The 109,513-nt window shown below is 54.5% G+C and overlaps 3 protein-coding genes across 12 annotated transcripts; 1 reads left to right on the plus strand and 2 right to left on the minus strand.

Annotated features, from left to right (window-relative positions):
- Nucleotides 1-786: 786 nt before the first annotated feature.
- MPRIP (myosin phosphatase Rho interacting protein) lies at nt 787-82,798 on the plus strand. 7 transcript variants are annotated; one of them, XM_056338359.1, is made up of 25 exons: nt 787-1,325; nt 12,520-12,597; nt 14,758-14,823; nt 37,141-37,292; nt 40,302-40,386; nt 44,928-45,138; nt 46,152-46,668; nt 52,442-52,583; nt 53,145-53,261; nt 55,750-55,806; nt 57,114-57,182; nt 57,407-57,496; nt 57,908-58,017; nt 62,458-63,043; nt 63,965-64,081; nt 67,070-70,951; nt 73,859-74,006; nt 74,592-74,709; nt 75,430-75,589; nt 75,711-75,830; nt 76,303-76,389; nt 77,060-77,222; nt 77,640-77,725; nt 78,881-78,946; nt 81,645-82,798. In XM_056338359.1, the coding sequence occupies exons 1-24, from the start codon at nt 1,206-1,208 to the stop codon at nt 78,911-78,913; spliced, it is 7,314 nt and encodes a 2,437-aa protein (XP_056194334.1). In that variant the 5' UTR covers nt 787-1,205; the 3' UTR covers nt 78,914-78,946; nt 81,645-82,798. The 7 variants fall into 7 exon arrangements, with proteins under 7 accessions (XP_056194334.1, XP_056194336.1, XP_056194337.1 ...); XM_056338361.1 differs by having other exon boundaries at nt 78,881-78,942; XM_056338362.1 differs by lacking the exon at nt 78,881-78,946 and having other exon boundaries at nt 46,152-46,311; nt 46,399-46,668.
- Nucleotides 82,799-89,342: 6,544 nt separating this feature from the next.
- On the minus strand, nt 89,343-91,967 carry PLD6 (phospholipase D family member 6). Its single transcript, XM_056338371.1, has 2 exons — nt 91,529-91,967; nt 89,343-91,460 (listed from the first exon to the last, which is right to left on the minus strand). Exons 1-2 carry the CDS (start codon nt 91,950-91,952, stop codon nt 91,219-91,221), a joined length of 666 nt encoding a protein of 221 aa, XP_056194346.1. The 5' UTR covers nt 91,953-91,967; the 3' UTR covers nt 89,343-91,218.
- A 1,486-nt stretch (nt 91,968-93,453) lies between these two features.
- Nucleotides 93,454-105,721, minus strand: FLCN (folliculin). Of its 4 annotated transcripts, none has more exons than XM_056338367.1 (12): nt 105,563-105,721; nt 104,441-104,719; nt 103,483-103,629; nt 102,601-102,822; nt 101,947-102,107; nt 100,250-100,341; nt 99,317-99,507; nt 98,046-98,159; nt 97,584-97,707; nt 97,105-97,236; nt 95,689-95,794; nt 93,454-94,881 (listed from the first exon to the last, which is right to left on the minus strand). In XM_056338367.1, exons 2-12 carry the CDS (start codon nt 104,687-104,689, stop codon nt 94,680-94,682), a joined length of 1,740 nt encoding a protein of 579 aa, XP_056194342.1. In that variant the 5' UTR covers nt 104,690-104,719; nt 105,563-105,721; the 3' UTR covers nt 93,454-94,679. The 4 variants fall into 4 exon arrangements, with proteins under 4 accessions (XP_056194342.1, XP_056194343.1, XP_056194341.1 ...); XM_056338368.1 differs by lacking the exon at nt 105,563-105,721 and adding an exon at nt 105,438-105,536; XM_056338366.1 differs by lacking the exon at nt 105,563-105,721 and adding an exon at nt 105,240-105,378.
- Nucleotides 105,722-109,513: the final 3,792 nt, after the last annotated feature.

Genomic DNA, 109,513 nt, shown 5'->3' on the forward strand with positions numbered 1-109,513 from the left:
CGTGCCCACCCATGCCAGGACTGGTGCTGTGCCCACCCTGGGGACGCGGGCAGTGCCACCGTGGGGCTTTGGCACCCTGGCTCTGTACCACCCATGGGGCCACAGCACCGGGGTGGCAGCAGCAGTGTGGGCTGGCCCCCGGGCGGGCTGCACCCCTGCGTACCCCCCTGCTCAGGGGGTGGCTGTGGGGGTGCACATCCCACCCGTTGCACCGTGCCCCCCCCCCTGCTGGGTGGCCAGGAGGGGCCTGGGCAGTGTGAGGGTCGTGCAGGGTGCGGGGGTGTCTCAGTGCGCCTGGGGGGGGGGGGCTGTGCACAGCGGGGGCCGTGCGTGCTGCAAGGGGCTGGGCACTGGGGGGCGGGGGGCTGGTGCATGGGGGGCTGTGCGAGGCATGGGGGCTGGTGCACAGCGGGGAGGGGGGGCATGGGGGGGGCGGGTTGGGGGGGAGGGCATGCACGGTGCGGGGGGGCAGCACACGGGGCGGGGGGGGGGGGGGCGCTGAGCCGAGCCGTCCCGAGCTGTGCCGAGTCGTGGCGAACCGAGCCGCGCCGAGCCCGCTCGTGCCCGAGCCGAGCCGAGCCGAGCCGAGCCGAGCCGAGCCGAGCCGAGCCCGCCTCCAGCTGTCAGCGCACCGCCCCTCCCCCACGGCAGAGGGGGCCGAGGCGGCCCCGCCGCGCCCTCCCCTCTCCTTGCATCCCATTGGCCAGGGAGGCCCTTTGTTAGCGGCGGATGCTGCTCTCCATTGGCCCGCGGGAGCGCCCGTCCGCGCTGCGGTGCCGCCCCCCTTTCCGCCTGGCTCCGCGACGCTGGAAACTTTGCGGGCAGCGCAGTCGGCAGCGGCGGCCGCAGCGCCGAGCACCGCCGGGGCCCGCACCGCACCGCACCGCCCACCGCGGCCCCCGCGGCCCCCCGCTGCCCCCCGGCCATGCGCGCCCGCTGAGCCGCAGCGGAGGCGGCCGCCGGGCAGTTTGCTGCCGTCCCCGGTTTTAATTTGATCTCTTATTTATCAGGGTTTGGGCTTTTTGTGTGATTGTTTTGCGGTGGGTTTTTTGTTTTTGTGGTGTTTGTATTTTTTTTTTTTTTTTTGTGACGCCCCCCTACCCCCACCCCCCCGCGCTCGGCGGCGGCCGCGGGGCGGCGATGGGCGCGGCGGGCGGGCGCTCCGCGGGGCGCTGAGCGGGCGCTGAGCGGGCGCGGGGCGCGCCATGGCCGCCAAGGACAACCCCTGCAGGAAGTTCCAGGCCAACATTTTCAACAAGAGCAAGTGCCAGAACTGCTTCAAGCCCCGCGAGTCCCACCTGCTCAACGACGAGGACCTTAACCAGGTGCGACCTGCCCCCCCCCCCCCCCAACCCCGCTGGTTTCCCCCCCCCAAAAGCCGCCCCGCCCCCTGCCCGCCCCCACGCGGGGCCTGGGTCCCCGGGGGTGTCAGCTGGCCTCGTGGGTAGCCCGGGGTCTCGTGGGTACCTGGTGGCCCCACGGGTACCTCAGATTCCCCTGGGTAGCTTAGGGTCCCGTGGGTGGCCCCTTGGATGGCCCAGGACCCTATAGACAGCGCAGGGTCCCAGGGATGGCTGGGGGTCCCTGGGGCAGCGCAGGGTCCCATGGGTGCCTGCTGGCCCCGGAGCTACCGTGGGTGCCTGTGGGGTCTCCAGGGGTCCTGTGGGGTGCCTGCTGGCCACCTAGATACTGTGGGGCCCCGTGAGTGCCTTGTGCTCCTGTGAGCAGCGTGGGCTGTTGGAGCGGTGTGGGGTCCCGTGGGGTGCCCGCTCACCCCATGGATAGTGCAGGGACCCACAGGTATCCATGAACCCCACAGGGTGTTTGGGAGCCCTGTGGGTGCTGTCTGGTCCCGTAGGGTGTCTAGGGGTCCCATGAGGTGCCTGCTGACCCCAGGGGTGGTGTGGGATCCCATGGAGTGCCTACTGACCCCGCGGAGAGCACAGGGACCCACAGGTATCCATGAACCCCACAGGGCATTCAGGAGGCCCGTGGGTGCTGTCTGGTCATGTGGGGTGTTAAGGGGTCCTGTGGGGTTTATGGTGACTGTGTGGTGTCCCCTGGGGTTCCTGCTGACCCCAGGGGTGGCGTGGGGTCCCATGGGGTGCCTGCTGACCCCACAGATAGCCATGGCCCCCCACTGCCCACTCCCCTGGACCCTCGCCCCGTTCCTGAGGCCGGCAGCGCCTGCACTGGGGGTGATCCCAGCTCGTCTCGGGGTGCCCAGCAGCAGGTGGGGGTATCCTGTGGGCTCCATCCAAAGATCCCGAAAGTCCTGGGAAAAACTCGGCTGCCAACAAAACATCCCCTCCTGGAGGCGCTGGACGTGGCCTCTCCCACCCTACAGCCCCCGGCTTTCCCAGGGGGTCGGGAGAAGACCCCTGCCCCTTCCCGGCGAGGCTCAGTGCGGCCAGGCCGGGGGGCGGCCAGGGCTGGGCCTTCCTCCTCTTCCTCCCAGGCCTGACGCAGGCCCCAGGCTGGCGCGGCCGTAGCGGGGGGTGTTTGGGGTGCGGGGGCCCGTGCGTGGTGTGGGGTAGGGGGCTGTGCTCCCTCCTCCCGCACCTTCCCGGGCCGGGGCTGACATCCCTGCTCCCGATCCTATTATGGCAATGAGATCAGACATATTGCTGTGCTCGCTGGGGGGGCCTGGGGGGGGTGGGTGTATAATGAAATCTGAGGGCTAATATGGAAAAAATGTAACTGGAAAAAATGCCGTGGTGTGTGCGGGAAGGGGCGGGCGGTGGGGAGCGTCGTGGCTGTGCCCAGACAAAGGAGCTATCCCGGAGGGGGTTCGGGAAGAGCCCCCCGCTCCTGGCTGGCCGCTTCCTGCTGCCCCACCTGGGTTCTGCTGCCTGCTGGGTGCAGTGCGTTTGTGTTTTTACTGGGGGGGCTCAAAGCGTTGCACGCTGCCCCCATAGTGCCTGCCTGGCCCTGCTGTGGGGGGCCTGCTGCCCTCCCTGGGGACCCAGAGCCGTGTTTTGGGCAGCCCCTCGTTTGCTTTGTTCCCGTATGGGGTGGCGGGTGGCCCTGGTGGCTGCCACCACCACCGGGCTCCTGTAGGGATGGGGTCAGCCCCGTGCCTGGATCCAGGCCCTGAGTGGGGGCTCCGGTTGGGAAAACAGCGCAATCCTGCTCGGCTTCTCCCTTGCAGCTGGGGTGAAGTAATCCCGCTTCCCAGATAAGATGGTGGCTCTGGTAGCGTGATGCACGCACGCACCCTCCCGCCCTGCTGTGCAGCCCCCAGTGCTGAGGAGCCCCCGGCAGTGGCCAGCCCGGTGCTTGCCCCCTACCCTGCCCACCTCCCCTCCGAATTCATGCCCCTTGTCGGAGGAGGAGGCTCTGTGCTCCGGCGGTGAGCCTGGCTGGATGTGTGGGGGTGTGCTCGCTCCAAAGCACACCCAGGAATAACGGTTCATTTAACAGCTCTAAATGGTTTTGCTGCTTTAACTTTTGGGGTTTTTTATAAGCTTGGTTGGGTAGGGGGGATCCCATGTTGCAGTGTGGGGGCTCCATGCTCAGCGCGTCCCACTCTTCCCCCTGGACAGGGATCGTGTTGGTGATTGCCTAGAGTCAGGCTAGAAAAGCTCTTTTGAGTCATCTGACCTTTCTACTTGGCTTGCAGGAAAGGTGAAGGTACTTCACACTTACGCACTCGTGTCTTTTTTGGACTTTTATATCAGAATACCTGCGTGGGTGTTAGGAGCTGCCCCTCCTGCTTCCCGGGGTGCTCCAGGGTGCTGGAGCCACTCGGGGCAGAGACTGGTGCGTGTTTGCGAAGAGTCACAAATATTTAGCGGTGGTAGTGGATTCCCGTCGTACTTGGGAACGGAGTTAGGAGTGGGGCTGGGAGGGGGAAATCCAGCCCCAAACATCAGGATTAATGAGCTGGAGCTCTCTAATAATAATCAGACTTAGCGTTTCCAACTTCAAAGGGCTGCGCAGATGCTAAGTCTCTAATCCCGGGAGCGCTGTGTTCACGAGTTGTTTTTGTGCGTGGCTGTGCTGCTGGACGGGGGTCAGTGTGACTTGGGGTGGCTATGTGTGGTCCCACCACCTGTTGGAGCCCTGGCTGTCCCCCCCCCCCCCCCCGGGGCTGCTGAAGGGAGGTGACATGCCCTTGACATTCCGCCCTCCACCCCCCCACCCCAACCTACGTTTGACCTTCTGGGGTGCCCACATGGCATGGGGAAAACTGGGTCAGTCGCCATGTCTGCTTCCCCCCCCTGGGAAGGTCTGTTGCTGTGGGTCTGTCCTGATGACCCTGGGCGCTGGTGTGGGTGCTCGGAGCCCTGCGATCCTGTGCTGTGGCAGGATCTAGCCCGTGGTCCCTGGCAGACACGATGCTGTTGATGGCTCTGTCCTGGCTGCTCCACCCACCTGTCGCCAGCTCTCCTTGTGCTGCCCCTTTCCTGGCAAGGGAGAAATTCCCTTTTCATGGGAATTCCCTCTTTTCCTGGCGAGGCGTGCCTGCGCTGGCACCGCACGGTCCCCTTTAACCTCCTGCAGACCTTGTGTGGAGGTCAGCTTTCCAGACCCTGCCCTGGGAAGATGGATGGGACCCTCTTCCATCTCCAGGAAGAAAGCTGGCCTGGCCAGTGGGACCCTCTTCCCAAGGAAGCCACCCAGGGCCCTGCTGGACCATAGGGGTGTCCCCATGGGGTCCCTGCTCTCCATGCTGGCTGGCCCAGGCGGAGCTGTGCTGGTGCACACATGCCTTTGGTTCCTAGGGAAGATGAAGCCCCCCACAACAGGAACAGGCTGGGAATTAACCTCAAAATTACGCTTGGCCTGAATTGGAAAAGCAGAGTGTAAAGCAGTTGCTTTTAATGTTCTCCATGCGTGTGCTCTCTCGGGGCATGGGGACTGGCACAGATAGAGGAATTTCAAGACGTCTTTCCAGCTACCAGTGTGGGGTTTTTTTCGGTTTTTTTCTTTTTTTTTTCTTTTTTTTTTTGAGATCTGGGCATGGATGCCCAGAGGACCACCCAGTTAGAAAGTGGAGCTCACAGACTTTTCCCACTGCCTCCTCTTGCCCCGGCCTGTGACACCCCTGCCCAGCAGTGGAGGGGTGTGTGTGTGTGGTTATTTCCACCTCTCCCCTGTTGGACTTTATCACTTTCCTACTGTTCTGGCCTCTAAACAGCTGGCCACCAGCAGCCCTGGGACTGGAGAGTGTCGACTGGGCTCGCAGACTTGGCTTTGCTCTGGGGCATTGCATTGATGGGGCTGTGATGCCCTGGGCCAGGGTCTTATCCTGGCTCTGTGCATTGTCCAAAGGGCAAAAAGGTGAGGTATTGTGTCCTGGGCCTGCTTTTGCCTCCACCCTGTACTCCGTGGGGGAGGAGAAGCCCCTCTTTCCTGGAAAGCAGCCCCCACACTTGCATTCCCTGCTCCCAGCTGCTTGTATCATGCTGCAAAAATCCGCCTGTACTTGACTAATGATTAGGACCGAACAGGGGAAGATTCTCTGCAAATGTCAAACCCGCCTCCATCGGTGGCTGCAGCGGGCAGGGCCGTGGGGGGCACAGCCAGAGGAGCTGGGGTGGGCAGGGTCATGGTGGCTGTCCCCCACGGGCAGCATCCCACCCTTGGAGAGTGGCATGCAGGCGGTGAAGGCAGTGGGTTCTCGGGGGGGAGTGTCAAGTTGGGTGCTGTGGTCAGCTTTGGGTGCACTAAACCCTCTGTGTGGCCCAGGGGAAGGGACATGGTGGTGCCTTTGGGTGCTGGAGAGCCGTCTGCTTTGCACACTTATTTGCTGCTGTTTTTTTTACATGGCGCTGCACCTTATCTGCTCTGGCACACTCCAGCACTCTGGAGAGATGTTGTGGCTTCTCCCAGGTGCTGAGGAAGCCCCATCGTGAGAGGTGTTTAGATACGCCTGCGGGCTTTGGGGCTGCTCGAGGAGGGCGTGCTGGGATTACAAAGCCCGTCCCTTCCCACTTCCATTTTGCTGCTGCTGGACAAATGGTGCTGACCGCAGCCGACCCCTTCCAGCTCTTGCTCCAGCCGCCCAAGCCGATGGCAGCGCTTGGACCCAAGTGCAGCCCTGGTGCCAGGGCCAGGGTATTTGCAGAGAGACGGGCCGTTTGCACGGAGGGTGAATTCAACCTTTCCCCTTCCTGTTCCTCTGGTCGGTCGGTCACTCCCGCTGCCCACGCAGCAAACTGCCCTGGTAACTTTGTTCCTTGGGGTTTGCCGACAGCTGGGTCACGGTTGCCGGTGTGCCGTGCACGGTGACTGCCGGCCACCCCACGGCAGTGGCACCTTGTGCTTCTCGTGCCCCAGGTCCAGTCTGGTCTGGTTTGGCCTCTTCCTGCACAGTGAGATGTGTTGGTGGAGAAAACCTGGCCTGGGTGATTTGGAGCTTCGGCAGCAGCCAGGTCATGCCCACACCTGTGCTGCACAAGTATATTTTTGCAGGAGGTGGATGGAGAGGTGGCTGTCACCACGTGTCCAGGGTGGTCCCCGGGAGATGCCCAGGTCTTGGCCTAGAAAAAGCACAATTTGGGCTGAGCCCAGGGACAGCGAGCAGCTGGATGTGGAGCTGGGGGATAGAGAGTGCTTTTGCTCCAGGAGCGGCTGTGGACACCCACTGGCAGCACAGCAGCCTCCTGCGCTGGGGTTTGGCCCTGCTCCGTCGTGCATTGCCAAGTGACATACAGTGGAGGGGAAATACTGTACAGGCAGGGAAACAGAGATGTAAGCGGCTTAACCACCGAGGCTGGGCAATGTCCCTGGCCCTTGGGATTGCCGCCGGAGCATGGGTTTGCACAGCGGTGTTTGCAGAGCCTCCCGCCGGCCGGGGTCGCAGGTCTCCAGCGGTCCATGCAGCAGCCCGCTGCGAGCGTGCAAAATGTTAAGTGATGCCTGTCTCTCAGTTCCTAAAAGCTGTGCTGTGGGCAGGAAAGCCTGCTTGGGTATTGCATCCCATTCCCCTCCCAAACACCATGTCACCTTCCTCATTCCTGCCAGGTGATGGCTGCTCTGACTCGCCCATCAGCGATGTTCTCTCTGGCTCCAAGGTGTGCATAACTGAGCAGAGCTGAAACCACCCAGATTTCCTCTTTCAAGGTTGCAACAACAGCATTTGTGGTGACTTTCCCCTTGAGCTGTGCTAGAAATGGGTCCCTGCCTCTGGGGAACCCCGAGTGGTTCAGGAGGCGGTGGACAGGGGACCTTACTGTCTCCACTCTGGGGGCCATGCTCTCCTGCGGGTCTGGCTGAGAGCTGTGACCCTGTTGCCCTGCCCTGAGTGCAGGGAACAGCAGGCGCTGCTGCTGCTTTCAAAGAAGCTCCTTTTGGTGAATATTTGGACTGAACACATAGAGGTGGTGAGACAGGAGTTACCATGGGTTTACCCACAGCCTTGGCCAGGCTGGGGACATCGGACATCGCTTTCTCGTGGGGTTGCTGGAAGCCCTGGCACTGCTTCCCTCGTGCACAGGGCTCTCTGTATTCAGTGGTGGAGGCAGAGGCTAAAGCTCCGCTGCAATGGTCCATTTTTTTTCCCCTTCCCGCTCTGTTGCCAAGCCTGAACAAAACAAGCCCTGCCTCCACCCGAGACAGGCTGATTACGTCTGCCGGCAGCCTAAACAGATTATCCCTCCCGCCACGCGCTCGGAGCCAGGGCTCTCCTGGCGATGGATTCAGACTTCCCTCGGAGCACGTTGGGGTGGGTGGGGACTGGCTGTGGGGGCATCCCCAGCCCACCTGGCTGTCCCAGCACCCCGATGGGGATGTGGGTGCTCTGCCAGGGAGCTGAATTTGGACCCTAAGAGGAGACGTGGATGTCAGCAAAGCTCTCCTGTTCCACCTTGTGCTGTGAGCTCCTGTGGGGCACTGCGTGGCCGGTGCTGTGCGACTGCTCAGTGCTGCCAAGCACCCTGCTTGGCTGGCTGGTTTGCGTTGGGGAGGGAGGAGGTGAAGGTGCCACGGACAAACACAGCAGACGTGAAATTCCATCCAACAGGCGTGCTGCTTGGTGTCGCAGCCCACCTCCAGCCCTGTGACCTGGCGCTCTGTGGGTTGTTATGCTCCTGTGACCTGTTCTGCCTGCTGGAAGCGGGTGATGGTGCCTTCTCTGCCCTGGGGATGTGCAGAGGTTCCTTGATCACCATGGACTTTGGAAGTGCTGAGTGGTTCTGCATATCTGTGGATCCCAGTCCCTTGGCTGCTGGGAATTGCATTCCCAGTGCTGGTGAAGCTGGTTGGGGTGGGGTGACTTGTGTCCGGGCCTGGGCAGCATCAGCGCAGCAGCCTGACAGCTTTGTGTAAACGGAGCTGGGGCCGCTTCGTTCTCCACTTCCTCCCACCCGTGTGCTGCCAGTGCTGGCCTGGGTGCTCGGCTGGAGGCGGCGTGTGTCCCCCTCCCCGTGATGCAGCACAGAGCTGCAGGCCCAGGGCACCGATGCAGTGGCTGGGGCAGCGACCTGAGAGGCAGGTGAGGGGCTGTGAGCACCCGCAGCACAGTTCCAGTGGTGGGCCCTGAAGCTAAGCAGGGCCGGGCAGGATCAGAGGTGGGATGGGATATGATACCTGGGAGTTCCCAGAGGTGCGACAGGAAGCGGAGCGGTGACGCTGGGGCGTTTCTGCATGAGTCAGCCTCTGCTGGTCCCACAGGCCCTGATGGAACTGGCCACTGTGGGGCTCCAGCCCAGCCGCATGTCCCATGCAGTGGTGCCCCTGGAAGGTGCTGAGGCTATATCACGGGTTTTTTGGGTGCTGAGGTGCCGGCAGATCTCCCAGAGTGGTGAGGCACTGGCTTAGGCACCTCCTGGCCAAGGTCATGGCGGGTGGTTGGCTCCATCACCGCAAGCCGTGCCAGAGGAACCGGCTCTCCTCTTCCTGCCTGCCCTGCGAGTGTTGCCCCACCCTATACATGGATGCATCGCGCTGACAGTAGCTGCCTTCCACTCTGCTTTCCACATCATTTTGTGGCTCACCCCTTCGGCCACGTATCGTCTGAATAAAAGCAAAGCTGCCCAGTACCCAAGCATCCTGCGTGGCTGCTTCCTGCGAGAAACCGCCTGGAGCTGCCCTTCGAACGTCGTCAGACCTTGCGGGAGGTGGACAGGGCTCTGCGTGGCCAAAGGCATCCTGGGAGCCCCGGGACTGCTCTAATGCCATCCCTTAATGTGAGGTTGGACGGATCTGCTTGGGCAAGGGAAGTTTTTGCTCTGAGCTCTTGCTCAGTGCTGGGTGTTCCATTTTCCTCCTCTTGCTGAGCTCTCCGGAGAAAGCTGAGCTGGTGCGAAGCGACGTGCGGCTCTGGCTCCATCCTGGTGTGGTAACACTCCCCTGGACCAGCCTCCCACAGCGGCTTCAAGAAGGTTTATTTTAAACCTCGCTTCAGCAGGGCCATTCCAATGCAGGTGTGGTGGGTTTATTTCAGACACTTTATGCGCTGATTCATATCCCTTTTATTTATGCTTACCTCTCTGGGCATTTGCTTGGTTTTAGCAGTAGCTTGTTTTAGTTTGCCTTTAAAAAGCGCTGCTGCGTGTTCATCTGTTGGTGGGTGGAACCAGGCTGCCCACGCCGGCTGGCTCTAATTCATACCTTTCAGCTATTTTGGTTTCAATATCTGAAATTGGATGCTTCTGCTGAAATAAGTATAGCCCACTGGTGCGTTTTTGTGACACCCGTGAAGAAATGACTGTGCTCCATGTTAAGGGCATGTATTTCGGTGCTTGGTGCTTTATATGTGGTCAGTTGAGCCAGAATTGGGGTGTTTGAGGGCAAAATGATGTCTGCTGAAGGTTGTGAGCCAGGCAGGGTTTCGTGCCTGTAATAGTGGGTTAAGGCTGCTCGGTGCTGGCCCTGGTGGTGGTGTCCTCCGTTTGGGTTTCACGGTTACTTCCTCCCTGGTGTGGCACTCAGAATTGCGTACTACCTGTCACACGCGGTGCTGTGTGTGGCTGGATGCTGCTGGGGTGCGCAGGATGGCGTGGGATAGTCCTCTTGGGTGGGGGTGGGGGGAGCTGCAGTGCTGGGGCTTGGGTCAGAGAGAGGTTTTGCTCGTGGGGCTTTGCTGGGGTGAGCTCTTGGCCGTGCCTAGGGGCTCTGCTGGGGCACGGAGGGGAAGATCAGGGGGTGGAGGAAGGCTGAGCCTTGGGAACAGCTCTGCTGCCCGTAGCGTCACCGCTGGGGGATCCTTGGGACTCCACCTTGGCATGGCGGTGCTGAGTGCTGGGGATGCTGCGTCCTGCCTGTGCTGTCATCTGCTTCCTTGTTCCTGGGTGGTGGAGGCTACCTGCAATGACTTCTCCAGCACCAGAGCCGGTTGCTCAGGGCTCACCGCGTTGCCTCTCATGGGAGTTTGGGGACCCTCTTCCCTGCTGCAGTGGCTCATTGAAGGTGCTTCCTGGCTCTCTGGTGGGTCATCCTTAGCCATTTATTTGCAATTTTGCTTTTCCCCCCTGTAAAACAGAAGAGAAATTTGGGAAAGGTGTTGTAGGTGGCTCTGCCCAAGCCACACGGGAGACCGCGGCCCCGTCCTGGCATGGTAGGGAGCGGCAGGAGCCCCCCACTCCAAAGTCCTCCCCTGGCGTGGGCATGGATGCGTCACGGGTGCCTTTGGGTGGGGGCATGGGGCGGGCTGCCAGCGGGACGCACCGGGGGAGTGGCGGAGCACGGCTCACCCGCTGGGCGCTGGCAGCGTGGGCGGCGCGGGGCCGGGCGCAGAGCGGGTGCTGAGCGGGTGCCGCGCCGGCTGGGGGGCAGCGTGGGGGCCATGGGCGAGCAGGGCGCCAGCACCCAGGTGAGCAGGACAGGGCTGGTGGGGGGCTCCTCGCCAAACCCGGGGAGGGCTGGGGGCTGCCGGGCCAGCGGGGTGCCCTCCTGTGCCAGCGTGGCCCCCGGTGTGGGTGAGGCTCGTGCTGATCGTGGGAACAGGCGGGCGCAGGGATGCCCCGGGCCCCGGGGAGGGAGGGAGGGAAGCAACTCCCCCCAACTGGATCCCACTCCCAGCACTCATTTTTATTGTTTTTAATCCCCTTTACAGAGAGGGGGAAGGAAGGAAGGTCTTCTCAAATCATGTTTTCCCAGCTGCCGGGAGAGCAACACCTAGAGCTGATATGTCATGTTCTCAGGGGGGGATAAGAGATTTTTGTTATTTCTTTTTCACTTTACAAACAGTAAAAGGGCTCCTCCGGCTTGTTTCCAGTTTGCTTACTCAGTGCTTCATGCATTTGACAGTTTTTGGTGCATAGGCAGTTTCTTCTATTGTTTGCAGGGATTTTTCCAGAGGGGAAACTTTTTTTTTTAACATTACAAAACCACAGAAACTGGCAGGAGGAATCTAGGGGAGGTACTGAATTGGAAACGGTTTTAAGCTTTAAGGGGAGAGAGTTAAAAAAAGAGAAAAAAAGAACGAAAGCAATGAGATTAACCAAATAATTTTGAGAGGAGCTGGGAACATGTGTCCTTGTCACTGTGCAGCTGGGCTGGGCGTGCACGGATGTTTCATGGTGGAAAGCAGCGTCCCTGGACCCAGGGGCTCCCGAAGCTGGATCTGCCCTGGGTTTCCTCCCTCCCGGCCCATCCCAGTACCTCTGCGGAGCCGCCTCACTGGTGTGGCAATGCCGTGCCACTCTTGCACACCAGCGTTTGGCCCCAACCCTTGCCAGGAATGGAGTTGGCTAATAGCTTGCAGCATGACAGGCAGCAGGAACGGTGCCCATAGGACTTTGCGGAGGAGGACATGCCTGGTGCCCATCCCCATCCCACTGCTCGCCATCACCTGGGTCTGCTTCGCGCCTGCCACTTCTGTGCCCAAACCACTGGTGGAGAGAGCCTGGATATTTTTTTTCCACTGATAAACGGCAGTGCTGCAAGACATTTCTTTCCGGGTATTCTTTCCCTTTCTCTTCCCGCCTGGCCGAATGAGCTGTTTTCCCTCTGCCTGGCTCTGACCTTCCTGCGTGCTCGGCCGTGGGCTGCTGGAAGCCGCTGGCGGGGAGGAGCAGGCTGGCAGGGGCCACCCCTGCGGGGAAACGGGTGTTGGATGTGCACGGCACGGGAAGCGGCTGTGAGCTGGAGAACTGCCAGCACTGGGTAGTTTTTCCTCTCTTAATTAACAAAAGGAAAACATCGAGCTCTCCTTTGGAGTATGTTTTTGCTTTGGAGTAGAGGCACACTGCCGATGGCGAGGGGAAGAGATGTCTGTGAGGACGGGCTCTGCAGCTTGGCAGTACCTGGGAGGTTGATGCTCTCGGTGCAGTGCCATGCAGAAACGGCAGTTTAGTGTTTGTGGCTGGGATTTTACCCCATCCAGAGTCCTCATTTCAGTCCCGTTTGCACGTAGCGTACATAACACCACGGGCTGCCATCAGGCATCGTGTTCCCTGCACTGGCAGGGCTGAGTTTGCCTGTGCGCAGGAGCCTGAACTCATGCTGCTGCCTTCATACCGGGCACTGGTGTGGTTTCCTGTGGTCCCTGACCATCGATGCCCCACGGTGCTGGTCACTGTGAGCCAGTTTCCTCTGTGCCTGATGTATTTCTCTGCTGTTTCTTTGCAGGCCAAACCCATTTACGGCGGCTGGCTGCTGCTGGCCCCAGAAGGAACGGACTTTGACAACCCTGTCCATCGCTCGCGGGTAAGGGAAGCAGAGATGTCCTCTCCTCATGCTGTGGGTGGGGGTGGCAGGAGCAGCAGTGAGGGCCTGTCTGTGCCCGCATAGACGGCTGCAGCCCTGGGATTGCCGCAGGCATCTCCATGCACCCAGCCCCTTGTGCAAACCAGGAAACCAGGAGATGTTTCCTGCAGCAGGGCTTGAATGCCTTCTCTGGGATGTGAAGTGTCTGTGCTGGGCAGCAGGCTGGGGCACTGCACGTGCTGGGCAGGCTCAGTCCATGCAGTTTTATTGCATGCTGCTGTTGCTTCTAGATGCCTTGATGCTGCTCTGGTTGGCATCTGGTTGGCCTGACATGTGCCACACTGTTGGGAAGGTGCTCAAGCTGGCAGGATTTGGGCTGTGCTGGGACCATCAGTAAGGCAACCACTTTCCCTTTGGAGCTTGGAAACAGCTGCTTTATTTTCTGCAGCTCATCACGGGCATGCCCAGAGCCCTGGAGGGAGGCTGCATCCCATCCACTGATGCAGATACCTACCCCTGTGCCAGGCAGATCCTGCAGCAAGGAAGGGGGTGAGAGGTGGTTCCCATGCGCTATAACCCTGCAGAGCTCTGAAGCCTGGCAGCAGAGACCCGCAGACAGAGCGGGGCACACTCGGCTCCTGCCTAAAGGGGTTTGCTTGTGCCTTGGAGAAACAACAGCATCGTGGGGGGTTGGAGCATGCGCTGCTTTCCTGCCCTGGGAGGTGTGAGGCCCATAAGGGCATGGCCAGGCTGACGTCCTTTCACCACTGGCTTGTGACGAAGACTCCCAGCCTGTCCCCAAGCTGCTTTTCCCGGGAACTTGCTGCTGAGGCCGCCAGGACAGGGCTGTTTTCTGCGTGGGAGGGATGGCAGTGGTCCGTGAACCTTCTGTCACGCAGCCAAAATGCTCTTGGAGCTGCTAGTAATAAAAAAAAAAATAAAAATTCTCCCGAGTGAACAAGAATTGAGTTCTGAGTTCAGCCTGGGGTATATGGGTCATTATTTGGAGTCACATCTAGTCGTAGGCTGGCCCAGCATTAAGGGGACATGGGACTCTGGTCCCCCCCAGAGCAGAGGCTGCCTGCTAAGCTGCGGCATGCAGAGGTCCACAGGGTCCTCCACAGTTTTGCTTGTCCCTGAGGACCTTGGACTTTGCCTGGAGGGCTGAGAAAAGCAAGATAAGAGTTGCTGCACTGGGGCTATGAATCTAGGACCTTTTTTATTTCAGCCTGCTCAACCAGTTTTTGCTCTTGGCTGAAAACAACCTGGCACACAGCAAAAAAAAAAAGGCCATTTTCCAGCCAGATCAGTTCTCCAATCTGTTTTGCTGCGTGGCTACAGAAGCAGCAGTGCCAGCACAGTGCCAGGGGAAGCAGGACCACCAGGGCAGTACCCTCCCCTGGAGGTGCAGCCACCAGCCAAATCGAGCTCAGGCACTGCTAGGGGACATCTAACATGACACCCTGTCACCCTGCAGGGCCAGGGCTGGAATAGATGACACAGGATGAAGCTGAGGGCTGGGAGCACTTAGGTGAGGGATCCTTCTGGTGACCTGCATATCTTGAGTCTCTTGGAGAGCAGTGATGGGACTTGTGGGCTTCCTTTGGGAGAGGAGGAAAGTCCTCGTTCCAGCCTAGGAGCTGGAGGCTTTTGTCACTGGTTATTTTTGTCCCCTGCATGGTTAAACCAGGCCAGCTTGGGGTCTGTCTGGACGCAGAGAGGAATGGGATGGGGAAGCAACCCCGAAACAGCCGCCTCTTGGGTGCCCGCAAAGCCAGGCAGTAAATCGGCACGGGGCAATGCGGGCTGCTACGAGCAGACCTCCGGCAGAGCTGAGCTTTGCTTTGCAAAGCCCACAGCACCCAGAACCGCTGGGTTTGGGGCGTGAGGGGCTGAGCAGGAATACTTCTGCGACATTCATCATTCTTTAGGAACGGTCTCCACAGTGCTGGGGGGAGGTCCGCCCTACTTTTTTGGCAGCTGTGGGCCAGTGCTCAGTGGGACCTGAGCACATGTCCTGTTGTCACAAGTCCCCTGCCACGAAGGGATTTCAGTGTCTTTTCTCTGCCCCAGCTTTGCGGTGTGCAGCCCTGGTGCCCCCGATGAGGCCTGGGGACTGGTGGGCACTGCCGTGACCCACCTTGCTCTCTTCTCTTGCAGAAATGGCAGCGTCGGTTCTTCATCCTCTACGAGCACGGGCTGCTGCGCTACGCCCTCGACGAGATGGTAAGTGCTGCTCGGCCAAGGCATGTGGCCACTGTGTTCAGGCTGTGGGGATCAGCCAGGGCCACCTCTGCTGCCCTTGGAGGAGCCTGGGGTGATGCTCCTGGTACGAGACATGAGGCGGTCTCTGCTATACTGGTGAAGAGTTGTGCTTGCTGGGTTTGACTTAATGCCAGGCTGGGTTTGCGTGGGAGCTTGGCGGACAGCCTGCGGAGGATGGTGGGTGTTTTGGAGGTGTGTGAGTCCTACCTGGCATGAGATCAATCAGTTGCCAACAGATCCTGCTCTGACAGGGAGTGCTGAGGGGTCCCCAAAGTCATCCCCTCTCCTTTCTGTCCGTTTCCTTGGTGCCAGCTGGGGTTTGGTGGCAGTGAATCGCCTTGGCAGTGCCTGGGAAGGAGGCCCTGTCTGGCGATGTCCATGGAAAGTAGGTCAGCTGGAACGCCTTCCTGCTGCTTGCCCGCCTCGGAGCCGCGGCACATTGCCGGCACTGTGGGGAGACGAAAGGAAGGGAAACCTGTCCACTGCGAGCCGCAGAGCAGGACTGGTGAGCCCAGCAGGGTCAGCCCAGCCGTGACCGCACAGGGCTGCTGATTTATCCTCCTGGCTACCGCAAGCTGAAGGCTGAGGCTGCTAGCACGGTGCAGCAGGCACCCATGTGCCGGGATCTGCCCCGGTGGGCGGCTCACAAAGCCAGGCGTGCCGGGATGCAGGGCAGTGCGTGCGCACGCGTGGGGCAGGGACGTGTGGGGGACCTGTGGCAGGGAGGCTCCCTGTGAGGGCGGTACGTCTTGGTCCTCGTGCGATGCCTGCAGCGAGGGCACTGTGGGCTGGGGAGGCACAGCAGCACAGCGGGCGTTGCTCGAGTTTCATGCCTTGTTTGTTTGTATTTTTTCTTGGGGTTGATCCAAGTGCCCTAAATAATTTAAAGGTCTCTGGTAAGAGCAGTGGAGGCTTTTAATACGTTTTTAGTGTCTCGGCAACCTGGTTTCACAGTGGGCTGGTGTTTCATGTCCTGTGCTGACAGGAGAGCAGTGTGTGGCTGGCTGGAGTGGGGAGGTGCCCCAGTCTGAGGCAGAGGTGCGAGGATATTGGGAAACAAAGGTTTTGATTTTTTTGTTTGTTTGTTTGTTTGTTTGTTTTGCTGCTTGGTTATCCCGAGGAGGTTTACCTGCCCCGGTTGCTGCTGCGCCTGGGGAGGAGCAGGTGGGCCATGCCCCAGCCCCATGCCTCCTGGGCACCACAGGGGACCATGCCAGAGAGCACACGGGGAGCTAGGGGCATCCCACATTTCTCCAGGCTCCCCTTGTGCTTCTTCCCCTTGAGAAGGGAAAAAGTGGAAAAACCCAAACAAAAAGGGAGTACGCGCATGTGGAGCGTGGGTCGGTGTCCCAGGCAGTGTGACATACCGCCATGCTGGCACCTCTCCAGTCTGGGCCCCCTCCTCGGCCACTGCTGGGTCCCTGCACCCCTCCAGCCCTGTGCGCCATGTGGGAGGGCTCTGACCCAGCTGGGAAGGGGCACTGGGACTCGCTGCCCCCACAGCCCTTTGTGGCATGATGGGTCGCACTGGAGGAGGGCAGGAGGGCTCAGTCTGGCCTCGCTGCAGCCATAGAGGGAGAAGATGGTTGTGGCTCCTTCCTACTCATTGGGATCTGACACATGGTGTAAAAATACCCTTCTGACCTTTCTGCGGAGCACAGCACTGCATGGGATCCACGCTGCTGTTAGCCCCAGCTCTGCTAAAGGTGTTGCTTGGGCACAGCTTCCCTCAGCCCCTTCCAGCTCATGGCACCAGAGCAACCGCTGCTGTGCTGGCTGAGCTGGGGCAGGGAGAAAAGCCCCCCAGCAGGAGGAAACGGGGATTTTTGTTGCTGCTCAGCCCATGCAAGACCAGGGCTGGGGGCCTGAGGAAGGACAGACTGTCACTGTCTTCTTCCTTACGTGGGAATGTGTCCTGTGGTGTATCCTCCGCTTGACCTTGGGGAAGGTTGTTTTTCCAAACTGCCAGCCCATGACCCCTCTGCATCGGGTGCCAGCAGGGCTCGGCTGGCGGGAGCGGGGCACCCCTTCTGGTAGCTCCTGATGCCCCTGCACAGCCCTGCCCTCGCTCCATCCCTGATGGCAGGGCCAGGCTGACTCCCTGCGTACCGGGAGGCTGTGTTTACAGCGGGTCAGGTACCTCCCACAGCTTTTGCTGCAGTCCCTGTGGGTAACCTGTGGCCATCACAGTGCGCTCTGGCAGGACCCTGATCCCAGTACCCCCCAGCTCAGAGCTTACACCAGAACCAAGTGTCTGCACAGATGTTAGCGCTCAGCCCTCGGCTGGTGTGCACAAGAAGGGGGGACCTGTGTGGGGAGTAGCTGGGTGCAGCGTGTCGAGTGTTGGGGCTCAGCTGTGGTGCAGCTTTCCGTCCCAGGAAAGCATGGCTTGGAGGGTGCCACAGCTCCAGTGGGTTTGGGACCCACAGCCACCATCCCATAGGATCAGGCTGTGATGGCTGAGTGCTGTGGGTCATTGGAGGGGACTGGTGGCTCTCAGGCTGTCAGCAAGCATGTTGCTGCGGGGGGCAGGTGGTGAGGACTCAGCCCTGTGCCCACCACACCTTGGGCATTGCTGGCTGGCGTTGCTGGGGGACACTGGTTTCTCCCCCGAGGTTCTCGCCTGCTCGCAGCCTGCAGCTCTCCACTCCCAGGCTGTGCCGGCTCCTGTCCCTGTCCCCACTACGTCTGTGGGGCAGGGGGGGTAACAGGGATGGGGTCTCGACCAGGAGGTGTCTGTCCCACACACGGCAAGGACATTGTTTTTTGCATGGGGGATCCACTTTGCAGCCCATACAGGGGTGACTTACCCACTGCGTGCCCCAGTTCCCCTCTCTGGGAGCTGAGTGGGGGTCCCGTGGGGGGCTCGGTGTGGGGGCAGCCTCCACAGCATGCTGGGAACTGGGCAACAGCTGGCCGGAGACCTCCCAGGCAGCTGCAAGCAGGGATTGTATTGCTCTGTCTTGAACCTTTTAGGCATTAATTTTGTGGGTTTGGCAATTTCTGCTCTTATTAAAAGTGGGAGAGGAGGGAGGGGTGGGCGGGCTTGGGAGGGGAGCCCTGGGCTGGCGATGGTGGTGGAGATGCTCCCGTGCCCAGCCAGGGAGATGCTGCTCCTTGCTCCCAGCCAGCTGGGGAGCAGTGGGGTGAAGGGGTGGCTCAAAGCCCAGCCACAGGCTGGGGAAACCTCAGGGGGTCCCCAGAGATGTGTGCTGTGGTACGCAGAGGCCATGGGATGGAGCAGCCTTGGGGATGGGAGCCTTTTGCTGTGGGGTGGGCAAGCTTGGTGTTGGATTGGTACAGTTTGGGCAGAGAAATCCCTTAGCAGAAGGTGGGGCAAGTGGGAACAAACTGCCCCGCTGGCATTCAGCTCCCTCCTGAGACCTGCCCGTGGGTGTTCCTGAGCTGATCCCAAGCCTATGTGCCTGCTTAGCCACCTTCTTTCTGTATGTCCATCCTTCCGTCCGTCTGCCATATTTCTGAAAACTGAACCCAGTTCTGCATAACAGCTGTGATGGGAAGGTCGTGCACAGGCTGTGGACCTCTGTCCCCTTGGACCCAGGCTGAGCTGCCAGACTCGCTCCCCAGGGTCTCCCTGTTCCATGCTGGGTGCCGTTCCTGCCGGCAGCCCCAGCCTGGTGCCACCACCCGGAGCATGCCTGGCCTCTGGGAACGCCAAGCGCAGCACATCCCCTTCCCTTTGTGGGAGTGTGCTAGCAGCCGTTCCCGGCTAAGCCGAGCCTGCTCAGACGTGCAGAAATTCCTCCCTCCCAGCTGTGGGTGGATGTGGAGGGTGTGCGATCGCTCGAGGATGCCTTTCCATGCTGAACCACCATGATTACCCCTTGGTACTGGCTTGCTCCTGCTGTTTGACAAACCTCTGTGCTGGGCCAGGTGATGTACGGGGGGTTGATGTTTCTCCGCAGCAGCTGGAGCGTGGCAAAACCACTCTTACACTGAGTTGAAGGAAACGGGAAAGAGGGTGGCAGGGACTTGGGGATGAGATGCTGCATTGCGAGTGTCTGAGGACATTTCCCCCATGTGCTCGCCAGTCTGGTGGCACTTCCTTGTTTTTCCCGAGAGGTGCGTTCCCAAGTTCCCCATTACATGGAGTGCGAGGCTAAAGCCTGCCAAAAACCTGAAGCCGAGCCAGTTGTGTCCACAGACTTGTTTTGGAGGTGGAAGAGTCACTCAAATTGCTTAGACGTTTGGTACTCCAGGATATTTGAAACTAGAGAGGATAAAGCTCTCAGCCTGTGGGGAAACAGCCTTGCCTGAGCTGGGAGGGATCGTGCTCTGTTACTGGAGGGGACATGGAGGCACCTGTGCCAGGATGGGGAGCGAAACCCCCCTGGCTGCTGCCTGCCTGGCAGCTGCATCCCAGCACGCTCTGTCCAGGGGGAGATGCCCAAACAGGTGCTGCTGGCTGCACCTCCTGACATGTCCTCGTGCTGTGCAAGGTCTCAGTCCTCCTGGGAAAACACCCTGCGGTCCCCGGGGAAACCGCTGCTACGGCTGCAGTGGGAGAGCAGCCCGGCACTGTGGTGCTTCGGTGGTTTGAGGGGTTTTGGTTGAGGTATGAGAGCTGCCACAAAAATAGCGCTGGGCTAAGGGGATGGAGCCAGAGACTGGCAGTGCAGAGCATTTGCCTCCTTTTGTTTTGATTGCTGCGATCTATAATTAGCAGCCGAGGTCTCTATAAATATCTCTATAAATAGAGCCCTGCTGCGTGGGAACGTAGCGGAGAGGCAGTGGGTGTGCAGGAGGGGTTTTGCAGGGATGGAGAGCACTGTCCCCTCCCTCGCTGGACCTGCAGGTGGGTGATGGCCTCAGCGCTGCCTGAGAACAGATCCAGCCCTGTGGCTAGAGCAGGTCAGAGAAGAGGGTCTGGATTTCCTACCCAGCTTCTAAATGGCTCATTATGTGTTTGTGGGCCAGGGCTGGTCTCTGTGCCTCAGTTTACCCCTCTGCCACTTCCCTCGGGCTGGGATTTTTACTAGGTTGGCATTTGTGCCAGTGCTTTGCCCCCAGCAAGAGCTGCATTCTCCCTGGAGGTGTTATCCCATCACACCAGGCCTCTTGCCAGTGGCTGCCTGAGACAGAATAAATTCTGGCTTTTTTCCTTTGTGGATGTGCTGGTTTGAAAGGAGGACAAAATTCACATTCACCTGGGAGTATCTCAGACTTGCTGGTGTTGTGGATAACTAATGCCAAGGTGAGAGCATCTTCTGGATGGGCTTTCCCAGCTCCCCCATGGGGGATCAGGGGGAGCATCCCTCGGCATGACATGTCCTTCTCCCAACAAACTGGCCCTGCTCCATGTCCGGCACTTTCCAGCGTGGTGGGGTGAAGTGTGAAGATGGGCTGTGAGCTCTGCCTCTGTCCTGCCCCTTATTTGCTGGAGTCAAGTTGCTTTCTAAAATTAGGGAGGGGGCATTAAGAGCTGTTTAGGGGGCTGGGGTGGGTATAAGAAGGTGTTTAAGCCCTGCCAGTCCCACCAGTTTATGCGGTGGTGGCGGAAATGGGTCCATCCAGGAGCTCCTGGCTTCATGGTGGTGGTGTGGATGGGGAAATCATGCAGGACATGAGCTGACTGGGATGGGAGTGATGGGCAGCGGTGGGCAGCAGAGCTGGGGAAAGAACTACGTTGGGGAGCAGGGTAGAAGATGATCTGTGGGAAGGTTTCACTTGGGATGTTTAGTGCATATCTCAAAGATGATGCAGTAGAAATAAGGAAATATCAGCTACCTCTGTGCCAGAGTTTACTCATGTGTAGGGGTTGGATGGTTGCATCCTCCACGGTGGCGTTGCAGACCCTTCCCAGGCTCACAGCACAGTAGTCCTGCTCCGAAGTCAGGAACTCGGGTGGATCGTAATAGCATTAACCCCGGTATGAGGGAGCAGGCATCCCTGCTCCAGCCCGCAGTGGCTGGGAGGGAGGTCAGGAGGGAGCTGGGAGCTGATGCGACTGGGTCAGGATGAAGAGCAAGGCCAGCCCAGCATCTGGCAATGGTTAGGGGAGCACCGGGACCCCTGGGCTGGGTGTATAAATAGGAGAAGAGAGGCCATCTCGGAGGTGGGAGGTCTGGCACTGCGCAGGGGGCTGCCGGGTCACATCTGGAGCCCCGTGTGGCCCCAGGCCCCGCTCCTGGCCATGGAAACCTAAGGAATTGATAAATGGGTAAAAAAGGAGACTGGTGTAAATGTCGGTGGCTGCTGATGGGGGATCAGAGGGAGGGAGGGATGCATGCCCGATGATGCTGTGATGCATGGATGCATGTAATTATTGTTTCCTAATTGACCCCCCTCCAAAATGTTCTTTATTTGGAAGAAAGGGGCATTTTAAAACGTCACTGTCAGCATTGCTGCACCATGTTAATTTTCATCGTAGTTCCCTCCTTTGTCATCTATATTGTTAAGAAGCCAAGAATATGTGCATGTGTTTTTCTCCTCCTTTTCAGATCAAAGCAGTTTACTTCAGTCTTGGCACGGAATAGAAATTCATTGGCAGGGATTAAAAACGAACCTTAAACATCCTGGCCTCTACATCCTTACTTTTTCCACACGTTTCACCATTTAAGTGTTTCCAAGCTCTCCCTGCCCCCTCCTCCGTGGGAGCACCAGGCTTTACAAATCCCAGTTCCTCGTGTCCTCAGCATTTCACCGCACGGACACAATTTTGCCAGTGCCTCTGTTTGCCAGATCTTCAAGACTTTCAGTTTCTGTTTAGCATAAAAAGCTTTTGGTTTGAATGAAAGGATGTTTCAAATTTAAAACAGGCTGAAACAGAAAGGCTGGAGGGGAGCGGGTGTGGGAGGCAGGATGGTGGCAGGGTCCCCTGTTCCAGATTTTTTCCAGGGCGTGGGTCTGGCTTGGTCTTGTAGCTGGAGGACTTTCTGCCTGGCTCCTCTGGTTTTCAGTTCAAGCCCAATGGAGAGGGAAGGTGACCCCTTGCATGGCCACATCCTGCAGCAGTCCAGAGGTGATGTGTCTCCGTGGTGATTGATGGTGATAGTGCCCTGCCAGTCCCACCAGTTTATGCGGTGGTGGTGGAAATGGGTCCATCCAGGAGCTCCTGGCTTCATGGTAGTGGTGTGGATGGGAAATCACACAGGACATGAGCTGGCTGGGATGGGAGTGATGGGCAGCGGTGGGCAGCAGAGCTGGGGAAAGAACTACGTTGGGGAGCAGGGTAGAAGATGATCTGTGGGGAGGTTTCACTTGGGATGTTTAGTGCATATCTCAGAGATGATGCAGTAGAAATAAGGAGACATTGGGAATAATTGGGGAGCAACAGTTCTTTCCCCTTCAGGGGAGCTGGGCAGGAAAGGGACACTGAAGTCAGAGTGCAAGGGAGAAGAGACGAAGCACAACCTTCTGATTGCTCTACAGGAGATGTAGAGACTGCACAGGTGCTGGTGGTTCCTGACAGGGCTTGGAGATCTTTGATGGAGTTGAGTTTAATTTTCGATACTCCTTTTGGGGGAAAAAAATCCATGAACCTCCAGGGAGCCCTGGGAACTTGTTCCCCGGGACATCACTGAAGCTGGGACTGAGCAGCCTTGAAAGGGTTGGGAGAATAGACAGATCTTTATTCGTGGTCTTTCTAGCAGTAATGTCATGCTTGATGCTGATCCGGTGTCATTTTGTTTGTGGGGATTGGGTGTGGGGATCCCATAACGGTGGCGTCAGGGCGATTAGTGTCTTCCCTTTTCTGTCCGCTCAAAGTATCTGGCCCTAGTTGCTGCTGGAGGTGGGTCCTGCTGTCAAGACACCTGTGGGCACCTCCATGAATGGTTTCCTACCCTACCCTACCCTCTTCTGTTTTACTACTTTTAGTTTGGTTTAATGTGGTGTTTGGGGAAGTAATACTGCTCTAGCTGTAGAGGGGCAGTTTGTGGGGGCTGGGAGAACAGGGGAAGGCTCCTCCAGGGATGGCTCCACCAGCAGTCCTGGCACCTGGCTCTGGGGCCCCAAAAGTGCCTGGCTTTACTGTGATTGAGCTGGCTCTTTCTGTTCACATCTTCTTGAGCATGGATGGAGGATGGTGATGTCCACATCCAAGCCCCCTGAGCAGGGCGTTAGGTGCCTGCAGGACCCACTCAGGAGAGGCCCTGGCGTGAAGCAGTCTGTGGTGGGAGGTTTGGGAGTTAACAGAAGGCAAGAGAATGAAAGCTGAGTTGGGAGAGCTCAGTACAGCCAGCGACCTCCTAATGAACAAGCAGCTTTGATGACCTGGCCCAGGTGCTTCCTTCCTGGAAACAACACAGCCCCTATTGTCTTCTGCAGGGTGAGCTGCAAAGCTGGAATTGCTCTTATGCTGAGCAGTGAGGACAGGTTCAAGTGGCTCTGTCCTTTTTGCTTTTTCCCTGCTCCTCCATTTCTTGAGACCTAGCAAAGACATTTGTGTAGAAGACGTTTGCAAGAGCAGGGAGGAAAATGGGCTGGATTTGAAATTGCATTTATCTAGTTTATGGGAGGCAGAGTGACACGGGCGCTTGCAGCAGCTGGAGTCTTCATGACTTCTGGAAACTTGGGCTCTGTACCTGTGGCCTCCAGCCTGGCTGCACGCTCACAGTGAATGAAAAAATCATGGTGTGAAATGTTGATCCAGGAATCAACCCGCCTCTAATGGTATTTAGCAGTGAAGATGTCAGAGCTGGTAGCAAAATGACATAGCTAATTGCTGAGCGCACGATTACCCTCACATGAGCCCTTTGGGCCCTGGCTGGTGTTCCATCCTCTGCCTCGCGTGCTGGCCGCAGACCTGCCTTTCGTCTGCATCCCACCATGCTGCAAATGCCATAACAAAACAGAGCACTCCAGCAACAGCCCTGAATACCGCAGCGGTGGGTGACAGATGGTGGCACTGCTGTTTACTGCAGGCAGTTGCTCCAGTTGCTTATTCCCTTTTTTCTCTTTTTTTTTTTTTTTTTTTTTTTTTTCCCCCCCCTTTTCTCCTTCCCCTTTTTGGTGGAACGGTTGAAGTGAAGCTGGTGAGAGCTCTGCTGGAGTCCCTCAAGGCAGCTGAGGAAGAGGTGCAGTGGTGGGTGCCTTCAGTGCCTGATCCCAGCTCTCCACAAGCCAGGGCAGCACTGGGCTCTTGAGCATCCCCGGTCCATGGGTGGCCGTGCCTGTCTGCAGACATGCATGACCAGCCCACCCAAAGAACCAGCAAACTCAGTTTTCTTGCCCCACTGTTGCTTGGTGCTGGGGAGGTGGTGTGAAATGAGCTGTCTGCCGCATGGCCCCATACCTGCCGGCTGCACCGCATGGTGGTGGGGACAGGGTCGGTTTTAATTCTTTCCAGCCCTGTCACAGGCCACTGGCTGAGGTTGGTGAGGACCACCGGTGGGCTGTGGGCTACGGGTAGGGTGACGCTGGGCAATAGTTCTCCCTTTTCCCATTGCATAAAGGAATCCCTAGAAGTGCCATCCCGGTGGCTGGCACATCCCTGTTCCTTGCCAAGGGTCCCTTCTCTGCTGGGTGGCGTGGGTATCCTGGCTGCGCTGGGTGGGATTTGGTCTTGCAAAACCCTCAGTGACAGCTCAGAGAGGAGGACAAGGACATGAATCAAACAAGGCAACGGAGCTGCTCCAAAAAATCAAAGTATGTTCCCCCGTTTTTCCCAGCAGAGATCCTGTATTCATTGATTGTTGACATGACATATGTGGGTTGGAGAAAGGCAGTGGCAGCTTCTGGCAGGGGAGGAAGGGGATGGGGGGGTGTGCAGGGTCTCTGCAAGCTGAGATGCTGATTACTAGGGGCAGCAAATAGCTTGCAGCTGCCTCCGCTCAACACGCTCTTTGTGGTGCTTGCAGCCACTCTTTGGACGCAGCTATTTTTAATTTCCCCAAGCACGCGCACAAAGCAAAGGGGGGTGGGCGATGCTGCCGGCATCCCCCCTTCCTGCTCCCGGCTCCCACCCCTTTCCCAGCCAGCCCTGCGCTTCCCGGCTTCCTCCTGGCCTCTGGGGAATGGGGGGAGCTGCACACCCCCCCTGGTTTTTTTGGGTCCACTTCGGGAGGCAGGCTTGGCTTCCCCCACCCCACCCCAGTGTGTACAGGGCGCTGGGAAAATGCAGAAATAAATAAATACGCAATTAGGCAGGCGTCCAGCCATGGAGGGGGGTGTGTTGCAAAAAGTGTCTCCGGCCAAATTTTGGAATGCCTGAGAAAGCGGCTGGAGCCTGTGGGCGAGCGCAGGGTTGTGGGCTTCCCACCGCCGCTCTCCTCCCAGCGGAGAAGGGGCGGCTGCAGCCCCCGAGGAAGAGGAAGGAGGGTGGCAGCTCCCAGCCTTGCTCATGGGTGTGTGTGTGTGTGTGTGTATTCCACTCCGCTGGCATCTTTCAGAATACGAGACAAGGCATTTTTGTGCTGGCGGTGTGATGAGAGCGGGGGGTCTCAGCCAGCCCTCGGCATGCTCTTGCCACGGCTCGAGAGCAAACTTTCCCCTGGTGTTTTTGGGGCCGAAAGCCAAGGTGTGCGTTCTGTTCAAGCAGCAACACTGTTTGGGGCTAATAAATTACTTATTTGCAGTCCTTGTTTCTCTGTTACGGTAAGCATTAGTGAATATTATATTTCTGCTTTATCCTGGGCATGCATTATTCATCAGGTTTGGAGTCTGTAAAAGGGATATCGTCAGGTTAAAACTTGTGCGGAGACAAGCCAAGGTCTTCAGTGAGGTTTTGTAAACTGCTTTTCTCAGGGTTACCGAATGCAGGGGGTTTTGCTGAAGTCTTCCACCTTTTGTCTGCGTTGTTTTGAGGCATTTCTGGTGAAAAATGAGAATTCCCAGGCAGGTTTTATTACTGGTCTTGGTTATTGAGCTATCATGGGCTGCAAGACACGTAAGGTGGAAAAAAAAAAAAAGCCAGCAAAATACTGCTGGTAACAGCATGTGATTGTGCTTTTGGTTATATATATTTTGTAAGATCTTTTTGTTTTGCCCTGTTCCTTCAAAGCTGCGGAAGAGGCTCTTCCCTGCAGTCACTGAAGTCTGACTGCAAGCAGGCAACAAGATCAAACAGCCAGCCAGTCTTGCTGAAAGTTAAAATTACCATAGGTAAATCACGTGCACGGCAACTTCACGTTACCCTTCACCTCCTTCCCGCAGGATCCAGGAGCTGATTTCTCTGAGTGTGTGCATTAACACGGCTTGCACCCTGCTACCCGCCGCAGGCAGCGTGGGCTCCTCTGCAACCTCTTTTGCTTTTAAGGGAGAGCAGGGCCCTGGGGCAGAGGTGCTGCTCGGGGGGCTGGGGAGAGCCGGGAAGGCTCCCACCTACCAGGGAGGGTTTTTCCCCCGTGTTTTCCTTTGCATGCACCCCAGGGCTGTGCCCCGTCTCCGCTGCTGTTGCATCCCTAGCCGTGGGGCTGTGGGGACGTGGCCCTGGGGGTCCTCGCTCTTGCATGCCCTGTGCGCCGTGGTTCTAGGTGCCGTAGCTGTGACTCTCCGTGATTTTATGGCCAAATAATTGCCCTGGGGACCTGCAGTGAGGCCGTGGGCTGCTCTCCCACTGTGACTGTCACCACGCTCCTCCCAGTGCAGTGCTTCTTGCAGTGTTTCCTTTGCTGTGGGCGACGGGGTCCCTGGGGGGTGGAGGTGGCGGGGACGGACACCCAGGTTGGGTTTAGGAGTGTCCTGGCAGCACCCTGCGCTCGCACAGGATTTCCACCCGTTGTGATGCTGCGGCCGGGGGAGAAGGGGGGTGTTTTTGGAGCCCACCCAACCTTGGCCCTTTCCTCCTTGTTTCGTCAGCCCTGTTGTAACCGCATCGATAAAGTCACAGCAGATCACTGGGGCACTGGGGAGCTACTGGGATATAATTAGGGTTTTGGTTCACTTTTCTGGCTGCTTTCCCATTAGGGGAGGGACAGCGGGGATTATGGACGGAGCAGATGTGTGGAGGAAGGGGATGTTTGGCTTTCACGGGTGGTTAATGCCATACACAGGCTGATGCTGGGGGGTGAAGTCTGTCATCCCAGGAATGGGGGATGGAGAAACCTCCTTGGATTCATCCCACTTGGGTGCACCAGCCCCAGATTGCTCCTCTCTGCTGGAGCCAAACCAAGAGGAGAGGTTGCGGGGAGTGTTCCCGGGAGCTGCTCATGGCTGTGAACTTGCTCCTCGCCCTGAACTCCTCTGCAAGTGCAGGAGCCAGATGTGAGCAGCAGGTTTCAGGAGAACATGCTGCTCCCCTGAGACACAGGGATGGTTCCGGCAGCTTGGTGTCTTACTCCCAGCCTTTGTCCCTGGCCATGGCAGGTGCTCAGAACACTTTTCCCCCTGGGTGCTGCTTGCCTTTGAACCCAGCAGTGCCTGCCCGGCCTGCTGGCCGCATCGGTGCTTCCACCGCACCCTGCGTGTGGCAGCAAAGCCCAGCTTGAGCTGTGTTGCCAGGAGGTCTCCTTGCTCTGCAACAGCTGTGTGTGCCTGTTGGGAGCTTTTCTCCTTGGAAAACTGCCTTTCTTGGCTAAAAAGCCTCCTATTTTGTGCCATTCAGTGGGATGGCCAGCAGTCAAAGGTCAGAAAATGCTCTCCAGCTACCCCCTTGGCTTTTGGGAAGGTCTGCAGAGTCCAAGCTTGTCTGGAAGCTGCTGGGAGCAGGGCAGGTGTGGGGTTGTCTATGGGGTGAGGTGTGGGGTGCAGGTTGTGGCTGCTGCTTGGTTGGCCATCCCATCCCATCCCAACCCCTTCTGCTTGGCTTGGCCTTTGCACCTCCAGCTGCAGACCCCCGAGCGCCCTGGGACCCCAGCCGTGTGGTATTCCCAGCCCAGCAGGAAGCTCTGCAAAGCTCATAAGAGCAGCACTGGGGAATAATGAGATTTCCAGACTAATTTGGCCAGATTCAAGAACTTCCACTGAAGCATCTGCGCCCGTGGGAGCTGCCCGAACTTCTGGCAGATCTGGTGCTGCTGATCCCCAGAGTTGTCCTCACCTCGTTTGCAGTTGTCAAGTGCTGGTGCAAGATGCTGTATTGACAGTTCCTTGGGGGTGAAGGTGGGGGTTTGGGGGAAACCCCACCACGGCAGCAGCGCTGTAGTGCATGGCTCCCACGGGAGATAACACAGCGTGGGATGTAACTGGCATCTGCTTTGCTGCGGCCAGACTGGAGCCCGCTCTTTCCCCACAGAAGGGCGAGCAGACAGGCATCGGGTGACCTGTGTGCGCCCAGTGGGGTGGGAAGAGTGTTGACCGCAAATAAACTGCCTTTACCCACTGTAAAGCAAAACCTACCAAGCAAATTTTCAGTTCAGCTAAGCCCAAAATAAGCCAAACCAGGGAGAACCCGCAGCTGTGGCCCTGCAGTACAGCACCGGCTCCACTGGTGGAACAGAGTTGGCTTGAGTGGGTCTAACCCTATGTCTTGCAAGAATGTTCAGCAGAGCTTTGCTGAGATGCTTCTGCTGGTTTTGTTCATTGCAAGGTGGTGCTTTCTTTCATTTATGTTTGTGTTTTAGTGAAGAAATGAAAATTTCTGGTTCATACAGAATAGAAAGTTTTTTCTTTTACTGAGACACCAGGAAATGTTTTGCCATGTTATACGCTCTTTCATTGTGGGAAGTACTTGCCATTTTTCACCTTGCTCTGTGTGCAGTTCACTGTGCTCCCGGAGCTGATGTAATGCAGGGCCTTAAATTAGCCAGAGCTCAAGATGATGGCTGTCAGATGTGGCTTCGCTTGGCTGTGACGGTGATGATGGCTCGGTCTGTTGCTGTGTGTTTGCTCTGATTCCTCTGCTTGAGTGCGTTTACAGGAGGGGTTGTGGGATGGCTGGAGACCAGGAAACCCGTCCCTCCTTCCCCCTAAGCTGAAGGGGAGATGGATTCATTTAGGGAGGTATGGGGCTTTGATTGATTTAATTTGCCATTTTCCTTGTATAGCTCTTACCTTGGCCGTGCCCATCCTCGATGATTCCGAGAAGACAGAAGCAGCAGCTCGCTCTGCAGCTCCTTCTCTCCTCCCATATTTCTAGTCTGGATCTTCCTGAGTCCTTCCACACAAGTCTGATTTCTGGGTGCCACATGCTGTGGGGTGGCCTTGTACATCTTAGCCAGTGCCCGGTTTCAGTGCACTCCGCAGCACACCTCCATGCTGCCAGGGTGGTGGCACCTCGGGTGGCCCTTGGCCGCGGTGGGAGTTGCCCTTAGGTCGGAGCAGTGCTGAACAGAAGACCTTGGGAGTCATTCCAGCAGCGCTTGGTGCTGTAAATAATGGAGCCCACGTCAACTGCGGTTCTTTTCCCACTTTGCAAGAAGACTGGCTCCAAAATTGAGCAGAGAGGGACCTTTGCCCTGGGTTCATTTCGTAAGTTTTTTTCCAAGGTGCAAAGCCTTTTTCACTTAAATGTCTTTCACACTTTTTTGTAGCTGCTGTAAAGATCCTGAGCAAGGGCATTGCCTGTCTCACCGGTTTTCCTACCCAGCTATAGGCTTGAAAGTGAAAGATCTCTGGAGAGTCAGCGCAGCAGCCTCAGCCCTGGTGTGACTGGTTAGCAGAGCCAGCCTGGGCTGTTGGGCAGAACCTGCCCCGGTTCAGCCCCTGCTCTCCAGCACAGCCGATGCCCAGGCAGATGTTCAGGCTGTTTCCCTTACCCCCATGAAGCAGAAATTCAGGTCCAGATGTGGTTGAACAAGGCTTGAGTGGCTGGTCAACATGGGTGGATCTGAGCTCTCCACCTCCTGAGCTGTCTCCAAAATTGTCATCACCGTGGCTATGACCATCTCTGTGTGGGTGACCTTAGGAGTCCTGCTGTGGGGACGTGGTTTCTGATGTTTTGGTGAAGCCCTTTGCTCCTGGGGAGGGACATGCGAGCCGGCATGCACGAAGGTGCTGGTGAGTGCCTGTACATGTGTGTGGTGCAGGGACCACCTGGGACTTGTCTCCTACACCGAGGGGGTGGAGAAGAAAGTTGACGAGGCCAATTTGGAGCAGTGCAATTTGAAATTCAAATATCAAGATGCAAATGTAGCCCGCCTTTCCTTCCCACCCCCAAATGACTGTGTTTCCCTCTCCAGGCAACTCACCTGCCGTGGTCCCTGCACCAAGCTCCGGTCCCTCTCTGCATGTACCGTCCCAGTGCATGGTCTCACTGGGCTTGTGCCATTGGGCTGATTACCATGACAACTTGCTTGAACGCTGCAGATACTTGCTTCCCCTTTGGCTGGGGAGCTATTGTGCCTGCGCGTTGGGGAGCGGGGAAGATGCCATGCTGGCAGCTGCAAGCAGATGGGGTCGGATCTGTTATCATGTATTCCTCCCACCGCCCTCTTAGGAAGGGAGGAGGACATTTTGCATTTGAAATGCAATTAAATCCCAGAGAACAAGAGGGGAGAGTAACTCTTGGGTTTGCAGGGCTGTGAGATGATGCCTTCAGCGTGGTGGGGCTGCCAAGTGCCCGTGCAATGCTGGGCTTTTGCTTTGGTCCTCAGAGAGCCAGCATATGAGTGTCTGTGCCAGGTTCTTTGTGTAATACTGGGATTTTGTTTTGGTCCCCAAAGAGCCAGGATGGCCGCGCAGAGCGACCTCTAGATCCCATTCCCGGTGGGACCTTGTTCTTGTTCCCATCATGGTGCTAATGTTCTCTGCGTCTTCTGTCCCTCTTTCTGTCCAGCAGTGTTGGATGTGGAGTGTGCATGTGGATGGGTGCAAGCTCCCCTGAAGGGCTCCCTGGATTTGGGGATGCTGCCAAGGACCCAGAGGGTCGGACCCCTGCGCCGAGGGAGGTCGCACCCACTTGGTGACCACCGCTGGGTTTGCTGACCCTCCCTGCCTGCTGCGGGCGGTTGTGTCAAGACAGGATCCGGCTGTCCCCGTCACGCACAGACCCCTTGAAGGCGGTTCAGCAGGAAAGAGGTTAACAGGAAGGAGGCAGGCTAGGCGCTGGCTGCCAGCTCCCGACCCGCTTTGGGGTGGGAGCAGCTGGGAGCTGCAGGAACGGTGTGAAAATCGAAAATCGCCATATAAGGCCAAGAGGAGCCAGCTCCAGCCTCCGGCACAGCCCCAGCCAGGCTTGCTCCGCTCCAGCACGCGCTCCCCGGATGGGCGCCCATGGGGGACGGGGCTGTGGATGAGGATGCGTTGCCCCAAACTTGCTGCCTGGGCACCCCTGGGGTGGGTGCTGCCCATGCCTCGCCGAGGTGGCGTTGGGTGGGAGAGGAGCCTGAGGGTGCTCGCAGCCAGCTTGCAGGCAGCTCGTGGCCTCCCTCAGTGTTTAGACTCGCTGTCTGTGGATGTAAACACCAACTCTGCTTAAAGTGGCCCCTGGCTGAACTCTCCTGGCCAGCCCCTATGCTTCACCCCCTCCCCAAACTGCTCCCAGGGAAGAAAATTCCTTCCCCCTGGCAAAAATGGAGCTGATGATGTTTCATCTCCTGGTAGAGGCTCGGGAGGGCTCTACAGGGGCTCGGCATGGAGGGACGGGCATGCATAGGGTTTGCTAACCCATCCTCCAAGCCCACCTCTCTGAGCCCGTTCCTTGGAGTAGGTGACCTGTGGCTGTGGGGAGCTCCTCCAGCAAAATGAATTTCAGGAGCCAGCTGTTGGTGCCCGTGATGAACAAGCAGGGGCCAACAGTGGGGAAATGCGTGATGGGGCTGGGGAAAGTGTTACGGCATTTATCCAACCAGGAGGGTGTTTCTGTGTCACTGGCCGCACACCGGGGCAGGTGTCCTGTCCTCTCCTCGTGCTGGCACTGGGTGGCTGCTGGCGGCACCACAAGCCACGTTTGCTGCTGGTGCAGAGCCACACAGGCACGTGCCAAGGCCACGTCTGCAGAGCACCGCTTCTGCCTCTGTGGGTGAAAGGGGGTGATGGCTTCTAGCTGGCTAGTGAGTCCAGGTAGCAGCGAGATTTGGGGGCATCTTCCCCCTGTTTCTTGCACAGAGGCATGAAGCGTGCCTGCAGAGGTGCAGGGGGACATGTCTTGCTTTTCTGTTGCCTGGTGCACAGCCTGAGTGAGCTGGAGGTTTCTCAGTGGCTTCACTGAGCAGTAGCTGCTGATTTGGGAAGGCTGCAGGTGGGGAAGGTGTGCTCAGGTGGCCAAGAAAAGATACCTGCCTCCTGCTTGTGTGGCACAGGGAGAGCAGAGAGCTGCCACAGGGATGGCAGGGATGGGGGAGCGCTCCTGCTTGTAGGGAGGTGTGGGATGGAGGAGCACAACCTTCTGCTCCCCTTCGGTGGGTGACTGCTCTAGTCCATCCTTTTGCAGAGCTCACAGAGGTTGTTTTCAAGAGCCTTTGTCTAATTTAATAAATCCAGGGTGCTCAGCCTGTTAGGTGATCTATAAGTGTAATAAAATCTGCCTGCCGCAGAGCTCCGGGCGCGTTGTGACCGTATCGATAGCTTTGTGCCTAGTGGCAGGAAGTCTAAAATGCTCATTAAAGGCCTGCTGCTGTGCCAGCCACGCTCGCCCGGGCAGCTCGGGTCACACCGTGGCCACCCCGCTGGCACCAGCAGGCTGAGCACCCCAGCAGCACCCCCCGGCCAAGCCTGCTGGCAGGGCCAGCCCCGGTGTGTGCACGGTGCATCCCCAGATGTGGTTTAGGGAGGCCATGCATAGCCTCCTACGGCTGAAGTGAGCTCCTCGTGACTTTTCAAGGGGTTGGTGCTTTCTTGTTGATGCCCTCTGGGTGGGAGCGGTGGACGCGGCTCTGGTGTGAGCCTCCTGTGCCGTGCCGGTGCCAGGAGCTGCCTGCCCAAGCTGCATTGCTGCCCTCGCCCAAGGTATGGTTGTCTCCATGTTGCTCTGATGTGCTGGTGGTGATGGGGCAGCGGAGCCTTGCTCCCTCCCACGCTGCAGCAAAACCAAGATCCTGCTTGCATCCCACCTCGAGCACCGCTGTCGGCTGTGCCCAGGCACTGGGGATGGGCGAAGCTTTTAGCAAACACGGCAGCTGCCTCTGCATGGTACTCAGAAGTGCTGCGAATGGGCAGCGCGCTTGTTGGCAGCCACCCTCATGAATATTTTAGCTTGGAGAATTAACATTTGTCAAGAAGCATTCGTGGAGGAAGCATGGATGTCTATTCTCCGGGCTCGCTGCTGCTCGGCAGCAGCACTGGGAGCCAGGGCAGAGCCAGCTGGAGCCGAAGCCCTTCCCATGCAGCGTTGCAGGGGTGGGATGGCAGAGCTGCAATCTCCCCCCTGGGACAGGCGGGCTCTGGTGCCAAGGCAACCAGCCCGCCATGCAAGATAGACAAATGGTTGTAGGGGGTTTTTTTTCTTCCCCTCCTCGTTCTTGGCAGAAAGTAAAATGTCCCTTTTGTTTGGTTTCCTCCTCCCCCTGCCCCATCGCCTTTCTTTAAAGGTTGTGTTCCAGATTTTGTCAACCCACGTTGTGTAATAGTGCTGGAGAACAGCGTGGGCATTGGCTGTGTCCCACTGAGGCCATGGCAGTGCTGCTCCTCGAGAGCTTGACCACAGGTTTACCTACTCGGGAAACATCTTGTGTACAGTTGCTGAGCCAAGTTCTGTTGTGTTTTAGATCGAGCTTCTATGATGCACATGTGTTAGAAATGATGGGGAAGGTACTTGGAAAAAAATTGCCAATTTTTCTATCTCAATAACCCTGTATTTCTGCCTTAGCCCTGCAAAACCGTATGGAAATGAGGGAGTCTTGCAGATAAACCCTGTTGACTTAAAGCATCACCCGCTGCTTCTGGCAGTTCATCACCCACAGAGCATCCAGCGCTGTGCATCCTCCTGCCACAGTGCCTGGGTCTCTTGGTAATGTCCTGCTTGGAATGTCTTCATTCGGGCTTGTAAGAGGTCCCCGTTCTTTCTTTCCCTCCTTTCCACTGTTTTGCTGCAGTGGCTGGTTGTGCAACCTAAGAGCATCCATCCAAAGGTCCCTGCATCTCATCTGGAGGCTGCTGGGTTTGTGGATGCGGAGGGCACAGTGTGACTCACACCCTGGGTGCCCAGAAGGGAGAGGAGGAGAACATACTACAGGCTTTGTGTAGTACGGAGAGGGATGCTGCAAGCACACGTGTGTGTGTAAATATGGATCTGTTACACCAGAGGGAAACAGCAACACAATTGTTTCTTGGCTGCGGTTCCTTTGCTGGTACTGGCAGCGTGGAGAGCTGTAGCTGCTCATATGGTGCAGGTGCTGCCTTCCCTGTGCCGGCACGTGGTGAGCGGCGGGGGGCTGCTCCACTTGCCAGGCTGGGGGTGGCCGGTAGCACCGAGGAGAGATGCTGCTTGTGGTGGTGCCCGTAATAGTGTTCTCTACTGGTGCGCCCTGCCGTGCTGCCTGGCACACCCAGGCACCAGATCCAGTGGCAGGGTAGCTGTGTGTTCTGTCCCGTGGACAGCAGCATGGGAAATGGTAAAGGCAGGGTCAGTGCCTGGGGACGGGGCTGTCCCCAAGGAGGTGACCAGCAGAAGCCAGCAGCTGGAGCCCGAGCTGAGCCTGAGCGTCCACTCCTGCCTTGCCCAGACGCGAAGCCTCCCCATAGCTCCGGGGTCTGACGCTGGGTTCCACCATGTATCAAAGCACCTGCTCTTCAAAGGGCTGGTTGGAGTCCCAGCCTTGTTACTGCTCTGGCGTCTCTGCCGTGTAACACCTCCCAGCTCTTGCATTTATTTATTCCCCTCCAGTTGCTGGAGCCATGCAGTCCTCACCTGGCCTGGGACCAGCCTGGGGACCAGCTCTGCTCATCCTTCCCCAGGGATCCCCAGCCCTGAGAAACCCCTGAGAAACACAGGTGCTCAGAGGCAGGGAAGGGGTCTGTGTGTCCTCATCCCCTGCTGCAGAGCCTCTCCCGTCTCCCCTGCTCCCACGCCACCGACCCACAGCTTCGGCATGCGAAGGCTGTCCCTCTTCTGCTTCCTTGGGGACAGCAGCCATGCACCATTGCCAGCTCCTTCGCCGGGATCCCCGGCTGATTTCGAGGCACTCCTGGGGTGCAGTGCTGCCTGAGCCCTGTCCTTTTCTTCACTGGAGTTTGTGTGTGTACACACGCGTTTCCACCTGGCACCATTTGCATTTCGCTTTGCTTCAAAGTGGCTGCGCTGCCTCCAAGGAAGGAAGTAAATGGTGTAAAGGAATTTACATCCTGAGCGAGCGAGGCTGCTGGTCCGTCAGGTTTTATCTGCTGCTGAGAGGTGCAGGGGGGCTGCTGTGGGGTGGGGGGTTCATCCCCGGTGCCCATCCTGTCCCTGGCTGCAGGTGCAAGGGGGGCAATCCCAGCTTTTCTTGCAGCCCCTCTCCTGGTGTCCTGGCTCAGAGGCGCGGTGGTGGACAGGGATCCATGTGTCGGGCTGTGCAAGATGCCGCTGTTCACCCTCGCAAGGAGGGGCGTGCAGCAAAACCACTTCGTGGGGCTGGCCCGATGGGGGGGCAGACCTGCTCCTCCGCTCCGGGCACGCTTGGGTCAGGGCTGGGTGTGATCAGCAGGGGAAGCTGCCCTGAATGCTGCCGTGGGGTCAAAGAGGGAGGAGAGCTGTCTCCTCCTAGGCCAGCTCCCTGCCAAATCCCTGTGGGGCCTCCCAGGGAGCAGAGGGGGGCCTGTGGCACGTGGGACCGAGTGGCCCAGGGTACCCATGAGAGACTGGGGCTCCCTCCTGCAGCTGCCCTCATCCCCTTTCTCCCTGGTCCGGGTTGTGTTCCCTGGTGCAAAACTGTGGGTGGGGAAGGGGATTGGACCCAGACCTCACAGTCCTGAGAGCACTGGCTGCGACGAAGGCCAACAAGACAAAAATGTTCCTAAGACTGTACTTGGAGCAGGAGAAAGTTTTTCCGTTGGGTTTTTATCGCTCCCGGAAAGCGGGGTTTTATTTTTGTTGTCTAAGACAAAAAATCCTCTTAGAAGCCGACAACCTGCGGCAGTGCAGGGCGGGCGGCTGTGCGTGTGCTGTGCCAGGGGTCTGGGCTCAGCTTCCCTTTCTCTCCCTCCCTCTATCCTGTGGGGTCTGTGGATGCTGATGCTGGTTTGCATGAATGAAAAGAGGAGGTTTTGGTGTCCCTGGTGTACAACCAGTCCCGATCGTGTGCCTACACTGGACACTGATGCTGCAGCACCCATGAGGGCTCTATGCCACCCCTGGGCTGTTGTAGGATGTTCCCACCTGGGGACACAGCTGCAGGGAAAGCCCTTTTCCTGGGGAAGGGGACTCATTCCCACAGCCCACAGATGGGTAAACCAGGGAGCCTGGGGGGCTGATCTGAATTTCCTAGGGTCATGGGCTGGGGCCATCGAGCTGTCCCCTGCTGCCCCTTCTTTGCATGGCGCAGGCTGCTTTTGGAGGGGTTTTACTAGCAGGGGAGCTGGTTTCCATGGTAAAAACCTTAACAGCATCTGCCGAAAATCCATCTCCCCGTTGGCCCGGCCATCTAGAGGGCACCAGGAGGCTTTGGCAGGGCAAGGAGGTGGCCATGGGCTGCTTTGGGTGCTCCTGTGATGCTGTCATCAGTTTGGAGGGGTCCCTCTGCCTGGTCATTTATGCCCCAGGTACAGGTTTGTGCCAGGGTGCCGGGGGAACCCCAGTGTCACTAAGCTTGGGGGGGCAGAAGTAGGGTGGGCAGGGGGGAGACAGGGCATCGCTGCTCAGGGAGGGAAGGCTGCGGGTGGCTGTGCTGTAATCGGATGAACCGGCGCCGCTCCAGATGGGCCTGTCAGCTCTCGTCTGCGCTGACACCCTTCTGGGTCCCTCCGCATCCCCTTAGGCTGGGGGGGGGCACTGCCTGTCCCACTCTGCTGTGTCTGCTTGGAGCAAGAGGGTCAGGAGGTGAGACTCTTTGCAAAGCCCATCAGACAGATAAGGTCTCTTCTGTGCTGCTGTCCCTCCCTGGCAATGTCCATGTTTTGTTAGTTTTAATGGGGAAAACCTGGCACATGTGTGTCTGTACTGCCTGAGCCTTTCAGTGCTGAGGGCGGTGGGGCCTTGCTGCTTTGCCACCCCTTTGCCCCACGTGCTACCCCACCACCCCAGACGGGTTGGAAACCCAAAAGCTGGCCACTCAGTGCCTTGCCTGGGTGTCCCCATGCTGCAGCAGGGCAGCCATCCTTCCCTGGGTGTTTGGCGTAGGAGTGTTTCACTGGCAGCAGTGGGCTGGGCTGGCAGGAGTTGTGCCTGCTGGGCTGTGTCCCCAAGTGTGTGACACAGGGCTTTGCTGTGTGCTGGCATGGTGCACAGGTGGGTATGGGTACTCGTGGGCAAAGCATCTTGGTGTGTAGGATCCCCATGTCCACCAGGAGAGGTTTTAGGACTCAACTCCGCACTCATCTGCTCTCCTCTTCTTAAATGTTACTCCTTTCTCTTTCCCCTTGCAGCCAACCACCCTCCCACAGGGCACCATCAACATGAACCAGTGCACGGATGTGGTGGATGGGGAGAGCCGGACAGGGCAGAAATTCTCCTTGTGCATCCTGACACCGGAGAAAGAGCACTTCATCCGGGCTGAGAACAAGGAGATCATCAGCGGGTGAGTGCAGATCTGGGGATGAGCCACCACAGGGATCTTCCCTTAGCTGGGAGGAAGAGGAGGGCAGGTAGGACCTTGCCCCAGGCCAGGTGTGGTGGGAGTGCGTACCCAGGCTGATCTCTGAGTGCCCATCACAGCCTGCTGCAGGGACAGTCCTGGGGGTCGGGTGTAGCTGCTGCCTTGGGGTCAGCTCCAGTCTTCTCCAACTTTTTGGCAAGGACAGGGTTTCCTTCCCCTTCCCCACTCCCCTGCCTGGCAGACCCCTGCCATTGCCTGGTGCTTTGCAGCTGAGCAGGGGCCTAAGCACCCACTGAGCCACCAGATTTATGGTGTGAGCAGGACTGATTTCAGCAGAGACCTGTGTAGCCATCCTTTATTTGTCTTTGCTCCATGCCTAGTGCGTGTGCTTGGTCATGCCGGGCTGGAGTGTGAGGCTCCCCAACACGCCGGCCACCTTTCAGAGCCAGTGCTTAAGGAAGCTCAGCCTCTGCCAGGAGCCTGAGAGCCAGACCCTGGAGCTGAGATCCTCCTGAATCACTTGTTTCTTACAAAGGCCACTGTTTCACGGTTTTGTTGTCTGCCGATGGGCAGCATCCTGCTCCCGGCTGCAGAACAACACTCCCAGTGGCTTTTACCCCAGAGGATGAGCTGAGCTATGCTGGAGCATTTGTGGGATGCTCAGAGGATACATCAGGTGCCAAGGTGGTCCTCGGCTGGCCATGGCAGCTTCAGCCCCAGCAGAAGGTAGCTGTTTACTTGCTAGGGAAGAAGCTTGTCCACAGGGTGAACATCAGGACAGGCTTGGAGCTGATGGGTGCTGGGGGTGCTTTAGGACCATCTGATCAGGTACCCAGCCCGCTGGCACAGGTCCTGTCCACACACCAGCGGTAGGTCCCATAGTCCTGGAACTGGCGTGTCAGACCCTGAGAGCCGTACGCCATGGTTCTGGTCCATCCCTGGGCAGATGTGGCCTCTTGGGGCTGTCTGCTCTGCATTTGCCCCGTCCCTGTTCGGACTTGCCTTCACAGTGCCCACCTTGCCCCGCTTCGCTCGCTCCCTGCATGGGATGCAGCCCATCCTCCTGGTCCCAGTGGAGCATCTGACCTCTGAGGATGATTAAAATATCATTGCTCATAGGAGTGCCTGCTGCTGGGGTGCAGTTGCTCAGCAACACTGAAGATTAAGCCACTAAAATGAGCAAATTGCGGTAGATTCCCTGACTCCAGGTGCTGGATGGTGACCTAGGAACATCCTCGTCCATCTCACGTGCCAGCTTGGGTCGAAGCCGGTGCTGGTGAGGGTGCAGAGCTGCGGGAGAGCCGAGCTGCCAGCGCGCAGCAATGGGCTGGGAAGGTGCTGCTGCTCACCTGTGAGCATTTCCCTTGTGGGATGTCTGGGGCTCAGTGCCTCCCTCCCAGAATTCGCTGACATTTGAAACTAGAGCAGGAAGCTGAAGGGATGAAGCGCTTGCTCTTTCCCACTCTTCCCAAGGCGTGATGTCACCTGCTTGCCCGAGCCCTGGCAGCAGCAGAGTCGGTGCTTTCTGTTGAGATGATTTCTATTTCCAAGCATTTCCTTTGGTTGTGACTCCCTCCGTTTTGGTAAATACTGGCCGAAATAGGCATTTTTCTACCAAGAGCTTGGGATTTTAATCAGATGAACATTGAAACTTCCCTGCTCTACTGAGACGTGAGCGTAGGCGATCCCTGCTCCGTGGCCCCGTTTGCAGCAGTGGGGTTGCAGCGGCTGCGGAGCCGGCTTACAGAGGCACAGGGGAATCACGGCACGGAGGAGCCAGCTCTCCTGCAGCCAAGGCAGGAGCAATGGCTACTCCCCAAAACATGGCCAACCCACACGCCTTGCTCTCTTCTCCTTCTCCCCAAACTCCAGTTTGCAGCTCAGCCTTTTGTTGCCAGTCCTGCCCACCACACGGGAGGGAGAGGCATTGTAGAGCAAGGTGGGGCTGATTTATTGTTCATTGGCCCGGCACTGGATTTTGAAGCAGCACGTTTGCTCCTGACTGCAAGCATTAATCATCCCGAAACAGTCCCGCTCCGGGTCCAAGCCAGGCGGGTTTCATTTGCAGTTGCAGCACGACAGGAAGATTTCCCTGGCCGGGGGAGAATTTGTTTTACGTTTGTTGCATGCTTCTGGCATTTATTGCTTAACCAAAACCCACTTGATGTGGTCATCTGAAAACACTTTACAGCAGCAGCGTGCAAAGTGGGGGGAACAGGAGAGGGAAGCAGGGACATCTGAAGCAGGAATGTTTCCCAGGGGTCCACAGATCCCTGTGGAGCTCACAAGAGATGCAGGGGCAGGTCATCAGGCCGCAGTGGGAGGGCACAGGAAGGTCCCCCAAAGAAGCAGTTTGTGCAGGGGATGGACTTCTCCATGCCAAGTTCACGCTGCTTTTTCTTGGACAAAAGCGCCTTGTGTGCAGTGTGCGGCCATTGGCATCGCTGAAGGGGAAGGTCCCCCCAGAGGCTCTGTCCTTCTCGGCTGTCTTTCAGAATCCTTGAATCCCTGTCCCACGTCAGCCTTGGCCACGGCCTTGCTCTTGCAGCGAGTGGGGTTTGAGCCAAAGCACTCTGGGGTCATCTGTCCTCCCCTCCTGTCCTGCCTTGCTTTTCCCCCAGGAGCGGGCTGGGGTGATTTCTGGGTACTGTTTACCATGTTGAGCCTGACGAGGTTGGAGAAGCTGAGCTCCTCTGCGTGCCCAGCCCCAGCTCAGGGGTGTGCTTATGGCCAAGTTACAAACCCCGGGAGGCTGAGGTTGGGGGTGAAATGTGGATGCTCCGTCTCTGGAGCTTTGCAGGCAGCTGGAGGAGGGATGGGGCAGCATCTCCCCAGGCAGTGTGGTCAGAGTCACCTGCGGAGGGGAACAGCTTTGGGGTCCGCAGCCTGTGGGAGGCTGTCTTGCACCCCATGATGGCGTGCGAGCATCGCTCCCGTCCCTGTGCACTGCCCTTGGGCACAGACCTCACCCTCTGCTTTCTCTGCCTGCAGATGGCTGGAGATGCTGATAGTCTATCCGAGGACAAACAAGCAGAACCAGAAGAAGAAGAGGAAGGTAGAGCCCCCAACTCCCCAGGTAACCCCACGGGGGGGGACACTGTCACCCCGTCCCTTGCCCCCCTCTCGGGGCCATGGCATTGCCCAGCTCCTGGGGGAGATGCCCCCCCCTCCCAAACCAGCCAGACCAGCAGGCTGCCAGCCTGGCAATGCTGCTGGCATGGAGGGTGAGAGCCAGGGTGAGCCAGGGCAGCAGGTCGGCGTGAATTAATTCCTGCTCATCACTTCCCAGGGTCACATGCTGCTTTCCTGGCTGCCTTGGGGCCACATTTAACTCCCCCCAGGCGCTGTCTTGTGGCACTGGCCCCTACACACGCTGTCCCAGGAGCGGCTGCGAAGCTGCGTGGTCCCCTTGGGGGACCAGTGAGAGGTGCTGGCTGTTCACGGGCCATTTTGGCAGAAACAGGATGAAATTCCATCGGGCTCCGGTTACCCCCTTCGAGATGACCCTAGAGATAATGGGAATGAAAGGAAAATACTAAAGGCCAGGGCCAGGCTGGGAGCTCCGGGGGCTGGAGCCGGGCTCTCCAGGGACCCAGCGGTGGCTTCGTGCTCACTTTGACTATAAATGGTAAAAAGTGGGGCTGTCCGTGACTCACTGGTTCCTGCCGGGCTCCCACGTGGCCAGAGTGGGGGAGAATCCCACAGATGGGGAACGTGACCCCAGGGCCACCCTCGTCCCTCGCCGGGGATGAGAACAGCCGCGTCCCCGAGACCGCCTGACCTCTGGGCACGTGTCCCGCTGCTGTGGGGGACCGGCTGGGAGGGCTCCTCCGGCCGAGCTGGGCTGCAGCACTGGGGGACTGAAACCAGCACCAGGGCTCCCCTGAGCCCCAGTTTTCAGGTCCCGTTCGATGAAGTCTCCAGGGTGCTCCTGGTGCAAACTGGGTCATGCATGGGTTTTGTACGACGTTCATTTGAATCGGATTTCCACCAGTCCATCAGATTAAGAGGTTCTGGGCAACAGGAAGAAAAAACGGGGGAGAAGATGATGCTTTTTTGCACAGCAAGCTTGAAGTCTGAGCCACCCTCTGCCAAGGGCTGGGACTGTCACAGCCCCTTGAGTGGTGGCTCTGGTGATGCTTTAGGGAAGGTCTCTTCTCCCTCCATGGCCAAGAGTTGACATGTTGTGAGTTGCGAATCGTCAAGCCCCAGGGTGGGGGCTGCCGCATTCTGGGTACCCCAGTGAGCTGATGCAGCAGCGCAGGGATGCTCACCCCATCCCTGGCTCAACACTAAATACAGGCTGGGTTCAGGAGGGGGACGGGGCAGAGAGAAGGGGCGCAGAGCCAGAAAAACATCATTCTGGGTTACGTTTCATCACCATGGCAACTTCTTGGAAACCATACAGGATCCGAGCTCCTGAGCACCAAATAAGGGAAGCAGCTGCGGGAAGGATGCTGGCTCCCCACGGCCAGACAGGCTCCCCAGGTACTTGGGGGAGCCTGGGGACACTTTTCCCCACCTTGGCGGGGGGTGAGCCATCCCACACGAGCTCAAGCTCAGGCTTGTGCGGGAGGGAGTGGGGTGGTCCACCCTGTCCCCATCCTGCTCGCTGCTCTCCTTCCACCCAATCCATCCCATCGCTCCCAGCCCCATGGCACCAAAAGAAGATTCTAATTCACTTTTCTGAAAACAACCTCCATGTGGGTGGGACCTGCTACCAGACGGATGCTGTGTTGCGTCGGGTGCTCATGAGCAACCTGTAAAGGCAGAAGAATCATCTTTCCTTTGTCTCCTGAATCATGTTGATGCAGGTGGCTGGTCTGGGGAAGGAGAGAGGATACTGGGGAGAGAATCCCCCTCTGTGAAATGGCTTCTCCTGAATTTGGCTGCTGTTCAGCTTGCTTTCTGTGTGCCGGCGGAGAAAGCCTAATTTCTTTCTAAAGACGGCTGCACACTAATCTGGCAGCAGATCGTGTCTGAGAGCCACTCAGGCAGGGATGGACACCTCTATGGTTCGACAGAAAAATTTTAAAACAATAGATATTTCTGCTTTTTCTCAATCCTACACGTAGTTTCTCCTTGTCCATGTTACAGCAGAGCTTGGCTGCAGCTGAGCACTCCTGGGGCATCAGGGCCATTTTCAGCTTCCTCCATCATTTTGCATCTTCCCCCTGCAAAATCACTGGGGTGGGAGCACTGCAGGTGAAGCTGGCCATATTGCTGCAGCTGCAGGTTTTTGGACATGTTGTTAGGTGCAAGCCTAGAAATGTTTTAATCTTTGCTTTGCAAGCAGGTTGCAGTCTTGGTGGGGAAAGAGGGCAGGTTTCTCTTGCAGCTTTTGCCATCCTCTGGCAGAGTGGTGCGGGCAGCAGGAGAGACTGGGCTGCCTTTGCCTGCTGTACCTGGGAAATTGAGGCAGGATTTCAGGCTGAAATGTGGGATTTGAGGCACTGCCCTCTGTTTGCACAGGGGTGTGGCAGGCTCAGCTAAGCAGAGCGTGCCCAGACACGCTTCAGGTAACTGAAGGCTGGTTTGGTTGATTTTGGTGCACACTCCTTTTTGGAGCTGTTCATAGCACTGAGCAGCAAAGAGTTAATTTCTCTGCTTGCTTATAGACTGCTTTTTGGCCCTCATATCTCTGTCTAATTAAATACATATCTACAAATAATTGTACGGGGGTGTGAGTAAGGGATATATAAAAATATATATCCTGAGCGGGTGATGAGCTTTGGGCTTTCAGTTCAATGAATGAGAGTTGTTGAGGGTGGAGGGGACCTGGGAGATTGTCTGGTCTGACCCCTTGCTCAAGCAGGGTCCCCTTGAGTGGCATGCCCGTGAACTCTGGTTTGTTTACCTCCAGCACTGCATTCCCTTAAAGTGAAATTTCCCAGGGGATTTCTTTTAAAAATTGAGGTCATTTGCTGCTTGTTGTGGCCGTGCATGGAGCCAGGACCCACTCCCTGGGAGATCCCCAGTGGCTCCAGCACAGCCTTGCAAATGCCAGTTTGGAGGTGCAGGGCTAAAACCCCCGGTGGTTTGCTGACGTGGGAGGGGGGACAGAGGGGATGTTCTTCGCAGCCTGTGTCCCCAGCCCATGGCTGCCAGCTTGGGTGCTCCTGGATTCCCCCTGCTCCGTGGAAAGGGAACAAGTAGCTGGGAAAATCTCCACAGTCTGAAGACTTTGGAGGGGGGGTTCGTTGTCATTGATTTATTGGTGGCTTTAAGGAAAATAATCTGCTAATGCAGAAGCTTAATACAGCAACAGCAAAACATCTGCCAATGAATAAAGCCAAACCCTAAACGAGTTGTGAAAGCTGCTGCCTCCCCTGGTGTGTGCACCAAATCTGGGCTGTCCGGGCTGTGGCCACCAAAACTGCATCATCTGAGGGACTCCAGACCCCCTTGTTAGCCAGAGAAGCATTTAAGATGAGGGGTATTGTTTTAAAATAGCATAAAGCTCAATGCAACATTGTGTTTCCATTCTAAAACAAGCAGCCTCTTGGGTAACCGAAGTGGCTGGGAGGAGTACAGCACCGGTTGGGTTTTATTCTTTTTATCAGTGGCCTGTAGCAAACCAGCTGTGACAGATGAACAGCGCAGCTGCTGGTGACTGGGAATTAATTTTCTCCTCTGTCCTGTGTCCTTTGGTTTTTTGATGTTAGTTATAACACTGAGAAAATGCAGTCCTGGCAAATGGGACCCAGGAGAGAAGCCTGGTATTGGTCTGTGTGTGTGAAAGGCAGAGACAGCCCGCGGAGGGACCAGGGATGTGCAGAAGGACCAGGGACATGCAGGGGAAAATGGAGCATGCTGTATTTATTTGCATCAATTACAGAGGGTGCACTGTCACCCCAAACTGGGTTCTGGTGGAGGTGAGGGGAGCATTTCCAGGTTCCCTGTGAGTGAGGACTGACAGACCCGTTTCTCCGTGGGTCTGCGGTGTTGCACATGAATTTAGGTGCAAAGCCCCACACATGCACCGGGTGAGCGTTGGGAAGAGCTGCTGAGCTGGAGCGTAATTGGAGCCATGTGGGACCCTGCACACTGGGAAGAGTCAGGGCTCCTCTCGGGGCTGGGCTGCGTGACCACAAGGTGGGCTTTTCCCAAGGGGTTACGTGGAGGTGGCCACAGCGTCCTGCACACCGTGCTGGGAGGGATGGTTCGTATTCCAAACAAAGCCAGCAAGCCCCTCCGCTGCTCAGCGCTGGCTGAAGGTCTCCTTCACTTACCAGCTTGCCTTTACTCTGGATCTTTTCCCAGTTGGATGCGTGGGGAGGTGCAGCTGGTTTGAGGAGCCCTCCCCAGGGAGGGACAGTGAGGGACATCTCCTCTCTCACTGTAAGAGCGGTGATGGTCCCTTTGGCCAGAGAGGTCCTGTCCCCCTGACGCACTGCCCTGGGGCAGGGTTTCCACCTGCAAGCTTGTCCCCTTGCGAATGTGGCAGTGGCACATGGCTGAGCAGCCCCATCCCTGTCCCTGTCCTGTTGTGGCATGCATTGTGAGCAACACCCAAGCTGTGTGGCACCCATGGCTCCAGGGACAGCCCCATGGGGACCCTGGGTGCGGAGCTGGGACAAACCCCTCTAACCCTGCTGTCTCCCCTGTTCTCTTTAGGAACCTGGTCCTGCTAAGATGGCCGTGACCAGCAGCAACATCCCCAGTGCAGAGAAGGTCCCTGCCACCAAGTCCACGCTTTGGCAGGAAGAAATGAGGGGCAAAGACCAAGCGGACGGGAGCAGCAGCATCAGCCCAGCGCAGAGCCCTGTGCAAGGCCAGGCTGGGGCTGCCAGCTCCCTGAAGGATCCCGTGCTGGACAGCAAGGAAGGTGAGGGACCAGGGTGCCAGTACTGGTGTGATGCTGCAATGACCTGGTTCGGGTAGCTGAGCTGGCAGAAAACCACTGTAGACGGAGAAATTTTCTGTGGATTTGGTTCCTGGAGCATCCCAGCAAGGAGGGGGAGGCAGACCACGCCCCTGCTGTGCAGGGACCAGAGCAAGGTCCTGGAGGCTGGAGTTCAGAAAGGAAAAAAATTGCTTCACATGCTGGAAAATCACAGCGTGGGACCCATTTCTGCCCCAGCAGGGAGATGGGGCTGCCTGCCCTTGCAGGCAACACTGTGCTTGTGCTGGGGTGGGGAAAGCCTTTTCTCACCCATCTGAATCCCTGCCTGGGGCACCCAGAGGGTGCAGGGCCATTCTGTGCTCAGCCTGGGGTTTGGGGGGGCTGCCAAGCCCTGAGTGCTGCTTCCTTCTCTGGGCCCCGCGTCAGGGCCCTGTTTGTGTTTGGTCTCCCCGATGAGTCCCTGGAAGAGGCTGTGCCTGTGGCATTGTTCTGCTTGGAACAATAGGGCTGGGGACTCTTCCTGCTGGGGCCACGGGCAGACCCCAGGTGCTGCGGCCGTTCCCTTTATCTGCCCACTCGGAGGGGGGGATGCTTTCCACCCACTCGTGGCTGCCAGGAGCAAGGTGTCCATCGCCTTGTGCCCACGGAGACATGGCCAGTGCCAGGTTGGGAAGGATGGGGATGGCGGTGGGTGCAGAGTGGTGACTGCAGCTGTCCCTTTCTTGGTTTGAAGGTTTAGGTCTTTCATCCTTGCAAGTCTGACCCAAGGGTTGGACCAGCATCCCCAGTTCTCTGCAGACCATCCCACCATCTCCATGGGCATGAGGGGTGGCCAGGTTCGAAAAGCCAAGGGTGCAAGAGGTGGCACAGCACAGGGCTGGGGCCCAAACCGTCTTTGCTTTTTTTCTGCCCCTGTCCTGGGTGGAATCGGGGTGTTCTTTGTTAAAGTGGAACTTGGACTTGAAACCAAGTGCAGTGACTTCTCTGTCCCTTAGACGAGAGCTCCATGAATGGAGAGCGGATAGACTGTGGGCGGAAGACGCGTGTTGAGAGCGGGTACTTTTCCTTGGAGAAGACCAAGCAAGACTCGAAGCTGGAAGAGCAGCAGCTGCCGCCCCCACCAAGCCCACCCAGCCCCAGCACCCCAAACAACAGGTACAGTTATCCCAAATCACCCTCGCAGGAGCATGCCCAGCCCTTTCCTTCCCCAGGTACCCGATCAGGCGACCGAATGATTCACAGCTTCTCTCTGAACTCCTTGGACTCGAAGAGCAGTTGTCTCATGCACAAGGACTCCAGCAGCAGAGATGTAGGAAGGGGAGCTGAAAAATCGGGGCGTCCCCTTTCTTTTAAAGCCAGCCGGCAGTACACCACCCTGGCCGACGTTCCCAAGGCCATTAGGATCAGTAATCGTGAGGCCTTCCAGGTGGAGAGGAAGCGGCTAGAGCGGAGAACCCGGGCCCGTAGCCCTGGGAGAGAAGAAGTGGCCCGGCTCTTTGGCAGTGAGAGAAGGTAAGGGATGAGTGGCTGGTCCCCTTGCATGCTTGCAACGGCAGCAAAGCTGTGTCCCCACCACCGCCCTGGACAGAGAAGGTGGCATTTGCCGGGTGAAGCCCCTTTTTATTACAGTGCTCCTGGGTTTAAGGATGCCCATCCACCCCGACCAGGAGCTGGGATGTCCTTAGTAGTGCCGGCAGGCGGGTGTCACCCTGCCTGGCTGCTCCGGGGACAGCTGGCTGAGATGGTTGATGTTTGGTGGCTGTATTTGCAAGCAAGCCCACCCTCTCCGTCCCCTCCCTGGCATGGCACACGCTGGCAGCTGGTACCATTAATTAGGTTAGCTCTCTAAATGGTGTTAGTGCCGGGTGCGTTACGCAACTGCCTAATGAGCTGAAAGAGGTTTCAAAATGTCATGGCATTAATCTGGGAGAGGAGAGGCGGGTGCAGTGCCAAGGCAGGGCGCAGCGGGCTGCAAAACAGCTTAGTGCGGAGGAGGATGGGGAGGGCGTCCACACGCACGCCTGTACTGCGCACCGGCGTGCTTGGCGCTTTCCAGGCGAGGCAAAGGACAGGCTCGACTTGCCCTGGGAAAGATGCATTTGTGCAGTGAAGGCAGCAGAGCAAACTGGGAGACAGGCCCCAGGCAAGAGGGCTGCCTGCCAGTCTGATTTTCTTGCCCTGGTTTTCCTCCGGGCATGTTCTCTCTCGCACGGTTTCAGCAGGCGCTTCTCTTCCATTTCTTCCCAGCCCCTAAAGGATTGTTTTCCAGCCTGGCTTCCGAGAGCTGGGAGCAGGTCTGGGAAGCATGGTGTAACTTTGTACTGGTGTTGCTGGTCGGCAGGAGGATCCCAAACTGAGCCCAGCCCCAACAGCCTGCACAGGGAGTGCTGGATGGGAAATAAAAGAGAGGAGCACGGGTTTGACTTTCTCTGCCTCAGGAATTGGGGCTTCCCCAGGATTAAGGAGAGGGATGCCACATGGGTCCCTTGGTCACCCGGGCTGGGGCTGGGAAGAGGCTGGTGACTGCTGGTTTGTAGGCTGAACTGGTGCAGCCTGTTGGCTCAGGTGTGGGTGAGGTTGTGTCCCTGCTGGGTTTGCTTGCACAGGATGCCCTGGCCAGCACCTGCATTCCTCCGAGGTCCCTTGCTCAAGCCCTGGGGGGATCTTGCAGCACTGGGATCCAGAACAGAGCTGGGATATGCCAGCTGAGGACAGGGAGGAGCAGATTTACAGGCAGATAACAGGGCCCAGGAGAGGAAGCTGATGCCAGAGACTGTCCTTTTGTCAGCCCCACTCATTGCCTGCTGGTGGGTGCCTTTTCCAAGGAAAGTCTCTTTTTTACCAGCCCAGCTGGGCTCCTGGAGCTGTTACCAGGTGTTTTTGCTTTATCAATATTGGCAAAAATTCCCTTACGTCAGCCCAGGGCCTTTATCAGAGCAGGACGGGTGTGGGGGGAGGAGCAGGTGCTGCACCAGGTTTGCACGTGGGTGCTTGCCCGTGGCGCTGAGCCCGTCCAGTGTTCATTTGCGAGGGTGGTGATGGCAGAGCAGGGCGAGGGTTCCCTGCCCGCTGGAGGGTTTGGCTGGGTTTGGCTGGAGGTTGCAGCCCGTGGCCCTGGAGGAGTGTGCCCTGCGCAGGGATGGCTCGGCGGGCGGTGTATGGGGACTGGCACGTTTGCTTTTTCCTCCGGTAACCTGGGAATTGGTCCAGGCAGGTGGAGAGGCCGTGTGTCCCGGAGCTGGGGTGTTGGAGTGTGTGGGTGGGCTCGGCAGGGCATAACAAGGCAGTCCAGTGTGCCACCAGAGAATTAACATTCACCAGCACCCTGCTCAGCTTGGCTTGGCTGCTTTTTAAATTTGAGTTTACTTAGTCCACATATCCCTGTCATTTTTCTCCCCTGAGCTCAGTCTGTGCTGTTTGAGGTTGAGCAAATACAATAACTGACTTCCATGCTGTGGGGTCAGCTTTTTCCCCTGGGTCTAACACCATTTCTAATAATCCTTCTCAGTAACCCACTAACATGTCCAGGAACGCTTGCCTGAAATCACTTGCCCGAATGCCAATCCCATAGGCGCCAGCCGGGCATCGTTCAGATCTGCCTTTCATCCCTCGGTGCAGCCAAACAAGCTTGCTCTGATTCTGTTGGTATTTTTGGCTCGTTCTCCGCCCCCCCCCCCCCCCCTTTTTTTTGTTTTGTTTACCTACCATGATCAGTGCGAGTGTCAGAGCTATGGATGGAAAAAAAAATAATTTTAGGTACCCGGTGCTGCATCCTGAGTGACACACCTGTAGGCTTAGCTCCAGATGAAGCCGTTGTTCAAGGCTTCTCGTCCTGTTCCCTTACAGTAAGAGGTATTACGTGACTTAAGTGCAGGACTGTGCTGGAAATTTTCCCTGTTGACCATTTATACCTGATGCTGGCTCCACGCCCCATGCAGCCGCCTGAGCTCACAGCCGCTCAAACATGAATCAGAAACCAGGAGATAATCGCTGGGATTTTGGCGGAGCGACAGAGTGCGAGTTCCCTCTGCTGGCACACAGCAGGACGGGGCTGCCAGCACCGCTGCCCACACCTCAGGCATCCGTCCCCATTTATCCCAGCAGGGCTCTGCAGCTGCAGGGATTAATCCTGGCACATCCCAGCGGCTTTGGGAAGGAGACCACCAGCGGGGTGGGGAGTCCTTTGGGTGCAGAGACCCGGAGCCCCTTCCTCTGGGTGTGCGGCTGCAGGCTCGTCCACCTCCTGCAGCTCCCGGGAGCACTGGAATTTCTGGGTGGCAGGCTTGGCTTTCCTTGCACACTTCCAGGGATGCAGCCTCTAAAACCATGGCTTTCCTGGTTGACCCCATGTTCTGCGCATGCTGGCAAGAGTCTGCTCTGGCATCTGCCGGATCTGCTGTAGGAGCGTGGTCAGGGGGCTGAGGCGTATCTCTAGCTTCCATAAATAGCAAAGCTGCCTGAAATAGCTTAAAAGACTTTTCTTTCTCAAATTCCTTCTCTGAATTCTTGAAATGTACGGCTCTGCTCTGAATGCTGCTTCTACCCGTAGAGAGGAGCGCCTGCTCTCCCAAGTATAGTTTGTTTTTTCTTGTAAAACTATCCTCTTGGTTTTTGTGGACCTTTGGGGAAATTCCTCTTCCTTTTCCTGACGCTCACTGTCTTTCTTGCTTTTAAATAATGAATGAATCCAATAAAAACAAGCCCTTTCTTCCAATCAAAGAAAATCACTGTAATGATAGCTCGTGCTGGTCTTTATAGCTTTCCTTCCCAGTGCACGCAGCCCTCCACCTAACAGCTGAGATCTGCAGCTTGGGTTTAGTGGCCTGGAAAAGATTAACAGCCTGCATGGCCGAGGAATTCCTTGGGACGAGCTTTGTTAGTTGAGGAAGCACTAAATGGCACCGCAGCTTTTAAAATGTGTCTCCGTACCTGTCCGCAGCCTTGTTTGGTCCACACAGAGCTGCTCTTCAGAGGGAGCAGCTCTCTCCTTGGCATGGTGGGGAGGAGAGGAGAGCCCTTCCCCTCCCCATCCCCCCAGGATCTCTAGCAGTAGCCTCTCTGAAACATTGAGCTAAAGGAAAAAAAAATATATGATTCTTTCCTGTAATCTGGATAATATTAACCCTTGGGCCTGTGATTTGGTTGCAGTGATTTATTTTTCTCCTCCCTTTTTCAATGACAAATTACTGGAATGATTTTGATTTTGTTTTGTATGTAGATGCAGATATATAATTTCCTCTTCTGTTCATTCATTTTCCAGCCTTGTTTTCTTCCAGGTCTTGTTGCTCTCCACCTTCTCCTGCTGTGTTGCTGTGTGACGTGTCCACCTTTACTTCGCCTGCTTCGCTACCATCTCATCTCAATCTCAAGCCGTAGAACAACCTGGTGGTGCAGCCCCTTTCATGAGAAATCAACCTGCTTTTAATTTTGTTTTATGGTTTTTGGTTGGGTTGTTTTTTATTTTTTTTCTCCTGATTTGTTTTTCTTCAGGCACACACCTAATAGGGCACAGACAATGTTAATTCATGGACCTCTTACTCCCTTCTAAACTGAGACTCAGAGAAGGCTGGGCCAGTGTAAAAAGCGTTAAAAAATCGTGACTCCAAAACAGTTCTCCATCGGCTGGCTTACACGAATGGACATCTCCTGAGCAGAACATCCCAAGGGGATTGAGAGCTCTGCATGAGCCCGGGATCTGCCCACTCCCAGTCTGCAAACTGGGAGGCAGCAGGGGCTGAATAGATGTCTCATAAAAACATCAGAGAGATTGGAATTTACAAAGCAAAGTCTTCCCCACCAATGTTGTCCCTTCTCTTTGGTTATGGGCTTCGGTGCGTGGTCCTGGCAGCCTCTCTCTGAGCAGCAGTGGGGGCCCCCAGCTCGCTGGGGGATGTGATAGGCTCAGACTTTTGTCTCACTTACAGAATTTGGTGCAAATGTTGGTTGAAAACTGAACATCTCATGATTTTTGAGCCCTTAACCTGGTGTTCCTTTTTGTGGGAAATGTTAAAACCGATTTTTTCAATAACCTGTTTCCCCTCATGTGGTTGCCATTGTGATTTTCATGCACGTTAGAGGTTCACACGGAGCAAGCAGCCCTGAGTTTAGGTGCGGCACACGTGGGTCCAAATTGTGCCTCAGGAGCACACTCAGACTGAGCTTTTTAGGGAGGTTTGAAATTGAGCTTTAAACCTCACAGCTTGGAGCTCAGCTGGGGGGTATGTTGGTGGTGGGCTATTGCTGCACGTTCCCAGGTTGTGATTAAAGCCCTGAGGTTGATACCTGCCCCCGAACCGCTAGACACACAAGCATAGACACCAGCAGGTCCTTTGAAAAATCCAGTATTTCCTCACCTGTGGGTCAGTGAGCAATTTTTCATGCTGAAACGGTGCTTTTAATTCCACCTGCAAAGGTTTGTTGTTTGCTCCTTCTTAGGAGCATCCCATGTAGGCTTGGTCCGGGGTTGGCTCCAGCTCCATCCACATTTTTTCATAGTTCTCCTCCATCCTTGGAGACATAAGTGCCGTGGTGCGATGGGCCACCAAGGTGTGCTGTTTGAGAGCCCACATTGTGCTCCCTGCTGTTCATACTGGCTTTGCAGACCAGTTTGAGAGGAGGGTAGAGCCCTGGGGTTTTGCAGGGGGTGCCCTGTTGTGCCTGCACAGATTGCTCCTCATCTCTTCATGCCTCTTCAGCTGGCACAGCCTGCAAGCCAGACCCGTTGTCTGGAGGCATCTACGGACACTCCTCACTCAGTGCAGCACTGGGGAGGTTACCTGCGTGGGGCTGAGGTTTTGCAGGGTGCTGTTGCAGTGAACCCGTAGCCACCCGTTACCTCTGCACCCCAGCTTGGTCTGATGTGTCTCTGCTCTGTGGCCTGGGGGGCCGTCACCAGCTGCAGTGCTAGGGAGTAAAGACAAAGCTTAAGTCAAAGCTGTTCAATAATCCTTGCTTCTCAAAGGGCTGTAAAATATACAAGTAAAAAGTTACTGCTGGTTTTGCAAGGGTTTTCTAAATATTTAAGGAAATACTATTCTGAGCTGAGTAGCATGAGGTTTTTCCCCACTTTGGCCATGGGTAGAATGATACATGTCAGATCGGGGTGTTTTGCCCTGGATTTGTGCATGCTGGAGCTTGCAGAGGAACAGGGACCCAAAGCCAAGTGTGAGCGAACACTGGGTCAAGCAATTCTGCAGCCTTACATTTGTGGGATTGTACAGCTCAACACAGTTGCTGTTCTGGTCTTTAAACCGCCTTTGGTTTCCCCTTTCTCTCTGTTTTCCAGGCGATCCCAGGTAATTGAAAAATTTGAGGCATTAGATATTGAGAACGCGGAGCACATGGAAACGAATGTGTCGGCCGGGGCTGGCCTTTCCAGCGAGACGCGGCAGGGCAGGAGCGAGAAGAGGGTTTTCCCACGGAAACGGGTAAGCTGCTCAGCCAAGGTCTCACCGTGGGGTTTGGAGGATGGCACCTGGGACCCGGCAGCCCAGCACAGAGGGTTTAGCTATAGGGTTTAGCTATAGGATTTGTCCCTGTGTGGAGCAGGGGATCTGGAGTCGCAGGCAGGCACATGCAGGAGCCAAACTGCTGTGGGTGCTCAGTCTGCGCTGGTTTGCTGCTTGCTGCTCCGCTTCCTTGGCCCAGCTGCAGATCAGAGTGGGAAATCAGGTTGTCTTTTTTTTTTTTTTTTTTCCTTCCTCCAAAATAGAAAGAGGGAAACTTCAGATCTGGCGTGGCAGGACACATCAGGATGGGGTGAAGTAACAAAAGAAACAGGCAATCTTCAGAGTCCCAGATACGGTTAGGTATATTGGGAACAAATTAATGCCTGAAAGGACAAAAAAAAAAAGTATTGCCAATGAAATGACACTTGTTCTGAGCCTGAGATGCCCCTTAAATAATGTGGATTTTTGTGCCATGAGCCAAGAGAGTGGGACTTGCTGTCCTAGTTCCTGCACTGTTCTGGGCTAATGCTGTTTACACAGGACTTCGCTTGCGAAGGTGCAGCTGTGGGTGCCATCCTGGATGTGTCTGCATCTCCTCTGTCCCCGCATCGCCGGGCAAAGTCACTGGACAGAAGGTCCACAGAGTCCTCTATGACGGTGAGCTACCAGGGCCATGTCCTCTGCGGTGGGGGAGGCTGTGAGGGGCCTTTCCCAGGCAGGTCCAGAGAAAACTGGACTGTCTGCTGCTTTCGCCAAAGCCAGCACGTAGGACATGGGATGGACTCAGATTTGGAGCAGGTTTCAGTGACCTGAATCAGGTGTGACTGACCCTGACAGTCACAGGGGCTCAGCGGGGGGAGAGCTGTGTTTTTCGCCTGTTCCCTTCTACTGTTGCAGAAATTAAAATGCAGAGTCTGGCGAGGAGTCCTTTTCCTTAAAGTACAGCAGCAGCTTGGAAAGCAGATCCCCGTTTTGCTAATTGTTTTCCTCTGGATTGCTCCGTTTCCTCAGTGCTTTGCTTGGTATGTCAGACCCTAATTCTGTAGGTCACCCTGGAGATGTTGGGTCACCTCGCCTGGCCAGAGCCCCTCTTTGCCCTGTGCTGTCCCCCTGAACTGGCAGAGACTGCAGCACAGCATTTCCAGCTCAGCAGAGGGTCAGTGCAATTTTCTGGACTCAGACCAGGTGCTGGGTCATGACTGATGCATTTTCAGAGAGCTAACGTGGCCCAGCTTTCTAATGCCTCTTCCTTGATGTTTGTGCAGTTGCAAGTGGGTGTGAGTGGGACGAAGGCTGTGAGGAAGGGCTGAACCTGCCCTCCTGAGCTTTCCTCCCTTTGCATATTTCAAATGCTCACCAGATCTGGAGGCAAACAGTACAGAGCAAACACAAAATTGCTATCCTCTCACCGCCCTTCTGTAGGAACAAAATAAATACACGTGCTAATCTCTCAAAAAGATTACAGACCTATTGTAAATACAAGCTGCATTTTTTGTGGATGGACAGCTTCTGTTCAAGGACTTCTCAGAAAAATGCAGTAGCTTGGCATTTCTGTAGCTTTTCATGTAGACTTGTACAGCCACAAGAGTGATTTTTAAATTCTTGGTGGTAATAAAGAGGTGCAGTAAGTGCACGTTAAATGGCAAAGCACATCATCTAGTGAAGACAAGAAAATTATGCAGTCAGTGGGAAGAAAACCTTTTCCTTGGCATTAAGTACACCTTTATTGTGCCACTCCTGTTATAAAAGTGGCAACATATGAAAAATGTGCACGCCTGCTGGCTTGCAGCGGTGATTGCAAGACTCTCCCCTACCCATTGGGTTCTCTGTGTCAGATCAGATCAGTTTTCCATCAGGATAAAAGCTGAGGGAGAGTTCATCCCTTGTTAGGCTCCGTAGCTGTGGCTTGTGTTGCGTGGGTATCTCTTCCATCAAGTGCTTCATCTGTTTTGGGTTTCTAATGTCTACACCCTGCAGTGGCAGCTGGTCCCAAACTTCTCATGCTTCAGCAGCTTTGCAGCTTCAGGCAAAGCCCGTGCTCTCCTGCCTGCCCGAGCACTCGGGGAAAGCAGCTGGGTTTCTGTGGAGGAGCAGGACCTGCAGGAGAAACCTTCCCCCTCCAGTGCTTCTGTAGCATGTCGCTGCAGCCCAGTCTGAAACACATGCATATACTGCTTAGCAGCACCGTTCCTCCATGGATGCTCCTACAGGTTTGCTTACATTTTGGAGAAAACCAAGAGGTGTAGTAAAGTAGTATGAATGCTGCTAAAGAGGGATTTATCTGCTTTTGTGGAAGATTCTTGCCCTGTGCTTCTTCCTAGTTGATAAATAACAAGCCTGTGAAAAACTGTAACTCTTGCAATCCTTCTGTTTTCCTTCTCTGCAAAGTGCATGGTTGGGAGCCAGTTATTTTTGATCGAAAATGTAGATTATTTGCTTGACGCTCTCCTGCAATACAGGAAAGGGCTTTAACAGGACCCAGACCCCAGGAGCACGAACCCACCTGCACTTTGGCAGGGGAGAAGCAGGTGGGTGGTGGTATTGCACTCGCAGGATAGGTTGGGGCTAAGATCAGGATTCCCAGCTCTCACAGCCACCTTCAGAGATGGACGTACTCATTGCAAATGCAATTTTCTCTATAGTTTGTTCGTGGCTTATCACTGCCTCGTCCGCAGGTCCTGGTGGGGCTTGGTGGGTTTATTGCCTGCAGCCGCATCACAGCCGAGGCTGCTCAGGCTGGCGTCTGTCCGCTCCCTCGATAGCACATAGTTTTTCGTTCATAATATATAATAGAAGGACAAAACTGCCTGCGGTCTTGCCAATTCCTTGTTTCCCTTCATCTGTAATGCTGGTGTAGCAGTAGGAAATTGCAAGAGAAACGCTAGGAAGGAAACAGCCTGAATAAACCATACAGCAGGTCTCTCTTGTTCTGGGAGCAAACGGTTAGCCACCACGTAGTGCAATGGTACAGTTTGGACTGGATGACCTTTAAAGGTCCCTTCTAACCCAAACTATTCTACAGTTCTATTAATGAAACTGTTGCTAGCCTCTTTTATTGCTGCGCTGTGTTTTATCGAGCCGCTGCTGTTGTCTTCTGGGCACAAATGCTTCCCACCCCTCTGATCGCCTCTCTCCTTTCTTGCAGCCCGACCTGCTGAACTTCAAGAAGGGCTGGTTGACAAAGCAGTACGAGGACGGACAGGTGAGAGTCCTGGTTTCTGGCGGCTGATGCTCTCTCTGACATCTCAAAATGATGCTCCAAGTGGGAGAAACCAGTTGTAGGTGCTTGGGCAGAACACTGACAGGGAATTCGTACAACTCTCTGGAGCCAGGCAGCAGTGGCTGCGTGCAAGCCCTGTGCAAACGGTGTTTGTCTCGGAGCAGGAATAGCTGGTTCTCTGTCCCGGGGAGATTTCAAAGCCCCACAGCTGGATATTGTGTCGTGGGTTTCTAGGGAGCCAGGGCAGCTTGAATAGCAGCACTGGTTTCAAGTTCCTGTTCTCTATTAGGCTCATCTCCCTTGCGACCCAGCAACCTCTTTGGCGTCAGTAATGAGGCTCAGATCAGGTCTCTGGAGTGCTGGAGAAAAGACAAGGCCAAGAAATAAATAAATGTCTCTGAGTTGGCACTGGGAAGCAGCCACTGCCGCTTTCCTCCTGTCCATTCCCGGAGGAATGTGGGATGTGCCGCCCTATCGAAGGCTCAGAGACAGGCAGTGTGCCGAGGCAGCGTGGGTGCCCTGGCTGGTTGCAAACTGCCCCTTCCCTGGATTTGCTTCCCTCCTGCTCAGCCCATGGAGGAAGAGTGAGGGCACCTTGCCCGTGGCTGTGAGCACCGTGGCCAGGGCTCCGCTGAGTGTCCCCACTGGTGTGCTGTGCCCTGGGGCTGTAGGCAGCCAGAGGGAGAATCAGCTGCTGGAGCGAGCGCTTTGTTAGCTGAAACTGCCTTGGGTAAGCCTGTGCCTCACCGGGAGTGTGCAGAAGGCATATTCCTGTAGAGCAAGGGCCAAGAACAGGCTCCAGCCCAGTTCCTAGGTTCTTCATTCATTCTGCTGCTTCATCTGCAGCATGAATGTTTTACTCTTGAGTTTTGGGGTTTTTTAAAAAAAAGTCCCTCCAGGGTGTTAAGTGCAATCACTAAAAGCGTCATCCTTGCCAGCAGAGCTAATAGGAAGGCTCCGGCTGCCCCCGTGGCTCTCACCGTGTTTCACTGCCACATGCAGGGTTGGTGCTGCCGGGGGTCTGGCACTTTGCCGGTGCAGCGGTGCTGAGGAAATCAGGGTCCTGGAGGTGCAAACCATCACGGTGTCCCTTGCATTGCTGCCTGTCCGGGTCTCCCCTTCGCCCCCGGGGGGCCTGTTGGTGAAGCCGGGTGTGGAGCTGGGAGGGGAGAGGCTGTGAGCTGCCTCCCTGCGGGATGTCTCTGCTGGGTGGCCTGTGACAGGCTGCTCAGGCCCCGCTGCTTGGGAAGGTGCAGGACTGTCATTGCTCTGTCTTGGTTGTTTCCTAGTGGAAGAAGCACTGGTTTGTGCTGACTGACCAGAGCCTGAGATACTACCGGGATTCCGTGGCAGAGGAGGTAATTGTCTTCCCCATCGGTGTTTACCCATCGCCCTGCGTCCAGGGGAGCCACAGGTGCTCCCAAACTGATCCTGACGGGTTGTCTTCCCAGATGTCAAGGTCCTGGAGCATCGCCCTTCAGGGCTTTGTGCTTCTTGAGGACCTGCTGCTTCCCTCCCTGTGAGCCCACCATGCTTTGGGCTTGCAAAGCATTATGGCTTATTTTACCTCTTCCCTCTGCAGGCAGCTGACCTGGATGGAGAAATTGATTTATCCACATGCTACGATGTTACCGAGTACCCGGTTCAGCGAAACTACGGCTTCCAGATCCACGTAAGGAAAACTTGAGGAAGAGTCTGGCTGCAGGACAGTTGATCTGGTGGCTCATGCTGTGCTGCCACTTGGAGATGCTCGTCCGTGGCACCTAAGAGAGGCCACTCGGCATCACCCACAGTGCTCCAGAGAGCTGCAGCCTTGGGTTGGAGAGCCAGTTTTTTGGCTGGGGGAAGAGCAAGAGGGAATGGGAAGGTTTTGTGTCTACCTTAGGATCTCAGCTATGCCAAAACTGGCCTGGTTGCTGAGAAATGCTAATTCCCACTGTGTGCTGCGGGATGGAGGGGCTGGCTGCGGTCTCCATGCAGCCAGCAAGCAGTGCTCAGGGCTGGGTGCAGGGTGGTATGGCGGGGGGTGGGAAGGTGCTGGTGTCTGCAATCAGCTGCTCTGAGCTGATCCTGCTCTCCACAGACGAAGGAAGGGGAGTTCACCCTCTCCGCCATGACATCGGGCATTCGTCGCAACTGGATCCAGACCATCATGAAGCACGTCCGCCCCACCACTGCTCCTGATGTAACAAGGTAAAGGGGGGAGTTTAGCAGCCGCTGCATTTGTCTGGTTTGCTATGCAGGAGTAATTTTTCCCTTATCCCTTTTCTTCCCTCTTTCCGAGCCTGTCTGTTCCTGGAAGCTGCAGCGCGTTCTCACATCCCTCTCTCTGGGCTTAATTTGGATACGCTTTGTGGGGATGCTGATATGCTGAGTTACTCTTACGCGTGCAGATTTCAAAGAGGGTTGAAAATGTGGCTTTAATTTGTGCATAGGAATATGAAATACTGTTCCTATATCAAGGCTCCTCTGGATTCCCACCAGGTATTGTGAAACCACTTGGATTCAGTTGTGCTGGGTTCCCCCTTTCCTCTGGCTACTGTTCAGCATGAGCTGCCCATCCCCTCCACGGGTCACGGCAGCACGAGCCCAGGGTTCAATTTAGAAGCTGTTTGGCTCTGATATATTTTAAACTCCAGCCAGCAGATCGTCTTCCCTCCTCTTTTGATCTTCCAGATAGCTGCCGCAGCTTGTTTCCCCTTGTGCCTTAGGAATGCTCGCGTCTCCTCCTGCTGTCAGTGCCAGAGGAAGGGACCCCCTGCTTCACAGAGTACCTTCTGTGAGCACTTGTGGCTGCGGGTGAAGGGTGTTTGACCTCACAGCTAACCGTGCCAGCCACATTCGTACGGGCCACCTCTTACAGGCTTCGTGGACACGGCCGCACCGTTAACTCCATCTCCTGTCCTTACCGTAGCTGCAACGAGCAGGTTTTTGCCAGGTTTGTCCCAGCGTTGATGGAATGGCTCTTCTCACCTGGTGCTGTTGACCTGGAGATGCTCCAGCCTCTCCTTCCCCATCCCGCTTGGCACTCAGCCACTCTTTCCCAGCCCTGCCCGAGCTCTGGTGGATCTCGTGGGGGTCTCGGGGAAGCCACCTCTCTCCTCACTCCTGTGTATGTTTGATTTCCATGCAATCCCAGGAAAAACTTCTCTTTGAAACTATCCGTGCTGAAGCCCAGGTTGGAAAACTGTGTTCTCTCCTGTATTAACGTTTTGTGGTTTGTATATCTCGTGATTCACTGCATGCTCCTCCTTTCTGCACCTCGGATGGGAAGGCCTGCAGTTTCCATTTATTTTTCTTTCTTTTTTCGCCGTCCCCCTCCTCCCCACCCCACCCCCTTTTTTTTTTTTTTTTTGTCTTTAAATAAAAGCCAGAGAGAAGGGAAGAAGCAACCTGGTCTTGACACTTGATTTTCCCACACTGGTATCTTCCGATGTGACTAGATATGAAGATGAAGACCAAGGAGATTTGAGGGGACCTCTCTGCCTGTAAAGAACCAGCTGTATTTATAGCCTAACAGGTTACTGCAGCACGGTGGTCCTGTGCTCACTGTCTTTGCATCTGCCCCAAGCCCACATGAAGTGGTTTGACTTGGCTCACCCTCGTGGGAGGGTCCAAGCGTGGGTACCAGTTGGGCAGTAACTTGTTACGCTGCATAAGTAGAAGGTGACTCTCAGTCTCCCAGCTGGGGAAGAAGAGGGTGCGCTTCTGGTGTTTTCCACTGAGCTGGTTGTAGATGGGGTAGGGTCTGGCGTGGGTTAGTCACGTTGCTGAGTTGTTGCTGTGAGCTGCAGGGCTGTGCCGTGTGTGAAGCAGGGCTGTGTTCACCTGCTGCCTGCTCACAAGCCCTTTGCCGTGTGCCGGGGGATCCCAGCCCGTCCCGCCTGGCTTGGGGCACGTCATTAACACCCACACCTGGGGAGCGGCTTGGGAACAGGGCTGCTGGGAAGCCAAAGGACAGACTGCCAAAGGCTCGTGATGGAGAGGTGGTGAATGTCTGCAGAGCGCAGCCAGGGTGCAAGAGGGAAGTCAGTGTGGATGCTGGGCTGTGCCGGGAGGGCAGCGGTGTTCACCCCATCCCTGGGGCCAGTCTGACTCTGCACACTCCTGCCGCCCTCTCCTGTGGCTCTCATTAACCCACTGCCATGTCTCCACCGAGCCAAACACACGTTTTCTCGGTTGCTCGAGTCCTAATTACTGTTTATATTGCTGTGTGCGTCAGCACCTGGGGTGGGGGCAGATGCTGTGCTGTTCCCTGTCCTCAGCAGTGCCCTGCAGTCTGCAGAGACACTTAATTACACTCTGCTGACGATGACCACGCAGGTATAAAATAGCCACAAGAAAGAAGGTGGCTGCTTCAGCGCTGGGTCCTTGTTCAGCTCGCAGCTGCGGTGCGAGTTCCCCAGCGCTCCCCCAGTTCCCTGCAGCCTTCGTGTGCTTCTTGCACACTGCCACGGCGTGCTCAGCTCGCACCACTCCCGCAGCCACCTGTATTAAAAGATAAAACCTTTTTGTTTTGACCTATAAATACCATTATGAGGCCAAGACCCCCTCCTCCCATGTGATGTGGCTTCATTTTGTCTGGGATGGCGGAGACGTGAAATGCTTAAGCAGAATTAATTGCCATGGGGCACTTGCGGGAGATGAAGCGAGACACTTCGGGTCAGCCTTCTGAGTCTCTTCACTCAGTTCCCAGTGGCTGCCCCTCCGCTCCCTGACACACATCCCGTGCCCTTTGGGAAGCAGTAGAGGAGAAAGGAGCTCGCGAGAGATGCTGCCTCCAGAAATGCTGAGATTCTTCACGGGTATTTTAGAACAGTGTAATTTCTGTCTCTCAACAACATCCAAGGGGCCCCAGGACACCCTGTATTTCCTAGTGCTCTGCTCCATTTTAAGACTCGACCTCTTCCCCGCTTTACTTATTTAAAATGCAGCTCTAATCGCTAACTGACTCCAGATTGAGTGCCTGGCTTTGGAGTCGTGCAATATCTTCTAATGGCTGAGGAGCAAGGTGGTTTCCATCGTGGTGCCTTTTGGGTTTATTTTATTAGCTGCAAGTGACAGAGCTGAAGAAGGAATTCTCTCTGAGCTGGTTTTAGCCTGTAACTGCCAGAGTTTCTTGAAACCCAGCTCTACTGAGCCTGTGGTGCATCGGAAGATACTAGCCCTGGACCCATGCAGAGTCATCTCTTCTGCTCCATTCTTTGTTTTGGGCGTATGCACATACCTGAGGTTGTTGGCTGCAGGAGCTGGGGTGTGTTACGGAGGCAGGAGGAGAAGCTATGCTGCTGCTGCTCCCTCCCGGTCGCGGCAGTCTCGGTGCATGCGGTCCCGTGGGTCAGAGCCCCGTTAGCGGTGATGTGCCTGCAGCAAAGGGCCCGGGGAGCTGCTTTCCAGCTCTTCCCACTGCACCCTTCTAGAAAGCTTGTCAAGGCTGCACTGGAGGCTGAAGCCCGGAGGGATGCCGTGGTGGTGCTGGCAGCAGGGAGAGCCAGAAGTCAGCCTGAGCAGCAAGGCTGCACCTCGGGAGGCATCTCGGGGGCTTCTGATAGCAAAGAGGGTTCAGCAAATGCCTGCCGCTCCCTCAGAACGGGCTTCTGCCAACTTAGCATACTGCTGTTTTCTTTTTTAATTTTGATCTGCATGTTACAAGGCTGGCATGTCTACGTTTAATAAGCTAATACTGCATTATGGATTATCTGTAGGTTTGGAAACGGTATTGCCTTCCCCTGTTAACTTCCCTTGCTTGACAAGTATGTCTCCCCTCTCAACCCACCACCCTCTAACTCAGCACTAAAAATCATTCCTTGCTTGAGAAATCGACATTTTCAGTGACTTCCACGGTGTGTTGAGTAACTCTTGCTCTCCTTGCTGCACCAACAACTGTGCGTACGGCGTGCAACGCCTGTGCCGGGGTGGCTGCCCGTGCTGCCCGTGCTGCCCACAGGCAGGTTTCCCCGGGGGAGGTCTGTGCCTTCAGTGCAGATAGCGGCACAGAGAAGTTTTCGACCTGTTAATACCCCGACTTTGGCAAGCTCAAGGAGCACCTTCCCCCTGTTACCCAAGACCTGTGGGAGCTGCTCTGTGCTTCTCCACCCCGCAGCTCCGAAGCCAGACCGACTTTGGTGGGACTGGTGGCATCCTCCCTGCCAGCACGTGACTATGGCCGCGGTGACCGGCGTGTGTGCATGGAGCCCTGCAGCCGGGGAGGCGGGGGGCTGGCCGGCCGGCTGGTGCCGCAGGAGCTTTGGAAGCCTCTTCCCCACCTGGCAGGACAGCTCAGGGTTGTGCCTCAGCCGTGGGGGGCTGCTGGGTCGTGGTCCCTAGCCCCGGGGTGGCTGCCAAGGAGGAGCGAGGTCGGGATCGGCCGCTCGCCGGGGGCCGGGGCGTGCTGGGGAGCAGCCGGGGCTGCTTGCACCAAGGCTTTGCGCACCAGCGTGACCCCGGGGAAGGGCAGCGGTGGCTCCTGCGCCTGAGGGGCGAGGGGACGGAGGGGTAGGGGGGCACCCACCTGGTATTGGCTTGGGCTTCCAGCAGCCCCTTTCCACCCAGCTCTTTGAGGCATGCGTGGGAGCGCCTGGCCAACTTGAGCACCCACTGATGCCTTCCTTCACCCTCTCTCTGTCCTCGCAGCTCCCTGCCGGAAGAGAAAAGTAAAACAAGCTCTTCCTTCGAGACTGGTCCAAAGCCGAGCGAGAAGCCAGACGCAGAGCAAGCTGAGCTGGACCCGGAGCAGAAGCGGAGCCGTGCCCGCGAGCGCCGGCGAGAAGGACGGTCCAAGACCTTTGACTGGGCTGAGTTTCGCCCCATCCAGCAAGCCCTGGTGCAGGAGCGTGCAAACGCTGCAGACTCCTCCAGTAGCGGCTCTGCCGCCTTCCCCAGGGACACTGGTGCCACCGACGCCGACCCGGGAGAGCTGGAGCGGGAGCGGGCCCGGCGGCGTGAGGAGAGGCGCAAGCGCTTTGAGATGATCGATACTGTGGACGGGGCAGGGTCAGAAGAGGCACTAAGGATGGAGGTGGACCGGATCCTGCCCGTCCCAGCAGACATCAAACTGCAGAATGTCCACGTAGAGATTGAGCAGCGCTGGCACCAGGTGGAGACCACCCCGCTGCGGGAGGAGAAGCAGATCCCCATCACACCCCTGCACCTCGCCCATGCTGAAGACCGGGACGAGGGGCTGACAAAGCAGCACTTGACCACACTGTTGGAGAAGGAGGTAAAGCGGCATGTGTGGGGTGCAGGCTGCCTGCTGAAATGGCCTTCAGGCCACTGCAGTAACTGTAGGAAGCCTGAGCAAGGCTTCAAAAAGCTGCATTTATTCCTGCTTTGTAATAGCAACGAGTAGGGATGCTGTGGAGTCCCCTGGGGAGCTGGCAGGGCACAGATCCGCATCCGTTCCCGTTCAGCCCTGCCAGCAGCTTTCATGTTCCCACGGTTGCAAACAGGGCTGTTCTTGCAAGAGTGGTACTTCATTACCCCCTCCCAGCCCCCACCCCTGCTGGCTGCTAGCCAGCCTGCTCTGATGGGATGGGTACAACTGATGGGCATGGACCAGGCTCTGAATTCAGGCTCGTAATTCTGCATGGCTCTGCAGCTGCAGAGATTTGCGTCTGCAGTTATGTCTACAAAGCTGTAAACTGGCTGTAGCAGAGTTGTAGCACGCACCACAAAGGTTCCCTTTTTGTGGAGCCTACATCAAACAATCTTAGGATTTTGGGAAAAGGAAGGAGGAGACTCAGCTCACTTGGAAGAGGTCCATGGCTGGGGTAACAAAGGTTGTTGTTAGTTGGGATTAAGGTGTATTAGCAGGAATGAAAGGGGTGCAGGCGTGCAATAATCAGGAGTATCGCTGATCTGAAGCAGGCTGGGATTTGCCAGGGTCCCGCCTGGCACGAGCTGGTGCCGTTCATCCTTTGCTGCAGTGAGCCTTTAGAAAGTAAACTAACTCATAACGTAGTTCTTTCGGGGGGGAGGGATTTTGCCTGGCAAAATGAAATCCAGATCCCAGAGCAGAGCAAAGTAGCGGTGCCATCCGAAGTCCCGTTCATTCTGCTCCACATCCCCTCCGAGCTGCTTGCTCCGTATGGCCAACCCCCTGCCCACTCCCTGGATACTGTCCCTGTTTGTGTCCCTCCAGCTGGAGCAGAAGCAGAAGGAGGCCCTGGAGCTCCTGGAGCAGAACCGGCACCTGCAGGACCAGCTGAAAGTGGCACTGGGACGGGAGCAGAGCGCCCGGGAGGGCTACGTGTTGCAGGTAGGAACGTGGGGAGGAGAGAGAAACCCATTTTCCTCTGTGCCCGAGGGGGACCCTGGTGGGCTTCAGTCTAGGGGACATCAGAGAGGGTGCAGAGATGTGCACCACAGAGTGGCTCCAACAGATTTGACCTTTTTGCAAATACTACTGATTCTGTAGCCTTACTGGAGTCATGCTTAACAAAACCTCTGATCTGGGATGCAGTAGACAGAAGGTAGCATTACCTACTGGTGTCCTCGAGGGAAAACAAAACACAGCCATGGCAGACGGATGGGACCTCAGCAAAGTCCACCTCTGATCCCTCCTGTACTGTGTTTGTCTATGCAACAGCTATTGCCCCGTTTCTGTGCCCCAGATGTTCCCCTCGGGCAGCAGGGTGCACATGAGCCTTTCTAAGCATCGTGGAGCCCAGCAGTGGCTCCTGGATGGGTGGTTTGTGTGGTGGTTACATGGGCAAACACAGCACAGCACCTTCCCCACAGCCCGGGTGGGCTTTGCACCGGCACGACCTGGTGTCTTGGATCACTTTGGTGTTTCTTCTGTTATAAGATGCCTTTCCTCAGCAGAGCTGAGAAGGGTGTTTTGGAGGCTCGGGGAAAAAGAGACGGGAGTCTTTTGGGAAGCCTTTCCTCCCCTCCTCCAAACAAAATGCACTTTTTCTCGCCTTTCCTCTGGGAGTGTCCGTGCCCAGAGGAGCCATGACACATAAAGGGCAGCTTCTGGCTGCTCTCCTGAGTCCGTAGTTCTGTTTTGTGCAGGGACAGAATTTTGACCTGCTCAAATCTACTTGGCCAAACTGGCTCTGGATCAAAGTGGCCACGCGTGGCTGCATGCTGCACGCCTGTGGTAGCAAACCTGGTGTTGACGCTGAACCTTCTGTCCTTATTTCTCACGGGAAAAACAACCCCTGAAGAAGTTGCACAGGCAGTGGAGCCAGCCCAGGCAGGGGGGCATCTTGCCTTCCTCGCCGGAGATCTCCTTGGAGGAGTTATTAACAGCGCATTTATTTCTGGAGTCCCCGAGCTGACAGCACTTGCTTGGAGGATTTCCATTTTCACTTGGCAGTGTTGGAAGAGTAACTAACTCCCACTTCCCTGGGGCAAAGACATCCGACCTCCCTTTGCCTGGAGCCCAGAAAAATCAGGGATTGGGGCTAAAAGCTGGATGCTGAATCCACTGTCAGATTGGCTGTGTTGAAGTTGGCCATAGCGCCTCAATAGGAGGAGGGGGAGCAAGTCTACAGAAGGGCCGAGCAAATCATTGCTGCAGTGAGAAGTGACCCAAACTTTGACCTAGAAGTTGGAGAGGGTTTTTGGAAGGGTTGGAGGCTTTTGCTTGCTCTGGTCTAATTGTTCTGGGGATTTCCCTTACGTTTTTCTGGGAGTGGAGGGATTAAAGTCCTGTTGCAGAAGGGAGTAACCCCACCAAACCCTGCTGAGGTGGAGGGATTGGAATCATGGGGGGCGGGGGTCTGCAACCCCAGACTGTGGGCAAACATCACAGCATTTTTTTGGGCGGACCCTCTGAATTTCATGTGCTCCGTATCTCCATCATGCCTGATTTCGGAGAGGTTCCTATGTTGTCTGTGGGGAGGGGCAATGGAGGAGCCTGACTGCTGCCAGCCCATCTCTCCTGAGCTGTCCAGGGGGCAGCAACCCCCCCTTGGCAGCATGACCAGCCCCATATGGACCCCCAAGCAGTGCCCCGACACAAAAGATGCCGCACATTTCGTAAGGCAGCCGCTGAGATACCCACCCTGATGCATGTGCTGTGCACCGAAGCCTCTCTGGCCTCGTGTAACCCCTCTCTCACTCTGAGCTTCCTCGGGACGGGGCACCCCGACTTGGAACCCTACTGGGAGAAGTGACAGGGGCTCCTGCTCCCCACAAACGGAGATGTGCCGCAGCTCTGGGCACAGTGGGCGGGAGGGGTCACGTACTAACCTGTCCCGGGTGGATGTTCTTGCATGATGTTGGTGTAAAGCATGAAATTTAACTTAACATAACTGAGTGTCACATCTGTGGGCTTTCCTTATCAGCAACCAGAGTACAGCAAGGCAGGCCAAATTCTTAGGCTTCACGCTGTGCTTCTCTCGCCTCTTCCTGTCTGTGTATTTTTTTTTAAAGATACATAATTTCTGTTGCCTTTTGCATGACTCTGTCTGTGAGTTTTCTCTTTGCATGCTACATTGCTTTGGTTTGCATCTCACAAAGGTTGGTTTCTTTTATTTTACGTTCTCATCACACTTTTTTCCTCCCTTCACTTGCCAGGCTTTTTATTTTGTCCTTTGTTGGATTTTTTTTTTTTGCAGGTAGAGAAATTAGATCCTCCCTAGTCTTAAACTTTAGCATAACAACATCTCTTTAACACGATGAGCAGCCACTAAGTCCTGTTTGGCAATCACAGAAATGACATCGCCACGCCGGCTGTCCTGTCTCCCTGCATCTGGGTGGGATGTGATGTCATTTGCTGTCACCTCACTTTCTGTTGTTGCTTTTGGTCGGTAGGACTGTGTTACCTGAACTGTGCACTTTTTGTTTCACAACAAAACAAACATGCTAAAAAAGCAGTTCCTTTCTCCTCGCCCTGTTCCCATCCCCTCCTCCTTCTCACCCCTCCTGGTTTTCTCTCGTCTGTCGTCTCTGTTTTACTGCTGGTGTTTCTTTTTCATTGTTTTTTGGTTCTATTTGATTTTGGGTTTTTTATTTCCCTTTTAGCCTGTTACTGTACAGCTGTTTTGATGTTGTGGTCCGTGTTTTCTGTTACTGGAGAGCAGTTGTCGCTCATTCAAAAAAAAACCAACCAAAAACGTTGGTTAAAACAAACAAAAAAAAATTGTGCCAAGAACAAATCATCCCAATTGGAGCATGTGGGTAGCAGCCAAATCGCTGCAAGGAGGTTTTCCATGGCCTGCCTGGCCAGAGGTGTGACACTCAGAAGGGAGAGCCAAGAGTGTTACTAATCTAGTATTTAATCAATTTTTTTAAGACCGAGGTGGCCGCCTCGCCATCAGGTGCCTGGCAGAGGCTCCATAAAGTCAACCAAGACCTCCAAAGCGAGCTGGAAGCCCAATGCCAGCGTCAAGAGCTGATCAATCAGCAGATTCAGTCGCTGAAGCGCAGCTATGCCGAGGCCAAGGACGTGATCCGGCACCACGAAGCCGAGATTCAGAGCCTGCAGGCGAGGCTCAGTAACGCGGCGGCCGAGCTCTCCATCAAGGAGCAGACCCTGGCCAAGCTCAAGAGCGACTTGAGGAGCGAGAAGGAGAAAGCCAAAGAGCAGCTGGAGGAGTGGCAGCACAGCGAGGCCACGCTTAGCTCCCAGCTGAAGGCCAGCGAGCAGAAGCTGAAGAGCGCAGAGGCTCTCCTCCTGGAGAAGACCCAGGAGCTGCGGGACCTGGAGATGCAGCAGGCTTTGCAAAGGGACCACCAGAAGGAGGTCCAGCGGCTCCAAGACAGGATCGCGGACCTGAGCAGGCAGCTGAATGCTAGTGAGCAAGCGCGGATCCTCATGGAGGAGAAGCTGCAGAAGAATTACGAGGCTCTGCTGGAGAGCTGTGAGAGGGAAAAGCAGGTTTTAATACGGAGTCTGAAGGAGGTGGAGGATAAGGCCAACGAGTACGAGAACCAGCTGCAAAACAGCGAGCAGCAAATGGAGATTCTGCAGAAGGAGAAACTGAGTGCAAAATTTGAAGGCAGTGAGCTCGTCCACCAGCTGGAGGAGCAGCTGGTGATGAAGGAGGCCAGCATCCAGAAACTCGCAGAGCACATCAAGGAGCTTGAAAGAGAGAGAGATCAGATCAAATGTCGGTTCCATGAGCTCATGAATCAGGTTGCCGAGTCAGATAATGAAGTTGCGAAGCTGCAAGCCAAGTTGAAGATGGAAGAGACCAACTACCACAATCTGGAGCAATCGTTCGAGGAGGTGTCGGATCAGTTCCAGGGTGTGCAGGAGGTGCTGAAAGAAAAAGAAGAAGAGCTGAGACACGTTAAGGAAATGCACTTGAGAATTGTGGAGAAGAAAGATCAAGATCTCAGTGAGGCTTTGGTTAAAATGGTTGCTTTAGATAGCAGTTTAGAGGAGACTAAAGTAAAGCTAAAGGCCAAGGAGGAGGCTTTAAAGAAATTAGCTGGTGTAGGCACAGGTCTGTGTGCTGAGGAGGTGGAAGACCTTGGCCCCAGTCTTGAGGCTGACGAAAGTCATCCATCCCAACCAGGGCAGACCCTGCAAACTCAGGATGTCCTCCCAGCTCTGAGTTACGCACTGAAGGAGGAGGACGATGAGGTTCTCCAGACCAGCCAGAGGCAAGCGGAGGAGTTTGGCTCCCCGTCCAAAGCTGTAGAGCTCCAGGACCAAGAGTTGGTTCAGAAAGCCTTAGCAAAGCCTGATGTAGGAATCATGGGGGCCAAGAGGCAAAGAATCCGTTTCTCAAGCATCCAGTGCCAAAAGTACATCCACCCAGACGGATCGGAGAAAAACTGGACGAGCAGTACCTCTTCGGACACGAGCCAAGACAGATCGCTGTCTGAAGAAAGCATGTCATCAGAGCCAGCTCTTGGTTACCCATCATCAGGAACGAGCGACTCTGAGACCTATCTCTCCATCATCCATTCCCTGGAAACCAAACTTTATATTACAGAGGAAAAACTCAAAGATGTAACGATGAAGCTGGAAAGCCAGCACGGCCATAATCAGGAGACACTCATCGCCCTTCACCATCAGTGGGCCAGCACAGAGTCTCAGCTGCGGGAACAACTTCAGACCAGCTTATCCCAAGTCAGTTCTTTGATCTCACAGCTGGAGAGTGAGAGGCAGGAAAAGTTCAAGCTCATAGAAAATCATGTCAGCGAGCTGGGAAGTTTCCAAATGAAAAATGATCAAGCGCTGACTTGCTTAGAGAAGTGTAGGGAGCAACTAAGATCTTTGCCCGAATCAGACAAGGAAAAAGAGGGCGATTTGTTCCTCGTTACTCTGTCCAGCATGGAAACAACCTTATCAAACGCAATCTACGCCTTGAGAGGGGCGCCAGTCCCATCGGAGTATCAGCAGAGCGATAGCCTTATCACGGAAGGCTCCACTCCAGAAGGAGTTTTTTTGGGAGAAGAGGAGCGTGTCTCCAAGGAGCATGTCCCCAAGGAGCAGCGAGCGGAGATGTTTGACGCCAGCCAGCTGAGATGGCTTTCCGAGAGAGTGGCATTTGAGGCCTCTCTCATCAACCAAATAGCGGAGTCTTTGAAAAATGCAAGCTCTGAGATATCTCAGCTTCTGAGAGAGATGCAGGGAACGGCTGAGGTGGTTCTGTTGGAGCCAGCAAATGTTTCTCATACAGCCGTTGATTTGGCCAGCGTCCTATCTAAGAAGCTGCTGCTGGAAGGGGAGTTCTGGAGCCAGGTGGAGGAGCTGAGAGCCCACTTGAGCACCAGAGAAGGAGAAACTGAGGGCAAAACAGAAACAACAGGTTTGGGCCCTTCTCCGTGTTTTCTCAGTGCTGTAGCAGATGCCACATTGGTCAAGGCAGAACTCGGGTTTGTTGCACAGAAAATGAGAGAATCTTTTCATCAGAGATTAAAAACAATCGAAGAAGACCTCCATAATACCAAAACGGCTCTCCAGCAGCATAAGTGCATGTTGGAGGAGATCATCAAAGCGTACAGGACTCCTGATTTTGACGGAGTTATGCACCAGATTTCTGAAGCACTTGAAATTCAAAAAGATGCTTCAGAAAGAGCCCAAATCTCCTGGGACGGGAGCTGTCTCCAAATGGTGCCGTGTCAGGAACTAGCCAAGGTGGAGGAGATCGGCAGCCTGCCAGAGTGCAGTAGCAAAGCTCTTGTTTCCATTCAGGAAGATCTCGCCCAACAACTAAAGGACAAAGCGAATGTTCTGAAGGAGATCTCTGTTGCCTTACTCTCTCTGCCTCCCGAGGAGGCAATGAGAGACTGTCAGAAGCTCCTGAAGATATCCGAGAGTCTTTCCTATCATTCGTGCATGGGAGACCTTGAACGGTATTCCTCTTTGTTAGTCCATGATGCAGTTGTTCAGGCTCAGGTTTGTTACGCCGCTTGCAAAGTCCGGCTGGAGTACGAGAGAGAGATGAAGTCCTACAAGGAGTCCTTACAGAGCATGGATGCGCTCTGCCAGGAGCGCGTGAAAACAGTCTCTCTCCTTCGGGATGAGTATGAGGACTTGCTCCGAAAGCAGCAGGGTGAGTACGGCGAGGTGATCGCCATGCTGGAAAGGGAGAACGCCGATCTCAAAGCAAAGGTGTCCCAGCTTGACAGCCAGCGAAGGCTCTTGGAGGAAGAGGAGCACAAACACAGCAAGAGCTTGAGCGAGTTACAAGGACGGTATGAGGAGGAGATTCGAAATGTGATAGAGCAACTAAACAGGACAGAGGATGCTCTGAAGGCCGAGAGGACGGAGAGCCTCAACCAGCTGGATGCCATTGTCCGTGACAAGCAGAACATGGAGCGGTATCACCTGGAGCAGATGCAGATGCTGGAGGACAAGTTCCAGGCCAAGATCAAGGAGCTGCAGGTCATCCACGGCGAGGAGCTGCAGGCGCTGCAGGAGCACTACAGCCAGAACCTGCAGCGCCTGCAGGAGACCCTGGATGAGTACCAGAGGCAGCACCCGGAGGCATCGCCCACGGCGGGCCCAGGTGGTGGGGACCCCTGGGTGGCCGGTGAGGCGGGGGGCACTGGGCAGGGCCCCGACAGTGAGCTGGACTCCATGCACGGCCTGAGGGAACGCATCCAGGAGCTGGAGGCCCAGATGAATGTCATGAGGGATGAGCTGGAGAACAAACATCTGGAGGGGAACGCTTCCACCTTGAGGGAAAAGTACCAGAAGGACTTTGAAAACTTAAAGGTCTTGATATGTTTGATGCTTTATGCTTTCTTGCTGCTGAGTGTGCAGGAGGGTGCATTCGGTCCTGGGGTTCACTTGCTGAACCGAGGGGCGTCCCCCAAAAGGGCCAGCGTGCCGAAGGAAGCCCCAAGGTGTTAGAAAGCCTCTGTAAAGCATGGTGCTGCCCTTCCCTCCATGCTGGGCTATTCTAAATGCATTGCTGAGGGCTTGGTCTCAGCGGGAGGGCTGGTTGTTGGAGGTGGTCTCTGCATGTGGAGGGAGGGAGAGTTTCAAAGTAGCTTGATAACGTCACGTTCTCCTTCAATCCGAAGACCGTAGCGTTTACCTGAGGTGTACATTTTGTTTGTGACTTCCCTTTAAAAGCATTCCTCAACTCTGTCTTTCCCAGTCTGATCAGATCTCCAGTCTGTCTCTGCCGCTGTCAAAAACGCAGGATGAAATGGAAACTTAACAATCTCAAAACGTATGTTCCTGGGGAAAGTAGCTGCGAAGGGATGCCATGCTCTGTAGCAAAGCTCCTCTGCACGAGGCTTCAAGGAGAACCACCCTGGTGGTGCACACCGGCGGTTCCTTACATCGCAAACGGCACATGGTTAGGGGAACCCAGGCTGGGTGCAGAGAAATGCCATCCTTCCGACTGCTCCGCTGCTCAGGCTGGCTCTCAAACTAGCCTGAGGTGGTACAGCGACTTAAAAAAAAAGCCTTGGGTTTGGTGTTTGGCTTTTGATGGGGGAGCGTTTCCAGTTAGGAAGTGGCTGAGGGCAGTGGAGGACTCTGGGCAGCACCAAGGGAGGCGCTCGCAGGTTGCTTGGGCAGCCGACAGGGCAACGGTGCCGGCTGTGCACGGAGACCGTGCTGGCCAGGCTTTCATGGAGCAGTTCTTCAGAGCCGGCAAAAATGTGGGAGAGCTCGCTTCCAGCCACGAGACCCTCGGCGCACGTTTGGGCTGAGGGCGAAGCGTGGCTCAGCGCCAGCCAAAAGCTGGTTTTAGCCTGGGGAGAGCAGGAGTTCTGCTGCATCCCATCAGGGGCGAGTTGGGTGGCGGGGGAGGGGGAGCTGCCGGGGAGATGGGAGCGGAGCGGTGGTGTGCCCTGAATGCCGTCTCCTCCATTGGAACCCCTAGGAAGGAAAAGCCCTTTTGAACTCCCTGCTCAGGTCAGTGGGACACACGGGTAACGCCTTGGCCTGCCAGCCAGGCACCAAGCAGGGTTGCTTGTACCAAGGCGTGTTCCTTGGAAGAGGCAAAAAGTCCAGAACCAAACTGGAGGCTGAAAAATACGAGGAAGCGGTGAACCTGACCTCCCGGCTGTGTTTTCAGCTTTGGTCTGCCAAAATGTGCAGTTTTCCTGGCAGGAGGGCAGGCAGCATCTTCTGGGCAGAGGGGTCCAGGAGGAGAGCAGGGGGGACCGACCTGTCTGTGCGCCTTTGTAGGAAGCAGAGGGACAGCCAGCAGGGTAGAAACTCCCCTCGGTTAGAAAGCTAACGCGGCGGCTGCAACCCTGCCCAATTTACAGGTTTAAAGGTGCTCGATTCTTCTCTTCTGAACCTGATGGAGAACATAACATCGGTAACACGAGGTGCTGGTTTGTACATGTTCAGATGTCCTGGATTTATAGCAGTGCATTGACAAAATGTTAAATACCAGATCTACAGCCAGCCCTGTAGAGGAGCCGTCACCATTCTCCTCCAGCATTAGAGGCGAAATGAAGAATCCTGCAAAGCTGCTTCGTGCCACTCCGTAGTCAGCCAAGTCCAGACAGGTTCTGGCACTGAGTTGGGAGTTTCAAAAAAAAACAAACCACCAAGGCTGAGAAAGCGAAGAATGCCTCAGGATTAAAACTTAAAGAGGAGGGAAAAAAGCACCAGAGCTGAAAATTGGGGATGAGGGTGGCATAGGGTACAGAGCATTACACAGCAAAGTGATGCTGAGGATGTTGTTAGTGTAGGGCAGTGGCGTTAGGCTGTTGTGAGCACTTCTGTCACTGAGGGAGTGAATTTGTTCCCCTTAAATCTCCCACGGGGTCCCAGTGGACCCTGAGTGACAGTTCTCACTTCCTCTGGAAAACAGGAGTGCGAATCAAGAAGAAATCCGTTGAAATCAGGAAATAACGCCAGCCCTTAACATCCAGCGGGAGAGAAGCCCGGTGCAGCGCTTGGCATCGTGGTTGCCCCCAGATGCCTGGAGGTGGTTTGTGCACCACGTCCCCAGTGCATGCCCGCTCCCGGCTCCTGGCTCCAGCCTGCCTGTGGCTTTGCTGTCCTGCCTCTGTCCTGCAGCCGTGTGTCCAGCCGGGATCCCCGTGTGCTCGGCGGGGCGGCAGGGCTGGCGCTGAACTGCAGACAGGTTTTTGCATTGTCCTGCGAAGGCAGGAGCGGGGGCTGTGCCTGGGGCAGGAATGGGCTGCCCTTGGGGACCTCACCCCTGGTGACCCTGGTCCTGGCCTAAGTTCATTCCCAGTGATTTGATTAGCGAATAATTGCTCATGCAGCATTTGAAGCGATGCTTGGTTGGGAATTAAGGTCCTGTTGCCGTCACGAGTCACCTGCTTTCCACCCCAGAGGTGGCCGCATAAAATCAGGCGTTGCAAAAGAGCCAAGGGGCACAGCAGGCTTTGCGTTTGTGTCTTTAACGTATATTTGCATTCCCCGATTGGGTCTGACCCCAGGCCTGCCCTGTCCTTCCCTTTCACTGGAGCTGTCAGGGGTCAAGGGGCTGCAGGACAAGTCCTGACCTTGCGAGGTCCATCCTCAGCTGGCTCCTCCGTGACTGGGCAGGAAGAAGATCCCCATGACACAGAACTTGGGTGCCGACTGACGTGCTGGCATGTGGCTCCCAGCAGGCTGGCCACCGCTGTGACACCGGCCCCACGCTCCTGGGCCAACCCCTTCCCCTTGTCCCTTCTGCAGGCAACATGTGAAAGGGGCTTTGCAGCCATGGAGGAGACACACCAGAAGAAGATTGAGGACCTGCAGCGGCAGCACCAGCGGGAGCTGGAGAAGCTGCGGGAGGAGAAAGACCGTCTGTTGGCAGAAGAAACGGCTGCCACTATTTCAGGTACAGGGACATGCCAGAGGGTCCCCTGCGGTGGGGCAGCTCCGTGTTGATGGGGACACGGGGTGGTGGTGGCTCCAGTATAGAGGAGCAGAGCATGGGTGGGATGAGGGCTGGGTGGGGATCACAGGGACATGGGAAAGGGCTGGTAGGAGGGATGTTTTGGATGAAGGCCCATCTCCTGGTCCTTCAGGCTCGGTACCCATCTCCTTGGCTGTAACATAGCCCGATCCATTTTCCATTCTCTCTCAGAAAGGCATTAGTCATTTTTGTGGTTAATTTATTGCCAGTTCCACACTGAATTCATTCTTCGGTGTCCCTGGGGAGTTATAAAGTGCTGGAGCCCAGGGCTTCTGCATTAGAGGTCCTACAATCCAGGAAACAATATGTGAATTAGACAATTGTTTGGACTTTATTAAAAAGTGGGATTTGCAGAAGCCACTTCACAGCCAGGGGCACAGGCTGAAGCAGTAGGAAATTTGCTGGGTTGATTCAGTTTTTGTTCCTTTAAAAAACAAACAAAACCTCAAAAAAAAAACCGCCCTTGGGTGGAGTGGAGCTGGGTGCTAACACTGCTGTCCCATGCAGCCATCGAAGCCATGAAGAACGCACACCGGGAGGAGCTGGAGCGAGAGCTGGAGAAGTCTCAGCGCTCCCAGATCAGCAGCGTCAACGCTGACATCGAGGCCCTCCGAAGGCAATACCTGTAAGACCGTTGTCGTCCTCTGTCTGTCACAGTGTCTGATGTGTGTGGAGGACCCCTTCCTCCCCTCTGATTTCAGCGATGGGTTAGGGGCAGACCTGTCATCACAGGGTCCTCTTCCCTTGGTCCTGACTCAGCTGCAACTATCAAGAGTCTCCTGGTTGCCCCTAATCTTTCGGGCTCCAGGTCAGAGTCTCCATACTTCCTAAATTCTGCTGCTTCGTGGTCACCAGGAGTAGCAGATGTGAAGACACAGTGCTGCTTTTCATGCAGCTGTAGCAGCAGGGTTGCTCAAACAAGTCTAACTAGGCGAGGAGAAAGCCCATACCTTTGTTTGTGGCAAGGCTGTCCTCACGTGGGGGCTGAGCAAGGCAGCCAAGCCGCTTTGTTAACCTTGATGCGTCTGCGTAAGAGTGCAGACACGCTCGGTCTTGAGTGCCCAGAGCCAGCTTGATAGATCTCAGCCCAGTTTTTGGAAACCTGAGGAAGTCCTGCCATTTAACCCCGTAGAGCAGGACCTCCCATCCCTTTGGTGTCCAAGCACCGCTGTGCCGGGAGCGGGAAGGGTTGGCTCGCTCTGGGTTGAGGTTTTTCCCAAAGGGAGTATGCAAGTCATTCTCTTCCATGCTGAGATCCCTGCTGGGTTGTGCCAGGGTGCTGGAGGAAGAGTGGGCACGGGTGGGTGTGTGCGGCGGGGGCACTACCCAGCGCGTGTTTTGCCAGGGAGGAGCTGCAGTCGGTGCAGCGGGAGCTGGAGGTGCTTTCGGAGCAGTATTCGCAGAAGTGTCTGGAGAACGCCCACCTGGCGCAGGCGCTGGAGGCTGAGAGGCAGGCCCTCCGCCAGTGCCAGCGGGAGAACCAGGAGCTCAACGCCCACAACCAGGTGAGGGTCCCCACCGTACCCTGGGCGGCTGGCGGGGGGTGACGGGCAGCACGGCGGGCTCTGCAACGCACCGTGGCCATGCTCCTCCTTCCCGCAACAGCTCTCCTCCTCCTCTTCCCAGGAGCTGAATAACCGCCTGGCTGCGGAGATCACGCGATTGCGGACCCTGCTGACCGGGGAGGGCGGGGGAGAGGCTGCTGGATCGCCTCTCACGCAGGGCAAGGACGCCTACGAGCTGGAGGTGAGCTCTGCCGCTGCCTGTGGAGCCCGGGGAACGTGCCAGAGCCATCCATCGCTCCACACACTGGCTCTGCGTGGCTGGGCAGCACCGTGCATCATGGGGTGCAATGGGGCCGGGAGCTTTTGGAGTCCTTCCCTTCTCGACGTGCGAAGCCATACACCCGCCTCTCCTCCTCCAGCCCTGCTTGTCCCCTGGGATCCAGCCCATGCAGAGTAGTGGGGAGAGAAACCAAAGGGCGTGCAGGGAGCACATCAGTGGTGCAAACTTGAGCAAGTTCCCGAGAGACCCAGCAGTAATTTCCTTGCATGAACCAGAAGATGGGTGAACCAGCAGCTTTGTGGTGCTGGCGTGGAGCCATCACAGGGCTGAGCCTCCAGCTGTGGCTTGGTTGCCACCAGGCACAGCAGGCGAGCCTCTGGGGATCATCCTGTGCCTTCTTGGGTATGAACACACGCTGCTTTTGTTCCCACAGGTCCTGCTGCGGGTCAAAGAATCCGAAATCCAGTACCTGAAGCAGGAGATCAGCTCCCTCAAAGACGAGCTGCAGACGGCACTGAGGGTAATGCCAGGGAGGTTTCTGCAAATCTTCTTACGGGCTGTGCTCTGCTCCCCTGCGTGTGTGTGCTTAGATTTTGGCTCACTCACACCCACACATGAAACAAAATACTTAATTTTTCCCATGAATGAAATCGAATACCCATCTTGGTGTTGTCAGTAAAGCACGCCGGGACTGTGTCAGCTTAGGATTTACCCCGCAAGGGAGACCATGTGGGAAAACATCCCCTTTGGTGTTTTTTCCCCATTTCCTGTCACTTCAGATCAGGCTGGCAAAAATAGTCAGTGTTAGAGAACTGCCCAGCCTCCCAGCATCGGATCTGGTGTGCTCTGGATGGTCCCTTTGCCAAGGCCATTTCTGGGAATTCTGCTTGTATTCTGCGTCTTTGCTAAAATGAAAAGCCATGAACAAGTAATCCCGTGACGAAGGGGCTGCAGGCACAGGCAGCGCTGTACGCTCACCGCGGGGCTCGCAGCCTTCTGCCTGTCTCCGGCCCAGTCCCGCTCTTAGGAGCCTTGTGTGAAATGCATGCATTGCCCCAGCCAAACATTTCTCCCCACTGCCGGCTCTTCTTCCGTCGGTGTTTGCCAGGCTCGTCTTTCAGTGCATTTACAAACCCCTCGGCTCCAGCTGTCTGTCTGACTCCACTGGGTTGTTCTTGCTCCTTTGCCAGGATAAGAAATACGCCAGTGACAAGTACAAGGACATCTACACGGAGCTGAGCATCGTGAAGGCCAAGGCAGACTGTGATATCAGCAGGTTGAAAGAGCAGCTGAAAGCAGCCACAGAAGCTCAGGGAGAGAAATCCCCTGTGAACACCACTGTATCAGGATATGGTCAGTCCTCCTCCAGCAGCTCTAAGCAATTCTGGGTTTCCCAAGCTAAGCATACAAGCACTTGTGCAGTAACGGGTCCAAGTGTAGGACTTGGCACGGTGCTTTTTTCCTGTTCCGTGCTGCTTCCCACCTCCACTCCCTGCACGCAGCCTTGCCAGAGTGGCAGCGCTTCCCTCCAGCCCACAGACGGGGAGCTGATGGGCTTTGAAAGCCTTCAGGCATTTTGCACTGGGAAAACCTCATGCTGCACGCGGTGCAGGGGAGCGGAGACCCCCGAGTCTCCTCTGCCCTTAGGGCATTGCTGCTTGAGTGGGGCTCATCAGGGCACTGGCTGGGAGGGCAGCAGAGCCGCAGCCCTGCTCCTTGCAGGAAGGTGGAGGGCACCATGCTAACGCAGTTTCTTTTGCTTCTTCCCAGATATTATGAAATCAAAAAGCAACCCTGATTTCTTGAAGAAAGACAGATCCAGTGTTAGCCGGCAACTAAGGAATATCAGGTCAAAGGTGAGCGTGGATCTCCTGCCCGTGTGATGGGAATGCCCGGCGTTACACTCCGATGGGGGTCCCAGGAGGGAAGAAATTGGTAGGGGAAAAAAACTGAGAATTTCCCAATCACTAGTGCTAGCCTGGGTGGCACTGGGAAGAAAAGCGAGCTCTCAGCTGTGAAGGGCTGGCCGTGCAGCCAGGCAGCACCCAGCAGGGCACACGCGCTCCTGACCCTGCCGAGATGGAGGCGTGACGCTGCTCCTGGTTTGGAAAAAAGAACAAAGTTCACCCTGCTCTTTGGTCTTTCACAGGAGGACTCTCCCAGTATTTGCTCCCTGTTTGCAGCTGAAATTTAGGTGGTGTCAGTAGGTGGGAACATGCACATCCTTCTAGGTGTTAGTGTTCATCACCGCAAGATTTTTGGTCTTTATGTGGAACGACAATGCCTTGGTCCTGGGTGTATGTAATACACGCTTTGCTTGTGTGTTAACGTGGCGCAGGTGTGTTTCTCTGTGTACTTGGCTGTGGGTCCCCAAGCCCAGTGATGCAGTGCCCAGCTGCCCTGCTTGGCCTGCTGACAGCCAGAGTTATGTGGTGGTCCACGCTGGCTGTTGCTGTGGGACCACAGGGATTAAAAGGGCTGAGAAAGCCGCTCGGGAGTCATCGTTAAACGTTGGTCAGTTGGCAAGAAGATCAGCTTGGGCAAAACCTGCTTTGCCTCTCGCCACTCGCTACCTGGTGTCTCAGGCTGATGTTTGAAGTGGTTGGGACCTTGGGCAAAGCAAGAAGCTGGGCAGGCAAAAAGCTTCTAGCTCAGTGCCCGTGCTGGGGAAACAGCCACCACCCCGGCTCTGCGAGCGGCGGGTGGCCAGCTTGGGGTGTCCGCGCTGCACCGAGGAAAAGCAGAGAGCAGCTCTGCGCATTCCAGGGCAGCCCAGACCTGCTGCTCCAGGTCTGCTGGCGGGTTTCCCTTCACCACTTCAACTCAGACCACTGACCTTGTGGTTGTGTGTGTTGCTCAGTGGGGGAAAGAGAGGAGAGCAAGCATGGGCTGTGCCTGCTCGCATCGCCACCGAGGCGGGGGGGCTGGGGCTGCGCAAACGCCAATGCATTTAGGATTTATGAGCTTCTTGTTTTGTTTTGTTTTCTTTATTTTGCTTTTTCCTTCAACAGTCCGTTATTGAGCAGGTCTCATGGGATAACTGAAATGAATCCGAGTCCAGGTTCCCTGCCACGTAGGTAAACAAACCAGCACCCACCAAGCGCCGCAGCTGCCCACGGGAGCAGCCCACTTTTGCATGCACTGCTCACACCTCCATGGCAAATGAGAGCCCCTCTCTTAATGACTGACTGGTTTATTTACGGCTAATTATTTTACGGGGGGAGGGGGAAGGCGAGGGGACAAGTCAGCGTGCCCAAGATCCGTATGAAACAGTCTCTCTGGCTCTTCCCTGGGGAATACGGCTTTCTTGCCTTCCTGCTCCTCCCACCCTCACCAACACAGCTAACCATCGTGGTGAGGATTTGGACACAGTGGGGCACGTTTTCCTGTTTGCTGTGTGGGGAGCGCGGGACACTGAGTGTGCATGCTTGAATGACTGCATGCCTCAGACTAAACTTCAACAGCCAGGTCTGGTAGAAAAAATAGCCGTTTTGCTGTTAGCCAGGTGGAGGCGTGGGTCAGTGATGCCTGTAAATGCGTTTCCCACAAAAGCCAGTGGCATGTAAAATGGTGGCCCCCGTCCCAGCTGCAGAGGGGGTCTCCAGGGCCACCCTGAATTTCCTTTGCCCGTAATTGCTGCTTCTTTAGGTTGATCTGTGCCTGAGCAAAAGAGTCTTCCTTGCCCAGTAACCTCCTCCTCCTGCTCTCCAGGCTTCCTCCAGCTCCCCGGTGTCCACCCTGCTGCTCTCCATCCCTGTGCACTGCGCCTCCACGCTGGCCTGAGGCTTCCGAGCTCATCCAGCAAAAGGAGGGAGCTGATGAGAAATGAGGCTGATCGTAATGACCCAGTTATCTCAAGTAACTGGAGCAATAGTTAATTTACTGGCCCGTGGTAAAGAGTGAGATTAGAGCACCTGCAGAGGGAGGTTAGAGAAAAGAGGGGAGGCCCCCAGCACAGTGGCAGAGGGGTGGCTGGAGAGCCCCGGGAGGTCTGATGGAGGATCTCTTTATCACGGATTTCATCCTACATTAGTCTCCCTTCATCAGGCTCCCCTCATCAGCAGCTCGGGTGGGTTGTGAGACCGCCTAAGGGGTGAATTTACTGGAATTTGTGCTGTCAGACAGGGTAGTCTCATAGTTTTCTGTTGTCTCCTTCTGCCTGGTGAGAAATCAGATGTGCAAGCTGGAATGCAGGGGTTGCTGCCCATTTAAAGAGGCCCAAAGTAAACTTCCTTTAGGAAATCTGTGCTCAGAGGCTCGCATCCCAAGAGACTCTGCTGCCCGTTGAAAAGAAAGCATACAGCATTTGTAAACCCAGACCAACCCATTCCAGTGTTTTCATCTCCGTGTTGCTTCACAAAGCCGTTCTGTATTTGTGGGCCTGTGGGAGCAGAAACATTGAAAGAAATCCAGTAACCATGGGAATGTGCGCAGCCTGGGGGCAAGTTTATCATGGAGTCCTGCCTTGATAAACACACGTGGAAGAAAACCCAGCCCAAAAATCTAACCTGCTGTTAGGACCGTACAGTCCTAACACCACAGTCAGGGAAGTAAAAGCGTGAGGGGAGATGGCTGCGTGTTAGGAGAAGGGGCTTTGTGCTCAGGTCTGTGCCTTTTGAAGCTGCCACGTCTTGGTCTGTAAAGCAAGTAATGGTCCAGCTGCAGAGCGAATCCCTTGCAGGTTGCAAGGAGTTGGCTTGCAGGCAGCAGTTGCCTGCAGGGCGCAGGTGGACAGCTGCCCGTGCTGGCCATGAAAGCTTTTCCAGCACACAGCAGCAGAGCCCTCGCTCTGTGGGCCTGGCAGCAGGGGGGGCAGAGGTCTGTGCCCCCTCAGCAGCAGCGAGCAGGGACAACTCACTGCTGCTCTGCTCCCCTGGAGCAAAAGCCACAGCTTCGGGGCTGCAGGAAGGAGGGGAGGCTGGCTTTAGCCTTGTGCGGCTGGGTTTGCGGTAAAGCTGTCGTACAGGGGTCCAGCGCTTTGCTTCTGGGTTTGTACCCCTCACACGGCTGTTCTCCGGGCTCCCCATGTGTAGGCGAGAGATTTCACAACTCCAGATGCCGAGAGCTAGCGGGGCAGGCTTTTCCTTTGGCTAGCTGAGCGTGGTGCCTTGCAGTCTGGCTGCTGCATTTGACTTGGATCAGCCACCAGATCCTGCCAGACCTGAAGCAAGCGTGTAGCCAGTCCGCTGTCTAACCCTGTGCAGTAGAGGCAGCTTTGGCTTGCGACACCCCACTGGGGTTAGAGAAAGGGTGGGATTGTCACTGGCAACAAAAACACGGTCTCCAGGGCTGCTTGAGCAAAGCTTGCACGTTGACCGGAGCCAGGGCTGTCCCGGATGGATGCACGTTCAGTCGGTGCTGCGGGCAGGTGCGGGGGACCGGCGGGCAGGTCCTGTTCAGCGGCGTGATGCCTTAGCATCGCCCATCCCAGCTGACCTCCCCGGGGCTCCCGCAGTGCCAGAGCTCCGCTGAAATTGCCCACGGCACCACAGGCTCTGGGGGTCATTGTCCGAGTCGAGCTAACCCTGCTTGCGGCATGGCGTGCCTCTCATCCACTCCTGCTGTGTCAGCTGGTTCATTTGCAATCTCACCCTCTCTCTAGGTGCCATTCACCAGTAACCGCTCTCCATAACCACGTGGTTTCTCTTAGCATGTCCCACTAACCTCTCCGCCAAGGAGGCCATTCTCCTGCTGCCCGCATCTCCTTTGCCTTCCTGCGTGCCAGGTGCCCGCTGCCTCCCGTGTCCGACGCTCTCTGTCTTTTGTCTCTCCCAGAGTCTGAAGGAAGGCCTGACTGTGCAAGAACGCCTGAAGCTTTTTGAATCCAGGGACTTGAAGAAAGACTAGTTCTCCCCGCTCTGCTTGACCACGCGCACCTCCCAGCTTGAGGCAGCACAGCACCAGCACCGTTTGTCTCTCGTTCCTTACGACTGTCCTTGCTGTCGTTCGTCTTGACACCCCCGACAGGACCCGGCACCCTGGTGGCGGTGCCCCCTGCCACCCCCTCGCCTCCCCAGCTCCTTTCCCTGCTTGTGAGATGCTCCAGAGACTCTGAGAAGGAGAGGAAGGGATCAGGGTGGGGGTTTTTTCCCCCCTCTCTTCAGCGCTTTGTAGGAGAATCCTTCTTTTACTGTAAACCATTACACTAAGTGTCAGTATTAAGGCTCAGTAGCCTGTTAATAAGCTAGCTCTGTCGTACCAACTGTTTTGGTATGCAAGCAGGGCCTGGGTGGTATCGGCCATACCTAGCTCTTACTGCTGTCAAGAGACCCAGTGCTCAGAGCACACCGGGAGCCTAATCTAACCGTTGATCTCGATTGCATTACTTGCACCTAAGAGGGGGGAAAGCCTGGGGGAAGCTGTTGGGGAGCGCAAGCCTGTGCCGGCATACGCAGCCTGGAGGTACAACACTGTCGTCTCGCTGGAGAAGGATGCAAGAAATGATTCTCCTGCCCCGTGACTGTGCCGTCTCCTGAATGTAGGCGATACCGAAGCCCGGTGAGCTTTGGTGGCTGCCCAGGTGGTTATGGATAGGGAGCTGCAGATACTCGCGTGCACCGTCGAGTCCGCCCCATCGGCGTGTCTTTGCCTCCCGTCTCGCTGGTGGTCAGTTGGTGCTTCGGGGGCCGAGATGTAAGATCACTTTCTTGCCTCTGTTAGATCAAGCCCGGCACCCTCTTTTTTTGCTGTTACTCCCTTCCTCTCATTGAGTCCCGTGTATCCCAGGGTCTGTGCGCATGTGAAACTCCCTTTTCCTAGTCAAAGGAAAGTAGAGTAGAAAGTAGAGCCAATATTGACTGAAAATGCACAGTGCTCAATGCATATAATGCTCCTTTTTTATCAGCTTCTTGAATTCAACTCTTCTTGTCAGCAGGGCAGCTCCTATTTTAATTCTTTGATCTTTTCCTGAAATAAAAATCTCAAAACCAGTATGTGCTTCAGACCTTCTCAGTCCTAACAGCTTTTGTATTTAAAGCACGCAGTTTAGCACCGTGAGACCGATGAACAGATGCAAACTAGAAGTGAGTTGAGGGAGCTGGTAGCACTAGGTGCAGCACGCGGCCAGCCGAGCAGAGGCTGTCTTTCTAGAAGCAGCCTACGCTGCCTTGCAGCAGGACAGCCCAGGCATGGTGGCTTCGTCCCAGGCTCAGTTTCAAGATGCCACCTGTAAAGACCCCCCGGTCCTGCCTCCCCGATCGCCCTGGCCAGGAGCAGGGCTGAAGCAGCATCTGGCACGTTGGCGTCCCAGCCCCGTTCAGCTGCCGATCAACCTGCATCGCATCGGGCTGGGCTCCTCGAGATGCGCCCCAGCCTTCACGTGGAGCAATTCCTCTTGTCTTTTGGGTGCGTAACACGAGGTTGGAGCAGGCAGCTCTGTCTGCTTTCATGGCTGGTGTCGGGTCTGTTAGGCGGGCGGTACAAGCGCAGCCCTCAGAGCAAACCCTGCTGCAGCCACAGGGCTGGTGACAGCCACCTCCAATCCTGCCAGGTTGGCCCGTGGCAGTGCCGGAGAGGTCACCCTCATCCTGCCCCTCGGAGCAGCCAATTTGTGTTTCAGCCACCAGACCCTCAGCCGGAGATGGCGTCATCTAAGCGCAGCGTGGATCAGGCTCTCATCCAGCTTGTGTGGCCTGGCCACGGCCAAGGGATCGGCTTGACACATCCTGGGGCACGTGTGGCCGCACTCCGGTCCCACCCGTAGGAGCCCTGCTTGTCCCCAGCCGAGACGCCTGTGCCATGCAGCAGGCAGAGCCCGTACGGGGATGCTCTGCCACTGCGATCCTCTGTCATCTGTGCCTGGGTGTACTTGGAAGTCCTGGAGATAGGAGCAGGGTAGGAAAGATGCTCAGCCGCTTGGATACAAAGACTTCTCCCTGATCAGCAGACACGTGCCCTCTAAGACGTTTTGACGTGCAGCCACTTGTCCTAGTCCGAGCCTACCATAGCGCTTTCTGTGATCTGAGCGCTGGAGCACCCGGGAGCCTTCCCAGCCGCGACCCACCTGGACCGCCTCTCTGATCAGCCATCAGCAGCTCCCAGGAGTCTCCGTGCTGCTGCTTGCGTTGTGTTTGCTTCGACCCATCAGCCGGCAACCGCCTTAGTCCTGCTTCCCACCCCACTGTGGAGGAACCTGGCCTGTGTGCCCAGAGCTGCTTGCCGTCAGCCTCTCCCCTGCCTGATGGGAGTCCAGACTGGGGAGCCCCCATGTGGAAATGGTCACCTTAGTGCTGGCCTGGGACTGTGGAAATAACAGCTCTCCCCACGCTGAGCGAGCTGATGGCCAGCAGAAGCGGAGAGTGGTGGCGATAAACCCCAGGTACGTTGGGCATGGTTAGCACTTGCTCTTTATAGCTGTGATGTGGCGTCCTGCTTCACTTCCAGCCGAGGAGATCCAGATGCAGCTCTCCCTGGTTGATGCCCTTCCCAGATTCAGCCTTTTCCAGGTCAAGTGCACATGTGTTGTGCTTAGAAGTCCACTTCTGGAAGAAGGTCCTTTGTCACTAGTGGTGTGTGGGGTTTCTCTCTCCCTGGCAGCATCTTTGAACTGGGATGTCTGGGTCTCTGGTGTAACCTCACAGTTGGGTGAGGCGTGCACGTTCAGGTCCCCATGCCCACAGCACCACTTCAGAGGCACCTACGAGCAGTTAAGGACAGTGTTTAAGTTAAAGCAGGGACACCAGTGCCCACCAAGCAGAGCCGATTGCAGGACCCGTGGAGATGGCAGTGCTGTGGCCCAGGTTCATCCACATTCGGGCTGTTACTGGGGTGGGAAGGTGATGCCACCCACTGTGGTTTGGGTAGTGTGTGCACCTTCTGGCTGTGTCAGGAGATGTCACCTGGCCAGGTACCTGGCTTGGTCACATCCCAAGTCATCTGCTCAGCTCTCGGCAGGGATAAAGTTCACACTTCATCCCTGGCCGCTCCGGCTCCATGGTGGGCTCTGTGCCCTGGCAGCTGTGACCTGGCAGAGGCCCTGGGCCACAGCGCTAGGATGGTGTGTCAGCCTGGTCATTGTCATTGCTCTTCCCTTACAAGATGTCACTGGCTCCAGAAGGACACCCTCCTCCTCCTCCTCTTCTCTCAAGATATATGGTGGGCCTTCATCCTTTCTAGCCAACCAAGCAGAACTTGCGCTGGTCTCCTTGCCTTGTGGACCCTGACCTTTCTTACACCCCCTAGCAAATCCTGCTTTATCTTTGCATACTTCATTTGCCCAGAACTCCTTTCAAGCGTGAGGACTAGCAGTTCTGTACCTTGCTACTTCCAATACCACATCGGTGGTGCGGAGGACGCAGGATGGACCCTTTCGGATACAGCACTGAGCATCCTGGGGCTCCCCACAGAGGGGTTTTCTCTGCTCTACGCGTGCTTATACCAGGAAGTCCTCTCGTGCAGCTTGGTGTCCTGCCTGGCACTACGGTGTTGAGCCTAGTGAGTAAGAGCTGCTTGGTTTCTTCGCCAGTGCTCCTGCTCTGAGCCTCACTGCTCCGTGTAGAGAAGAGGTGGGGGGAGTGGGGGACGCACGCGGAGCAGTCAGTGGGGATTGTCCGCAGCTTCTGACTCGGCATTTGTAAATACATTTATGTGGGGTTTTTTGGTTTTTCTAGAAGGCGTGAGGATGGGTGCAAGGTCACTGCAGTGTGTCGGCCAAGGTGGCAGCGCTTTGGTGGTGGATAGTGCAGGAAGGCAGAAGAAGGTGTGATAGAAATGCAGTGGCACAGGGAGCTGTGCAGAGCACAGGGTGCTGGCAGCGAGGGGGATCTGGAGATCTCTGCTTGTGCTGGCCCCAAATCTCCCTGTGAAGAGAGGCTGTGGGGAGTGCTCTTCTTTAGACACATATGAAAACACACTGATGCTTAGAGGGGGGAAAGGTCACCCAGGAACACCTGTGTACTGCTCCTTTCCCGTAGAGGTGCCCGTACACTGAGCGAGGGATCGTGCATCACTTCTGGGCCACTCGTGTCAGTTCTTCACCCAGGGCAACAAACGCGCTGTCCTGCGTCTCCCCGGTGAGGCACTGCCGGGGGGTCCGGTGCCAGCAGGAGCACAGCTGGATTTTCTTCTCCTCTCTTTCCTCCAGTCTGTTTGTACCTTACTGCACAGAACGTGTCGGTCTTTGCATCAGCCCCTTTTTCGGGGTTCCCTGAAACATCTGTGAAAGGATTTGAAAGGAGGTTTGCTAGGAGTTGCGTATGAGCAGGATCAGCGCCAGGGGATCAGCTGCTCAGAGGTTTGCTGTGGGGGAGCTTTTATTTAATACGTGTTGGCCAGCTTCTCTGGACCTTCAGATAGCTGAGAAAAGCAAAACAGGCAGGTTTGCTGGGAAATAACCCTGGCACTAACAGGAGGTGTAGCAGGAATAAAAGGTGTTGGATGGCAGGACAGAGGAACACGGTATGGAGGGACTGGGGGGGGACTGGCCACTGTTGTCATGTCATGTCACCGTTGTCATGGCTTTGGCAATGTTTAATAAGCCAAATAATTAATCTTATTGCTGAACTTCATGGGTTTAAAATACTTATGGCTAAGCAAAGGGGGCTTTCATGAGCATAGTGGTGGTGGTGGTCTCATATGCTGTAGCTTGTAGGAGCAGCCATCGCCCACTGCGGAGTTAGGCTCCTTGGAAAATTAAACCAGAGACCCTGGCTCTGCTGTCCCGAGGGTGCACTGGGGCTGAGCACCGGCCGCTTGGCGTCGTCAGGATCAGCCACGCTCCGGGCAGCACTTCACCAGGTGGGAGCTCTGTATATGGTGTCTTACGGTGATAGCTATGAGTTTGGGGGGGTCACGAGGCAAAGGAGGAGGGGGGATGCTGTGGCTGCGGACAGCTGTTCCCAAGGACCGCTGCAGGCTCTGCTCCGGGCTGCGGGCTCGCTCCGCTTGCAGCCTGGCAACTAGCTGAGCATCCCTCCAAAGCAAGAGGCATCCATGACCTGCCTTTACATTAAAGAGAGAGAAGCTGCAGCATCAACAAACAGACAAAAGCGTAAATATTTCTGCAGAGAGCAGTGCTTTAAAATAACCAGGGGGTGGGGGCCAGCTAGAGAGCTTACTGACAGCAGCGGTCCTTAGTTATCCTATTGCTTCTTCCCGCTCCAGGCTTCACCCAGCTTCCAGGATAAATCAGTGGCTATTTAAATTAGAAAGTGTCTGGAGAAGGGGGGGGAAAGTTCAGGGAGGAGAGGGCGAGCTCCCCGCTTGCACTGGAGGCTTTTGGAATCGGGCAGCATGGGGGCCAGTGCGGCACGGTACTGGCCATGGTGGGGTGGCCTCGCGGCGTGGGCCGGTGCCAGCTGTGTGCGGCGAGGCAGCGGCCGCATCCTGCTCCAGATGCTCTCAGGGCACCGCGTGCGCCTGGCGGAATGCGTGAAACGTGTGAAACTGTCGGTAGCACTGAGACGGGAGGTCTGGGAAGAGTCAAGTGCAACGAAGGTGCAGACACAGACACCTTCCGATGGGCTCCAAGGACTTTCCACCTCCCGCCCCCCCCCCCCCCCCCCCCGTTAAATTTTCCAACCATCTGCGCTGTCTCCCCTGAGACAAACTGCATCCTTCTTTAAACGTGACCTTTTCTTTGCCCACATATTAAAAAAAAAAAAGCAGCAAATTGTGTTCATTTGCTTCAGAACTAGAACTGTGTGCTGATTTGCAAACCAGAAAGTCTGTTTTGTTTTTCCCCCTGTAACAGAGGCGGGCTGGGCTGCCTTCGTAGCACTGCCCCCAGCACTGTGACATGTGGCACCCTGGTACCAGCTCTGTACCTGATTGCACTTCCACTAGACCTTTGCATTTTTTCCACAGCTCGGATACAGTACTTGGTTGTGAACACTTAAGCACGCGCACGCTCAGCGTAGCTTGCCTTTGCTCTGTAATTTTTTTCCATTTCTTTTTTAGAAAAAAAGCTTTGTTATTCTTCTCTTTTAAAATAATTTAAAACCTGTATAGTATTCAACGCACGCAATGTAAATATTTATTACTCAACAATTAGTGGAGGGTTCTCTTTTGTGACTAAGTTGTGGTTTTGATTTTTAAATCTTGCTCTAACATAGATGTCCGTGGGCTGGGAGAGGAGTGCCCACCCTGCCCAGCCCAGCCCACCTACCCCGATAAACTGTTTTGTTTGGTTTTGATGACTGTTATAAATATCTTTTCAAACCTTTTCTGCTGACCTACACCTTTAGTTTTGAAGATATCTGTCCAAAGATTGTGTACAGTCTGTTTGAGAATTGTAACCTTACTGCACTATAAACTTGGGGTTGGTTGTTTTTTTTCATGCAGAGAACTCGGTAATCTTGTATTTGATAGTGACATTAACACCACGCACATGCAAGCTGTTACCTGTTATACGGGGCAGCAGTAACTACTCGGTGAGAGTGCACACAGCCCTCTGCAGAGTAGCTTAGGGCTGGGGTCTGGGAGGCACCGGTGTAACGCTGGAACTCACTTGTGCAGCCCAGCCCATCCGAGATGCTCTCGGACTTTACCAGGGACTGACGGCCCCCGTGGTACAGCCACGCATCCTCCAGCAGCATGGAAGCGCACTGTAACGTACAGGATGTAACTTCAACCATAACTTTCAGCACAACGTAGTTACTACTGAGTTGAACGTAGGTGATCCTGCAGTACAAACCCCTCCTTGCAAGAGGAGCCGACGTACTGCTGCAGGAGCAGGGAGCTCCAGGCTGGAACCAACGCAGGAGTCAGCCCCAGCAGTTCGCCCTGCCTCAGCCTGAGACTACTAAAAGAAACCGAGGGTGTGGGATTTACTAGCAGAAACCTGATGAGTCAGACAAGTTGGTACTAACTGAACTAAGCCAGCTGGCCACGAACTCATGAATCATGGGTGCAATGACTATTCTTTCTTCATGCTTTCGTCACACACCGCCTGTGTGCAGGACTGACAAGAGCACTCACTCCTAGAGACAGCAGAGGATGTTGCAAAACACTGAAGACTATGGTAAGTAGAAAGCAGATGTGAACACGCAGCCTTTGACCCGTGTCCACCCTCCTGGAACCTGGAGTTCTGGATGACCTGAGGTTTTAAAGAACCATTGATTGGAAAGGACGTAGGTTCAGGGAGAGAGAGGGAAGTTCTGCAAGGCCGTGGGTGGTGTCCGAAGTGGCCGTACAGGTAATAACAGTCAGTTTTCCTCCACCATCCTAATGAGAACAGAAGGCTTGGCCTTAGCTTTAACCGACAACTGACCTGTAGCCGAAGGGGGCTCGTTCGGGATGCAAACCACGCACACACCGCTCCCTACCACTCGTCCTCTGGAAGTGACCCAAAGGAATTGTGAGCAACGAGGATGCAAGAGTCACTTCCCAGTTCCTGCGACGATGCAACGCAGTGGCCAGCCCCCCGCCTGCGACCGGTGACGTGGCCAAGTGACAAAGTGGCGGCGGAGCAGGGTCAGAGGTACCCGGGCAGCACTGGGATGCTGAAATCCCTGCGGCTCAGCCCCAGGAGCAATCCCAGCGGGGTGGGGGGCGGGGAGAGGAGGAAGCACCGTTGTCCTCAAGCCCTGTCCATCCGTAGGGCGGAACGGCCTCTTTTAATTGCCATTTTCCATAGAAATTAGTCCAGGAAATTAAGTCTCACACAAGATTTTTCCCCTCTGCAAAGGGGAATGGGTGTTGGAGGCTCCTGTTTCTCAGTTCGTGCGAGTTCCTCCCTCCTTCCCTTCTCCCTCCCACTTGTTTATTTCAGTGCTTTTTTAAAAGCCACTCTTCCCAATCACCTGCTCACGGTAATAGAAATGTCATTTTTCTCACAGTATTTATTCCTTACAAAATCTTGTGTGACATGCTAGGTTCCCATGGATGTAGCTGATCATTTTTACCTTGTAAATATAATTACCTAACTTTACATTAACTATATCGTAATAAACTATTTTTGCACCACCCTTTGCATGCTGTGTAGTGAGGTGTTTCTTTGAAAAAAAGACACTACAGAAAGGATGCAGCAGAGGCCAGAGCCTGGAAATGAGTGAGCTGTTTGCTTTTGTAGTCGCACTCCACAAGGAAAATGCAACAGGTAGCATTTTAATAGCAGTAACACGTTTACAGTAGTGTAAATCTAATGCTTCTGAACAGCATTTACTAAAGACTGACCTTTCTCGGCTTCTTCCATAGTTGCTCCACCGCAGGTAACAGTAATGCTTTTCCCCCAGACCCAGGGCAGAACAGCCCAGCAGTCTGTTGATGTTACTCCGTGTATCCTAAGTAACACCTAAGGCTTTAAGTAATTTTTAACAATTTGGAACAACCAACCCCCAAGGACTGCCTGGAGTGCAAAACCGGGATGACGCTGAGCTTTTCTGTGGAAATGGTTTATTTAGTAGTGCCAATCGCAGCACTACTGTATCGAGCAAACCTGGTAACAAAAACATCAAGACCTTTTTTCATTTTGCGAGCTTTTGAGACACTGTATATTCAGGATAAAGTAATTCTTACACAGATGCTATTTAGTTTTGAAATTCTTAAGCTTACACCCATCTTTGTTCCACCCTGACATGTAGGGACACATTCACTTGCTGTCCCCAACCTGCTGCCCAGCACAGGCGGGCAAAGTCACCAAACCAGAGGACACGGTGTCCCACCACCTGAATACACCGGGGTTTCCTTCTACCACTCGGCTGTGACGCTGGGGACCCAACTGCTGCTGCGTCTGCTCTGAAGACAAGCTCGACTGATCCCCAGAACAGTTTTGTTCCTTTCCAGACTCCCTATGCCTGCTTGCTGGAACACGAGCTGTCAGGATCTGTTCTCATGCTTTTACGCTGGAGCTCTGCTAATCTCAAGCCAAAGGAAATGTGTACACAGTCAAAACGTACTTGTTCTCTGCCTTCCTACTTTCCAGAAATTTCCAGAAATTTCCTTTTACAAACTTTTAAAATCAACAATTAATGCCAACATAAGAAACATAAGGCGCTTAACCTCCCTGTACAGACTCTGGCTTTGCTGTAGCCCTCCTGACTCTTCCTTTGGCTGTGGAGGTGGAAGAGCCACTGGGCCTGCAGGATCCCAAAGTGGGAAACATCCATTTCACCGCTGAAACGTGCCCAGCACTGATATGGACGTACACACCTGTGCCGGGGCGCAGCGGGGAGCCTGCCCAGGGTTTCAAGCCCTACGAACGCAGTTGTATCACAACTATCCTCACAAAACAAGTCGCCAGGCAGCTGGGTCATTCCTCTAGCATGGGAATAACCCACAGGAAGGCCCCTGGGACACCCCTCCTGGGGGGAGCTCGCCGAAACTGGGGCTGATACAACAGCACCGACACACAGAACACCGTGAACGCTGACGGCTGAGGCAGGGCTGCCGCCAGCCCCCTGAGGCGGCTCCATCACTTATGACCTTGGGGAAAAAAGGCGTAGTTGGCGGGGTTGTACTCTTCCCAAATCCTCTCAAACTCATCCAGAAAAGCCGTCACGTACTCAGCGTCGTCGGTGACCAGCACGTTCTCCCGGTTGTTCTGGATAGCCTGGGTGGTCCAGTTGAGGGAGCCCGTGATGAGCAGCCGCCCGTCCACCACGGCGAACTTGTGGTGCATGTAGCCGCTCTCCTGGTCGTGGCGCACCGGGATCCCTGCAAGGAGACAGGGTGCTCAGCACCGGCCGTGCCCGGCGCCGGCCCAGCCCCGGGTGCCGCCTCACCGGCGAGGCGCAGCGGCCCGATCTGCGAGCCCCGCAGCGCCATGTACTGCGCGTCGGTGAGGACACGGACCCGCACGCCGCGGCGGTGCAGCAGCCGCACGGCGCGGCCCAGCTGCGGGCTGGAGAAGGCGAAGAGGCAGAGGTCGAGCGAGCGGCGGGCCGAGAGCAGGTGCCGCAGCAGGCGGCCCAGCGAGCTCTCGCCGTGCGGCAGCGGGCAGGGGCACGGCCGGGGCGCCGCGCCGGGCGCCTCCGCCTGGGCCAGCAGGGCCTCGGTGCAGCGCGGCGGCGAGGGGAAGAACAGCACCTCCCGCCGCGCCCGCCGCCGCGCCGCCAGCGCCCGCCCCAGCCCCAGCGCCAGCGCCGCCGCCCCCGCCGCCAGCGCCAGGCCCAGCGCCAGCGCCGCCCGCCCGCCCGCCGCCCACATGCCGGCGCCTGCGCGGGGCCGCCGCCGGGACGCGCCCTCGGGGGGCCGGGCCCGCCCACGGGGCCGGGGCGCGCCGCGGCGGGGCGGGCCGGGGGCGGCGGAAGGGCCCGGCTGTGGCGGCGGGCGGCCCCTCCCGGCCCTCCCCGGCCCACCTGCCCCTACCGACCGCTCGCCCCCGCCCCCTCCCGGCCCCCCGCGGCACGGCCGGGCCCCGGCACACGGAGAGCCCCGGCCCCATCAGCCGGTCCCCGAGGAGCATCGCGCAAAGGGTGGGGAACGGTGCCCACGGACCGGCCGGTTCGTTAATTCGTTAATGAACTTGCGCACATGCCAGCTGTCGATGGCGGCAGGAGCGCCCGCGGCATCGGCGCCAGCTGCGGGGCCTGGCCCGGCCCACCCTCCGGTAGCCCCCGGGCCCCCTGCCCCGACGGGCGGCACACGGGTCGGAGGCCACGCAGGAGCTCGGGGGGCGCAGCCTCAGCAGCTCCCCCCTGCTGGCTTTCCCGGGGGCAGTTGCCGTCCCGGGGGCAGTTGCCGTCCCGGGGGCAGTTGCCGTCCCGGGGGCAGCCGGTAAGCGGTAAGGCCATGGTTTCCCACGGTGGTCACCCCACACCGGGCTGCCTGTGCCACAGCCCCGTTCCAGACCAGGCCAGGGACCAGCCAGCCCCCTGCACAACTCACCGCTGCCACGAGCACAAGGAAGATGGTGAAGCCTCAGGCTTGACCTCGGGACCACTTTTTGTCTGTTTCGGAGGAAACCACACAGAAACGCCGGCGTTGCTAACGGGCGCTTACACACAACCACAGGTTAGAGACCAGACGTTCAGGCTGGGTCTCGTGGGAGAGCTGTTCTTTAAAGGATAAAAACACTTCAGCGATGGAGAAGGTCTAAATGCCAAACAACATTTTGCCTGTTGCGGTGCACAGCTCTGAAGAGGGCCAGAACAGCTTTCAGGTACAAAACCAGAGTAGTAGCTCACCTAAAAGGCAGGCACAGGAGCGAGCAGCAACCCAGCACCGGCAATGCTGATTTCCTCACCCCTGCTTTTGTAATTACTTCTGTCGCTTTTATCCCACTGCTAGTGGGCTCCGTTTTTCCCTCACGGAGGAAGCAAGACACATAACTGATCTGAAGCTTCCTTTAGAGCCTGAGCACCTCTTTTGTTTCCCGTTTCCTTACTGACCATTGGGAAATGCAAGCCTTTTTGCAAACCCTGAACAGAGTAATGCCTTTTTCCAAGCATAACATCCTGCAGTTGTTTTATGTCCAGTCAAGCATTTTCAATTAATATCAATTAATAATGAATCTGAGCATCTCCTGCTCCATATGTACAAGAAACTAACATATAAAGTTAAGAGGAAAAGGTCTATTAAGTTCTGTAAATTAGATCTCTGCTAAGATGCAGGAGTTACCGTGGATCGGCTGTTGTTTCCCCCACCACAACACACATACACACACTGAAAATCAACACAAAACTAGGCTTTGTCCGTCTTACAAAAATAGCTCTTAATGAGATTTAATGCCTGTCTCCATTTTACAGATGTTCCAGACAAAAATCAACCTGCATATTTTATATATAAGAACAGAACTTGTGACAAGTTGGAACATCCCCTCTGAGCTCGAGTCTTGTTTGGATGAGTGTAGAAGGTCACCTGGGTAAAACCTGCCTCTAGCCTGTTAAAAACATCTACGGTAATGTCAAGTTTTCCCAAAAATGATCCAGAAAAAAGACTTCACAACAAAAACAGTAATTCCTTACAATACAGATAAGGAATATCTGTTTAGGTAATTAAAAAATGCACCAATGTTTCCATGAACTATTAAGCAAAAATGGCTACTATAGAGTTATATAAGAAGGGAGCACCTACAGGTTGGATCTCCTCTGCTTAACTTAAATAAGGAAGCTAGAAAACTATTTCTGAAGACAGAAGAACACCAGCAACCTTATCCTGGTGAGGTTATCTTCACTACCTGGAAGTTTCGCAACCACAGGCAAAACAAGGCAAGTATTTTACCATCTGGACAGGCGAGCAAGCTGCATTTTGAGAGTTCTTACATTAAAATTCTCCCTCCCAGACAAGATTTCCAAAGCAAATGCTGAAAACCGTCTCAAGTTAAGATATAAATAAATAAAGTGGAGTTACAGGACTCCAATAGGATATCCTGACTTATGCTACAGCAGAAAATAGTCTCTTCTTAAATCCGAGCATAAAGTGGTTTGAAATAATTTATGTGATCCATACCCTGTGACACGTCACTTATTTTTGGTTCTCGTTCTCTCAGGCATTTAGGAGATCTATGTGGGATTCGGAGAGATTAACTATATCCACTCCCAAGAGTTCTGGATGTTGTCACAGGTATCAGAGTCTTGCCAATTATATTTAAAACTGAGGTCTACTGCCACACCATAATGCTTAACGAGGACAGTACAGGATTTTAATTAATTCACACCGATTCTTTGAGTGTTGGTGTATTTTAGTCTTGAGTGTGCAGGTCTAGATTTAGAGTTGAGTTTCAGGACAGACAGCAGCACTACTTATTAGCACTTATTAGTCCAGTCTCACAGCAATCAGGAAAGACTCAAGTTGCTCTTCAAGTTAGTTGGAGGACCAGGAGAACAGCGATGAAGTTTCACTATCCGCCTAACGCACATGCTGCAGGCTCAGCAGTGGTAACTCGGAGTTCCCTGCCAGTATCTGAAGGCAGCAAGTGAGGTTGGGCACTCTTTAGTTCCGGGACTCTGAGGACGTTGGGCTGCGAACTGTTGACATCAGGTGGGACTTGTATGTCTTGCTCAGGCCAGTCATCCAGAACTTGAGAAGCTTGACGTTGTCTTCCTCCGCAGCTCCCAGGATGCTCAGCAGTTTTTGGGTATCCTCCTTGGGTCTGCTGTCCACTTTAGTGAATTTAAAGAGGACCTTCACTTTACTACAGAAACAAGAAACTCCTGTCACTATTACAATGGACTTGCAGGCATCAAACAGGGAAAGAGCAATAACTGTAGCTTCTCTCAGTGCCTACTGCAACTAAATGTTAATAAAAGTTTCAAACAATATTCTGTGGAAACTATTCTCATGCTCTGAATGAAGAAGGTGGTGGTGGTGGTGGGGAAGAGTACGAGAAAAGCGGGGATTAGTTAGGGGGATTACTCGTTTTCAGTAGTAATATGCATATTTCTAGTTCATTTTTCCATTCTAGCAGAAAGTAAAACAATTAATCGTGACAACTGGGAATCTCCCTGGGAGACAAATCCAGTGCCCATCTGGCCTTCAGATAAAATTCACAAAATTGTAATGTTCCATGAATTATTTCGCATGACTGTCTGGTCTCCCTTTATAACTGCTTGCAGCTTGCTTTGAAATGTAGTGCCTGAAGGTGCAATCATGACATCTGTTTGGCATGTTATCTGCACTGGAATATAGCGCGCATTGACAGGCATGTATGTATTTGCATGCTTAATCCTCACAATGTACGCAAGGCAGACAAGTATTGTCATGTAGGTTAACCTCCAGATGTGTGAACTGAAGCATAAAGGTTAAGAACTGCTGAAAGCCAAAGAGAGAGTTAGGACTAGAGCAGAAGGACTCCAGTATCCTTAGCTCCCAACAGTAAAGCCAACTACTGTCAGTACTACAGCAGCAGTTACCTGACTACCAGTTTGTCCTGTACTCAGCTGGAACTGTGCCAGGATTAGTGCTAAAGCCGTTTCTCTGAAACCAGCGTAGTCGTACTTACTTCATCCACTCCTCCTTCAAGCAAACAAGGCACTGATCCACAACATCCACAGAAAGGTTCTGGTTGGTCAGGGCAGCTTCAATCTTGTTCAAGATTGTAGGGCCAACTACAGCGTGAGAAAGAGGGGGGAAAGGGTGAGAAAGAGGACACACAAGCTATAACTTACCCCTTACCCCTTTACTAGTTAATTGTTAGCAAGGACTAGTCCATTTACTCTACGGCCTGGGCCTTAATACCTGCTGGAATTACAGACAAGGATACATATTTGTTCTACCTGTTATTCTGTTTAAGAGCACTAGTCTGCACTCATTTGTCACCAGTATTTTGGTCTGGTGCATTAATGCAGCCTCCTCTATATGCAGAAAGCTACATTACCACAGAATCGTATCACAGAATCATAGAATCGTTTAGGTTGGAAACGACCGTTGGGATGATCGAGTCCAACCAATAACCCAGCACTGCCAAGTCCACCACTAAACCACGTTTGAAGTCTCCACTTACTCTGGATTTAATGTTCCTCTTATCAAGGGCAGTTCCAAGATACTTAATAAAAAAATAAACCAAGAACCAACCCAAGGCATTCCTCTCCTGGACCACTATTTGGAATTCCCCAGGAGGCTTTTTTCCCCCAGCAGTCCATGGCCTAGTAAGTAAGATGCTGTGGTGGTGAAAAGACTTTTCAGTCACTGTTTTTGTCCAGAAGCTTCTGAACATGCACTTGTTGGATGGAAAGTAAACTAATGTAATTATTCATGTAGGATTTACAACAGGAAGAACACTACAGAAAGAGTAGTCTCTGCTTTGCATTGCACCTGTAGTATCTTCAGAGGACAGAGCAGAAGGATTAGCCATCTGCCGTGTCTTTTGAGAGTCAGTGAAGCCAATTCATCTAAATTAAGACTTCCCAGAAAAACATGAGACTGATGGACCTGACTCGAATCATACCCAACTGCAAGTGTTCAGGTCCTTCAACAAAGTAGGAGAGACAAATAAAAAAGGTCTGGGTATTTCTGTATCAGTCATACTTGTCTGCCAATTGGAACATGGGAGATGAATAATGTCACAGTCCTTACAAACCAGACTTACTCAAAATAAATGCACAAGTATTCCAGAATAGACACCGTTCGCTGTGGGTTACAGAAGAATTACCCTGCAATTGCTACTGTATCCATGCTACAGATTTCGTATCTCATTTCTGAAAATTCATAAGCAAAATACTGATCTGGTAAGGCAAACGCTTTATGATTAAACGACTCACCTCTAATAGCTGTATTATATAATAGCATTGTATACTGACCTGGCTTCTACTCAGACTTCGTTAAGCGCCAGTACACGAACAGCTTAAAAACCAGTTACAGCTTAAGATGCTCTTTTAATCTCAGTGATACAGGCTCTTTCTGCTTTCAAATCACCTACCTCGATCTGCTGCAACAGGGCTACCACTGGTCACAACAAACTCGTACTTGTTGAGGGACTGCTCATCATCAAACACAGCTGGGTAGAGGCTGGACCGGGTAGCAGCACGAACCTCCACAAGCACCGCAAACTCTAGAGCAACAAGAGCCCAGAAAAATATTAACTGTACTAGCCTTGATTCTAAAATACAGCTATGCACACTGCTCTGAGAAAGCACACCTCCATCAGCTTGAAGTATCTGGCCCACCATTAACTTCTCCCCAACAGGAACCAGGACTGTCAGCTATGATCAGTGCTTACAGCAGGAGTCACACCTTTCAACTACTGAAAGGTCACGGGGAAAACAAAAAGTGCTACAGGTTTTAGTTCACACAGCATTGTTAGACCATCCGCCCATGCTTAATAAAAAACCCCCCAAAATCTCATGTTCTTCAACAAAGATGATAGGGAAAGGAGAGGGTTCTGCAACAGGCTCTTACCAGATGACAGTATGTGGGGTGGGATTTGGACATGTGGGCTAAGCCCTAGGAAATTACACCGATATGCCTCTTCATACTGGTCGCTATAGGGGATGATCCGCACACAGCCAACAGGCAGCATAGTCTAGAGAGGGAAAGAAACGTATCAACAGAGACACTGGAGTTAAACAAGTAAAGTACAATTTTCTCCCTGAATTCACGCTCCTGATTTAGGGGGATCAGAAGTACCCTACTCAGCCTTATAGACTATGCAGTTGCTGAGGACAACCAAGACATCCAGAGGTTGAAAGTTCTTTGTTTGGTGGGTGTTTTTCCATTTTTGTTGTTGCTTTTTCAAACCCATGTAATTTAGAACACATTCTCCAGGAGATGACATGTCAAAGACAGGTCATTATGAGGCTGGACTACTAGAAAAATACATGTAAAAATATGCAGCCAGGAAATAAAGGAAAAAGTTTCTACCCGTAGCACATCAAAAGCAGACTGGACAAGATCTGTATCTCGAGCTTTCCAGATGACCTGATTCCCCATCAGAACATGCCAAGCCAGCATGCGGAATGCTGATGCCCCAAGAACCTGAAAAAAAAAATTAAAAAATTTCTGCATTAGCTAGGAAAAGTAGTGAAATGCCTGCTTCGCCCTGTTGAGCTGAACAGCAGAAACGAACATGAAAATTTAGCAGGTCTTGTGCCCAGAGTAATAGCTCTAAACCACCAGTGCCAAGATCAGAATTTCTTTGACAGGTGCGAAGGGCATCAGACTGTCATGCAAAGCAATATTCGCCCCCATCTGTGGTTTCAAGAACAAAGAGCAGCAAAGTACCACTTTGCCAATATGCCCGCTCAATGACCCAATTCAGTATCAAGCACATGAAGAGAACAACAGTTTCATTTCTCAGTTGCTCCAAATTCTTCAGTGCTCTGGCTGGACTGCATCAACCAGCCCACTTGGCCAAATTAGCAGGTTTGGTAAGAGGGACACAGGCCCGTCTGGAATGGAACTGAACAACTTCTGTTAAACAAGAACTTTCAGGCATTCTCTGATCTGGGTTATGTACACAACAGCGATTCAGGCATAGAAGGTGAAACAATGTTCTTAGACAAGCCTCCAAAAGCACACACGTGCAATACACCGCTGTAGTTCACTAGCTTCAAGCATTCAAGCATACTGGGAGACAGTACAACTAAAGGAGGCTAAAGACATAAAGCAGGTATTTGTCAGGAGTGTCCAGGAAAACAAGCTGGTATGAAAAAGACTTTGGGTCAAATGCACTGAACCTTCCCCCTCAGCCAGGGAGAACTGGAAGCACTGGTGAAAGGCTAGATCTGTACAGAATCATTTGTTTTGTTTCTAAATGATTTTTTCCCCTCTGAAACATTTTTGTTTTAAGCAAACAGTACTTAGCTTTGAAGATGTCACACGACCTCTGTATTAAGTTACTGTTGTCACTGCTTTGGGAAGAAGAAAAGCGCAGAGTTTGAGAGAAATCATATGATCCCATCCCACATGATCAATGATCACTAGAGGCACACATGATCTCTGAGGAAGCGAGCGTCCTTAAGAGGTGCAGTTCACACCATGCCCCAAGCTGTGCAGGCTCTGTGCTGAACACAGAACCAGGAAAGAAGCCTAGACTGCAGGAAATACATGTATCTTTGAAAAAAACATTATCAGGAGAAAAGAAGTTATTATCTTGTGAATTCAACGTCAGAGTAACTGTGCTTCTCTCCTACCTGTCTCATGTGCCGGAGAGACCGAAAGACAGACAATCTTCTGTGAGCCACATTCCAGCTATTGCAATCTGGCATCAGAGATGTTTCAGGTGAGCATTTAGACAGCTCCTGCCCTTCCACAACATCTGGCTGGGAAGAAGGCTTCTCTTCTTCCTCAGAACCATCCCAACCTTCTGACTCTTCTTTCAGATCTAGGAAAAAAAGGCAGCGGTCATAAAAATTGCTGCTCTCTAAGAGAGGGAACTGCCTCAAAAGCACCTACGCATGCTGCAGCCAACTGATTTTGGCTGCATGTGGGAAGGCAAGAGTTCAGAACACAGTAACTGAAAGTACTAGCAGCACAGACACACCTAAGTGTTATCGAAGTTTATTAACTCACATAGAAGACAACCACTAAAGGGTCAAGAATGAATTTTCACCTACAGAACAGAAAGTCACATCTTTTGACCAATTATCCGTTCTCTACTCTTTTTAAAGGTCATGGCCAAAGCTTTGAGGAGGGTTTTGTAGACTTTAGTCTAAACGGATTAATTCAATGCAAGAAAAAATTGTCATCCTTTAATTTTAGAAATTTTGTAAAAAAAAAAAAAAAGAAGTCCATATGATGTGACTGCAAATTCTTTTGGCTGTAGAGATTCATCAGGAGGGCCAACCCAGCCAGCCAGAACAATAATCACAATGATGCAACACTCCTAACTCAAGTAACAAACACCACATGCGCATGCAGAGAGCCTAGGAGGCCAAGGGCCTTGATTTCACATTCCTGTCCCAGTCATCTCCACACGGGAGAGCACATCAGCTACTGTGGAAACTGCCACTAAGGTAAAGTTGATGAGTGATGGCTGTGCTCATGCTGCTGCTGAAAGGACTTGGTGTTTTACCATCTAAAGCATTCTCAAGAGGATCTTCCAGCTCTGGAAATTTCTAGCTCACCTGCAAGTTTTTCCATCTGAACAAGGGTGTCTTCTGTTGGTGCTCCTTCCAAAAGTTTCTCTGTAAGTCGGCTACCACAAGCTTTCAAAAGCCTGGAGACATTGAAAGAAACAGAAGTAGCACTCATTAGGCCTGCTTGCTAGGTGCAAAAATCCAGTAAGAAACTCGGTGCGATGAGCTCAACAAAGAATCCAGCCACACACCAATTTGTGCTTCCTTTCAACACATCAATGTGCCTTCCTCGGTGTGATAACTATCAACGCATCTTACAACCGCCGCCACTCAAAGTCACCTACCATTTTGCAACCACTTGGTGCAACATACTTATCCCCCATCCAAGTCACATGCCAGTGTTGCAACCCTCTCTGTGGCATCTTTCCAGGGAAGCCTGAGGAGCAAATCAGGCACTGGAGCAACCGAACTCCCACAAACATACCGCTGTGCCAAACGGCTGCGCCTCCCACGCTGCCTATCGCAACACACAGGCACTTCCAGGTGAACAACCACTGCACTCCAAGCGTGAACCCGAGGTACAACACACTGGGGGTACAGTATCTTTTCTTTCTTCCATGCTTACTTTTATACAGCATGGCCTTTCCGTCCAGATAGAAATGGCTTCCATTAGCAGCCACGTTAGTAGGTTTACTTCACAGCAACAAGACTTTTTTTTGTCCTAAAGGCATCAGCAGGCTCCTGTCTTCCTGTGCTTAGCTCCTTCCAATTCAGAGATTACTTCTGATAGACCAGGGGCTGCGCTGCTATTCAGCAAGACCTGGGCAGGCTGGGGAGCTGGGCAGGGAGGAACCCAAAGAAGTTCAGCAAAAGCAAGTGTCGGGTCCTGCCCCTGGGGAGGAACAGCCCCCTGCACCAGCACAGGCTGGGGCTGAGCTGCTGGGAGGCAGCTCTGCAGAGAAGGACCCAGGAGTGCTGGTGGACAGCAAGTTGCCCATGGGCCAGCAGTGTGCCCTGGTGGCCAAGCCGGCCAGTGGTGTCCTGGGGTGCATTAGGAGGAGCAAGGCCAGCAGGTCAAGGGAGTTGATCCTTCCGCCTCTACTCTGCTCTGGTGAGGCTGTGCCTGGAGGGATGTGTCCAGTTCTGGGCTCCCCAGTTCAAGAGAGACAGGGAGCTACTGGAGAGGGGCCAGCAGAAGCTATGAAGAGGATCTCTCAGGAGGAAAGGCTGAGGGAGCTGCACCTTTCTAGCCTGGTGAAGGGAAGACTGAGAGGGGATCTTATCAAGGTCTACAAATATCTTAAGAGCCAGAGACAGGAGGATGAGGCCAGGCCGTTTTTCGTGGTGCCCAGGACAAAGGGCAATGGGCACAAACCACAACACAGGAAGTTCCATCTGAATATGAGGAAAAACTTCCTTACTTTAAGGGTGACTGAGCACTGGAGCAGGCTGCCCAGAGGGAGGCTGTGGAGTCTCCTTCTTGAGACATTCAAAACCTGCCTGGACATGATTCTGTGCAACCTGCTCTAGGAGAACCTGCTTTAGCAGGGGGTTGGACTAGATGGTCTCCAGAGGTCCCTTCCAACCCTGCTTGTTTTACGATTTTGAGACTACTTAGCAAAGTCCAACTTACTACCTCAAGTAAAAATACCCCAAACACTCAAATCACATTTCCACCCTTTCAGAATATGGCAATATCCTCTTCATGAAGGAGCAGTAGAAGCTAGAAACACAAATGGCATTACCAAGCAAAGGAAGTATGCAAACATGCCCACAGGTTTTCATCATTGGTCAGTGAGGTTAAGGAGCGGGCTGCATTGCCGTTCCGCTGGTGCAGGAAGGGAGTGAAGGCTGTGTTCATCCGCTGGGCACGCTGAGGGCACCCATACTGCTCTGCTTCAAACACCTGCACCACAGAATAAGAGCAGTGAAAGAGACCGAAGAAGACAGAATGCTTACATAAAGCTGAGCCAAAAAAAAAACAACCAGCAAAAACACAAAATGAAAAGGGTGCATCACACACAGGCATCCAAAATATATTGTAAATTATGGGAACAGAGAGGGAAGGGACATCTTATTCTTAGCTTGACTAAAGTTATCATTAGGCAATGCCTGTGCTCCAAAACCACTGTCCTTAACAACTTCAGTTACTTACATTTCTAACAGAGCTACAGTCTAGCAGTTACGTCTGTGAAGTGTTATGACTGCCTGAAAATGACAAAGGCATCCTGTTCCTTCTCTCCTGCACCCCCAGATATGCACCATCCTCTTGTCCCTTGTCTCAACCTTAATGACCACCTAACTGCAATGAGCAGCATCAGCTTTTTGACTCAGCTGTAAATCAGCTGTCATAATGTTTTATTAGCGTTGAGTCAAATGGACTCTGTGCATTGACCTACCTTAAGTGCTTTGCCCTGAAGCTCATCAATGATGCCTCTGATTTTTCCCAACAAGAAAGGCCAGGAGTTGATGAGGTAAATCCGGTCCATCATGATAGTGATGATGCTGTACCAGCGCTGGAAACCTCGAGCCAGGCTGTCTTTGATAAAGAAAGTGTGGCTGAACACAAAACCGTGCTGTTCATCTCCAAAAAAAATAGGGCCTTCACGTCCTGGGCAGACCTGAAGGGCAGGGACACATACACAAAAACAGTTAAGCACATCACACAGCTGAAATGGTAATAAACTGAATAAAGCTTCCTGCTCTTTAACACACTTGATGAATAAAACAAGCCTTTTTAGGCTACTGTACAAAAGGTTTGGTCAAACAGAACTTCAGAGGTATTCTACAAACACTACAAAACATTCAATTTAACCGTATTTTAAGAATTCAGCTCTATTCAACTACGAAACTGTTGAGAATCCACAAGGGATGTTGCTGATCCCGACACACAAATGTTCACCAATCTGTAAGGTTCTCCCTTCACTTCTATGAGATGCTGAATGTTAATGGTCTACAAAAATCAAGTATTTCTTTGTACTAAACAAAGATTCCAACATCTTTACCAAAAAAACCCAATAAACACCTAGGAGCAAAAACAAGAAAGGGAAATTTTTTGGTGTCACAAGGTGACAGGAAGGAAACCGCAAGCTTATCAAAGATCAACCTTAAAAATTACCACCAATCCTGGATGGAACAGACTTGTGTGTCTGACTTTCCACCTCCGTCCCCCTTTGTTTCAGGCTGCACAGAGAGCCAAGATGAGCAAAGCACTATCCTGGATTTGAAATTACACGTAAGTCCATAAGCAGGTTTTCTCCCTGTACTCCCAGGACAGTTACCTCACAGCTCAGACTACGAACACAGGCCTGGCGCACGATGCTGAACAACTGGGGGTGGTTTGGGTGCTGGTGACTGACGTACTTGATAGATGTTTCTTTATCGTGGCTGACATATCCAGGATGTCCTCCTGCAAGAGAGCGGCAACCCTGAAGACAGAAAAGCAAATCCAGCCATAAATAAGCATGCAGTTATTTAAGGTTTCCAAATGCCTCTGCATATTCCCTTAAAAATGTAGGGAAACGTCACCTACACATATAGGTAAGAACACAAATAGTTAGAAGACAAGAAATATAAGTCAAGGTCAGGATGTGAACCCAGCTCCTCACATAGAACTCCCTGCAATATACTTCCTCTGTTCTTATGTTCATTTTCCACTATTTAATTTGGCTGTGAACATGGTGCTGGTAAAATTCAGTTAACAGCAGCTGTGAAACCAACTAGCCTAACAAACCTGGCCATAATCTAAAGGAAAACAAATAACAAATATCTCAGAACACAATATTAACAGTAGACAACCATGAGAACAACCGAGAACATACATTTGCTCTATTGTTTTAATTGCTTTTGCATTTTTTCTCCATTTCCTAATCAATACTGCTCTTAAAATTACTATTAAAAGATAACCAGACCTAATCTGATAAAGTAAATGCTCTTCAAGGACGAGGAAAGCATTTCTCAGACAGAAGAGAATCACACATCACAGGGTTTAAAGAGACCTCGAGACAACATCTTATCAAGGTCTATATACTCAACAACAGTTCCTTCATCCTCTTGTCATGGATCATTATGGTGCATGAGGACCTGGAGATCTTCTTGTACTAGCAGTCACATACAAAACAACTGCCGTTCACATGTTTTTTTTCCTCTCTTAAATGATTAAATTTGCATTCCAGAACCCAAGAGCCTTTTAGTTAAGCCAAAGGCCTCTGCTGCCTGCACACAGACCCACACACCTACCTCACACATGTCTGACTTCTTTGGCCCTGGGCTGCTGGAGTCGGCACTGGCACCTTCTGCTGGGCTGTGCGAGCGGATCCGACTGCTCATCTGAATGCCACCCTCCTCCTCTTCTGCCTGCTCATTCTGCCCCGAGATGTCCCCGCTGCTCGCGCCTTGGGGAAGCGGTGAATGCAGAACCTCAGTACAAAAGAGGGTGCGAGGACCGTGGAGCTCACAAAAATGGCAGAGGGCAACAATAGCGTTCATAGTGAGAGCTCAGCACATACGCCAGGCCTCCTGCAGGCAAGGGAGACACACACAGTATCAGTAACCAGATATTAAAGCATCTCTCCGGCAGCATTGGTGCGAGTCCTGCTGTATATCCCTCCAGGAGCAGCTGGCCTTAAGCTCAGCCTCAGGGACCAGCACCGCTCCACCAGGGGCGACCTGACCAACGACCCTCCGTGCCCTGGCGGGATGGGGCCCGGACCCCCGCGCCCCGCTACCCCTCAGGCCCCGCCGGGGTGGAACAGGGACTGGGCCGGCCCCCCACGCCCGGATACGGCCAGTTTTACAGGGACAGGCCGGGGTCTGAACGACCAGAGCTCCGTACCCGGACACCCCGGGCCCCTGCCCGGGGTCCTCAGGCCGCAACGCGCCGGGACCGGCCCCGCTCAGCGCGCCCGGAGTCCAACGCCTCAGGCCCAACCGGCCCCGGCCCGGCCTCCCCCTCCGGGCCCCGGGCTCCTCGCTCCCGGACCGGCCCGCCCCGGCCCCCCGCGCTCGGACGGCTGCGGCCCGGCCCCGGCCCGCTCACCGCGGCTCCGGGCTCCCCCGCCCCGGCCCGTCCCGTGTCAGCGGGCGCCTGACACAGCCTGACCCGCCGGCCCGTACCATCCCTAGCGGTAGCTGGGGGGGGAAGACGGGCACACAACTTCCCTGCTGCCCACCCGCCGCCGCCGAGCGGCGAGAGGGAGGAAAAAGCGGGACAGAGGGAGCAGGAGGCCGTTCGTACCGCGGTACCGAGCCGGTCCTTCCCGCCGCTCTCCCGAGGAGCCCCACGCACCCCCCCCCCGCCCGGGCGCGGCGGTGCCTCGGCCCACGACCGCCCTGTCCACCGGGGCTGGGCAGAACCATTACCTCAACGCGAGAGGGGGGCAGATGAGGAGGTTCGGAAGCCGCCTCCTCCCTTCCCTCGCTGTCCGCTGCCCCGCCGCAGGGAGCCGACAGCAGTGCCCGACCTCGGGGGCAGGACAAGCCGCCGCCTGCGACCCTTCGGCGCCGCAGGCGGAGCGGGCCGCGCTCCCCCGCGGCGGGGTGGTGCGGGCCGCATGGCGGGTCATGTGACGGCGGGCGGGGCCGGGTCCGCCGGGTCCCCCCGCAGGGTGGCGGGGCGCTCAGCGCGGCCGGGCACCCCGGGTCCCTGCAGGACACTCGGGGCAGCCCTGGCAGGACGCAGCGGGTGCTTTAATTCCTTAAAGCACCGGGGATGAAGATGGAGGCGTCCGTGAGGGACCGTCTTTTCCTGCTCCGTTCATAAAGCGGTTCCATGCAGCCGCTCAGGCAGGCGAGCTCAGGCTGGGCCTTGCAGGGACGGGCGCTCTGATGGAGATCCTCTCCGTTAAACCCCTCCAGTTTCTGTTTAGGGTATCGGGTTTTATTAAATGCCTGTTTACCTATAGAAAACCACGATGGAAAAATAAACCAAGTTGCATGTGAACTCGTAATCCTTTCCAGCCTCAAAATCGTGAAATCACTGCATCCCACACACATTTTTACATAGGAGTTGATCCCTACAGCTTTCTGAAAACACAAGTCCTGCCCTGCATCCCTCCAGGCCTTACTACCAAACAAAAGCCTTTCACAAGGTAACCACACAGATCATTAAGCTGAGTACAACTTGTACTGGAATCCCAAGAAAGGGCAGCTACGGCTAATACCCTACAATACGTGCCTCTGGATTCAAGCAGCCACGCACAGACTAGTAATTACACCTCCGAAGACAACAATTACTCAGAGGGTCAGTGAGACGGATGATTATTGTAACACAGAGAAATTAATAGAAATGTTTAATCCAAAGTCCATCTAATCCCAGAGTCCACCTCGGACAAGGACCTGTGGTAGCACTTCCCAAGGAAGACTCACTGTTTGCAAAAAAGTAACTGCTATTCCTACCGGAGGTTGTTCAGGAGCATGCCGAGAAGCCACCTGCAGAGCCTGAAAAACTCTTGAGCCGAGGGCACCGCCACACACAGCAGACAACTAGCAGCCTCCTGCCAGCATCACATGTCCTGAGAAGCAACAAGAGATCCTCCCCCCCCTAAAAAAAAAACTTAAGGAAAAGCCAAACACAAAAGACCTGCTATCTCATTTAAGACAAAACTAAGAAAAACTCGTTTGTTATCTTTATTTTTCAATAGTACATTTAAACAACTTCTCAGGACTAACCTCCTCAGCCAGTCTGGCCATGCAGAAAACATTTCCTACGTTATACAGATCACCTATGACAACACATACAACGGGTCGCGGCTGTACTGTAGAATAGCGAAGGGAAGTTGTATAGGAGGAGGCAGCCGGAGTTACGCAAAAGCATGTGGCACAGTGGCAGCGCTACAGGTGTGTTAGCAGAGGTGGCTGACTGGGGCTCCTGGGTGGCACAGGAACAGGAGGGGGTGGTTGTACACAGCTTCTGACCATTCCTTCCTTCTTGGCAACATTTAATAGCAGCGAATAGTAGCTGAGCTAGAGACCCCTCCTGTGGCTAAGAAGTGTAGTTGCACGTCTCATCTACCTTCAGAGCTGCGTTTTGTATCTTTGCTAATTAAGGTGCCTGAAAATAGGAGTTAGATATCAAAGCATGCACTCAGTATTTCGTGAACACATCTTGTGGCCATGCACGATGAGAAAAACTAGCCACAGGACCTCTGAGAGACTAAGGTTGGAAGAGCACAGCACGCCGTATTCTTATATTTGATCAAAAGTCTTTCCCTGCAATAAATACAAATTAAAACCAGAAAGCTCAAGTGTTCTCAAAGCGTCTCAGCTGACCACAGCCCATGCAATTAGTTCAAAGACTTGGAGGAGCTACTTCATTAAAAATCTGACTTAATTTCAACAGTATCTCAAGACATGCAGATGCCAGACCGTGTGTGTTTATCAAACTAGTACTTAAAAGCCCTTCCCTGAAGCACTTTCGGTGAATGCTTTATCTACTGATTCTACAGGTGGGACCTGACTTTGAAAATTCAACAGCAATCAGAGTTTAACAGCACAACTACCCACGTCAGAAAAAGGAACCTTAGCAGTTCTCTAACTTTAAAAGCATTTGCCCTCTTAAAAATCAAATTAAGAAAAATAGTGTAATATATCATTTGAAACTATTACATAGCTATTTCTACCATCCTTTTGATGTGAGCATGGATTTGTTTTATCTACTTTAGATAAAAAAACAAGAGAAGATGTAGCTGCTATTTGCCAGCTGCACGTATTACTTTGCTTCTAATTCTACTGATAGAAAGCCATCCTGCAGCTCTCAGCAGCTACATCCACGCTTACTAATAGGAACTAGTAGCATAAAAGCTCAGCCACTACAAAGTGGGCATTTCTGGTTCTTCTCCAACTTCACAAAAGCATCCTGCATACATTCTCCCTCAGCAAGTGAGCCCTTGGCAACGAAAGGCGAGCCATCCACATTTTTGTATAGGTGGCAGTTTGGGGTTAGTCATGTGCAGTCCTTTCTCTGAGTACCGCACATGGTTGTAAACACTTGGACAACCCAGCTTTGTGCTTGAGCCCACAGCATTACTAATCTACTAATTTAACACTTCCACAGTACCAGAGAGGAAAATTGCATAAGTATGTTCAGCATTGAAATCACTGCAGAATTAACTAGGAAAAAAAACCAAACCCTTCAAAAAATCGTAAGTATCTTTAGCTACATGACTGGTAAGGCAAGTTATGAAAAAACCCAAGATTTGGCTTTAAGATCAGATGTAAAAGTTGCCTTCAAATATGGAAGTCTCTATGATAGGAAGCACAAGTACTCAGTGGTGAGCTACTAACACTATGGACCTACGCTGTGTTCAATACTAAACTGCTATTTTATACTTTTAAAAATATCGTTCACCACCTAGACATCAGCCTGGGGACATCTCTTCTCCTAGAAAGCATACCGCTGTCACAGAGGCTCTGCTAGAATTAAGACACCAATTTTACATGAAAACCCCAACAGTTCTGTATCAGCACTGGAAACCATTAAATGGAGTATTTTCAGCCATGGGTGACCTCAATACATTCAAGCTTCACATGGCAAGAGCCAGAAATGCTTAGCTCCCACTTAGGCTCCTGAAAAAAAGCTGGCAGGTTAGCAGTAGCAAGCAGCTCCTAGTCAGGCATTTAAGTAGGAAGCACTGGATGCTGAGCTCCTCACATTCTGACTTGATGACAGGTTTATTTATGCCTGGTAGTAGTAGATTTGCACTGACATGAAGTGTTCCAAAGGTGTTTTAACAGTGAGAATCTCCAGATACATGACAACTACAGAAAATTAAAGAGCCCATTCATTTAAGGGGTGAAGCACTTAGAAGAATCCAACGACAAAGTTTCTACATTTAAAATAGTGAATTAAAAACCAGATAGCATTCCAGCACGTTATCGCCAAATAAAATCCTGCGTTTTGAGAGCTGTATAGAATTCTGTTTATGTTCCACATAGAAATTATTTTCTTTGGAAACAAAGATCTATAGCATCACCTTCACTTACACTGATTTCCACCACAGAAAAGTATTAGCCTGTTGAACACCTTCACGCCAATTCTATAGGAACAAAACTTTTCATTTCTCGCAGCGTTAACACCTTCATATCTAGAATCCTCCAGAACACCTAGGGTTTCTCCGATTATCCTTTTAAGTCTAGTAAGTTTGATCTAAGAGCAGATGTTATTAGGAGGTATTTTGTACCAGAAACTTAAAATCATAAAATAGCTGTCACATATGGATTCCCTACAGTGATTTCTGCTTTTCAGCAAAACCGCCTTACAAGGGCTCGTTAAGACGCCTATCCTTTTGGGAAGAACACAGCTCTTATTTCACC

This window comes from Falco biarmicus, chromosome 4 (assembly GCF_023638135.1).
Source record: "Falco biarmicus isolate bFalBia1 chromosome 4, bFalBia1.pri, whole genome shotgun sequence".
In the NCBI taxonomy this organism is placed as follows: domain Eukaryota; kingdom Metazoa; phylum Chordata; class Aves; order Falconiformes; family Falconidae; genus Falco; species Falco biarmicus.

Coding starts and splice junctions, on each gene's coding strand:
- MPRIP (XM_056338358.1), top strand. CDS start 1,206: ATGGCCGCCAAGGACAACCCCTGCAGGAAGTTCCAGGCCAACATTTTC. Junction 12,598..14,757: donor ACCCTGTCCATCGCTCGCGG/GTAAGGGAAGCA, acceptor CTTCTCTTGCAG/AAATGGCAGCGTCGGTTCTT. Junction 76,390..77,059: donor AGCTGCAGACGGCACTGAGG/GTAATGCCAGGG, acceptor CTCCTTTGCCAG/GATAAGAAATACGCCAGTGA.
- PLD6 (XM_056338371.1), bottom strand. CDS start 91,952: ATGTGGGCGGCGGGCGGGCGGGCGGCGCTGGCGCTGGGCCTGGCGCTG. Junction 91,461..91,528: donor CGGGCCGCTGCGCCTCGCCG/GTGAGGCGGCAC, acceptor GTCTCCTTGCAG/GGATCCCGGTGCGCCACGAC.
- FLCN (XM_056338367.1), bottom strand. CDS start 104,689: ATGAACGCTATTGTTGCCCTCTGCCATTTTTGTGAGCTCCACGGTCCT. Junction 102,823..103,482: donor TTCGTAGTCTGAGCTGTGAG/GTAACTGTCCTG, acceptor CCTGCCCTTCAG/GTCTGCCCAGGACGTGAAGG. Junction 102,108..102,600: donor TTCAGGGCAAAGCACTTAAG/GTAGGTCAATGC, acceptor TCTGTGGTGCAG/GTGTTTGAAGCAGAGCAGTA.